Source organism: Rhinolophus sinicus, chromosome 7, assembly GCF_057876585.1.
Source record: "Rhinolophus sinicus isolate RSI-liver-muscle chromosome 7, RSI-T2T, whole genome shotgun sequence".
NCBI classification, from domain to species: Eukaryota; Metazoa; Chordata; class Mammalia; order Chiroptera; family Rhinolophidae; genus Rhinolophus; species Rhinolophus sinicus.
The window spans coordinates 51,952,101-52,071,019 of record NC_142507.1 but is presented as its reverse complement, the minus strand read 5'-3'; the positions used below and the strand labels follow the sequence as shown (position 1 = coordinate 52,071,019).

The window sequence follows — 118,919 nt, the reverse complement described above, 5'->3', positions numbered from 1 at the left end:
CTGGGCAAATCTTTTCATATCTGGAGTGGTTGTTTTCTAACTGGTAATGCAACAAGTATTCATGTTTATGAATAATTACAATATATTTACACTAACAACTTATTTGAATCTATACCAATCTGGAAACTAAGAAGCTTGTACTGCTAGACTATCTCCACCTACCTTCCAGCTCTGATTTTATTATTGTGTTTCTAAAAGAGACATCAATTACCTTCAAAGCTATCCACTGTCCTCAGAGACATAGCACAGTAGAAATATCTAAGCTAAAGGACGGTGGAACGACTGTTTCCTGAAGACACAGAGAGTGAAAGGTGCGTCTGCACTACGTGTTAGATGCAATAACAAAATCAAAGTTAGAAATTAATCTGATTAATTAAATGGCGGCTGAGGATACTTTGGTCATTGTAGGAAATCTATCTATATCGGGAAGGCTTTGCACATACAATTACTTAAACCTCCCCTGCCACAGGCACCTCGCTTTTCTAGGTAAAACATGGCCACCAGGTGCTTGGGGTTCCCAGCGTGCCTTGCGCTGCTCTTGGCGGGAAAGGTGACCTCTACGGAGGTCAAAGAGCTACTGTCTTGCTCCCCTGGAAACCGTTGAAGGAAGGCGCATGCGCATCGGGCGAAGCTCGTGCAGTGTCGTGCAGTTCTGGTCGCTGGCAGCGGCCCTCGCAGGTGAGGTAATGTGCTATACGTGTTTGTTTCTTTTTTCTTTCACAATTTTAGTATCGTTTGCCTTTAATTTCCTTTTTCTGTCACCTTTCGCCTGTTAAGTTTCCTAAAGTCTTAATGGCGAAACATTCGTGGGAAAAATGTAAACCTAGTCATGTTTCAGAAGAGGTTCTTTTTCAGAAGGAGGGTAGGTTAACACTGGCGTCTAGTCCAGGCTTCATCAGGATAAATTTAAACGGTCACAGTAAATAGACTCTTTTATTAACTCTTCTGGCTGATCTGTCTAATTAAGAAAAAATGAAATTGGGATCCAAAAAATGGAAACTTCCATCAAAATATCAAAGTTATAATTGAGAAATCAGAATCAGTCAAAAAAATCTAGACTATTTTCCGTTGTTCTTTTGTGGTTGTTCCATAGATTAGGACAATACTTTATATCCGTAGCCATGCTGAAGTTCAGTGAAGAAAAGTTACCTGATTTGGTTATTTTGAAATTTCAAATTTAAAACAAGAATTAAAAGATGATTTTAAAGGGTTTGGCAGGGGCAGTTTTTCATTACCTGATGTCTACCTGTACAGTGTTGTCAATGCTTGAATACTGTGAAGAAAAATAGAAGATTATGCTTTTAAAAAAAGGTCTTTTAAAGAGCTTTCTTAACCCATTTATGTAAGGCTTACTAGTCCAATGGCTTAAAATTTGGACCTCGCTCAAAGGAGTGGTACAGCAAAATGAGTATGTTTTTGAGATTCCATTTTAAGCAAAGGCATCCTCTTATTTAGCCACATAAAGTTCTTTCTGACTTTACATGTAGTAAATTAGTATATTAGGGATAAAAATACCTGAAGTTAAAGCTTGTATTTGTGTCACAGGTTGAATTAAAGAAAATACTTTATCAGAACATGGCCACTGCCCAACTGAAGAGAACTTCCATGGTATGATTTCTTGTATTTTAATATATTTTAATTTAGCTAATTTTTTGCTTTCTTGAAGTCTCAACTATTTTTATATTTGAAAGTTAGAGTCAACTATTGGAGGGTTTGGTGATATCAAGAAATGCCATGTTTTAGGAAATGAAGATTTTTTGCTAAATGATTTTGAATTAATGGAGAATTCTATTGGATGTTTGATGCATTGTATTAAATCACTGGTTCAGATTAAATTTACATTAGTCATTAATGAATGCTGTTCTGTTGCTTTGATGAAATTATCATTCATAGCAGTCCACCCCTAGCAAATGAATATCCGTGCCCCACAAAGATAAAATTGTCATTTTTGCACAGATCTTGCATTAAGAGTGTTATGTTTCCATGTGTTATGCATTTACAGACAGTTAACCTGCAAGGGGATTTTTTTTTAAGATTTTTTTTTTTATTAAAATGTATTGGGGTGACAATGGTTAGTAAAGTTACATAGGTTTCAAGTGTACAATTCTGTAATCTATATAGCATCTATACATCACATTGTGTTCACCACCCAGAGTCAATTCTCCTTCCATCACCATATATTTGATCCCCTTTACCCTCACCTACCACCCCCCTCCTCCCTTACCCTCTGGTAACCACTAAACTACTGTCTGTGTCTATGAGTTTTTGTTTCTTTTCTTGTTTGTCTTGTTCCTTTGTTGCTTTCAGTTTTATATCCCACGTATCAGTAAAATCATAAAAAGATTCTTAAGTACTTTTTTTTGCATATTACCTTTAGGCTGCTACCTTGGAAACACCCTCATATCTTAGAAGCCGTACTGACGTTCTGGGGATTTCTAAGCACTGTTGTTAGAAATTCTTTGGGAGAGTACCATGCTTCTGCAGAATTAGATTTACCAGTTCAGGAAGACTTTGTTTTTAGCAAATCTAAGTAAAATGTTTTAATTTCCCTTGAATTTAGAGTGCATTGATATTTCCCAGTAAGATATCAACTGAGCAGCAGTCTTTGGTGTTAGTGAAGAGGCTCCTAGCAGTTTCAGTATCCTGCATCACGTACTTGAGAGGAATTTTTCCAGAATGTGCTTATGGAACGAGATATGTAGATGGTAATGTTTATTTTAAAACTTTAAACATAGTTATTTTTACTGGGTTGCTCTAAAACTATAATTTTTTACTTAAAGATTTTGTTTTTTTAGTAACAGCTCTATTAGGATGTAATTCACACACCCGACAATTCACTTATTTCAGGTGCACAATTCAGTGATTTTCAGCATAGTCAAAGATGTGCAAACATCACCACTATCAATTTTAGAATATTTTCATCACCCTAAAAGGAAACCCCAGACCCATGAAGTCACTCTCATGTCCCTCAACCTCCGCAGTCCTAAGCAATCACCAGCCCACTTTCCATCTCTACAGGTTTTTCTATTCTGGACATTTTATATGAATGGAATCATGCAATATGTGACCCTTTGTGACTAGCTTCTTTCACTTGGCATCATGTTTTCTAGGTTCATCCATACTGTAGCATGGATTAGTACTTCATTTTTTATTGCTGAATAGTACTCCATATAGATATACACCACAGTTTTATCCATTCATCAGTCGACGAACATTTGGGTTGTTTCCACTTTTTGGCTATTATAAATAATGCCACATACATGTACAAGTTTTTGTGTGGTCATCTAAGTGGTTTTTAAAAAGTATATTCAATGCCTCTGAAAGCACTTAATCATAAAAATTTTTATTCATTTTCTCAAGTATGACTTCATCTGACATTATTCTTACAATGGTGAAGTAAACAGATAAAAATATTCTATTATTTATAGGTGTTTACAGTGGTGGTGTATGTTCTTATGTGAAAATAGTCAGTCTATATATACTACAATAACAACTTACTGCCCAGCACACAATATATACATAATATTATGCCTGATAGTGTGCGCCAACTATGTGCTAGGTGAAATGCAAAGTACTATGTTATGTGTGATATCTTCTCATTCACCTTACAGACCTATGAGTTAGATATTATCCCTATTTTTCAGATAAGGAACCCGAGACTGAGAGATCTTCTCAGTCCTTTACATGGTATTACATGTTGCTTCTTTGTGGGGCTCTATCCAGTTAATTTCTTGGCCTTTTACAAGTATTTTACTACGATAAGGGTCCATAGCAAACATTCTAAGACTTTTGGATAACAATGGCATAAAAACATTATATCTAACTTTAAGTATTCTATAGCTTTTAAAAATGAAAATTTCTATCTATTGACATGCAAACATCATTTATGATGCCATTTTGTAATAAGGATAAAAAGATTATTTGTTTCCATTTTGTTTAATTATATTAATACTGATTACTTGGAAGTTAATTGCCATTAATAATATAATGATAATAAATACACAGCTAAAGAAAATAGTCTTCATTTTAAATTTCTAATTGTTTACTAATCTTAAGTAGCTCTATATTTATATTGTCATTTTTGTGTGTAGATCTTTGTGTCAAAATTCTGAGAGAAGATAAAAATTGTCCAGGATCTACACAGTTAGTGAAGTGGTAAGTAAAAGAATACGTAACAACAGAATATTCTTAAATCATATTTTTTTGGACCTTGGATATATTTCAGTGTTTAACCCAGTTTTAGTGATTGCACCTTTAACACTGGATACCATTTTTGCAGGTCTTTGGATTTTTGCATTAAAATTTTTCATATGCTCCATGTGAGCAGGCTTCATTTTCCCATTATTGTCCCCCACAAATACTAGCAGTCACATATTTTATATCTTCCCTTCCATCCCTATCAACATTTTTTTCTATTTCTGCCACATTGTTTTATTTTAATCTAGTTGACAAGGAGCTTTAATAAGAAAATTTTATATTATTTAGTAATGAGATAATATGGAAATTTATTAGAAGAACTATTTTCTGCAAATGCACTCACTCTAAAAATGAATCCTTGATTATTTTTCAGGATGCTAGGATGCTATGATGCTTTACAGAAAAAATATGTAAGTCAGTATCTCTTCATCCTTTTTTTCCAAGTTTATATTCTACAAATGTAATATCAATTACCATACACTAAAACATTGATTTAAACTAACCTGGGCATAGGCCAGTCCAATTTACTGAAAAGTGTGAACATTTGAATACTTTAAAGACTAATATTCAACTCACTTAAAGCCAATAGAACTAATACTTAAATTTTGCCAAGACAGTTTGGGTTAATAGTTAACACTCATTTGTATTAACAACACATATTAACTTACAAAAACTTAACTGAAAAGTCAAAATAGTTTATTCATTAGTTTCATATGCCTTCTATAATCTTTTTTATAATAATTTAATAAATCGTTTCTTCACAAGCATTCAAAAATAAATTTCCAGGTAGTCTAGGTTAAATTGTCACAAATTCTGAATTAGTGAAATTTCAATTAATAAGGGTTCACTAAAGAGTATAAGCCTTTTTGTATACTTAGCATATGTATATGTCAACATATATAAAGATGTTTAACAAAATTGTGAAAAAAATTAATTTTATCTATGGTCACTAACCTCCCTCATTACGGCATTAAGTATTTGTTCATTAAATATTGAGTGCCTGTTACATGCTAGGCACATATTCTAGGTCAGCTAACAGTGATCAAGACAAAGAGGGTCCCTTCTATGGGTGGAAAACAGACAATAAAACAAGTCAGATTAATTTACAACAGTGTTCAAATGCCATTGAATTTTTAGAAAAAGTATGTGACGAATGGAGAGGTGGGGTAACTTTAGATGAGGTGGTCAGAGGAGCTACCGGAGGAGGTGACATTTAAGCTGACACTCAAATGAGAAGAAACCAGCCAGGCATTCATTTTTGGGAGGGAATACTCCTAGCAGAGCAGCAAATGGGAAGTGTTGGAAAGGAGTTTGGAGAGCTCAAGGCCAGTGTGATTGCAGCGCAGTGAGCAGTGGGGGCGAGTGGCGTGAGATGAGCCTGGGGAGATAGGCGGGGCCAGAGCATACAGGGCCGTGTAGGTAAGGAGTTTGGGTTTTATTTTAGGTGCAAAGAAGTCCTTTGAAGGTTTTCAATAAAAATGTAACAACAACATTTGATTTATATGTTAAATTAAAAGAAAAATCACTCTGGCCGCTATTTAAAGAATGTACGGTAGAAGAACAAATTGGAATTAAGGAGAATTGCACTTAACTTATTACTGCAGTACTAGTAAAAACAAAAACAAAATGGTGGCTTAGAACAGGATGGCAGAGAAGAAGGAAAAAAAAGAAAAGATTTAGGGTAAGATTGGCAGTAGATCTGATTGTACCTGTTGATGGATTGGTTGTGGAGTATAAGCAAAAGATCCAAATTAAGGACGGCTCTTAGATTTTGGCAGGTTACCTGAGTGACTATTGCCTGTGATTCTCCGTTCCTATGGTCTCCAGAGCCTCTTCCCTTTATTAAACGAGCAGGGCTCTGGACTCTCTGCTTTTTCTCCTTTAAAAATCAGTTATATTGATAAGGTTTAATGTGTTCTTTCACAATATGTATTTTCCTTAAAACTGGCAGTAATCCCCTGTTTGCTTAAGTAAACGATATGAATTTAAATCTTCAGTAAATCAACTAGAAATAGATATTTTGGGAAAAAGAGACAAATAGCTATTGCTTTATATGCATCATACGAAGTCTGTTTGTTGCAAGATTATTTCTTTCTAGGAATAAATGTTGAAATAGGACAAAATTCTTATGATCCATCATGAAAAACGTATTTTACACAATAAAAGTAAGATTTTTGTTTTTTGTTGTATTTCAGCTAAGGATGGTTGTGCTAGCTGTAAGTATTTTTAAATTGTATATTTACTAAAGACTGTCAAATTCGGCTTTGCTTAATTAAATAATACTAAAACCATCAATTAATTATGTCATTTTATTCAAACTATTGATCTGTTCAATTGAAAAAAGTAACAAATTAGTACTTTGAGGTGTCATTTTGTATTTTATTTTGCTGAGTTCATTTAATAGTTTAGCCTAAACGTTTAGTTCTCCTTGACTAGTTAGCCTGGTATAACTCAATTATAAATTCTTTTTAATTAGGTATACACCAATCCAGAAGACCCTCGGGTAAGTGTGCTTAAGTCAACAAGGAAACGCAATGCCTCTACTATCCAAAAATAACTTAAAAATTATAATATAATATGCTTTTAATTATGCTCTCATCAATGTACTTTCACGGTTGAATCTCAGACTTTTGAGGTAAGACAGGGCTTGTATGGTTATTTTTAAATAGATTAATACACTTACTACAAGAGAGATTATGTGACTGATTCTAGGCTACAAAGCCACAGACCATTAGAAATAACCTAAATCTCCTGACTTCTAGTTCTTTACAATATTCTTTTTAATAGAATTATGAAAAGAGTTGAGTTTGAGAAAAATAAGAAACTCATCCTTAAACTTGGAATATTCATCCCAGTCCAGTCATATCCACCTGTTCGTGTAACAATTAAAGTAGAGATTACAAGAACCCATAAGACTAGAAACAAAGGGGAAAAATTGATTGAATCCTTACTGTTATTAGGATCTGTTCTTTGGGGCTTTCTGTGCGTTATCTCATTGATTCATCACAACCTTCATGAGGTAACTACCATTATCATCTCTACTTTGTAGATAAAGAAACCTACATACAAGGTTTCTCACCTGTGTTCACAGAACCAGAATTTGGATCTCAGGCCAGTTCATGATCTGGGTGCTTAACCACTACACTAGAGCTGTTACATACAGTGTTTCATTCAGTCAGGGAAAAGCAGATTTTTAAAAAAGAGCTGATCCCCATTTCTATCTGAGCCCTGAAATGTAAAGAAAGCAATATTAGAGCCTCAAGAGGGCTGGGAATGTCTTTTCTTTGATACTCATGCCTGCAATTAATGCTTAATATATGTCCATGGCGACAAAAGAAAATCATATGGGCAAAGGCTTATGAATTAGTTGATTGTTCAGAAACTGATTGTTCAGGAAAGTGTTCGCTTATTTTCAGGTGTTTTACAGTTGCATATTTTTTTTCTTTCAGTAAAAGATAAACCTTGCTGATGAACTAATATTTACTGACTGCTTGGTGTGCCAGGCCCTTTATTGAGGACTGTATAAATTATCCCATTTGACAAGTATTCATAACCACTAATGAGATAGGTACTGTTTTTATTAGCTGGGGAAACTGAGACTTAGAAAGCTTAAATGACGTGCTTGTGGTTACAGTACAGCAAGGATTTAAGCCCTGTGCTTAGTTATTTTACTAAAGTAAGAGATATGCTTCCTTCCTTACCTGCCTGCTGAGGAGTTCCTTCTGTCTGGTATACATAATTGCAATGAGTGAGAGGCTAAATCTCTCTCCAAGAGTGAAGCCCCAATCCCAAACCATGGGAATTGACTATTAGGACTTGAAAGTTTCAGTGGATCAATAGGGATTAACATAGCAGAAAAAAATTATTAAGCAAATTTTAAGAGTTCTGCAAAAATAGTATATAGCTACTCAGCTGCCAGTCCTGTATACCAGATATGTAACTGCAATGCTTTCTATTTAAGACAATTTCAGAATGTTACCAATTTAAATTCAAGTATACCAATAATGGACCAGTCATGGACTTCTTAAGGTATTGTTCTATAGTTTTCTTTTTTATATAACAGATTACCATTTATTCATATTAATACTATATAGCTAAACTTCAGGATAAATTCTGAAACTCCTCAGATATCCCCAATTAACCATCAAGGTATAGATGTATTAAATACCCTTGGAGTAGCTGCGAGCGAGTAGTCTGGCTAATTATATGCTATTTTAATTGAGAAACACAGTCAGAGTAGGAAAACTATTGTATGCTTGAGTTATTATAAATGTAACTAAAAGGCTTCATTTGTTTCCTTTAAACATCTTATATAAAATGCACATTAATGTATTTAAAATTAAGTTATTAGTTTATAATAATGATATTAAGGTGATATAGTGATATTAAAATTTTTGTAATAATGACATTAAAACACATTTTAGGGTAGCTTTCAACTTAATGCTATAATAGAAATAAGAATCTCAAATAGTAAAATATGAAGTTATGTTATTAGAAGCTACAGGTGTCATAAAAGAAATCAATGTATGATTCTCTCCTAGTAAAAACCAAAGCAGTGAATCTAGTGTGTCATCTGCTGACACCAAGAAAGCAAGTATTCTCCTCATTCGCAAGATTTATGTTCTAATGCAAAATCTAGGACCTTTACCCAATGATGTTTGTTTGACCATGAAACTTTTTTACTACGATGAAGGTACTATTTGCAATTCATTCTGTTTCACTTGTTGCGTGTATGTTTTATTACCATTGAAACAATTGATTTATATACCAAATGTATTTAAGGACCTAAATTGTTATATATATTTCTTATTATTATTTCAGGTGTACAAAACTACATAGTGATTAGACAATTCCACACCTCACAAAGTGATAAGCCCAACAAGTCTACTACCCATCTGACACCGTATATAGCTATTACAATACCATAGATTATATTCCCTATGCTGTACTTTATATCCTATGATTATATATTTTTAAATTATAGTTGACATTCAGTATTATTTCATATTAGTTCCAGGTGTACAGCATAGTGGTTAGGCATTTATGTAATTTATGAAGTGATCCCTCTGCTAAGTCTAGAACCCATCTGACACTATACATAGTTTTTACCACATTATTGACTATATTCTCCATACGGTATTTTATATCCCTGTGACTATTTTGTTTGTAACTACCAATTTGTACTTCCTAATTCCTTCATCTTTCTCACCCATCCCCCCAAACCCTGCCATCTAGCAACCATCAGTTTGTTCTCTGTATCTATGAGTCTATTTCTGTTTTGTTTGTTCATTTATTCTGTTCTTTAGATTCCACATATAAGTGAGATCATATGGTATTTGTCTTTCTCAGTCTGACTTATTTCACTAGGTCCATCCACGTTGTTGCAAATGGTAAGATTTCATTCTTTTTTATGACCGAGTAATACTCTATTGTATAAATGTACCATAATTTCTTTATCCATTCTTCTTACTGATGGGCATTTTGGTTTTTTCCATGTCTTGGCTATTGTGAATAGCACTGCAGTAAACATAGGGGTGCATATATCTTTTTGAATTAGTGTTTTGGGTTTCTTTGGATAAACACCCAGAAGTGGATAAACACCCATAAGGTTGTTCTATGTTTAATTTTTGGAGGAACTTCCATTCTGTTTTCCATAGTGGCTGCACCAATTTGCAGTGCTACCAATAGTACCTGAGAGTTCCCTTTTCTCCACATCCTCGCCAACATTTGTTGTATGTTGAGATATATATATTTTAAAATTATAAAATTTACATTTAATATTGGTATTTGAAAACGATTTGAAAGAATGGGCTTTAAAATATACCCAAACTTCTGCAGTGATATGAACCTATCCATGAGAGATACAGTCTCACTTATATTTAAAGAAATGAAACAGTGAGATACTATTTTTCACTTACCAGAACGGCAAAACTTGTAAACCCAGATGTTATTGGCTAGGGTGTGGGGGGGGAAGGAGGCACTTTTATACACTTGTGAGTGTGTGTGTAGGTGCAACATTTTTAGAGGACAGTTTGGCAGTTATCAAAATGTTAAATGCAGATTCTCTTTAATCCAGAAAGTCTGTAGCTAGAAAGAATCTTGGGATTATACTAACACAAATATGTAAGGTTATATGTATATAAGGATTTTCATTATAGCATTGGTTAAAATAGGAACAAACTGGAAACAGCCTTGAGTGTCCTTCATTGGAGGATTGAGTAAATAAATTATGGTGCATCTATATAATAGAATACTGTGTGAGCTGTTAAAAAGAATGTGCTGATAAATTAAGTTATCCAAGAAATATTAAAACATTTAAAAAAGATGTTAAAAACACCTAGGTACAGAACAATATGATCTCATTCATGTTTTTTAAGGACCTATATATAAAAATTACATATTTTACAAGCACAGTATCTTCTAGGAGAACATAACAACGGCTAACAATTACTGAATACTTACTATGTGCCAGTTCTGTTCTGAGCATTTTACACAATTGAATTTATTTATACCCACAATGATCCTAATGTGGTACCGTATTTCCCCGAAAATAAGACCAGGTCTCATATTACTTTTTGCTCCAAAAGACTCATTAGGGATTATTTTCAGGGGATGTCTTATTTTTTCGTGTACAACCATCTGCATTTGTTCATGTACAACAATCTACATTTATTCATGTACAAAAATATACATTTATTCAAATACAGTCATGTCATCTTCTTCTGGAACATCGCCATAACTCTCCAAACCCCGAATTCCTGCTTGAATTTCTTGCACCTCCATTTCCTGTAGAACCATTGGCCCCAATCTCTCATGTCCAGCAATAGAGCGCTCCTTAAATGAGCCCTTCTTGTCCATGTAGCCTGCTCGTAGTGCATTGGCAACACAGCTGTCAGTGATTTTATCCCATGAATTCTTCACCCAAGTCACGACCTCTTGCAGGCTTGGCTTCACAAAGTTTCCACGCTGATTTCTCTCCATTCTATTTTCAGTGTAGCCATTGATTTCCATGCGCAAATGGTACTTGAATGGCTTGTTTATTGCAATATCGAGAGTCTGGAGATAGGCAGTCATTCCTGCGGGAATCATTATTTGATCTATTCTTCTCTCTGCAAGGAAGTTCTTCATGTCTTTAGCGCGGTGAGTGCTGGCTGAATCCCAGACTAGCAGACCTCTTTGGCCACCTCGCAAAGCAAGTGGGAGCATTAAATCGACCCACTTCCTTATAACTGCTTGTGTGCACCAGACTTTTTCAGTTTCAAGAACATAAATGCTTGAAACACGTTCAACCTTATCTTTCTTGCCCTTAGTGATGATTAGAGGTGGGGCTTTCTTTTCATCCAGACGAATTGCCAAAATACAGGTAACATGTGCACTTTTGTAACCAGAAGAGGGAATGTAGATTGACGAGGCACCCCTCTATCGTTTGTCGTTTGAGATCCTTGGTCCATAAACACTGCAGTTTCACCCATAGCAATCCTGTTGGAGAGTTGGTATTCAGAAAAGTCGATGCCATCGACAAAGGACTTGAATGCAAGTGCACGTTTAATAACTTCAGTATCTTCCATCTTGAACAGTGTTGTCGATCTTAGAGACAGTTTATATTGCTAAAGGAAGCCATCCAGCCAGTGTTGTGATGCTTTGAATTCTTCTGCGGATATTTCTAACTGTGGTGCATTGCCTCTGCTCTCCTGTCAGCAATCCACTCACAGATGATGTCTTCCAGCTCAGGAAATAATGGTTGCCGACTGATCCACACTTGTGCTTCTTAGCATTTCCCTCGTCCACCTGTTGACTGAGGTTACCGTACTCTGCTCACCATTTTAAGACCATTCAGAGATCCAACTTCTTCTCTTTGCAGAAAGCCGTAAGATTCTTGCCCTGGGAGTCCTGCACGATTCCTTTCTTGTACTTGACGGAATAGCTCTTTCTTTTTGCACACATCTTGTCTGGGGGTCAAAATATTATTCTCTTTAAATCAAGTGTTCATTAAAGACTGATGAGACAGGAGTGGCAAAAAAATGATGACAGTTAAGAATGATAGTCCACAGAAAAGCAACAAAAAATTGCAGGCACCAAAATTCAGAAAACATTTCTTTATTTCACGCAAGTGCATTAAGTACGTCTGTTACAACACATGACATATTGAATTATGAAGATTCATGTTAGACACAACCACGTCCGTTCGTGCGTTGTGTCTGTACTCTGATTGGTCATTCAGCAATAAGTCTCGAGTTCATCTGTTTACATAGGCATTACCTCTCATCCAAAGGCTCCCACTTGGGTATTTACAAATAATTATAACTTATTATTTATTTTAAGTATTAATGTCAATAATATTATTTATTTATATTTAAGTATATGTTAACATTATTATTTTATAATTTAATACGTCCGTCGTATGTTGCAACAGGCATATTAAATGCATCCGTCTGGCTAATGATCTTAACTTGGGCTTATTTTTGTGGTAGAGCTTATATTACAAGCATCCTGAAAAATCATGCTAGGGCTTATTTTCCGGTTAGGTCTTATTTTCTGGCAAATACGGTAGGCGGGATTATTTTCCCCATTTGACTGATTGGGAAACCGAATTAAGGCTGATCAACAATTTCCTCAAGGTCACACAGCCAGTCGAGTGAAGAAAAAGAAAAGATTACCTTTAGGGAATAAAACAAGAACTTGGAGATAGTAGGAGAGTGATTTTTCCTTTTTATCGTACGCCCTTTTAGAAGTACTAGTGGAATTTCTTCAATCTGCGTATATTTTTATAGTAATATTTTCTTCAATTTCATGAAAAGCACAGTTTATACGTAGCTCTTTTGCAGTCACACCCGCAGATTACCAGCCTCCGGGCTTTAAGGATGGTGATTGTGAAGGAGTGATATTTGATGGGGAGCCTATGTACTTAAATGTGGGAGCAGTCCCGACTCCTTTTCACACCTTCAAAGTAAAAGTGACGACTGAGAAAGAACGAATGGAAAATATTGATTCATCTGTATTATCACCAAAACAATTAAAAACACCACTTCAGAAAATTCTCGTGGACAAAGATGATGTGGAATATGAAAAGAAGCAGTATATAAATGTAAGTATATTTAAAGAAATACGAAGTCCAGTAGTAATAAATGTTTGACTCAATTTTGAGGACTTTCTTCACAGCTCTCCTTAATACTTGTATAAATACTGTCTCATAACCGTAAACTCAAGATTGGAAGGGGCGTTGAAGGTATAGGCTTGTTTTAAAGGACAAATGACAATAATATACGATTTTGTCACAATGCATGATGGTTGTAAGAACCCTTAGATCCTACGGTTGTTAGAGGTCACTGAACTAGACATGTCCACACAACAAGCCACCACTTCAACAACTCTGGAATTTCCATACAGATGTTAGCGTACGCTCTGAATATGCCCCAACCCAGTTTAAAACATGTTTCAGAGGTTTTTATCTGGGTGCAAACTACATTATTCTCAGAAATTTACAAGCGCAACTACTGTGAATGAAGCAGGGAATGGTCATGGAGGCCCAGCCACTGCCCAGGTCACCACCTGACCTGCCCTCATAGTGGACTCTGCGGAGACCCCTTGGTCTGCAGCATAGTTTGGAAACCTACTCCAGTCCCCCAGCTAATGCTAGAACCCTTTTTACAACACCCCTACTAACTGTGCTTGAACTTCTTCAGGGCCTGGACAGTCAGTTCTGGAAGGCGAACTGTGCCTACCACTTAGATTTACAAGTGTGCATTCTCAGTATTGGTTGAGTGAATGGATGAATATAAATATAAAGCTTTTGTTGTTCACTCCCAGAAAATCTGTCATCATTAACATGATTGTTCCTTAATCTCACCTTTGTTTTATCTTATCTCATTTCATTCTAAATTATGACCACAGTACATATAGAGAGAGAGACTGACAATTTTGATTGAGGCTCTGTGGCCACACCCTTACAAAGAGAGAATTCAATTCGACCAATACAGTCAAAAAAGAAATCTTTTTCCTAAAACCTAAACCCCAGTCTTGCTTTATAAACAAATATGTCTGGGATTTATGTAGCATTCTCATATTTAAAGATCTTTGACACATCACAAGAGAATACTAATTATAAAGTAGACATTAGGGACCGGGCTGGTGGCTCAGGCAGTTGGAGCTCCATGCTCCTAACTCCAAAGGCTGCCGGTTCGATTTCCACATGGGCCAGTGGGCTCTTAACCACAAGGTTGCCAGTTCGACTCCCGCAAGGGATGGTGGGCTGTGCCCCCTGCAACTAACAACGGCAACTGGACCTGGAGGTGAGCTGCGCCCTCCACAACTAAGAAGGACAACAACTTGACTTGGAAAAAGTCCTGGAAGTACACACTGTTCCCCAATAAAGTCCTGTTCCCCTTCCCCAATAAAATCTTTTAATAAATAAATAAAATAGACAGTAAGCCCGTTGCTATTTCTACCATACCACAAGTGAGTTTGTCCTTCGCTAACTCCCTGAAGAGGGCTGGGGCATATGAAGAGCGTACGCTAACATCTGTATGGAAATTCCAGAGCTAGTGAAGTGGAGGCTTGTTGTGTGAACATGCCTAATTCAGTGCCCGCTAACAACAGTAAGAGCTAAGGGTTCTTGCAACCATCATGCATTTTGAGAAAGTTGTATATTTTTATCATTTGTCCTTAAAGCAATCCTGCAAAGTAAAGCAATGTAGTATTTTATACTTTGGGTAAATAAATTGACTTGTTATTGTGATTATAGAACCATTTTATTTCTAGCAAGCATAAGGTAGTTTGTAGTGTTATGTCATATTTAACCTTCACAGAAAACAAATTTGTTCATAAATACTTTTACCAAGTTGGTTTAGGGTTTTTTTTGAAATGTGTCCCTTTTTTTTTTTTTCATGTAATTATGTAGGATGATTTTGACATTGACACTAAAATGGAAGAGCAGAAAAAAAATTCTGAATCTTCTGAACTTGAAGGTGAGAAATTAATGAAAATGTAGATTAATTCACTTCCAATTCAATTTTATACTATTTTAACTCTTTTTTTCCATTTCAGAACTAAGTTTAGTTTGTGAGGAAGATGAAATTATGAAGTGTAAAGAAAGTCTAGATCATTCAATTTCTCATTCTCAGGTATAAACTTGATAGTTCCATCTCACTTTTAACTTGTTTTTTTCAAAAGACTGTTGCTTGCATGCTTAGTTATTTCTCAGATTTTCTTATTATGTTCTAGGTCTTTTAGAAGAAAATTAGGTACTAAGAATGCTTATTAACAAAATCGGGGAATTATATGTTGGAAAGTTTTAAGTATATTATTGGTATAGAATCTCTGTATTTCAGAGCTAGATAGTATCTTCAGCAATTATTTATTCCACCAACCTTTGTATTTACAATTTGGTTGCTTTGGAGCAGAACATGTTTAATTTGTTTTCCATATACAGTAAAATCTTGAAGTGACATTTAGATAAAATGAACTTGAAAATAATGGGATAGATGATTGTTCTCCTTTGCACAGCCCCTTTCTCCAGTGTGGATGGACAAAAGTTTTTATCTTCTGGAAGAGTAGTGCCTGGTGATCATTTGGGGCTTTCTCAGTTCAGTGAATGGTCACTTGTGTAGTGTCAGTTTCACTATCTTGAGCTTTGTGCTTTTTGTGACGGCCAACTCCAAATTATTGGTTTCATTAAATCAACATAACAAGACCCTAAATTTGATGTGATTGAATTTTTGAACTCCATTATTGTGTTATGAGAAGCTTTTATTATGTGGTTTTGTTTAATTATTTCTTTTCTAGGTTGAGCACTTAGTCAATAAAACATTTGAACTTGGTGTGTCTGAAGTCAGTAAAACTTCTGAACTTGATGTGCCTGAAAGCAAAACAAGAAGTGGAAAAATCTTTCAGAATAAAATGGTAAGTGACTCTTTAGATTTGTTTTCCATTCCAACCTTGTGGTTTTTCCCCATACGTGAGTTTATTTTGCTTACTTAACACTTCATGTATTAGACCAATATTTAATAAGCGCCTACTATGTGTCAGGTGTTTTACTAGGTGCTGGAGACATAACATGAATAACACGCAGTTGCTGTTCTTAGCTAAGAACTTAGTAATTGGAGGTCGCTAAGCAGTGACAAGGGGCTGTGATAGCAGTCTGGATAGGCTGCATCGAGGCACAAAGGAAAGACTGGTTACCCTTACTGAAGGTACATTAGAGTGGGGAATCCAGGAAAGGCTTTGAGAAGTGACAGCATTATCTAGACTCCCGAGGAAATGCCAAAATGTTTCCATGTTCTGTCTTGTAAATGGATTATCTTGTTAACAAGACATTAAAAATGAGTGTTTTGTATATAAATTGCATAAAATGAATCTCATGTTCTTAAGCAAAAAAAAACAAAACACACACACACTTCCTTATTTCAGTTTTTGGTATGAACTGTACTAAATAGAAATTTGTATTTTATTTTAGACCTTTAAGTTACTCTCAAAGGTTTGGAGGTAAAGAAAAAGCATTCTGTAAAATATTCAAAACATTATATCCAAGGCTAGGAAACAGACAGCATACTAACAGTGGTGTGCTGGAGCGTTTCTTCCCAAGTCCTCATTCAGTGACATCACCTTGGCACCTGGGAACTGGACGTATTCTCCGCATGGAAATCAGCAAATGCCTCAACTCCCAGAGAACCGGTTGTCAAACATTTAACAAGTCACCGCTGATGATAGTGCCATTTTCAGGTGTCCCTCCCAACCCCCCACATTCTTAATGGAAGTTAGAAATGGCAGAAGGCAGCATTCAAACTAGTATGCTGAGGAAAGCAAGAGATAAAATAATTTCAAAAATTAGTATCTAAGCAGCAAAATGTTCTTTCTAGGCAGCTTCTCCTTAGAATGAGTATCCTGTGCTAGGACATAAGGAGAAGAGCAAGCGTTAGAAAATGATTAGGCAAGATTTCCTTGTAATGGAACATTAGGATGCTTTGGGAACATAAATTCACTTCTGAAATTGCCTGCGTTTTGGGATACGATCTCTTTGCCAAAGTACCCTAATTTTGAGAATCATGACTGAATTATGGTTAGGAAAGGGCAAGAAATGAAAATATTTAATAATACATACTAAGGAAGTTATTGAAGAGTACATTTGAAGCACCAGAAAATAAGTACGTCCTTTTAGACAGTAGTAGTGGGACAGCTAATAATTTGTCATCATCCAATATTCATTTAAAAAAACTGAATATATAGCATTATTCACAATAGCCAAAAGGTGGAAAAAACCTAAATGTCTACCAACAGATGAATGGATAAACAAAATGGGGTCTATCCACACAATAGAATATTATTAGGCCATAAAAAGGAATGAAGTACCAATCCTACAATGCTACAACTTGGATTAACCTTGGAAACATCATGCTAAGTGAAAAGAAGCCGGTCACAAAAGCCCACATATTATATGAGTCCATTCATGTGAAAGTCCAGAATAGGGATTTCTATAGAGAGATGAAATTGTAGGGCTGGTGGGAGAATGGAGAAATAGAGGGGTGATAGCTCTAAGGGTCCAGGGTTTCTTTTTAGAGTGATTGAAAGTGTTCTAAAATTGACTGATGGTGGTTGCACAGCTCTGTGAATATACTTAAAAATCATTGAATTGTACACTTTTAAATAGCGAATTGTATGGTATATGAATTACATCTCAGTAAAGCTGTTTTTTAAAAAAAACTTCATGTAGTTACTCATGGTTAAAAATCATTGGTTAAAATTGGTTGGTCTTTGAGAAATAACCAATTAGTAATTATTCTATCTTTGTGGAGGCTAATGGAAATCAACCAGTAAAATCTTCTAAAGACAAGTGGAAGAGAAGTGAACTCAAATCTGGGAAAACAGTAAGTCTCATGATAATATATAGGTGGAATAAAATGGCAAGTATTAGAATAGCATTATTATAGATTAAGTTTAAGATGATAAATATGATAATATCCCTGGATAGACCTCAGAGCTCTTATATCCAAATCTTTTAAAAATATTTGGTTCCAAAAAATCACTCTGAAATAAGATGTGCTATGTTGGTTTATTAATTTTTTCCGTGTAAATATTTAATGTCTAATTCTGTGAATGATTTGAAGTAGTTGAAGGAATTTATAAAATAAATAAAAATCAGTGTCAGGAAAATAGGAATAGAATGAAAAAATGAGAGTACAAGAATATTCAGGCCGTTTTATTTATGTAGAGCTAAAATTGGGCCACAAATTTGAACTGAGCTTTCTGCAGACAAAACTGAAGTAGAGACGTTACCAAAACAACGTGTTCCTTAAAAATACAGCATTTCCTCCTACTACCTTAGAAAAAAAATGTTTCCTGACCTAAATCCTGTAACAATTGTTTTATATTTGGAAATTTACTTTACTAAATCAGATAATGTGTTTGTCATTTCTGAGATAGATAAATATATTTTGTTAACTAGGATTTTTAGTATTAGTAGGTTAAATTAGACAACTGAAAACTTAAGACTATTTTTAAAAATCAAATGTTAAAAGGGTAATCTCAAAAATATAGTTGACTAATACTATTATCATGTTACATATCTTAAAAAGAGAATGGAGTAATCTGACATTTAATTAATGTACCAGGTTCTTTTCATTTTTCCCAATATAGTAAGTCTTGATTTTTTTTCAGCAAAATCATAATCCATTTTGTATTCTTAGTGATTTTTTTCCCCAGAAGAATCAAAGTTCAGTAACTCAGGGAATTTTGTGAGGAATTTTCCTAGTTCGTCACCCTTTTTGTGCAAAAGTGTACATTGAATGTCTACTAGCAGGCACTGCTCAGGACCAGGATACAAAAACAAAACATGATTTAAATCTTACATTGTGCCAGGTAGAATGTTTCTCAATTTGCATCTGGTTTTTAAATCGTTTTTCTCCTTTCATCCCCCCAAAATATTTTACTATTTTGAGGGCATAATGTTAAATCTGTCTACTCCAACAACTCTAATGAGGACCTTATACTTTGCAAGTGTACACTTTCTGCGGCCATTAGAAGATATAAATATGTCAGTAATAAAATTTACCGTACTTTTAAAGAACCCACGTAACCTATCTTAGTAGAAAAATAGGTATGCTAGGTATAATTTAAAAAAAGAAAGAAACCTCAGAGACATGAAAAAGATCTAAAGTTAAAGACATTTAAACTGGAAATTACCTATTCTTAGTAGTTGTTTTCTTTTGACAGGTCCGTCATCACTTTGATTCTCCTAGTCAAGAGTCAATGCCAAAAAGAAGAAAGTTTAGTGAACCAAAAGAACATACATAAAAATTATTTTTCTTCTTCATGTTTGCACAGTTCATTGCAACATTTAAAGGAAGCTATATTACTGTTTTAAGGTGTGTTTGCCCTACCTCTGAAAACTTAGATGTAGTCTTATGCAGTTAGTGATAAAATTGAATTCTTAGCTGACTTACCAGGTTGTGATCCTGAACGTTACCTGAGGCAAATCCAAGAGAACTTTTGAATAAAATCAAAAGTACCAGTGTGGTTAATTATCTGCTCAATATTGATCTATCTTCCATTTTGGTGGATACTTCCTTTAAAAAATATATTAATTTTTAAGGCCTTCTAAAGCCATTTTGAAACAATGTTTATTTTGGTGTTAAATTTTGGAAGGAATTCACTTTTTACTTATGTTAAAACTATACCGTTTAACTAGCTGTGTTTGCAATTGTTATTAAAACAGTGTTCTTCAGTACTTTGATACAGTGTATTAACAGTGTAGTGTACAATTAAACATATGTGCTTTACCTTTTTTAAAACGTTTTTTACTATAAGACGAAATGATGACTAAGATTGTGAAAGTCTGGCATTTTGGGGAGCATAAATAAAATATTATCCAGCATCTAAACTCTTTCATGGCTTCTAATTTTTATTTAATTAGCAGAAAATGTTTAGGGACTAATTTTCAGATCATTTTGGTAGATGTTACTTTGCAAGAGTAGAACTGTCATGCAGGGTGTCGTGCGGAGTCTCTGGTCCCGCTCCCCACATAAGAACAAAGGACACGGTGAGGCCAAATATGAACACCCACGGAGCCGTAGGTAGGGGAGTCATACCAGTATAGTCTCACTGGAGGCTGGATTCACATGACGAGCGACCTGGTGTCAGCTTTTCTGCCAACCAACCGACTCCCCATTTGCTAGCTGCAATCCGGTTTTCTGCAATCCACAATCCACACTCTGCTGCTTGCTAGCTCAGCCACCATCTTCTTGCTAGCCCCCATTTTTCTGCTAGTGTAACCACGGCAGTTATATTAGTGGCCAATGGGTCACTGGTTATAGCTGATGGCCAACTAGCCACCGCTGATGGCCATCCAATCACAGTTGATGGCCATTTACTACCCAAGTGAGCACCTTTCCACGTGAGGGCGAGAGCCTGGAAACTGCACTCCTGGTTCTGTCCCCACGAGAACTTTTGAGTGCAAGATGTGCTTCTGGTGAGAAACCTGGGACCTGGTTCCAACTTCGACTGTTTCCTTTGCTTTAAAAAAGGAAGACTTAAAACTTGGTCTGTTTGCCTTTTGAGGTTTCAGTAGCCACGTTCTAAAAACATACATTATCCATAAGTTTGCCAGAACAAGCATTAATAGAGAATGTCATTATGTATGTGATGGTAGAAATGCATCTTGTTTAACGTAAACCAAATAAACATCCACAGACTGACCCAGATCGGGTTTTTCTGTAACAGGAAAGTTAGGGATAAGCTAATTGTCGCAAACAACCAATTTAAAAATGTTTATTCTTTTTCAATTACAGTTGACACTTAATGTTATTTTCTATTAGCTTCAGGTGTACAGCATAGTGGTTAGACATTTATATAATTTACGAAGAGATCCCCCTGGTAAGTCTAGTACCCACCTGTAAAAATGTTTATTCCTAGCTTTATTGTACCCCAACACATCTCACCTAATTGTTCCAGTATACACTGCTACAGTAACACACCTGCTACAACTGAGATTGACCAACCGAAACCTTTGTAGATCGGCAGCTGCTGTTAGCTCGCTGAACGCTTGGATTGGCCGGTTTGATGGGGGTGGGGAGCGCAGCCCTCTTTCCTCTCCTCTACCAACCTTCCTTCATTGGATTGACCAGCTGTCAGGTTGAACTCAAACCTGCCTCCTTTTGGTGGTTGTCTGGATCGCAACACAATAGCCGGGGAGAGCCTCCCCTCGTAATCTCCGATTGGCTGGAATCAACCTTGGCGGTTTCTGATTGGTCCAATGAAAAAACACCAAGGTAGGTTGCCTAGTGATCCTAAGGAAGCTGATGTGTTATTCCTTCTCTGCATCGAAGGATCAGGAAGTTGGTGCTCTCTGCGTGGCTGAGAAGTTTTTTACCTACTAGAACGGGGTGGGGGGTGGGGGGACGGGTTTCCTCCTGAAATAGAGCGCAAGCTGCTGCCTGCGTCTGGCCGGAACCCAGGAGTAACGCCAGGTAAGCAACGGGGAAATACATTTACTAACGTCCGAAAAAAACTCCCAATTTTTTATTTTATGGGGAGAGGGAGGTTTTTATTTATTTAATTTTTTGGCCATTTTTTTTTCCAAATAGGATTTTTAACTCGTACATGTACAGGGGGATTCATTTCTTAAAGAAAACACCCTTTATTTTTTTCCCCCGAAGATTTGAAGTTTCTTGGATTAGGTTAGGACATAAGCCTTCTTCACAGTGCCAGGTAGGGTTAGTTCCTTGAAGCATTTCATGGTTCTCTTCCTCCACTCTTCTTCCCACCTCCCACCAAGAATTGCATTTGAAATATAGTGCCCGTACAAAGAGTCTTTTGTTAAGTCACTTCATTTGTATTTCTATTTTAAATGTTCACATGCATTTCTGAGTATTCATTTTAATCAGTGTATATTTATCGAGCAGTTACCACGTTAAAGACATTGTGCTAGTTGCTATGGAGAATTAAAAAACCCAAGAAGATAATATCCCTGCCCTCAAGAAGTTTACAGTTGACAGCCATATCAAAAGAAAGACTATAATTATATTGTAAAGGAAGTAAGTATAAATAAAGTTCTGTGAAAGTACAGCTGAGAGAGAGATCAGTTCTGGCCATGGGACATGGGTAGTGGAGAAGGAGATTCATTTAAACCTTTGCAAAGACCTCAGGAGGTCTTCGAAGGATGGGTAGAATTTAAAGAGTAAGGGAAAGGGAGAACTGCATGTACAAAGGAAATGGTTTGTTCCCAGTACATAAGTGGACGTAATGGAAAATAATTGCCAGAAGGTAGAACGGGATCCAGTCACAGAGACTCTTGAATGCGTTCTTTTGATATTGAAAAAGATATTCTTTTAAATAATTGCTGATTAAAAATATGCATTGTCTATGATCTTAAAAGCTGGCATTTATTTTTATCTAAAATGAAGTATGCAACTTTAATGTTTATCATAGATGATTTAGTGCAATTTCTCTTGACTGTCGATTTTTAAAACTAGTGCATGGAGTAAAAGGGCATGTGCTTTGATTTTTTGATTTTTATTTATTTATTTTTTGTAGTTGAGAAAGAATTTGCTAATCTTTTATCATTCTCTTGCCAGTATTTTGTATTGGAAGCTCTTAGTGTATTTACAGGATGGCTAGCTAGGGACTGAAATGAAAGTGTTCTGGCTATCTGGAATTACTACATGAACTTCTGAACATTATTCTCTGGACTAGTGATCTCAATGAGTGCATGACGTGAGTCATTAGGGCTTGGGGAAGAAATATTAGAACCTGTATTTCTATTTAGATTGTTAAAGCATTTTACTTTATAATATTTGTGTATGTTTTATAACATACCATCGAGTGTTTATAGAAGTTATATATAAATTATTGTGTGTATTTTGGGACTGGATGCTCACAGCTTTTTGCTGTCCCATAGTATTTAACTTGGGGAGGATCCATTTCATGAAATGAGTCACAATGATTGACAGTCACGCCTCGGTTATAGATGGTGCCCAAGAAATCAACAGGTTTAAAAGATGACCATTTCTACTGGTCTTTAAAATTACTGATTTGATTTCTTGTCAATGCCTTCTGTGGATTTTATCTATTGTAATTTGGAAAGGTAATGCATTACCAACCTAATTTGTGATCATTACTCCTTCCTTTATTTCAGTTTATGAATATTTATTTGTTTACATTTTTAGTATGCATGTGTGAATATCTGTGTGTGTTTCTTTCCATAAGCACACATATAGATTTTTTTTTTTTTGTCATCCCTCCAGAAACAGTTCAGAATGACCACTTTAACTCACCGGGCCCATCGCACTAAAATAGGCAAGAACTCCGAAAAGAAGGTAGAAAGTGAAGAAGACATTACTAATCAAGAGAGGAGTCCAGACAGTGAAGATTCTGGAGACTCCAAGGATATCCGCCTCACCCTTATGGAAGAAGTTCTGCTCCTGGGACTAAAAGATAAAGAGGTAATGTAGTTAGGTCCGCCAGGCCGTCTCAAAGACTCTTACATAGTGGAATGTTTTTAGGACGTAATACGATAGAATATTTTGATTAATGTTAAATTGGCCTTAGAATTATGCCATAGCCATCTGGGGGCTGGATGGGGAATTTAGGAGGGTGGCTGATACTTGGAGGGTAAAATCAGCAGTATAATTACTTAAAGTGTAACTTCATTACAAAAGTACTCCAAAATTTTAGAGGATCCAAGAGAGGATATAACACAGTGTAAAATTTTTGTACTTAACAGTTTTCCAAGTGAGATTGATGCCGAAATAAAGAGGGCCCACACACTGAAGTCTTCTTGAGCTTTGGGGGAAAAAGTCTTTTAAATGATAAGATAAGGAAACAGGTCTGATTAGCTGTCTTACAAAACTAAACGGTAGGTAGGTTTCTTATATGTAAAGAAATAGCTCTTTAACTCTATTCTGTGACTCTTTAGAAGTGAAGTATCAACAGTTGATGAGAATTATTTTAATTTTAGAAAATGTTTTATTAATTTCAACTCTTGCTAAGTTTTCCCTTATTAATAGAACATTTATTTTATAATAGAATTAGGCTTGAGATAACAAGTCTTGTGATATAATCCAATATTTTCTTAGCTTTTCTAATTAGTAGTATACATTGTCCTTCATTTGGAATTTAACTTTTTGTGATGTTTTCCTATCACTTTCTTCCCTCATGAAGAGGTTATGAAGTTATATAAATGCAGTATTTTAAACAGTCTACTTCCTTTCCAAGAAAGTCTTTAGTAAGTAAATAATTAAACAAATAAATAAAAGGCATATTTATTATTGGTCTCAGTTTTAAAAACTTATCAAATTGAAATGTTACTTTATATTTTAAAAATACTCAGTTTGGCTTTGATAATTGTATTTAGGTAGAAATGAATTGGCTACATATATCTAGTAACATCTTTTCTACATTGATTCCTCAACTTAAGAATACCCTTGTTTCTTAAACTTTGCTTTTATTTTTTACCACGTTTCCCTTTTTTATTTTTTGTCATTTCAAATTACCAACTTGAACAAAACTTACAAGGCTTGTTATAGCCTGTATTTTATTAAAACTGGTGTTAGAGACATGCCCATATATACTTGGTCAAGAAATACTGCGTTTCCCCGAAAATAAGGCCTAGGCAGACCATCAGCTCTAATTCGTCTTTTACAGTAAAAATTAATATAAGACCCAGTCTTATTTTAATATAAGACCGGCTATAATGTAATATAATATAATATAATACCAGGACTAACATAATATGAGACCAGGTCTTATATTAATTTTTGCTCCAAAAGACACATTAGAGCGATGGTCCGGCCAGGTCTTATATTCGGGGAAACATGGTAGACATATCAGAAATCTTGCCTGGAAGTAAATTTTCCTGTTTGCTAAGGAAGTTAATGAGGTTCTAGTTTTGTAAAAGTCAAATAAATGAGAAAGCAACACTGCCTCTCTAAGAGAAGGTCAGAGTAGGTCGGAAGATGAGGTGGCATGCAATACTGTTTTGAGATGTTTACACAGTGCCCAGGAAATATCACTGACTGTAGCAGAAGAACATGTTAGAACTAAAAAGCCATTTTGTTTGTTTTAGTTTTGAACAGAAATGATTAATTTCCTGCTGATCCTAGATACTAGAATTTTTGCTTCTGTTCTGTAGGGAAACTGCCTTTGGACTTGTCTTTGTGTGTTTCCAAATTTATAATGGTTAATATGAATTTAAGGAAATAGAATAGAACATTAAAGGATCCTCCTCCTAGAGCTGTAATCATAGTGGGTACTCGGCGTATTGGTGAGATACTGGACGCAGAGGGCATCATTTTAATTGCTTTAATTTTATTTTTCAAGATAGTTGATACATTAAGTTTTTAGCTTTGAGTTGGCTCAGGAAGACTAAGAAATTATAAATTCTTAAATACACAGGAGAGGTCAGACCTTCTGATATATTAAAGTAGTAGTAGTAGTTTTTCCCAAATGCCTCTTAACTGTCTCTGAAAGTATGACAGTGATTTCCAGCTCTGCTTATTCTCATCTCCCAAACTACTTGTAGATTTATTTAATCAATATGTAGTGTGATTAGGGACACCCATTATGTGCTTTAGTAATATTATGTAAATACTAAAGTAAATATCAAGTAGTGTAAATATGGTGCCTGCCTTCAAGTAACTTGCATTCTAGCTGGGGAGACAAGACATACATACTTTTTAAAATTTAAAATCCCAATGTCCATCAACAGCAGGATGGATAAAAATCATCTATTTATTTAAAAGAATATAAATATGTTTTCTGTTCAAAATGAAAGTGAACATTCTTACAAAATACGTATAATTCTCATATGTTCAGTAAAGGAAGCCAGACACAAAAGAATACATACTGTATGGTTCTATGTATATAAAATTCAAAGCACTGTAGTATTTGGGGTTGCATATTTAGATGGTAAAACTATAAAGAAAAGCAGGGAAGGGATAACCATAGTGGTTACCTTTTTGTGGAGGGTCGGGGAGAAGGTGGGTGTTAGTGATTAGAAAAGAGAATGAGGGGACCTTCTGGATACTACTAACAGTTTTCTCTTTCTGTACTTGGGAGATGTTTTGTGAATATTCACTTAGGAATAATTCATTGAGATTTTCACTTTTGTGCACTCTTCTGGGTGTGCATTATAGTTCATTATTCAAAAGATTTTTAAAGAAATAACAATAAAAAAAAGAGTTTTTCCATGTTACGACCATAAGAGCTGAGGGAGTTGAACGGAGGAGAGATCATTGTGGGGTTGGAATAATCTGGGGAACAGAAAAGTCAAACAAACTTGGCCATTAAGAGTGGGTGGGATTAAAAAAAAAAAAAAAGAATGGGTGGGATTAACAGAAATGCCAAGAAGGGAATATGTCCTGGATGAGGGAACCTGAGTAAGTAACCGTATCAGGAGCTTCATGAGTTTGGGAGATAACCAAGTAACCCGCATGCCTGAAGGAAGGAGGTGCTGTTCTTGGGGGACAGTGAGAATCAAAATTGACAAATTAGATGCGACCAGAGGATGGAGGATTTTGGTGCCAGGCACAGACATTTGGACTCATTCCTTTAAGTAAAAGAGGCTCAGTCTAATACAAACAGTAAAACCCACTTCGTTTTTGTGTCCCTATTAAGGACTTGGTGATATTTTTGCTCAGTTTTTTGTGAGCATATGTTTTGATTTGTATATATTCCTTGTTTTGCATCATTTGAGTCTATGACATTTCAAAAAAACCATGAATGTTAAACTTAGTGTCCCAAAGTCAACTTTCACTGAAGGTTTCCATAAGATTCTCTGTGTAGAACCCAATACTATAATTTTAAAAAATTACCTTTTTCAAAAACATGTAAGTAGAAGATAATACAAAGAGGTTAATGCTTCAAGAATTGTAGGCCTAGAAAGGAATGACAGTCGATCATATAGTCAAAATTGCTTGTGAAATATTACTGTCATCCCCTTCTTAAGATTAGGGGTAGTTGCCACATGCTGGTTTAAAATATTGAGCTTCATTGTTTTGGGAAAATAGTCAAGGAATTTAAATATATGTTGAAGAATCTAACCTTTCAAGTACATTTAAAATTAGATCTTATCTCAGTTCAATAACACTGACCTCAACTGAGAAAAGTAAACTTGAGCACCAGCCTGACCCAAATAAAATAGATTTACTTCCTGTTGAAATCAAGATCCTGTTTGTCATTATTGCCTGTGATAAGAATTTTGCTATAGATGTTATTGACTCATGGACAGTTAGTGCTTTAATTGAATTGCTAGTGTATTTAAAACTTCTCCTTTAGGAGAATCTTTATTATTAAATTATCTGTAAGAGGAGTAAGCCTACTAATGCTTTTGAGTTGGTGATAATCTTTTTAGTTTGTAGATAGTGTTTTTTAACTCTCTTCCCTTCCTTGCAAAGCTTTCTCTTAGTAATGCCATTCATAGAGTACCTGCTACACACTGGGACATAAAAGCCTTTCATCATATTTCTCATGTGACCACTGGAGTAAAAATTGACTCCACAAGTAATTGTTCATTGGAATTATGGAAATATGTTTTCATTCATTTGTTTGGTCATCAAAAATGTATTGAATGTTTCATATATATCACGTGCTGGATATGAAAAGAGAACAAAGACAGTAGTCCCTGCTTTTGAGGTCATCTATAGTCTAGTGGTGTGGGAGTGGCTGAGAAGGTAGGGACGGGGGGAGTCAGCAGACCATTGCCGTAAGGTGTGATGTATGTCTGGGTTCTGAGGGAAGGAAGAGGAAAGACCTAACTCGGATGCGTGGTGGAAAGTGGTAGTGGAAGAGGGAAGGACAAGAGATATTGGGAAAGACTTTGGGGAGATGATAACTCAACCTGAATTCTGAAGGTGAACAAGAGTTAGTCTGTGAAGAGAGACATCTTGGAAAAGAGACACCAGCTGGATGTTTGTGATCATTTCAGTGCTTTGCAACTGGAATAACCGCAGATAGTTGAAAGCATCCTACCTCCTTTAAATGAACTCAGGTGTTTTGAAATGTAAATACGAAACAGAGCTGGACATCCAGTTATTTGTTTTATTGTTGAACTTTTCGAAAATTGTGAAATATGGCATATCCAGAAAAGTGTGTAAAACACAAAATTAATAAGTAATTTTAAAGTAAACGCTCATGTAACCACCACCAATAGCGCGTTATCAGCATCCTAGAGATGTCATCTCGTCCCCTCCCCAGCCCCGTGCTACCCTACCTGCCTGTAGTTTTACATGGGTCCCTAAACAAAGCTATTTTAGTTTTGCCTGTTTTTAAACTTTATGTTAATTAGGTTAATACTTTTATGTATTTTTTTTTTGTTCGATATGATATTTGAGATTCACCCATGTTGTCGCATATACTTTAATTCAGGTCATTGCAATATAGTATTTCATTATCTGGAGATACCACCATTTATTCATTCGACTGGCTAATGGACATTCAGGAGTCCATTATGATCAGTGCTGCTGGAATATTCTAGTACTTATCAGTTATGGTCTTTCAAATAATGCCGCTATTCATACATCAGGAAAAATGATGAAGCAGACTGGATAAAAATTTTAAATTATAAAATATGTTAAATTAGAAAGCATTAGCTAAGCTTTTTCAAGCTGCTAATGATTTTCCATCGGTTATAATTCACTCCTTATAATTTATTAGCAATGGGAGATTGCAAGTGCAAGCTTTTTTAAAGCTGGGGGAAAAAATTGCAGTGAACTAATCAATACATTTTTATGAACCAGTCAGTCAGTGAATGGCTATAGATAGGGAAAATGTGCTCCTCTTTGAAAGTTGCTCAGTCCTAAAGCATTTTAAAATTAAAAAACTGAAAGTTCAATTTAGGTCACTACCTGGCCTTTTAGTTTCCTGATTGCACAAAATGAACAATAAATCACTTGTCAGTAGTTATGGCAAGTGAATAGGGCAAGTGTATCAGAGGGACTCGTTTGTCAGGTTTTGTGGTTTTTATTAACAGACTGTTAAAAAACAAAACTTGTTCTTATTATATCTGGTCATATAACCCCAGATAATTATTTACTATTGGTACAAAAGGAAATAAACTGAGAGACCAAAGTCCTGTTTTAGTAGTCAGAAAAGAGAGTTGAAGCTACTTCATTGAGAACCTGCCTTTCCCGGGACCCTCCTTCCCCCCTAAAGTAGCACACTGTTCTCATCTGAATGATCTGGCATTGATACTAAGTCCAAAAGGACCCACTTCAATTTGGACTTTTGGCTGTAACCACTGAGGCTATAAACTTGATGGGAGCCATTTCATCTCTTTTGTTTCCTTCATATGTTGTGTTTGTAGTTTTCAGAACGTTTTGCGCTATTCTCTTCTTGACCTTCAAAGCAAATATCATCCTCTCTTTATGGGAGTCAAAGCTAAATGGTTAAATGGCCAATAAGTTGTAGAATTTACGTTCAAGGTGACTCTGAGGTTAGAAAAAGACCTGCTCACAAAATGGGTATCACATATTTTTCTTCATTTCTTGCTGACTATTCTTCAGGATTATTAATTGCTTAGTGTGACCCCAAGAATTTCATCTCCTAGGATAGCTTTATGTGGAGTTTAACATAAAACCCCCTTTTAAGATAAAAGATTATTATGTTCTGTGGTAATATTTGACACAAGTTATTTTTTCAAGTCTTATCTATGATTTTCTTATTCTAGTGTTTAATACCCTAACAAAGCTCACTCCTAAAGATTTTGGGATCCCATAAAAACTAGTAAATTGACATCAGTAATATCAGAATAAGGGAAAGTACCACTGTAAGCAATTCCGAATGATATAATTTTGTTAGTTGTATGTTTCATCCCATTACCTCAGATTTTAATGAAGAACTATGAAAGTTCTTAACTTTTTTTTTCTCTTTCTTCCCTCAAATATGATATTCTGGTCATAAGGAACAATACATCAAGTAAATAAGAAGTTTAAATAACCCAGTTGGCAAAACGAAAAATATTTAAAGATGCAATAAGTAATATTTAATTTATTATAACCATATCTTTAGATTCTGGTGTATAAATAAATAGGCATTATATTTTTCTCCTCAGTTTACTCTGGCAGCCATCAATTAGAACCCCTGTCATATATCCTCCTTATAGGAGGAGGAGACTATTATTATACTAAAAAGAGATAAATATGAGTAGGTGGTATTCTTTCTTCTTGAATCTTAAAGCTTAAGAAAATAAGTAGACAAGTCTCCTAGATTTTTCTGTGAGAGTATGATTATATTAAGCTTGCTAGAGCTGCCATGACAAGATCCCAGACTGGTGGCTTAAACGACAGAAATTCATTTTCTCACAATTTCAGAGGCCAGAAGTCCAAGATTTGGTTTCTCCTGAGGCCGCTCTCCTGGCTTGCAGATGGCCATCTTCTCACACTGTCCTCACGTGGTTTTTCCTCTGTGTTCCCATCCCTGGTGTCTCTGTGTGTCCAGCCAATCAAATTGGGATAGGGCCCACCTTAGCCTCATCTTAACTTACCTCTTTGAAGGTCCTATCTCCAAATGCAGCCACAATCTGAGGTTAGGGCTTCAACATAGGAATTTGGAGGGGGGGGGGGGGACACAATTTAGCCCATAACAATGATTTAGAAAGGTTTTAGAGATAATCGTGTAACATTTACTTATGTCCACCTGGAGGGCAGTTCAACCTCAGCAAGTGTCATTAAAATTGTGTAGTGATATTTTTCCTTCAGTTCAAATCAGCCAACATTTATTGAACACCTGCTCTATGCAAGGCACTGAGGAAAATAAGGAAAACAGAAGTAACTTCAGATGTGTTTATCTTCCCTCAAGGAGCGTATGACTCTGAGGTGGGAGAAAAGATGTGTAGATAATAACCATACTACTAGACACAATATGCAAATGCTATGAGAAAGGTACAGAAAGTGCTAGAAGAACCTGGAAGAGGAAGAAATGCCTTGGAGGTTATTCTTGACTTTCTCTGTTGGCCCTCACCTATTCAGTTATCCAGAAGGTTTAAGGTGGGAATGGCAAATGGAAAAAGATACTGAATCAAGGTTTTTGAGGTTTCCATGTGTTTCTTGGTAGATTGTGGTAACGCTTTTTGGGTATCATTGATATCTTTTTTTTACTTTGTGTAAGATATAAAAATAGCTTCATTACCTTTTATTATTTTTAGAATAAAATGTTTTTATACTAAGAAATTCAGAAAAAGATCTACATGAGAGATCTTACTGGTATGATAAACATGTTCTGCATCTTGATAATGCTTATATGCATTTGTCAAAACTAAGTAACTTAACACTTGTTCATTTCACTCTATATAAATTATATCTCCGGTTTAAAAAAAAAAAAAAAAAAGGTTTAAAGAAGAACAAAAAAGTCACTCTTAATCTCACCACTGAACGATAACTACTATTAAAATTTTGGTATATATTCTTATAGACTTTTTTCTATGCATATTTCTACACATACATAGTTACAACAAAAATTGACCACATCGGGTAAGTTATTTTATAGCCTTTTTTTAATTTAATATAAAGTGGCCATCTTTCATGTAAATAAATAAAAACATACCCTATCATTTTAATGGCTTCATAGGATTCCATTGACTAAATGTATATTATTAACTTTTAAAGCTTGTCTGCAACTTCCCAGAGGGTGGGACAGTGTTTTCCTAAGTAAGTGGCTTTCTAGCCCCACCTTATCTGTTTGCCCTTATTTCTCATTGCTCAGTCACCATGCCATTCCAGTTCTATTTATCTTTTTTCTTCCAATTTTTTTATTGTGATAAATAAACGTAAAAAGTTTATTATAAAAGTTACCATTTTAACCATTTTTAAGTGTACATTTCAGTGGTATTCACATACATTCATATTTTTTTGCAACCATCACTACCATTCCTCTGTGGAACTGAAATTTTATACCCATTATCCAATAATTCCCCATTCCCCACTCTCTCCAACTCCTGGTGACCACCATTCTACTTTCTGTCTAATTTTGACTAGTGTAGGAAGGTACCTCATATAAGTGGAATCATACAATATTTGTCTTTTTATGATTGACGTTTCATTTAGGAAGCGTAATGTTCTCATGTTATAGCAAATGTCAGAATTTCCTTTTTTTAAAAAAATTTTTTTAAGTAAATTTTATTGGGGAATATTGGGGAACAGTGTGTTTCTCCAGGGCCCATCAGCTCCAAGTCGTTGTCTTTTTAATCTAGCTGTGGAGGGCGCAGCTCAGCTCCAAGTCCAGTTGCCGTTTTCAATCTTTAGTTGCAGGGGGTGCAGCCCATCATCCCATGTGGGAATTGAACCAGCAACCCTGTTGTTCAGAGCACGTGCTCTAACCAACTGAGCCATCTGGTCGCCCCAGTATTTCCTTCCTTTTTAAGGTTGAATTGTTATAATCTTGCTGTATTGAAACTGTTATTAATATACATTGCGTTTCTTTGTCTCTTGTAACCTTATTTGATTTAAAATATATTTTGTGTGATGTTAGTATAGCTACCCCTGCTCTTTTTTGGTTACCATTTGCGTGGAATATCTTTTTCCATCCTTGCACTTTTAACCTCTCTATATCTTTGGATTTAAAGTGAGTCTTTTGTAAACAGCACATAGTTTGAACACGTTTTTTTGCCAATCTCTGTCTTTTGATTGGAGAGTTTAATCCATTAACATTTAAAATATATTTACTCAGAAGGGGGAACTTCTGTCATTTGCTCTTTGTTTTCTGTATTGTCTTAAAGCTTTTCTGTCCCTTATTTTGTGTTTCGCTAATTTTTTTGTAGTAAAACATTTTAATTCTCATTTCCTTTTCTGTTTGTTCTATAATATTTTCTCTGTTATCACCATGAGGATTACATTTAACATCCTAAAGTTATAACACTTTAATTTGAATTTATACCAATTTAGCCTCAATAATGTACAAAAACTCGGCTTCTATACAGCTTCATCCCACTGCTTTCAGTTTTTGATGTTTCAAACATGTCTTTATATAATGTGTGTCCAAAAACATAAATAATTGTTTTTATAATGCATTAATCTCTTAAATTATGTACAAAACAGAATATAGAGTAACAAACCAAAGTCACACAAATACTAGCTTTTAGACTAATAATTTTTTAATGTCTTAGTCATGTAGAAAACAAAAAGAGGTACAAACCATTTATACTATGATAGTAGCTTTTATAATTGCCCATGTATTTATTTTTACTGACATCTTTATTTTTTCATACTGCTTTGGGTTACTGTCTACTGTCCTTTCATTTCAACCTGTAGGACTCCCTTTAGCATTTCTTTTGTACAGGGCAAGTCTAGTCGTAAGGAACTCCCTCAGCTTTTGTTTCTCTAGGAATGTCTTAATTTTTTTCACTTTTGAAAGACAGTTTTGCTGAATATAGGATTCTTGGTTGACAGGTTTATTTTTCTTTTAGCACTTTGACTATATCAGCCTACTGCCCTGTAGTCTCCAAAGTTTCTGGTGAGAAAACTGTGGATAATCTTACTGAGGAGCTCTTGTATGTGACGAGTGGCTTCTCTCTTGCTGGTTTTCAAGATTCTCTTTGTCTTTGTCTTTCAGCAGTTTGATTTTAATGGATTCAGTGGGCACCTCTTTGAGTTCATTGAACTTTTGGATGTTTATATTCATGTCTTTCATCAAATGGGAAGGTTTTAACCATTGTTTCTTCACATAATCTCTCTGCCCCTTTTACGCTCTCTTCTCCTTCTGGGAGTCCCACAGTGTGTGTGTTGGTTCACTGTTATTGATGTCCCACAGGTCCCTGGGCTCTCTTCATTCTTTAATCTTTTTTCTTTCTGTTCCTCAATCTCAATAATTTCCATTGTACTATCTTCAAGTCTGTTCATTCTTTTTTCTCAACTCTGCCTTTGAATCCCTCCAATGAATTTTGTATTTCAGTTATACCTTTAGTTCTAGAATTTAAGTTTTCTGTGTCTTTATTGATATTCCCATTTTGTTCAGACATCACTTTCTTGATTTTTCTCCCCACACCTTTTCTTAGTTCTTTGAGAATCTTGAAGATAGTTTTAAAGTCTTTGTTTGCTAGGTATACCATCTGGTCTTTCTCCGAGACAGTTTCTGTTGGTTTAGTTTTTCCTTTGACAATCTGACATCTCTATCACTGAAACAGAAACTATATGATCAGGAAGAGATGAGAAAACAAAGAAAACTTTCCTGTAATTGCTTTAATACTAGCTGAAATGTTTGCACACCTGTTGAGATTCATAAAGTCACCAAGATTATATAAAAGTAGTTATGCCTAAGTAAATTATGTATTCTGAAGTAAGTTATAGTTTAATCTTAATTAGGCAGTTAAGTTGTATAAAACTAAGTATTAATCAAAAAAAAAAAAAAGCTTACTCCCTCCTTAAAGTTACAAATATGACTCGAAGTAACCATGAGGCGGGCAGTGAAGGGAACTAATCCCAGTTTTGAGTCTAAGATCAGGCCCTCACGAAATTTGGCTATGTCTGTGTATATTTATGGTTCGAGCTGAGCTTTTGCCAGGTTATCATATTTCATAATAAATTTATGCTTTCAAGAAACATTTAATGAGAAACACTATGTATCAGTCAGATACTCTCTTCTTAAGGAATTTATAGTCTACTGATGGTAAACAGTTTATTGCAATGGGATGTGAAAAATGACGGGAAACGTATATATACACAGGCACACCCAGGTGAGGAGCCTAACCCAGTGGGTGGAGTGGAGAGAATGACAAGTTAGAGAAGGTGACACGGAAGATGTGAGCCCTGTACTTAATCCTCAAGAACAAGAAGGGTTTGGGAGGAGAAAGAGTACTGGTTCTTTTAGACAGAACTGTGTGCAAAGGCCAGTAGGCAAAAAGGATGCATTAAGAGTACTTAAAATAGTTCCGGACAGGTAAAGCACAGTGTTCTAGGGGAAAGAGGCCACAGAGAGACTAGCAAGCAGCGTCCTGGTGTGAGTCCTACACTGAGGAATTTGGACTTGACTGAAAGGAGCATTTGAAGATTTTTAAGCAGAGGGGAAGAGGGTTACATAATTAGATTGGAGCTTAAAAGATCATCCTGGCTATGGGAAAAATGGATTGGAAGACCTCTACCTCTGGCAGTATAGTGGTCAGATATTAAGTCATGAGTAAACTTATTTTTAACGTATCGTTGGGCCTTTGGAAAGTAAAGGAAATCTTCAGCCCCCCCCCCGCCCCCCCAAACAAGCACCAAAATCAAAATCCTGAAGGTGAGCAATAAACAGACATGAAACCCAGATTGCTCTGGAGCAAACTGCCAAATCAGTCCAGAGATTCAGGAATTGGGTGGTCAAGAATAAACTTTAGGATTGAGATAAAATGGGGAAGCTATTAAATGTGGTCCCAGTTGTGTGGCATTTCTCCATGGCTACCTTTCAAGAGAAACAAATACAGATCTTCCTCTCTGGAGAAAAACATCCTCAGTTTAGGCCTCCAGAATCACACATATGCACAAAATATGGACCTCTTAATCAAACACCAAACATACAAAGAAACAAACATCCATGAGAAAGAATCATCAGGAATAACAAATAATAGGTCTTTCAAGGACCTCAGATCAGGCAATATAAAATATCTATGACATTTTAAGAAATAAAAAGAATCACAGAATGAACAAAAAGAAATGATCACAAATGACCAGGCAAATGTGAAAAATAACTACATAGAACTTTTAGAAATGAAAAAATAGTTGAAATCTAAATCTCAGGGTCAGTTTAACAGATGTAGATGGAGAGAGTAACTTGGAAGCCAGTTATGAAATAACTTGAGAAAGCAATATAGAGACAAAGGAAATAGAAAATATAAAAGAGGTTAAAAGACATGAGGTTAGAATAAGAAAGATTGGAGTCCCAGAAGGAAAGAAAAAAGAACATAAAGGAAAGCCAAAATTTTTCGAGATAAGAACAGAATTTTTAAGAACTAAGAAATGCACCTACAGAAACAGGAAACTTGTACCAAACAGGATAAGTAAATTCACAATCATGTTGTAGGCAAACTGCAAAACACCAAGAGAAGATGTTAAAGGACCAAAGAAAAAAGGCAAATCACCTACAAAGAAACCACAATCAATAAGAATGATAATTTCTCACTTGCAACAGTGGAAGCTAGAAGAGGAGGGCATAATATCTTCAGTGTGATAAGAGAAAACTATCAACCTAGAATTTTATGTCCCGAGAAACTCTCTTTCAAGAATGATGGTAAAATAAAGCCATTTCAGATAAGCAAAATAGAGTTTGCCTCCAACAGACTTTTACTTAAGGAAATTCTGCTTTAGGAAGAAGGAAAATGGTCCCAGAAAGGAGGTCTGAGATGCAAGAAGGAATGGTGAGCAAGGAACTTGGTAAGCATCTGAGTAAATCTAAACAAGTGCTACCGGTGTGAAATAATGATGATGCTAATAATACTGTCTAACTTGTGAGGTTAGAAAAACAAAATATCGGTCAACTAGGAGAGTGGTTAATATATTGATTCATTTTAAAAATAGATCTTTTATTAATTTTAAGTTAATTGTCATGCATGTTAAAATGTCAAAGGTAACTTTCCTAAAAAAAAGGGAGTGTATAATTTCCAAAGCAACAGAGGAAAAAAAAAATACAATTTTAAAAAATGTTTAATAAAAAATGACTTGCCTCTATTTAGCTTTGTGACTTCTGTCATGTTACATAGCCTCCATAAACCTTAGATTTTCATCTTTAAAATGTGGATCCTCCCTTACAGGGTTGTTGTGAAGATGTAATCAGATAATAATGTGCGAAAAGCTTAGCCCAACTCTATACATAGTAGGTGTTCAGTAAATATTAGACATCACTGCTCTTATCGGTGATCTATTTGTGATAATGCTTTAAAGCCATGGTAGATCCTCCCTGCCAATATTTCACCCAGCTTCTCTCCAGCGAGAGGGGATTCTACACCCAAAGATAGCTGGGGAGTGTTGAACGGTGCTGATAAGGTCCTAACTCCTTGCTCAGAACCTTCAGGATTCAACATTGCCTTTCAGTAAAAAGTTCAAACCTTAGGGCTGGCTCCAATCAACTTGATCTCATGGTTTCTCTTTAAATCCTTGAGTTAGATCTCTAAACATATTTGAGGTGTCCTTCCTTAACACTTTAGTTTAAAATGCCATTTTGAAGAATAGGTGGAATTTGGGTGATTGCCTTCATCTGGAAAACCCTTCCTCTCTGCTGATTCAAACTACTCTTCAAAAACCAGCTCAGGTCCCCAAAGAGTGCCTGTCTACTCTAGAGCAAAAGTGATTTATAGTTTGAAAAACTATCATCTAAACCAAACTTCCAGCAGTTATTTATCCCTGTCTCTTCTACTGCTTTTTCAATTGAGCTTTTATTTAAATGTTGTATTATCACCGAACTTTCCTCAAATTTTCATGGTCTATCCAGCCAGATGTTCAGCTCTTGAAGACAGTGGCTATTTTCTTACATGTCTTTGTATCCTCTGTAGCACCTAGAGAAGGGAAACTAATATTTAACTGCCTGCTGTATGCCAGGCACTGTGATAAATGCTTTCTTCTGTATAACATCTCATTTGTTCCTCACAGCAAAAGGAAAGCTAGATATCTGTGTCCCCATTTTACAGATGAGGACATTGCACTTGAGGCTCTTAAGTAGTCAGTGGCGGAGCTGGGTTTCTCCTACACCACCCATCAAAATAGCCTGCAAATAGTCCATATCTTGGAGGTGTAAAAGGTTCAAGAGGTTTATACGTTTTTCTACTTATTTGTGTCCCACTCTGAAATTTAGTGTGTCATGGAAACAGATTACAGAGAAGCCCAAATTCTTCTCAAAAATTAAAATTTGACCTTCCAATTACTAACCAACAGCCGAACCATAGTCATACACAAAGAGCTTTAAGTCAGACAAAATCATATGGGGTGAGGGGTGGGTTAAGGGAATTAAGGAGAGAGTCTTTTACTCTGTGCTTTGAGTTCATGTAATATGATGCGAAACAAATCATGACGAAGTGAACCATTCTTAGGGGGCTCGCTGCAAGTCCATATCCCTTTCAGAACGTTCTTTCTCTTTTCCCGTTTTCTAGGGTTACACATCTTTCTGGAATGACTGCATATCATCTGGCCTGCGAGGGGGCATCCTGATAGAGCTGGCCATGCGGGGTCGAATCTATCTGGAACCCCCGACCATGCGTAAGAAGCGACTCCTAGACAGAAAGGTACAGCATCTTCTGTGAACATGCTCTTAGCTTAGGAAAGGGCAGGTCCAGTGGCCCGTGGTGGAGGAAGAGGAAGGCTCGAGTAGTGACTGACTCAGGTGTCCCATTGGCTAACAGGTTTAATTACCCTGCACCAAAGGGAGAAATCCAAGTATCCATAGTCTAACGAGTTGTAAGAATTTCTGGCTTTTTTCTTCTGTTTGCAGAAAAATCCCAGTTAGGATGCCCTCCCTCTATCGCTACAGCTAGAACATTCTGCGATAGAGTATTATATGGGCAGACGCAAACACGTGGGTCACTGTGCAGTCTTTGCTTAACTCTGGTCGTCCTCAGATAACCGTGCAATGTCTCACCTCCCACTTACTGTTCTCTCCAACACAGGAGCTACACTCCGGCCTCCATGTTCTCACTCCTCCTCGGTTCCACCGACACCTTCACTGCCAGACTCGGCACTCTACTGAAACTACATTCTTGGGTGTCACCAGCTCCATTTCAGTCTTTAGTTTTGTCTTTTAACCTACATGTGGCATTTGACACTTGTGACCTCCTACTGGAAACTTCCTTCGTTCTTGGCCCGCGTTGCAATTACATGCTCTTGCTCTTCTGGCTGCACCCTGTTTCTTTTGCTTCTCCATCCCTTACCATCTAAGTCTCAGTGTGTATCCCTTTGCATAACGTCTGTCCTTTAGGAGGGAGCATTGACCTTTACAGCTTCGTCTCCGTGATATGAACTCACAAATCCTGGGCCTGTCTTCTTTTTCTGCCTCAGGAACACATTTAACTGTTGGCTAGACAGTTCAACTTGGCTGTCCCATATCAGTTAAAACCAAACTTGCCCATTCTCCCCCAAAACTGTCTTTTTCCCCTGACTTCCCTACCTTTATTAATTGTTTTACAAGCAGGTTTTCCAGACTCAAAGAATTACTATTGAGCCTTTTCCCTATTATTATATATATCTGGTTTGTCACTAACGCCCACTTCACATGTTATTTTGGTCTCCCCACTGTCACCCCATCCTAGATGTTTAAACTTCTTGAAAACAAGGATAAGCGTATTATGCTGCCCTGCATTTCCTATAACCCTTTACCAATAATGTATATATGGTATAATGAGAGATTGTAATTCGAATAAACCAGCGCCGCTGTTTCTCCTTTCCTAAAAGGTACTGCTGAAGTCAGACAGCCCAACGGGGGACGTCTTACTGGATGAAACTCTCAAACACATCAGAGCCACAGAACCCACAGAAACTGTCCAGACATGGATAGAGCTGCTCACCGGTAAGATGGCTCAAAATGAGTCAGAAATCCCTTACTTGAAAAGAAGTACAGAAATTCAAGGTGCCAGGTAACATACATACCGTTCTTCACTGTTTAACTGTATGAATGAGGGACAGAGAAGGTGTGGCTGATCAAGACCGGAAGTTTTCCAAAGCCTCGCCTTGCCTCTGCCACCCTATCCTGTAAGTTCTTTAGTAGTATTCTTCACAAGAAAACTTCTGACATCTTTATTGGTATATAATTCACGTACACATTGACCCATTTAAAGCATACGGTTAAATGGATTTTAGTATATTCACACAATCGTGAAACCATCCGTCACAATCTTCAGTTTAGAACATTTTCGTCACCGCCAAGATAAACCCCATACTCAGTAGCAATTTTCCCTAATTTCCCCCCACCCTCCTGCCCAGCTCTAGGCAACCACTGAATTACATTTTGTCTCTATAGATTTGCTTATTCCAGATATTTTGTATAAATGAAATCATACAACTTGTGGGTTTTGTGACTGGTTTCTCAAGATAATGTTTTCAAGGTTCATCCATGTTTCAATACTTCCTTTTTTCTTTTTTTTTTTTTTAAGAAGGGCGCAGCTCACAGTGGCTCATGTGGGGATCAAACCAGCATCCTTGTGTTATTGTGTGTTATTAGCGCCACGCTCTAACCAACTGAGCTAACCGGCCACCATCCCCCCCCCCTTTTTTTTTAAGAGCAAGTTCAAAACCTTTGTGTGTGTTTTTATTAAAGTTTATTGGGGTGACGATTGTTAGTAAAGTTACATAGATTTCAGGTATACAATTCTGTATTATATCATATATAAATCGCATTGTGTGTTCACCACCCAGAGTCAGTTCTCCTTCCATCACCATATATTTGATCCCCTTTACCCTCATTTACCACCCCCCACCCCCCTTACCCTCTGGTAACCACTAAACTATTGTCTGTGTCTATGAGTTTTTGTTTCTCATTTGTTTGCCTTGTTTTTTTGTTGTTTTTCATTTATATACCACATATCAGTAAAATCATATGGTTCTCTGCTTTTTCTGTCTGACTTATTTCGTTTAGCATTATAATCTCAAGATCCATCCATGTTGTCACAAATGGTCCTATTTCATCTATTCTTACCACCGAATGGTATTCCATTGTGTATATATACCACAACTTCTTTATCCATTCATCTATCGAAGGACATTTTGGTTGTCTTGGCCACCAATAAAGCTGCAATGAACATTGGAGCACACGTGTCTTTATGGATAAATGTTTTCAGGTGTTCAAAAACTTGAATGTGAGTCACAAGATCTATGGCATAACATTTTAGGAAAATCTTCCACAGGACACTCTGAGGTCATAGCTACTGTCACCTGCTGGGACCTTTTTTTTTTTTTTTAATTAAAGTTTTTATTGACATGTTTGTAGATACACATGCGGTTGTCAGAAATAATACAGAGAGATCTCTTCTATGCTTTGCCCAGAATCCCCCACTGGTAACATTTTATAAAACCATAGTATCATATGGAAATTATGTTGCTGGATAATATTTCATTGTACGGATGTACCACATTTGTTTATCCACTCTCCATTTGATGGACATTTGGGTAATTTCCACTTTTTGGGTATTACAAAGACTGCTGTTATGAACATTCATGGGCAAGTTTTCATGTGGACATGTTTTAATTACTTTTGGGTATTTAGTAAACTTTTTGTTGTGGTAAAATATACACAGCATGTACCTATGGGCTATCTGTATGTCTTCTTTGGAAAAATGTCTATTCAGGTTCTTGCCCCATTTGATTTTCTTATGTTACATTCTTGGGATAAATTTCACTTGATCATGCTGTTAGATTCAATTTGCTAATATTTTATTAAGTATTTTTGCATCTATATTCATAAGGGTTTTTGGTGTGTAATTTGATCTAAAGAGAGTCTCTTATAAGACAGCATGTAATTGGATCATATTTTTAATCCATTCTTCTAGTCTTTCTCTTGGGATTGTCCTATTTTCAAGTTTGCTAATTCATTCTTCTGCCTCTTTAAATCTGTTTTTGAGCTGTATAGTGTATTTTTCATTTCAGTTATTGTATGAGTATTTAAGCTCCAGGTTTTCATTTTGGTTCCTTTTTAGAATTTCTGTCTTTTTATTAATATCCTCATTTTGTTCATGCTTTGTTTTCCTGTCTTTGTCCACGTCTTCCTTTAGCTCTTTGAGCAACTTTAAGATAGTTGTTTTCAAGTCTTTGTCTAGTAAATCTGACATCTGTACTTTCTCAGGTGCTTATTATGTCAGTAGCTTTTGTTCCAATGAGTGGGCGATGCTGTCCTGTTTCTTTGTATGTCTTGTGATTTTTGTTGTTATTGTTGTTGTTGTTGAAAATTGGACATTTGAATCTTACAATATGGCAACCCCGGAAATCAGATTCTCCCTGTTCCTCAGGATTTGCTGGGGTGTTTTGTTTGTTTTGTTTCGTTTTTACTATTGTCGTATGGTGTCTCTGTGCCATGGATCAGATGAGGTGAAAGCTTCAGACTCACGTCTTTTCTGAGGTTTCTTCTTTTCCTGAGCAAGCACTGTGGCTTTCTAATATACAATGTATATCCAGTTGTTTTTAATATAAAAGAACAACAACAATGCATATTCTCTAAATCTCCCTGGAAGCTGCTTCAGCTGGTGGGGACTGGAACAATGGCAGCCAACCTTTACCTGCATGTCGGCCATCAGAAGCTGCAATCCATAATCAGAACAGAGATCTTGATACTTCAAAGACAAGGTCTTTATTGCCCACCCTGCCTCCAGCAAGTGGCACCAAAACCACAGATTGCTGTCCCCACAGCTGCCTGTCATGGATGGGAGCTAAAGGCTGAAATTGACCGATGTTAACCACAATCTGCCAGCCAAACCTTGCCCTGGAACCTACAAACATTCAAATAGACTGCAGAGTTCCAAAATAATTATTTAAAAAATAGATTCTACTCGTACAGCTGTTGTCTAGGTGGAGAGATGGATTTCTGGCGCTTCCTACTCTGCCATCGTTCCTGGCGTCATACCTCAATGATTTACATTTTAAAGAATCATATCCAGTTTGTCATTAGGATCCACTTCAGATATTATTTTTGTCTCCCCACTATCATTCCATACTAGATTTTAAACTTCTGGGGGACATGAATAGTTTTTCACAGTGGCAGCACCATTTTGCACTCACTTCTACCACCAATGTGTGTGAGTTTTAGTTCCTCCACGTCCTCATCAACACTTACTATTTTCTCTTTTTTTTTTTTTTTGCCATCCTAGTATGTGGTAGTATTTTACTGTGATTTTTATTTGCATTTCTCTAATGACTAATGATGTTGAACTTCTGTGCATATGCTTATTGGCCATTTGTATATCTTCTTTGGAGAATTGTCTACTCAAATTCTTTACCCATTTTTTAAATTGATTTTATCTTTTGCTATTGAGTTGTACTTTATATATATTCTGGATATAGATCTCTATCTGATACATGAATTGCAAAATTTTTCTTCCATTCTGTGAGTTGTCTTTTTATTTCCTTGATGATATTCTTTGAAGCACAAAAGTCTTCAATTTGGGTACATTTCCATTTTTTTTTCTTTCATTGCTTGTGCTTTTGATGTAATATCTAAGAAACCATTACTGACGCAACAGCATGAAGATTTTTTCTGTGTTTTCTTCTAAGAGTTTTATAACTTTAGCTCTTGTTATATATGGTGTGAGGTAGGGCTCCAACTTCATTCTTTCACATGAGGCTATACATACTGTGACCTAGTTGTCCTAGCACTATTTGTTGAAAAGACTGTTCTTTCTTCCATGAATTAACTTGGTACCATTGTCAAAAATCATTTGACCATAAATGTATGGGTTTATTTCTGGACTCTTACATTGATCTATATGTCTATTCTTATAGACACTCTAAGTGTCTTATAGACACTATCTTGATTATTGCAGTTTTTTAGTGATTTTGAAATCAGCAAGTGTGAGTCCTCCAACTTTGTTCTTTCTCACGATTATTTTGGCTATTCTGGGTCCTTTGCATTTCCACATAAATTATGGGATCAGCTTGTCAATTTCTGCAACAGAGCAACTTAGGATTTTAATAGGGATTATGTTGACTGTAGATGAATTTGGGGAATATTGCTGTCTCAATAATAATACGTCTTCCAATCCATGAACATGGGATGTCTCCCCATTTATTTAGATCTTTTTAAATTTTCACCAATATTTTGTAATTTTCAGTGCATAAGTCTTGAACTTCTTTTGTCAAATTTATTCCTAAGTATTTTGCTCTTTTTGATGCTGTTGTAAATGTAATTGTTTTCTTAATTTTGTTTTCAGGTTCATTACGAATGTACAGAAATTCAGTTGACTTTTTTTTTTTTAATTTATTTATTTATTTTAATTAGTTTCAGGTGCACAAGACAAAGCAAAACTTAGACGTTTATCATTTATATCCCTCACACTGTGTGAACCCCCCTCCCCCCATCCACTATCCCTCTGTACGTTCCCCAAATTAATTTTCAAACCCCCATGACCATCTTGTGGTTACTGACTATTTTTCAAAACCTCTCACCTTCCCCTTATCCCCACCCCCCCGCCCCTCTAGCAACCCTCTGTTTTTCCTCCATGTTTCCAAAACTGTCTCTGATTAGTTCATTCACTTATTCTTTTCTTTAGATTCCGCATATAAGTGAGATCATATGGTATTTGTCTTTCTCTTTCTGACTTATTTCACTTAACATAATGTTCTCTAGGTCCATCCATGTTGTTGCAAATGGTAAGATTTCTTTCTTCTTTATGGCTGCGTAATACTCCATTGTATAAATGTACCACAGTTTCTTAATCCAGTCATCTACTGATGGGCATTTCGGTTGTTTCCAGGTCTTGGTTGACTTAATATGTTAATTGTGTGTCCTGCAACCTTGCTGAACTTGATTATTAGCTGTAATAGTTTTTAAGTGTATTCCTTAGATTTTTCTATCTGCAAGATCATGTCACCTGAAAATAAAAATAGTTTAACTTCTTTCTGTCTAATCTGGGTACCTTTATTTCTTATTCTTGCCTAATTGCCCTGGCTAGTACCTCCAGGACATTTCTAAATAGAAGTGATGAACATGGACATCCTGTCCTGTTCCTGATCTTAGCAGTTCAGTCTTCAGTCTTTCACCATTAAGTATGATGCTAGCTGTGGGTTTTTCGTAAATGCCCTCTTCAAGTTGAGGAAGTTCCACCTATTTGTAGTGTGTTGAGTGTTATTATCATATAAGGATGTTGGATTTTGTCAAATACTTTTTCTGTGTATATTGAATTGATCATTTGGTTTTGCTTTTGTATTACAGAATTGAATTTTTGGATGTTAAAACAAACTAGCATTTCTGGTATAAGCCACCTGATCATGTTATATAGTCTTCATTATATTTGTTTTGCTAGTATTTTGTTGAATATTTTTGTACCTATATTCATAAGGAATATTGGTCTGTAGTTTTCTTGGGATGTCTGTCTGGTTTTGGCATCAGAGTAATATTTACTGTATGGATTATGGAAGTATTCCTCTGTTTTTATTTGTTTGTTTTTGTTTTTCTGTGGTTTTGTTTGATTTGATTTGAAAGAGTTTGTGAAGGATTGGTATTAATTCCTCTTTAAATGTTTGGTAGAGTTACCAGTAAAGTCATGTTGGCCACACTTTTCATTGTGGGGAGTTTTAAAATTATTTATTCAATCTGTTTACTTGTTGTAGATCTATTCAAATTTTCTCTTTCTTCTTGAGTCAATTTAGATAATTTTTGTGTTTCAAGGAATTTATCTGTTTCTTCTAGGTTACCTAATTTGTTGGCATAGTGTTATTTATCGTATCATGCCCTTATTACCCTTCTTATTTCTTCAAGGTCATAATTTTAGTAATTTGAGTCTTCTCTTTTTCTCTTGGTCTAGGCTTATCAATTTTATTGATCTTTTCAATGAGCCAACTTTTACTGATTTTCTCTATTTTTTTTATTTTCTTGATTTCCACTCTAATTTTTATTATTTCTTCTGCTTGCTTTGGGTTTAGCATGCCCTTTTTTTTTACCCCCTAGTTTTTTAAGGTAGGTTAGGTTAGGTTATTGATTTGACATGCCCTTTTCTACATAGCAGTTGGAGTCACAAATTTCCCTCTTGGCACTGCTTTAAGCTGCAACCATAGGTTTTGGTATGTTGTTTTCATTTTTATTAAACTCAAAGTAGTTTTTAAATTTCCCTTGTGATTTCTTTGACCTACTAGCTATTTAGGAATGTATTGTTTTATTTCCACATTTTTAAAATTTTCTTAATTTCCTTCTGTTACTAATTTCTAATTTAATTCCATTGTGCTTGGATATAACATAGGTGTGATAAAAAATATGGTGAATGTTTAAGTTTTTTTTTTTTTAATTATTACAGTAGAAGACACATTGCCATTAATTCCCTTCAAAATATTCCCCCTCGCTTCGAACACACTTATCCCATCATTCTTGCCACTTTCTGAAGCACAAGTACTCTTTTGTGAGTGCCTTTAGTTGCTCATAAAACTGGCTGCCTCAATGTCCTGAATCATTCTGACTTTGGGGAAGAGCCAGAAGTCACACAGTGCCAGATCCAGTGAATGAGGTGGATGAGGACACACCGTAATGTTTTTATTTGACAGAAATTGCCATATATCAGAAGCAGTGTGTGACACGGAGCATTGTCATGATGGAGGATGAAACCATTTGCCCATTTCATGTTAGTGCATTGTTCGTGATCCATGATTTATGGCACACTTTAAAACACACCTTCTCTCAACCGTAGCTCACACCCGACTGCACTGAACAAGTTGAAACTTGTCACACACTGTTACTAAGGTTTGACGCACCACTTCTAGTACTGAAGATCCCTGCCTTTCCGTTGGATGGCACTTGGTAGCAGCATTCACCATATTTCTTGATCACACCTCGTACTTTGTATGTTTTCAGTCCTTTTAAATTTATTAAGGCTTGTTTTGTGGCCTAGCATATGGTCTGTCCTGGAGAATGTTCCATGTACACTTGAGAAGAATGTACATTCTGCTGTCATAGGGTAGAATGTTCTGTAGATGTCTCATTAGATCTAGTTGGTTCATAGTGCTGTTCCAAGTTTTCTGTTTCTTTTCCCTATAGGCGAGACCTGGAACCCCTTCAAATTACAGTACCAGCTGAGAAATGTAAGAGAGCGAATTGCAAAGAACCTAGTAGAGAAGGGTATTCTAACCACTGAGAAGCAGAATTTCCTCCTATTTGACATGACTACTCATCCAGTGACCAATACAACAGAGAAACAGCGACTAATGAAAAAACTTCAAGATAGTGTCCTAGAGCGGTGGGTAAATGACCCTCAGCGTATGGACAGACGAACTCTAGCACTCTTGGTGCTAGCCCACTCCTCCGACGTGCTGGAGAATGTCTTCTCCTCTCTGGCAGATGACAAGTATGATGTGGCAATGAATCGAGCCAAGGACCTAGTAGAACTGGACCCTGAAGTGGAGGGGACAAAGCACAGTGCCACAGAGATGATCTGGGCGGTGCTGGCAGCTTTCAATAAATCCTAAGGCCAGCAGGTGGGTTTTTTCCTTCTTCCCCTGCTGGCTTGGTGACTGTCAAGAGACACCGTCACTGAGTTTTGTGCGATGAGATGTTCATCATCTTTCTTTCCTTCTCTTGAATCAGACTTGTAATTTGGGGAGAGCGACTTGAGGGCTTCTCCATAGACCTTGCCTGTTACAAGCAGACTGTATTTCTCCCTAGACTTCCACTCCAGGGGTGAATAAACTAGGTGAGCCCACACACACCCAATAAACATTTTCTCTCATTTCCTGATTTACTTCCCATCCAGTGTGCTTTTGGATAAGCAAGATTCTCTAAGTGGGATGTGGTGTTCTCTGGCCACAGAAGGTGAATGAGACGTAAAACAAACCATTGATTGCATTGTTTAAAGTCTTGCCTTCTATCTTAAATACATGTTTTCAGTCTTTGTCTCTCAGACTCTGCTATAGACTCATGTAGCTTACGGAAATAACTGTCTCTTCGAATAAAGGTCAATGGAAACAAAACTAGTTTTTGGAGCAGGTGGTCTCTGGGATTGTATATCCCACTAGTGATTTTTCTCACGTTCCTATCCTAGCCTAATGAGAATATTCCAAACTTGAGTATCTGGTTCTCACAGCCGTAGAAGCAGAAGTATATTCTCTACTCTTTCTTAGTATTATCCTACTCCATTATTCATTAGGACAGAAGTCGAAATGAAAAAAATATATCTCTCAGCCACCTCCTTCATGCAGGAAGTGGCATCAGAACTTGCACATGACTATCCTGATTCCTCCAGACTACTTTAATCTCTCTACTCTGACCGAATCAAGAGAGTTATAAATTTCAATTGCTGAATAGCAGCGTCCTGAGTCTAGATAGTATCTCTATACTCCAGACCTTCTTGTTCCCTGTTTTTGGCTTCCTACATAAATTGATAGATGTTGTCTACCTGTAAGCGTTCTGGAAGTAGTTTTGTCTATATTTAATTCACACATACCCTCCTAGTCCTTCGTCTTGTGTCAACACAACCATCCTTCTAGCCAAATCTCTAAAATGTTTTTCAGTTGAGGTCATGCAAAGAGAAGCTTATTAAGAAAAACCCTAGTTGGAACGTCAGTTTGGTATCTAAAGCATGCTGATACGAAGGTTAGTGTTTGGACTAGAGGAAAGGCACCAAGTTGAGCTAACGTCAAGCGTTTATGATACCGATACTAGAAATGCATCCTGCCTCTCGACCATTAGAGAGAAATCGGTTGTCAAAGAGTTAATGCAAGTGACTGGCCCTGAAATTAAATCTTCCTGATCAGAGATAATTGAATGATTATAACTTTCATCTCCTTCCCAAACCTGTCTAGGGCCACAAAATTCCTCAATTAACTTTTTGTTGTTTTTATTTTTCACTTCAGGTACCACTTAGGTAGCTAGAGATACAAATTTTAACATGAAACAAATTCTCAATGTGAGGTTGAGTAGAGCTTTAGTCAGGCTCTGAAAATACAAAAACCAGTCCATGTGTCATCTCTGCCTGATTTAGTTTTTCTTTCCATTTGAACAATTTGGCAGGAATTGAAACCAGGATTTCCTGTGGAAAGTTTTAGCTTGATTGAGGGTGTGAAAGTTGAGTTCTTTCTTGCAACTTTGGATCATGTTTATATTGTTAAGATGAGGATGTCTTCAGTTTGAATCTGCATAATGTTCATTTCAAAACACCTTCTCGTTTAACGCATATGACCTTCACGTTTCTGTATAATAAAGATAATTATTGGCTCTCTGGTCTCTGTGCAGTTTTACAATATCAGTTATTTTAACGGAAAACAAGAACTTTCCACAAAAGGCCAGTAAGGCTCCCTCATTACACTAGGATACCAGCCTCTGTTTCATACTGTGTAAGAAAATTAGAATATACAAATATTATAATTATCACAGACATAGACTGAGGGTGGGGCAGGGCACATCGACGTGGACACCAGCTAATGTTGTAAGGTCCAAATAACGTCTCCATCTGAATCAAAATAAGTTACCCAAGTATACCATTATTACCATGAAGAGAGTGAGTGTACATTCTGTCCTATTAACACCTACTTGCAAGTTGCACCCGGAACTTATCTAAGAGCTAAAAGTTTTCAGTTCCAAATGTTGGTAACACCTAACAGTTAAAGTGAAAAGATAATTATCTTTTAATTAGCTTATTCTTCCCCTCTTTATAATGTTTCCAGCACAAGGGACAATAGGAAATGTAGTTGGAATGATTTATACTTCCCTGTTATTTTTACTTCAGACAAAGCAGTGTTCCCGTAATTCATCCTTTATACAATGTTTCTATAAATGTGGTGCGAAAACCACTGCACCAAAATAACTTGGAGGAGGAGAGGAACATACTTGCAAAAATGCAGGTTCCCAGGAAATAAGCCTCTGGGGTTGGGGGCTTAGGAACCTGCATTTTAAACACAGTCTTGAAAGGCTTGCATGTTAAAATTCGAGAACACAGCTTTGTGTTTTATTGCCTATAATTCATTCATCCAAAAAATATTGAATACGTACAAAGTAACTGGCACTTGCTAGGTGCTAACAATAAAAAGTTGCAGAAGATACAGTTTCAGCTCCTAAGATCACACTGAAGTGGACAAATAAGATACATTGTGATCAAGTATTTGTGTTCAAATAGAAGTATAAACGTAGCATGTGGAAGCACAAAGAAAAGTAACATTCTTCCTGGGGACATTAGGTAAGGTACCATGCTAATTGCTTTCTATATTACAATGGTACCTCGGTTTTCGAACGTAATCCGTTTCGGAAAACCGTTGGAGTTCTGAAACGTTCGAAAACAGCCGACAGCTAGGCCTCAGGATCTTGCACTCAGTGGAAGCCACGTGACATGTTCGACTTCCAAGGCGTGTTCGAAAACGGAAGCATTTACTTCTGGGTTTATGGCTTTCATAAACCGAAATGTTTGTCAACGGAGATGTTCGAAAACTGAGGTACTACTGTATCTCATGTATTCTTCACAACTCTCAAAATCCTATAAGGATATTTTAAAGAAAACTCGGGTAATGAGGCCTGCCTAAGGACAGTGCAGAGTTCAGAAACATACTTTTAATCACTACTCTCGCCTCCATTTAAATTCATTCTTGAAGTATCTTTTCAGATTGAGAAGGAAGAGCAGAGGCTGTTCTAGGCAGAGGAACCAATATGTACAAAATAATTTGTTGCGTGTTTCATGAATATGTGTGCTTATCACCTATCTCTAGATTTTTAAAAGATATCATTCGAAGAGAATATGTATAGTCAAGTTGTAAACTAAGGTTTTCGAATCAAATTGTTTTTGTTTGCCTTCCATTGTTCCTTTTTGGATGCTTTTCTTTATTTAAAACTGAGTTTCTGACATTCCATTTTTATTCTCCCTTAATAGTTTAACATTTCTTACAGAACAAGTCTGCTGGAAAAAAATTCCCTCAGTTTTTGTCTGAGAAAGTCTTTACTTACCCTTCACTTTTGAAGGATAATTTCAGTGGATATAGAATTCTGGATTGATGGGTTATTTTTGTTTTGGGGATATTTTAACAACACTTTAAATATGTCACACTACTCTCTTCTTGCATTCATGTTTTCTGTCATCAAATTTTAACAAAACTGTAAAGAAGATTCTAATTTTTTTATTTGTACTTCCACTTTTCCACATAGCTAAAATGTCCAGATATGTATTCATATGATTTCTAAAAATGTCTTACTCCCTAAAGAATAAAAACAATTGCTTTAATGCTGAAATAAGTAAGGTAGAACTAGGTTTTTCTGTATTTTCCTATTATCTTTTACACCTGTGCATGAATCTTCGTTCCTATATCTCCAATGCTTCTCAAGGCCTTGGTCTGTCTTCCTTTCTCCTCTGTGAGTTTGAGATGTCTACGTAATTTGAGAGACAGACCAGACATGACTTCTTATTGATAAATGACAAAGGGAACCATCTCTCCCAGAAAGCAGTAAAATTCTCATGGAATGCAGGTCAAAGTAAGGGTCACTCCCTGGCAGAAATCACCTTTTTCTAGCAGCCCAACTCACTGCTATTAGTTTTCCTCTACATTCCAGATCGTAAAAAAGTAGGTTCAACTGGGGGTGGGGGGATCAAATATTCCCTAAGAGCTCCACAAATAGACATGTTTTGTGTAGGAATATTTTCCTCTGAGTATCAATAATCTGACTCATGTTTTCTCAACCAAATTGAACCTCCATAAATATAACAGCATGTTTTATCTGAACTTACTTTAGAAAGTCAGCTAGGAATCTAGAGGCTTCTTCAGAAGGGCTTCTTGACCAAATCCACATTTTTCTGCCACATAAGTAAGCCTAGTAGATATACATTATTTTCCTGATTTGGTGGGGAAAAAATTCAAAGCCAAAGTTGTTTTCACATTGCAGAGATGTTAAAATTCCACCACCACCACCTGCCCCTATCTAAAGATGAAGACTTCTTCAAAGATTTCTAAATATTTAAAGCCATAATAGCTCAAAATATTTGTAGGTTAATAATAATAAAGCTTCCCCCACCCCCAAGCTCCATCACTGCCGCTTTTCTTGTACTCTCAGGTGGAGGCCAAAAAAGGTCTTAGGTAACTTACGTTAAACTGACATATTAAACTAAATTAGATTTCTTTCTATTTGGGAGCAGAGAGGAAGAGATGGTTATGATCAAAAAGGGAAGATTGGAGAAGGTAACGGAAAAGCGGACTGGATTCTTAATGAACCTTTAAAAATTAAGTTTTAAAAGACTTTTTATTTTAAAATGTTCAAGGTAATAGGCATGTTTTAAAAATTAGATGACTCCTTTTAATTCAGTCTTTTACTCCTCTGCCCCATCTTATTCTTCATATTAGATACCTTTTCTTTGTAAACTTTTTATGGAACCATAACACAAATAGAAAAAGTGCATAAATCAAAATAAATGAAAATGTACAACTCAATGAATAGTGAGCCGACGTGTGTCACCAGCACCCAGCTCAAGAAACATTATCCGCTCCCCAAAAACCCCTTCATACCCTCTCCCAATCACTATCTTCCCCATTAGAAGTAACCACAATCCTGATTTCTAATACAATAGATTGGTTTTGCTTTTGAACATTATAGAAATGAAATTCTACGATATGTCTTTTTTGTAATCATTTGTTGCACTTTGAACGTTTGGGTTCTAGTTTGGGCAATTATAAATAGAGCTGCTTGGGTACACGTGTTTTGGTGAGCATAATGCATTTCAGTTGGATATACGTATGTACCTAGGAGTGGAATTGCTCCTAGGAGGGGTTTGGATTATGTTCAGCTTTAGTATATACGTAGTACCACCAGTTTTCCCACGTGGGGTTGTACCGATTTATAACCCCACCCGCCATTAAATGGTCAAGTCATAAATTTTGGACACGAGTGTGCTGAGCACAAATCTGAATAAACGAAGGCCACTGTTCATTCTTGTGACAGTGCTTGAATTTTTAGAAACTGGACTTCTTGGGTAGGCTTCCGAGAGTCTCTGTACATCTGAAAACATATACAATATTTTTGTATGTATACAGATGTGCATGTATGCATTTGGGAGAGAAGAAACATAGCTTGCACCGGATTCTCCAAGATCAAATTTCCACACTTTGGAAAACTGGTGGCAATATATACTAAAGGTAAACTAAATATAATCCAGTCCTTGACACACACACACACACACACACACACACACAAATGAAGAATGACAGCTTTGTGGGAGGTCAGCAGTCAAGCAGCTGTTATTCCTCAGAATTACTTTGCTTATTATTAGCAAACACTTTCTAGGTGGGTGGTGGTGTGTTGACATAGTCTGAATAGCCAACTTTCCTGCGGTTAATTAACAGAAGGATTAGCACCTTTGGCCATTTAATTTTCCTTTTATTTTTAGTAGGTTTAAAACCCTTTATTAAAATAGCTTCATAATGTTTTGATAACTATAATTTTATAACAGCTTTGTTGAGTGAGATATAATTCCCATGCCATATCATGTGTCTAATTGAATAATTAGATGGTTTTGGGGTTGTTTTGTATATTTACAGCATGGTGCGATCACAGTCCAGTTTAGAACATTTCTTCACTCCAGAAAAAGACCCCACACCCGTTAGCGGTCATTCCCCATTTCCCCCATGTAGTCACACAACAATCTAGCCAACTGTCCCCCCCCACCGTCTTTCCTTAAGGAAAGAAGAGTCTGTGAGACTGTGCCTTTCTGGGACTCTGTTCCATCCTTGTGTTTACACCTTACGTCTCTCTGTCTGGTCCCCAAAAGATGGTTTGCAGCCAAAGACGGGTAAGATATCTCACGGGAGATACAACCTAAGGCAGGCAGAACCGAGTGGGGACCCCCAATGAGCTGCCTTAGAAAAATATGGGAAGGGGCCTTGCCACCCCTTCCCCCTGCCTGGGAAAAGCTGTTGCCGGCTCTGGCTTTTCCCTGGCACATGTTTGTGAGAGAAGTAATGAGGACAATAAAGGTCAGTTCTCTCCATTTATCTTAACGGAGCTGTTACAATATGAGAGACTTGACCCTGAGAGGGTACATACCGTAGTTAGGACATCATGCAACCTTGTGCTTCAGCTGTTGACAGACAAAGGGTGATTGGAATAAACATTTTTCTGCTATGATGTATGAGTCTCACAGACCGTGTAAGAAACAATGTTACTTTCTTGTATTTGTATGTCTATCAATAAAAACCTTCAGTGGGCCTTATTCTGAGCTCCAGTCCTCTGAGACTGAGAGACCCCTGGCCTTCGGAGAGATTTAACTGCATGAAGTCTCTGTTTCTTTCTTTCTTAAAAACTTAACCCAAGCCGCCCCTTCTCGCACCCTCACTGCCTGTGTTGCGCTGGACGCGACACCCCCAGTCCCAAGCACACACGTACCTTCTGTCTCTCTAGATTTGCCTGTTCTGAACATGTCACATAAATGGAATCATACAACATGTGACTGTTGTCACTGCTGCTTTCACTTGGCGTAATGTTTTCAAGGTTCATCCACATTGTAGTACGTACCAGGGCTTCAATTATTTTTATTGCCAGATAATGTTCCACTGTATGTATCTACCAGCTGATGGACTTGATAACCATTTTAAACGATGCCTGGAGAGACTAGAATGTGTCTGAAACGAAGTCTACGTTTCCTCTCCTAAACCTCCTCCTTCAGAGGTTTCCCTGTCAGTAAATGATGCCATCTCTCACCTCATTGTTCAGGCCAAAAACTTGGCCGTTATCCCTGATTCTCACAACAGCAGATTCTCTTGCTTGTACCTTCAAAATAGATTCTACCTCCACCGTTTTTAACTTTCTCTGTAGCAACTACCCCCTAATCCAGCCACCAGCGTCTCTTCCTTGAACTGTTACAGAAACCTGATGGGTTTCCAGCTGCTTCTTCCACTCGTGGCCCCACAGAGCGGCCGGAGTGATCAGTTTCGTACTTGAAATCAGCTTGTGTTTCTCCCCTGCTCAACACCATCTCACAGCCGCCCATCACACACAAAATAAAATCCAGGGGCGGCCAGTTAGCTCCGTCGGTTAGAGCGCGGTGCTCTTAACACCAAGGTTAGCGGTTCAATCCCCACATGGGCCACTGTGAGCTGCACCCTCCACAACTAGATTGAAACAACTATGTGACTTGGAACTGATGGGTCCTGGAAAAACACACTTAAATAAATAAAAGTTTAAAAAAAGAAAAGAAAAAAAGTAGCTGTGTCTTTAAAAAATAAAATCCAAAGTCTTCACCATGGCCTTGAAAAGCCAGAAGCGATCTGACTTGCCTACACCTCCCCCCTTATTCTGGCTCTAGCTACACTGACCTTCTTGCTGCTGCTCAAATACACTTACGACATGTCCCTGCTTCGGGAGCTTTGCATCTGCCCCTCCCTCTGCCTGGACCACTTTTCCTGCAGACAGCTGCCTGGCTCGCCCCGCACCTCATCCAGACCTCAGCTCACACATCTCGACCCTCCCTTGTCACGCTAAGGTGTCACCTCCCCCCACCCAGTCCCTAATAGAATAATCACTGAGCACCTCTTATACCCCAGACACTGGGCTAGTTTTAGTGAAACCCCCCCCCCTTTTTTATCGGCTTTCCTCTCAGTCTAAGTTCCACCCTCCCTCATGCCAGCAGTGCCGCTATGTCAAGGGCAGAAGGGTCATTTAAACCACCCCCTTAGCAATCATCGGTTTTCTACATTACTTTTTTTTTAAAACGCCTGCAGGAACATGTTTATTGTGTTAGAGATGATACACCAGGTGCTCCCTGAGCTTTTGGGGGAGTCTCCCATTCCCCCAAGGATAAAAGTAGGGTGGAATCAGTATAACGTAGGCCCAGACGTCCGGATGGTAGAAGTGTAGCACAATGAGAAGCCGCCTCCCGCCGTGCCTTCACCCGGCTTACAAATGGCGTGATCCTGTGGCGTATCTCTTGGTCCACAGCCTGGCTATCCTGTCATGTTCTTCTCTGTTGGTCAAATACTGAGTAGCTATGCTTCTCACCAGAGGGTCCTCGGGGTTGCAATCTGTCAAGAGAGAACAAATGGACAGCAGAACCTTTGAAACCGTCAGAGCCGGGCTCCAGTTGTCTTTCAGGATGTCCAGGCAAATGACACCCTGGCTGTTGATGTTGCAGTGATAGATTCTGGTGAGGAAAGTAACCTTCGGCGGCTTAAAGGGGTAGTTGGGCGGAAATGTGATGTCCAGAAGAAACACACCGCCTTCGTACACGGACCCTGGGGGACCAAGGATAGTCGACCTCCATTCGTAGATGTTATGTGCTTTAGGCCCAGCACTGCAGTTAGGAAGCCCATCCAGGGTCATTTCAGCCAGCTCCCTCTGAAGCCTTTGCGCACTCGTGGATAACTTAGCAATGGTTTTGCTAGAGAGTTTGGTGTTTCTCTTCTGCTGGGTGGCAGAAGGTTTTCTGTCTTGTTCTCCAGGCTCAGGAGCGGCTGAGTCTCGCTGGTCTGCATCTGAATGACGGCCACTGGTGCCAGGGCTCTCATCTTCGGACCGTTGCCGGTCACCGGACATTATTTCTTGGAAAAGTCAGCCGCCTGCCCGCCCACTCGCGCACCACTATGGTGTGTGGGAGGAGAGAGAGAAAAAATACATACATTAGCAGAGCTTGGAGGTAGAAATATCTTAGCTTATATCAGAAAATGTTTTCCCAGAGAACTTGTCCATCTTTTAGATATTTAATCTCTTATTAAGCACATGCATAATACATTTTTACCGTCATTGCCCAAACCTGATTTGACCAATAGTGTCCATTTTCTTTCCACACATGACCTAGCTTAAACTTAACCTACTTCAACTATCCCTTATTCTGTCCAACTGAGCCATACATTCAACCGGTTATCAAGTTCTGTCAGTCTCAGTTCTTAATATGTCTCATCCTTCTGGGTCCTTCCATTCCTACTGCCACTCCCCCTTATCAATAAACCAAAACAGGAGTCATTCGATCTTGGAAAATTAGAGGCGGTTGGTGATTCTGGACAAAAAATATGAAGATGATTTTCGACCCTCTTTTATACCCCCTTGTATTGTCCACTCGCTTCCCTGAAACAGGTAAAACTTAAACGGGGTGGGGTGTTTGCTTTAGCTTAAGCCTTTTACTGAAACACACGCAAAATGTACATACGGTAAGTGTGCAGCTGTTTTCCCAGATGGAACACACCCATGTAACCAGCACCAAGATTAAGAAACAAAACATTACAAGTTCTTCAGCCCCCTTCGTGCCTCTTTCCAGCCGTCACCTCCAAGGGTGACAGCTTTCCTGGCTCCCATCAATACTGACCAGTTTCACCTTAACAGGATTTTTCAGGTAGATGGGAAAAGCTTAGATGGGGACATATTTGGGGAAAAGCCCATCTTACACGTCTGAAATGAAAAGAAGTTGGGAAGGAGACAAGTAGACAATCTAAAAAGAAAAAGGAAGAGGAGAAGGGAGGAAGAGGAGGAAGAGGGAATGAGGAGGGGAGGGAGACGAAGTAGAAATATGAAGAGAGAGAACCATGTCCCCTGGTTGGCTTCCTGAGGAACCCAGCTCAGATACTGTTCTAAAGCTTGTCTACCCCTTTTCTCCTTGCTCCAGCCTCCCACCCCCACCCCCACTGGCATGATTCTTACATTGAAAGCCCTCTGCTCCAGCTCTCCCTCACACGTCTTTAGGTGGCACACTGCATTTCATTAATGATCCAGGCTTTGGGGTTACGATTTCCCCCTTTTGGCTGAATACTCTTAAAATACGAATACTACAACAAAGAGTAAGCTGCTTTCAGTGGCTGACACAAAACAGACGCTATGTGAATTTTCTTCCCTTCCGTGATTTTCCAAAGGCCTTCCCTGAGCCAATACTTCACAGTGCAGCAGTTAATTAAGGTTGATCTGATTACTTAATCCAAGTTTAAAACGGCAACTGATAATACTGCCTTGGTATCGTCTGGTCATATAGTTACACTTTAACCAGAACTTCAATGCAATGGAAGGCAGACGTGAGATATTTATGAAAAAGAGAGGCTTTGAACTAGTTCACAGTTTGTAAGTTGAGAAAACTGGTGGCAATGTAAATGATTCTTATACAAGAGACAAATGAATTCTGTCCAGTGAAACGTAATTGATTTCCACCCTGTGGAAAAATAATCTAACATTATATTTTATGCCCTGTGGATATTGACCAACTATATACATCTATCAGCAAATTCATTTCAGCATTCTTAAATGCCTGCATATGTGTCTGTCTTCAGATTCTCTTTTGAACCAGTTTAATCTCTTACTAGTTCCCTCATTTGTATGAGTTATGATTTTACTCTTGAAAATTGTCTTTTAACACTGTATTATTCTGGTCACTTAGCTACTTTCTCTGGGCTACACTTACGGCCAGTCCTAAGAGTATAAATTTGTAAAGGGAGGCGAGGAAAGGACAAAACTTGGTTAATTTCCTGGTATTTTCAGTCTGGCCCATCAGAGGGTGCTCATGGCATGTGTCTTAAACCCACATAGTTCTCCAGTCTCCTTTTTTTTTTTTTTTTTAAACGGCCATTCTTCTGTAGAATGTTGCTTAAGCACCAACACATTGTACATTGTTATTCCAAGATATCTCATCTCATATTCAAAAGATTTCACTCCTGCCCTGGAAAATTCAGACCTAAGCAAGAGAAGAGACTGAAAGACTAGGACTAAACACGTAAGAAGTTCAGGTCCTCTTCTCTCCTTCCTTTCTCCCCTCCAGTCTGCTCTTCTCCCTGTATTTGTTTTTCTGCAAATGGCACCACCCTTCACTCAGGATCTGGGGGTTCATCCTTGCTTCCCCCATTCACGGCTCTGCCTTTGAGCAGGCCTCCCGAGTGTGCCCTGGATGACCAGGTGCAGAGCTCCAGCTGGTCTCCCTCTCCACTCCAGTCCAATCTCCACACGGCTACCACAGTAAGAATCTTTCCAAATCCCAAATCTAACAATACCATTCCCCTGCTTGAAATCCGAGGTTCCCCTCCTTTGTCTTCATGAAATCCCAACTCTTCAGCATGACTGACAGTTCTCCTCGGGACCCCAGCCACCCCAACAGCATCATGTCTTGCTGCCCCCACACGGGTTCCCAGGTCAGCCTATGTCTCTCCTTAGGGAGCCTTTTCAAAAATACAGAGTTCCAGTCCCCAGCCTAGAGATGGTGATTTAATTGGGGCAAAATAGGGCTAAGGAAATCTGTATTTTTATAAAGTTCCCTGGGGAACTACTAATCAACCAAGTTTTTGAACAAGGACCTGGTACACAGAGTCTTACAGTTCTCTTGTCTTTTCACATGAGGCTCCTCTGCCTGAACAGGGTTCCTCCACCTTCTTTTTTTACCTTGCATGTTCCGACACTTCCTTCATTTCCTCCAGGAAGCTGCCCTTAATTCCCAGTTCCAGTGTAAATTGTGTTTATGTCTCATCTCCTCACTCATCTCGGAATGACTTAAAGACAGACCCTGTACTTTATCTTCACATCCAAGGTCCCCGGCACAATACCCAGTACATAGCGAGTGCTCAGTCAAGTTTGTTGGATGAAAGAGGAGCCTTGCTAGGTCAGCAGGATCTCACACCCTCTGGGAAGGTCTCTTGTTATAGTTTCTCTCTCCTTTTGCCACTGTCCTCAGTCAGGGGTCAGCTACCCTCTAAGCTTTCATAAGGCAACATGGTCCTCTAAATTATGTTCCTTTCCTCCCTCCCCCTGCCAATTTCCAACCTTCCTATTTACCCCCATGGCCCCAGCACAGGTTCCACCTTGCCTGAAATATTCCTTGACCGGCTCAGCCAGAAATGAGCTTTTCAATACTTGCACACACAACTCACTTGGTCTCATACAGTACCTAATATTGTAGTTATTCCGACACAACGTCAGGCTCGAATGTGTTAGCGACCTACAGCTCACTCCCAATATATGGGTCACAGCTACCCTGTCCTAACCTCCTTCCCTGTTATTATGCTCTGGAACTTCAACATCTGTGACTTCACAGTCACTTGATTACATCACCGCCTGTGATTTTTTATGGCCAGGCCATATCTGCCACCAATTGTAATTATCCCAGGGAGCTCATCAGAACCTATAATTTCTCCACCTTCCTAGATACAGACTGAAATCTCCCTCTCACGGCAACCTCCTACTCTCCTGCCTCTGTCATTCCCACCAAATCTCAGCGTCATCTGTCTCATGACCACTTCGTCAACTCCCTTCTATTCTCCCAGTTCCTCAATCGCATTCTGTCTTTCCTAAAGAGCCTGGACGCCCAGGTCAGCCATTTCAACACAGCGGCAAACCAATCTAGACTTCCTCGTTCTCCTCCCTCCTTTGTTCTTTCTTTACCAGTCCTGGGTCGCCCGTGAACTCTGGCCGTCTGTTTGTTGTCTCTACTCCAAGGCGGCCAGGAATTACTGACCAAAGTCACAAAGCCATGCTGATTGGGACTACCACAAACTCATACTTATCTAATCTCACATAGATCTTCCTTGCTGTTTTGAATTATTGCTATTTTTATACTGCTGTTTCTACCCTCATTTTTCCTATGTTCTCAAAAGATAAACCTCAGAAAAGCAAGGCCAAAAAAGAAAGAAAAAAAGAGAGATAAAGAGAAATAAGGAAGCAAGGAAGGAAGGGAAGGAGGAAGGAATGAAGGAAAGAAGGGGAAGGAAGGAAGGAAGTAAGGAAGGAAGGAAGGAAGGAAGGAAGGAAGGAAGGAAGGAAAGGAGAGGAAAGGAGAGAAGGAGGAAAGGTCATTCAATGTGCCTTTCCTAAATGTTTAGCTCCTTCAGAATCTCCCTGTACGTTCCCCTCCCTCCCACTCTTTCACTTGCCAAAACCAACCTGTCTGCCTCTCTCCCTCTTGATCTAATGCTCTCCTGAGACTTTTTTTCATTATCTCCTCTTTAAAGTAGATAATTATGTTTTTTAGTTTCTCTCTCCATTAACCGCTTCCCCTTTTCTGAAAACATACTTGAGCCTTGCCTACCATCCAAAAAAGAAAATCCTTTCCTGCTTCCTCTTCAATTCAGTGCCCTCGTTTCTTTCTTTACCATTAACTATTGCTACCACCTCTTCACTCTTTAACCACCTGCAATTAACTTCTTTGCCCTCCATCTTTACCTTCTCTGTCCCTTCTCTCCTTACCACTCTGATCATTTATTTGTCTCTGTGTTCCTTGCCAACTTTCCCCCAAGTTTCTGTTTTGGGACCTCTTTTTCCTCCTTTCTCCTTTGCTCATGCCACATACTTCCACAACTTCACTAATATTTAGATAAACTTCAAATTTTATTTATATTTAGCTAACACTTTTCTCCCAAATTGCAGATCTACATTTCATAGAACCCTAAAATTTCAGATATGGAGGAGAACTCAGAGGTCATTTATCCTAAGCCTTCATTGCCTCGGTATGGCTACCAAATGGCTGACTGGCTTTTAAAAAGGCAATATTTCCAAAATGGAACACCTCATTTTCCGTCTGCATCCAGTTCCATTCCCAAAACAACTCCTCTTCCTGAATTTATGGTTTCTCCAATAGTCACCCTGAGGCACATGGCCTCCTCAGTGCCTATATTGTCAGTTGCTAATCTAGTAGATTCCACCACCACAGACTCTCTCAATTAGGTTCACTGTTTTTCTAAACTACCCCATTTCTAGTTTAAATCCTAATTATCTCCCACCTAGAGTATTGCAGTGGACTCCTGGGCAGACTGCCCACCTCTCGTCGAGCATCTTTCTGCTTGGAATTCTGAATTATTTTTGTTCATTACCACCAAATTAATCTTCCTAAAGAGCAGTTTTGATCTGCCACTCTCTGACCTAAAAACCTTAAATGTCTCTCATGGATTATTAAATTATTCACAAGTCCCTTATCCTGGCATTCAAAGGTCTCCATGTCCTAGACTCGGTTCTATTTTTGTAGCCTTCATACTGTGCTAATTTCCTGGAATACCCTTCCTTCCTTCATCTTTACCTGGCAAACTCCTAAGTTCTTTAAAGCTATTTCAAATAAATAAAGGTATTTGAAATAAATACCACTTCCATCACGAAGCCTTTGTTTTTTATCCTAAACTATGATCCTTCCTTTGAACCCTGATAGCACTTTATTAACACTTTTATTTCAATGCTCACTGGATTTTGCCTTGTATGATAACATGTGTATTCCAGTGCTTCTCAAACTTTTCCATTAGAAGTGCACCTAATTATATAGAAAAATAAACAGGTAGCCAAGGCTATCTGGTTACAAAATCTGCCTGGAAAGTTAAAATTTAATCTAAATTTTGCAGTGTTATTAGTATGAGACTAATGTTCGTTGTTAATATAAAAAGAACATGACTAACACTCCAGGAAGGTGGTTCTATTTAATCGTGAGGATTTGGGGTCCACCTGGCACACTGTGAAAACTCTCCCCATACGCCCACTAAACTTTCTAAGGGCAGAGGCTGCCTTACTATACATGTGACCCCTGTAAAACTAATCCAGTACCATCTACAGATGCTCAAGAAATATCGTTGGACTGTGACCAACGATAGGATAGGTTAATTAGTGGTAACTATTTACTAAACGTTTCCCATGTACCTAGAACTGTGCTGTTTCAAGGAGCTTAGTCCATGGGATGACCATGAACAATCCTAAAACTATACATAAGAGTTAAACCATGGAACGTAAGCCATTTATGTTCCTCCAGACAACTCAGGTTGGGGACTCAGGCTCTCGGTTCCACACACCAAGATACACACCGGAATCGTGTTGAGTACCACTTTACAGTCCACTCTGACCTCCAAATAATTTTCTGGAGGTCGATAATTTTCTGCTAATACTGCGCAAAGCTTAATCCTCTCCACCTGAAAATGAAAGGTTTACATTCTTTCGCTCGCCAGAAAAACCTCCTGGGCACCGGGCGGTGGGAGCTGAAAGAAGTCACTTGATCCCACCAACGGAGCAAAAAATGCCAAAGCTCGCAGCACCGCCCCCTAACGTCCTCCACGGGCTTCCAATTGGTCTTTGCGTCTCACTCTCTTTCCGAATTGGTGTTCCAGCTTGCCCGTCACCTCCATAGAACCCACCTTTTGCCATCGACTATTGGCAGATCGTTACGTCATTGCCCCAGCTACCCCACTCCTATTGGCTCCCATAGGAAGGGGCGGTCGCAACGTCACAGGCTCGGGCCGCCATTTTGACTGAGCAACCCTAGTGACAGGAGCCGAAGGAGCAGCTCAGGTTGTCCCCGTTTCCCCTCCCCCTTCCCTTCTCCGGTTGACTTCCCGGGCCCCCTACACTCCACAGCCCCGGTCCCGCCATGTCCCAGAAACAAGAAGAGGAGAACCCTGCGGAGGAGACCGGCGAGGAGAAGCAGGTGAAATGGTGGGGGTGCGGGCGGGCGAGCCGGGGGCGACTGTGATGGGGCGGGAGACGGTCTCCCACAAGTGCGGATTGGTCGCCATGGTCTCAGGCTCTGCAGAGGTTGGCCACTTTTTGCGTCACGCAGGGTGAGCTTCACCACGGCTTGCTGCTTTGGTGCTGGTTAGTTGAGTCCAGTGTCAGTCAGTGCCGTAGCCTTCCTGATTGGCCAGTAGGCCTACCGCTCAACTCCTTGAAGCTGTGCTGTAATTGGCTGAGTTTGGGTGCGGGGTGGGTGTTTGGAAAGACTGGGTGAATGAAAGGGGGCTGGTGGTCCCGGGATGCGTTGTGTGTTATTGGTTATTAGGGGTAAACAAACAACGCATCCACCAGGCTGACTCCGGCAAGCTAAATCCTCCGAAAGATACAGGTCTAGATAAAGACGTTTAAAAAGGACTGGCATTGGGGGAAGGGAGAAGAGTAATAATTATTATGGCTAGCTAAAGGCGGCAACTTTCCCAAAAAACCTATTTTAACGGTTAGGGATGGTCTGTTGCCCACCTTCAGTGAGGACCGAACAAGACTGAAGAGGGCTAGAGTTCCATACAGAATAATGGAGGTTAATCCTAGAAAAGACAGCGAGCGAGTCGTGACAAGAAAGACGCCACCCTATTCCCTCCTCCCTCAGACTTCCAAGGCAGTGGGACTTAGTTCACCCGCAATTCTGTGATGAAAACACGCCAAATAAACCTCTTCTTGGGGTTTGTATTTGACTTACAAGATTTAGTATTGGGCTCGGGGGTTCATGAAATACACCTGGTGTTATATTTGTGCCGGATTTCCAAGAGAAGGGAATGTAATTCCACTAAAAAGAGCCACAGATTGGCTTGAGGTCCATTTAAAAAGTCACCTAAAAAAAAAAGGGCAGCAGGACCCACTAAAAGCAAGAGGAGGGTAACAGCGGGAGCCCCTGCAAGTCAGTTCAGCTCTTGGCATGTTCCCCAAACTTCCATCACTTGCCCCACTAGGGAAGGTATTGACTTTTTGGCAAAAATTGTGAGTAAATACTAGTGAACCTACTGTATCTTCATTTTCCTGAGCTTAAAAATAGTGTCATTTTCATCTCGCTTTACCACCTTCCTACCACATGTTTATGGAAATGCTGAAGCACTGTTGTCCCATTACTAAGGTGGAGATCTTTGGAGAGGGCCCCATAGCTCTAGCCTCCTCCACAGAGAGACTTCTCAGATGACTGTCTTAGACTCTGAATAAGAAAGCAACATCTCAGCGGAATCATCCCGTTTGCTTTCCCATTTGACTTGTACTGCCTGTTGGGGACAGCCTGGGAACTTTTCCTACTCGGCATGCATCACCAGAAGCTCTTTTCTCTTTGTCTTTCCTGGCCTGAGTACACTATGACTCGCTCTGTGATTGAAGTATTGTGTTTAGTTATTCCCTTTAACCCAATTCTCACAGGTCACCGAGGTAGGTCGTTCTCTGGGCGTAGTATGAAAAGCACCCGTCTTTTTCTTCTCTCAATACAGTCATCTTGAGCTTTAGGGATTTGAACAAAGGTCTAGCTTTATTTAAGAATAGGGTGGAGCTAGCGTGTTCACACCTAGGTGAAATAAGCGCCAGGAAAGTTGATAGTATAAAGGTTATCAAATATTAGGAGCAGTGTCTTCTCAGTCTTTAATTTTATTGGCCCATTTGTTCCCTCCAGGACACACAGGAGAAAGAAGGTATTCTCCCTGAGAGAGCCGAGGAGGCAAAGCTAAAGGCCAAATATCCAAGCCTAGGACAAAAGCCTGGAGGCTCCGACTTCCTCATGAAGAGACTCCAGAAAGGGGTACGGGGCACAATCTCATACCCTCTTACTTTGGGGCCAAAGGGGATGGGACCTGTAGAGGCTCTACTGAATGCTGACCTGGAAGATTGTCATCGGGCAGCAGTGGAGAGGAGTTAGAAATGTGTAAAGAGCAAGGCAAAGTATTGTAAATCTCGGATACGGTACCAGTTATCTTCTGATATCCCGTGTGGGATGTTAAGGCTTAAGGTAGGGGCATTGGGGTGTGGGAGCTTGGGGGACGGAGGGGAGGATGTTAGAGCCTGGCTTGCTGACGTCCCCAGGCAGATGCCTGTTTGGATGGTGGGAATTTTAGCATTGCACTTTTTAGGATTGGAGCTACATTTGGGGGTGCATCATTTCAGAAGAAGATCAAACCGGGTGTCCTACAGGTTTCCTCAACTGGAAATGAATAGATTTCTTCAGACTCTTGAAGTGAGCACTAGCCATTTCCTCCTTCAAGAGGCTTGTCTTTCCTGTCCAGAGTGGTTCTCCTCCCCCAGGGAGAATCTGCCTTCATAGCCATCTAGCTCCTGTTCCGGTTTACCAGCCCCCAGAGGTTCCTAAAGCTGACCGAGGGACGATAAGTCATTGAACTCGAGTGTGTTCCTCTGTGTGGATGAAACGGAGAGTGATACAGCCCCTGTGGACAACCCTGGTTATTGAGGCTTAGTCACAGATGGTGATGTGATGCTGATTTGCAGTTTACCTTGCTGTAGGCGAGGCAGGCGTGGGCAGGCTGTCACAGCCATGGGACATGTGTGGGAGTAGTGGGAGTCAGAGGGAAAGCCCTTTATCTTCATGAACAAGCCCAGTTTCTATTCATGGTCTGGGAGAACAGTTACCATTTTTGAGGTTGTTGGCTGGAGGTTGATCTCCTGCTGGTTGCTGGGTGGCCCCAGGTGACCTTTCTACTTACTGCTTTCTGTTTGCCCAGCACCAAGCCCACTGGAGACTAACAGGTCCTCAGTAAGCCTTTATAAATGAAGTTAGTAATTTTGTTGAATCGTCATGTAACGATGAGGCCACAAAGGATGTAGGGGCTCTTAACTCCAAACATCGGTACTGTAGCTGGGAAACTGTACATACCTGAAAAGGTCAGAACACACGTGTGGAGGAGACGTAAATATATGTAACGAATGCAAAGCTATGTATGCATGTGGTCACTCAAGGAAGGCTTGAAAGATCTCAGCACGGAGGAGGGTTTATAATGGATGTGGGTCTCCTTACTTTTGCGGAAGGCCAGCGCGCTTCACTCACCTACACCTCCCTCTTGTCTCTTAGCAAAAGTACTTTGACTCAGGAGACTACAACATGGCCAAAGCCAAGATGAAGAATAAGCAGCTGCCAAGTGCAGGACCAGACAAGAACCTGGTGACTGGCGACCACATCCCCACCCCACAGGATCTGCCCCAGAGAAAGTCCTCGCTCGTCACCAGCAAGCTTGCGGGGTAACCTGGGCCCCCCTTCTCCTCCCCTTCCTCACCCACTGGACATTGATATATCATAGGCAGGGATGGCACGGGCACCTAGTGAGACCTTGTCAGCTTGCTAGCCAGAAAAGACTGATTCTGTGGGGGGCTGCTGCGAAGGGGTGTGTGTTGAAGAGGGGCTCTGAGTTCATGTCTTTGCTTAGATTGAGATTTCCATACCGTCGCTGTAGCCCAGCTAGGGGCCCGGAAGCAGGTGACTAGGATTGGGTCGTACTGCAGACTCTTTACTTCCATATGAGAAATGGGGGCGAAGTGATTCCTCCGTTTGGAAGAGACTATCCCCACACAGGTCAGGCTAAGCTTTGTGGCAGGTGTCACATCCCCAGGCTAACCTGATGTCACTGGGAAAGGTAGATGGAATGAGGTCTGTTTTCTGTGCTTCTAAGTGTTGTGTCCCGCAGGCTGCTCTTGCTTCGTGTTTCCTTTATGGCAGGTTTAGAGAATCCTCCCAAAGAAAAACCGATTTGCTTGCCTAAAACTACAGTGCCCACTTCACCTCCCTTAGTCTGTGTCTCTTACAGTTTGCCCTGATTGGGAACATTAGTCACACAAAATGGGCGCCTTCTCTCTCTTTCCCAGCACTTGGAGAGTGTCGTGGATTAGTGGAAAGAGCACTGGTTTAGGAATCAAGATCCGTGGGTTCTAGTTCCACTCAGTCTCGGCAGACGCGTTGTATAACCCTGGTCAAGTCGTTTAACCTCTCAGGATTTCTTATTTCCTAGTCTGTGAAATAGAGTTGAATATGGAGAAGATTCTGATTTTAAAATCCTTTAACCGCCACCTGAACTCTGCTATTCACTGTAAAAATAGAAGTGAGGCAGGCCCATGTGTGAGCCTACAGACGGGAACCGTTTGAAGACTAGATGAGTAGAGAGGAAGCGGGCATTTCGGGGGTTATAAATTCAGACAAGAGGGCCTCATACGTATGGTCGTAGGAGCAAGAGAAAACTTGTAAGAAGCTAACCTGGAAGCCTCTTGCCTCTGCCCTGACCCGCTTTCCTGGCCTATCATCTGGGCCTTCGCTGCTCAAAGGCTGCTGTGGCAGCTGCGCTGTGGGCCTGAGGAGGCATGCTCGGTCACGCACATGGAATCCCACCGTTCAGATGTAATCAGACGCCAGGTGTGTTGTTAGGGAGACAAGAAGAAAAGGAAAGAACTGAGCTGGCCTCTGGGGCAGGTTCTTAGGAAATGATTCACCTGGGAGGGAGGGGGGTGGGGAGCGAGAGAGAACACTGAGCCATCTCCGCCTTCCGCGAGCTCAGCAGCCAGCTCCTGTGTGATGAGAAGGAGCAACGCTGATTCATGATTCATGAACGGGCGGAGGAAAGGGGTTGTGGTGGCCAGTGATCCCCAGCTTGGCCTGAAGCTTACTGACCGCAGCTCGCTCATTTCCACAGAGAGGGTCGGGGTGAGAACTGTAATCCTCCTGTGCCCTCTCACCTCGCAGGTTCTGATAGGCCGGACATTTGGCCCACAGCGAGTGACTGATGAACTTGCCAATGTGTGTGGGGGGAGGAGAGGGTGTGTATATGCCTCTCTCCTGACTGTCCATTCACTTTTCAGGCTGTCATTCAGATGGGGTAGGAAAAGGTTGGTGAGGAAGGAATGGAGAGAGCAGGATCCCTGGGTTCCCTGGCCCCCAAGCCCCTTGACTGTCACTTGTAATTGTATATAATTTTTGTGTTTCTTGCTCCATTTCCTCATGCTGTCTTCCTTAGTCGAAAGTCCATGTGGGGAGGGGAAGATGACAAGCATCCTTGTATAGGTTCCTCAACTGTCCCAGCCATGTTGTACATAGATATGTCATGTTATTATATATATAAATATATATATAATTTTGTACGTTTTCTTCATCTCCGATCTTCTCGAATTTTGTACTTTTTTCTTTTCTGTCTGAGCCGCTTTCTCTATTGGTCCGTTTGAATCTTCAAAACAGGTTACAATGAGTCTGGTTTTAGGAAGGAATAGAAGAAATAGGGAAACCAGAAAACTGTTGGTCCCACTCTCTCTCCACCTGGTCATCGTCAAGGCTAAGAAACAAAGAAGCTCTATTCTGTATCTACCACGTTTCCACTGCATGAAGTATCTAAGTCCCACAGCCAAGAAGGGTCATTTCCAAGCCCAAATCACAATTGCTTTGATTAAACCTAGATTATTAAATGCACTCAGAACAACAAGTGTGTCATCCAGCCCTGGCCTCACGCAGCCCCCACCTCACTGTGCCCTGGCCGTCTCTGCTGCTGTACGCAGCTGTGGCCATGCCTGTGAAACCGAGCCTGCTCCAAGCCAGGAGGCAGCTTGCACCCCTGCAAGCCTCCGGTTATTTTGTTCGCGTCTAACGAATTGTTTCTCTGTCTTTGTTTTCATGGGTATCTCCAAAAAGGCAGAGAACATTTTGTTTCATGGATAAGACTGAAACTCTCTCTCTCTCAGTAATTCTCTCTGGATAGGATTGAAGCCTATGCCGGGCAGCCTAACGATTGTTACGTGTGGACAAGTCTTGGGATAGAGACTGGGATGGAATTTAGGGGTCTTCCCTTATTACTTGACAGTGTTTTCTTTTTCTTCTTCTGTGTTCGTCCGCAGTGGCCAAGTTGAATGATGCTGCCCGGGGCTCCGCCAGATCCTGAGACGCTGCCCCCGGTCCTGTGCTGGCTCCTGCCCCTCCCTGCTTTGGCAGCCAGGGGTCAGGAGGTGGCTCGGGCGGGCGCGGGCTGCAGAGGCGGAAGCCCCTGCCCGTCGGTGTCCCAGCGCATGGAGCCCCTTGGGCTGAGCACCAAGACCTTGAACCTTTTTTGTTTTACCTTTTTTCCCAAATAACCGTTGGGAGAAGTCTCAGTGAAATCCCGGGGGAGCCGGGTGGGGGAGGGTTGTTTGAGAGTGTGGGGTGGGAGATTTGGGGGAATATGAATTAGGGCTTGGAACTGAACAAAACATTCCTGACTGTCCTCCCCCTTAACCATGTGGCTAGTGTGGGGTGGGAGTGAGGGGGAGGAAGTGGAAAAAACTAAAGATGAGGGGTTCCCATTTAGCTCTGTAGGAAAATGCCATGTTTGCTTGAATGTGGCTGGGGACCCGGTGTCGGAGAAAAGCAGCTGTCCATCTAAATATTACAGATGCAAACAGCTCCTCTGGTTCTGCAGAGCAAGCTGAGAACGCAATGTTAATTGTTTATTTAAAAAAAAAAAGTCCTTGAAACAGATCTGCTGTGGGGAGAAGGGCAGTGAGTGTGGGGAGCCCCACAGAGCCCAGGGGACTTTTTCAGTATTTGAAATAAAAAAGAAAAAAGAAAAAAACCCACAACAAAACCAACCCAGAAATTCTCTGAAGCAGTTGGTGTGTTTTATTGGGGTTTGGGGAAAGGGAAGAAAAGACTGAAGACACCAATCGGGAGAAGCTGGTGTGGGGCCCTGAGTATCTAAAGAACAGGGTCCCTTAATAGGGGAGGTGGCTGGGCTCCCCACTTCCATCACTCGAGAGGGAGCAGCAATGTTGTCATACAGAGCAGGGTTTTTCCTGATTCCTGTCCATCCTTTGGTTCCCATAGCAAATGCAGGTTTGGGCTCAAAATGAGGAAGGTGAGGATGTTTGATGTAAATGGTTTATTCACACCAAAAGCGTAGTCCAGCCTCAGCAAAAAAGGAAGCCCTCTCTTTTCCCTTTGTCTTACCTTCCTTCACAAGTCCACATGGTCTGAAGGAGAAATGTGACCTCTAGCAATGAGAGGGAACTCAAGCCTTACTGCGTGTGGCCAGCAGGAGGCAGAGTGACTTCTTACCTCACCATGTCCAGACCATCCTGGAATCCTGCCACTGAAGTTAAAAACAAGTTGTGAATATATTATATGCAAAAGAAATGTCACCAGAGGGGAAGCAAACTCACACCTGCCTGTCCCCGGCCCCACCAACACTCACACTGGTAGACTGAAACCGCCTGCCCATTTTGCCCAGGTTTGCTTGGGAGAGTGTATCGTGGTCTTTTCCCAAATGATTGGCTTCTCAAATGAGTACACATCCAGGAAGATAAACAAGGTCCAGGCGACATGTTCCAGAGAACTCTCCATCTTAGAGAGGGGGAGGGGTGCTTCTAAACTGGAGAAGGAAGCTTCTCAGTATCTGACTCATTCTTTCTCCTTAATCAGATGCTCTCCAAAGACGTTTTCAACTACTGGGCATGTTGGTGACTTGCTCTCCTGAGTTAGCCGGGGGTCTGGGATGCCTCCTAAGCATTGGCCTTTCTGAACAGCATAGACGCCGAGGTGGTCTGGAGATACGTTCAAGAAAGGCATTCGCTACCTTTGTGGGGTGTATTGTGTAGCTGGAAGAAAATATGGAAAAGTTCATGTATTTCAAAAAGTACAAACCCGTATTAAAGCTAGGGTTCACACACAAATAGAAACGCGTAGACTTCACTGAGGTGGGGCTAGTGAGCGTTCTTAGCCTTGTGCCCCTGAATCCGATCCCTTGGCTTCTCTGAGCCTGTTGTCCCTAGTGTGTTTGCCACATAGTCACAGCTGGGGAATGAGATCTGGGAGACTAGTGTGGGGCCATTCAGTGCCGTTTCATTTTAATACAGGTGAGGAAGCTGAGGCATGGAAATAAGTTACTCATAAAGTAACGTACAAGAAACAGGCAAAGCTAGTTTACTGAAGAGCTGGAGTAAATATCTAGGCTTTTATGTGACTTTCCCATTATTCCTGGCTTCCCTGCTTCTTAGTTTTAAGCTGCAGCCTTAGGAATCCTGGGAAGCCAAGAAATGTTTGTGGCTGACTTTCTTTCAGTTTTTCAAGCTGGCCAGTTCCTTCTCCTTCAGTCCCCATATCGCAGGGCTAGGCCGCCAGGGCAGAGCGGCTGTGCAGGGCTTCACGTGCTAGCTCTTCCTGCCGGGTGGCTGAGCTCGGTGCTTTCTAAAATCGTCATCGGTTCTTCCACGCCTCCGACTTGGCTGAGTGACGATTGTGCTGACAAGCCTCTCAGCCATCAGATACACAGGGTTTCAGGGATGAAGTGGCCGTTGTTACTGTCCAGCAGCATGAATTTTAAGCCGGTGTGGCCTGGGCATGGAAAATGCAGGCAAAAGAAAAGTAACTCAGAGTTGCCATTGACTTCAGTAAATACAGTGAGCCCACAGCAGTCGCACAGCACCCTCGTGTGTGTGTGTGTGTGTGTGTGTGTGTGTGTGTGTCTCGCGCCCTCTACCGGTCCTCGACGGAGCTTAACAAGGAAAAGGGAAGATTTCTTCCCAGGGGGAAGTGAAGACAGGACAATGGCATACAAATAAAAGCAAATTCATGTAGTTTTGAGCAGAATTTCAAGAACTAAGGGAGAGTAAGGAAATGAGTTGTTAGCTGAACTTTCTTAAAAGCGGGTGACTTACTGATAAGGGTGGTGGCTCCCGTGCTTCCCCAGAAATATTGTAATTCACAAGTCCTGAATATTCACTCTGCAACTGGACAAATTAGCTGTTCTTGGGAAGAGAAGCAATGTAAGGGGCAGTGTATGCTCTGGAAGAACTTGAAGCCTCATTGAGACAACACCTCTACATAGAATATAATGCAAGATAGCAGACGCTTCGTCAGGCAGTGGTGAAAATTCTGAGAAGGGAACATCCAGAGGGCTTAGTCATTAGGGAAGTATTAGTGGAGGAAATGGAAACTGAATTGGGCCTTGAAAGATGGGTAGTATTTAAAAAGTCCAGTTCGATTATCATTGAGTAAGTTGCCACTATATGCCAGACACTGTGCTAAAATGTGAGATGTGTGATATGTGGGAGCTTCTTTCAAGGCGATTATACTCTGGTGGAGAAACTGCACATGAAGAATTAGTGTTACACTTGCATGGGGAGAGGCCTCGCTGCACAGAGGAATAGGGACACGTAATCAATAATTGCTAAAGGTTTTAAGGTTTAACCTTAAAGGTTCTGTGAAGTAGGTTGTCTTTCCATTGCCTTTATATAAATGTGAAATCTAAAACAGTAACTTGCCCAAGTCTCACAGCTCCTGCGAGTGAAGATGGGGGTCAGGAACGGTTTCATTTCATGGAGTAAGTTCTGAAGGATGAACAGGATTTCTCTGGAAAGGGAAAGGGAAAGGGGCATTTTGGTAGAGGGACCAACACTTGGAGAAGGATGAAAACCTGTGGTATTAGGTTGCTGTAAAAGTCATTGCGGTTTTTGCAATTATTTTTAACCTTTTAAACTGCAGTGACTTTTGCACCAACCTAATATTTCTGCAGTAGCAGTAGTCCTGGGCAGTGGCTGGAGAGCAGGCCAGGAAGGGACAGGAGCCAGGTCAAAGGGTAGGGCGTGGAGCAGGCCCAGAACCACGGAGGGGATGACAAAGAGGAGGCTGGGCCAGATCTGTGTCTTAGACAAGTCCCTGTCAAATCATGTGGAGAAGGGACTTCAAGTGATGGAGTTAGTGATGGACTGGCTGGTTCTGGTGGCAAGCTGCCTGGTATCAAACCCTGTTTTGATACATTTTTGATAACTTGGGACAAGTTTCTTAAACTCTCTTTGCTTTCATTTACTTATTTGTAAACTAGGAATGATTGGTACCTACCACAAAGGGTGGTCGTGATGGTGAAACAAAATGAAGCAGGTAAAGCCCTTACTTCGGAGGCTACAACAGCACCTAAGGTATGGTTCCTGCCCTCAAGGAGCTTACAGACTATAGGGGACCTAATACAGATAGGTAGACAATTAGAATATAGGGATTTGGGGCTCAGAAGGGGGTCAGCACAAAATGCTCTGGCAGAGCGTGTGCAATCACCTAATTCAGGGAGGTGGGGGAACAGTCAGGAAAATCCTTTCACAGAAAATAGCTGCTAAACTGAAATCTGATGGAGTAGTAGGACTTAGTCAGGTAAAAGTGTGAGGCTGAGAAAAGGGGTCTCCCAGGGGGAAGGAACGGTGCGTAAAAGATTCAGAGGTGTTCCAGTCTGGAAACGAAATAACAGAGTAGCTGCAGCATAGCCTACAAGGGACGCGGCCAGACACGGGTGGAGGGAAGCAAGAGCCGGAGCACAAAGCCCTTTGGACTTCATCCTGGAGGCAATGAAAGATGTTTTCTAAAGATGCTGACCAAGGGAATGACATTGGCTCTTTAGAATAATCTTTCTGACTGCTGTGTGCGGAAGAGATTGGAGAGGGTCAAGTTGATGTGAGAAGTGCCGTTACTGGGATGGGACAGTTGAGAAGCGGAATGGCTGGTGTGAAGAGGAAGACGGTGGGTTCAGTTTGTGGCATAACAAGTTGGAAGTAACAAGGAAACCCCTGGGTGGACAATTCTGTGCTGCACTCCACGTAGTAAGTTCTTACCGTGGGCCAGTAGCGTTATCAGGGAGACGATTACATTGCCGACAGTACCAGAGGTTAGATCTGAGTAGGAACTGAGGACTGACAATGGGATGAAGAAGAGTGGGCAGATACAAGAGACAGAGGGAAAGTACTATCAACAGAACTTGTGGGATACGGGATTTGGGAAGAGACAGGACGCTAATAGGCTTCCGTGTAAATGATGATCTGTAACCCAGATTGAGAAGGCACCTGAAAGAACATGGTTAGCCAGGAAGATAATGAGTTCTCTTTGGCACAAGGGTTGATTGGAGGTGCCTGTAGGACACCCAGGAGTAGCTGACCAGTAAGCTATTGGGTTTATGAGTCTAGAGGTTGGAGGAGAAGTCCAGATAATAGACTGTGTGGACTTCAAGATAATCTAGTGAAGCCACGGGACTGAAAGCACATAGAGCAGAAAGATTGGCGCGCTGTCCCTATGAAGGCTAACCTCTGACGGGAATAGAGAGCAGAATAGGAGAACTGGAAGATGGGATGCCGAGGGCAGAGCCTCAGGGAGCAACTGCATCAGTCAATAGCAGAAACTGCTGTTGGAGAGGAAATGAAATAAGAAATAAGACCGTGTCCCCTGGATGATGAAAAGTGCCCAAAGAGGCCTTTTGTTGTTGTTTTCTGCGTGGGCAGCTGGGTGTACGCGCCCTCTCACTGCTGTGGTGGCTTTTGCTTTCCTATTTTTCCTGAATAAACACTCCTTTCAGTGGACTAGCAAAAAGAAAAAAAAAATGCCCAAAATGTTCAGGAAAGAAATGTGCCAACATAGTGCGTAAATTTATTTGTCAGGATTATGGCTTAGGGGGTGTGTGTGTCTACTTTCTGTACTTTTCAAGATTTTGACAGTGAGCATGTACGTTTCTCAAATTATTCCTGTTAACTGCTAGGACTACATCAACCAGCATTATTCTTGACCTAGGACCAGCCGCCTACCCTCACGGCCCAAACCCAAGAGTGACATCAAATTGATACTGTGCCGGAATATTTATGTTTTTCACTGGAGGTAAAACTCTCATGGTAGAAATTCAAACATCAGAAGATCTATGGGGGGATTTATTTTTGGCAAAGGCAACTGAACTGTTGCTGAAATCACCCCACGTGCATACTCCTTCCTCAGAGATACAAAGGGAAAGCCCTGGCATGTTTCAATGACCATGAGTCCTGGTTAGAGATTAAGCTCAAGGTCTGAAGCCTTTTGTAACGAGGAACATGAGTCACCCTCAGACTTTCCTCCGTTGTGTTTCTGACTCATATCCTTTTCCATTGAGCCAAACTGGGTACAACTAGTACGAGAAACACCCCAAAAGTACAGAGTTTGGGAACAAAAGGAACATTAGAAATCATTGAGTTCATTGTACTCACTTTACACATGGTGAAACTGAGGCCAAGAGATACTTTCTGCCCCATTAGTTACACAGCCTCTGTCAGGCAGCTTTTCCTGTACCCAGGGCCCTCTTCTCCAAGAAGCTGATTTCACAGTGAATTTCGGACTCTAGCTTAGATTTATTTTTGTTAGAAGTAAACAAACTAAATAAACGCTTGGGTTGGAAGTTTGGGAGGAACTCCGGGCCCCAGGGAGCAAGCTGGCATCTGTGGTCCCCTCTTCAAGTAATTTGACCTGTCACTGGGATTCCTGCAATGGAGCAGGAAAGGGACTCATGTGGGACCAGCGTCTTCAAACTCAGGGTCTCAGCCCTGGGACTGTGGACGTTTTGGACCAGAGACTCCTTTGTTGTGAGGGCTGTCCTGGTATTTTAGGATGTTAGCAGCATCTCTGTCCTCTACCCACTAGATGCTCAGTCAGAGCTATCAGAAAGTCCCCAGACGTGGCCAAATGTCCCCGGGAGTCCCCTGGTTGAGAACCAGTGTGCTGGTTCTCAGTTCAATTTGCGGGCTCTCGTAACTCAGGCCTGGGCCCATTTAATCCTCACGGCAGTGCCCACCCTTCCTCCTGCACCCTGGTGCCTGCCTTCTGTCCCTCACCTTCCCCTCTGGGGCCACCACGCCTACATCAGAGGGGATCCTCTGACCTCTCTCTACCCGAAAGTGGCACCTGGGGTGAAAATGGGAAGCAGAAGTTTCTATCCTTGCCTCTTGCACCAAGGGGATCCCCCTGACGGGATAGGAATTTACATAATTGGTTAAAATAAGACAGCACGTATGCAGGCTAAGCTCCTAACTGTGACTGTTGTGCATCAAGGGGCGAGCAGGGCCTGAAGCCCCTTTCCTACCTTAGTGGGCTCGGTGGGATAGATGAGGAATCTGCCTTTTCTGCATAGTTTCCCCTTGACTCAGCTGTCCCACTTCCCTTCCCCAGCCCTCACTCATCCTCACAAGTGCCTACCCATATTTAGTCACTGCAAGCCTGTGTTGTCTTAGAAAGACAGAAACCAGATGGTTGCTATGGAGATTTATTCACACACACACACACACACACACACCCATGGCCCAGCCTGAGTGGTAGGAGTGATTGGCATGCGTTTTTCTTCCTCTTCATTTGCTACTACCCCACCTTTTCTATTCTCCCCACATTTCCTTGCTTCTCATTCCTGCTCCCCGATGCCACTACCCACTGACCAGTACTGTTCTTAAATATCTCCTCTGAATGCTCTCAGAGCTTCCAGAATGCTCTCGGGAAGTCACAGCTTAAGAATAGAATTAACATTTGTGAGCCTTCCTCAGTCATAATATGTCACTTCATCTGTACTATGAGGATAATTATAATACAAACATCTTATGGCTTTTGTTAAATTAGATATTATTTGTAAAGAAACTTGTGTCATGGCTGGCAGAATAGGTGCTCAATAAATGGAATTTGTTCTTTACGCTATAATAAAATCCTGCTCGGGCACCTGAGAACCAGCCACGAGTGCCTTTGGAAACCTCTGCTTGTGCTTCTTCTCTGACAGTAGGAAAATGCCGTTGTGGGAGTGTCCCTTGTCCTGTGGAGTGATGGAGGGCAGAACTGGGGGGAGGGACAGTTGCTTTGTATTTTGTCTTTGTTGTACTCAGCTAGAAAGCTGTTTTATTTTGGGGGCAGGGATCTGGGCATATGATCTCTTTCTTTCTGCAATTTGAAGTGAAAGCCACAGGGAAGAGAAGCCACAAGACAAAGTCTTCCTTGCCTGGCTGAAATGGAAGAGTGCAGAGGAAGCAGAATGCCCTCTGGGCCCTGGGCTCCAGCTGCCCTCCTCCTGTGCAGGCAGAGACTGGCTGTGCTGTGTAGAGAAGACCCTGCTCTGTTCCTACTGTAGATTCTGTGCATGACCTCTGTTGAATTTGGGGGGAGGAAAATAAACAAAAAACATTGGTATTTTCTAATACCAGATAGAGGGCAGGTAGTTCCACCCCTGGGAATAGGTAAGATTTCTCTTCACCTTGAACTTAGTGTAGAGCTATGATCCTGCAAGGGGTCTCAGCTCCTCCCAACACACTGAGGAAATAGAAGAAAATACGATACACCTTACATTTTCACCTCTGTTATGTCTCACAGAATAGATATCACTATCCTATTTTTTACACGTAAAAAACAAAAACAGATTTGAGTGAAAACAGACTGAAAGATAAAATACTGAGAATTGTGCTGTCATCGGGAGGGGAGTTAGGGGAAGTGGTAATTAAAGGAAATTTAATCTCATCTGAAATGTTTTGCTTTTTTATAAAGAGCATACCTATGCATTAATTGTGTAATTCAACATTAAATTCTGAATTAAAAGGTAAGACTATTTTGCAGAATTTTAGTGAGGCTCAGAAAAGGTAATTTATCTAAGGTCACTTGGTAATTGACAGGTTCTGGAGTCCATGGCGGCCCCACCAAACCATATGACCTGTGTACAACCTCACGGAGAAATGGGTTTGGAGCCAAGAGGGAGGGTGTCTGGGCAGTGGGTCGTTACCATGTTGCCTAGGCGTTGGCTGTGCTTTTTTATCACTAAAGGGAGGTGTGGCCAGATTATGGTAGAGCGACTTGCTGACGATGCTATGACTTGGCCAGTGAAGTGTGACTAAATCATATACATAGACTGTAGGGAGGCAATGGGAAAGGAGGGAAAGCAAGATTGATAAAGGAGATTACTACATTTTACACTTCAGATTTTAAATTAGATAGTTCAGCTGGGGTACCAAGATATGATAGATATGAAATTCCAAAGGGCGACATCAGGCAGACATTGAAAAGAAATGACCAAGGACCAGTTCTACGATTCTGAAACCCCCTCCCCTGTTTCAAGAGTAGGAGATGGGGTTTACACACAAGATTTCTGTGGAGAAAGCTACTCCCACCTGGCATCACGAGCCTGATCCCATTTCAAGGAGAGGGGGGAGTACCTCCCACTCCTCAAGAGAAGTAGCCATTACTTTGGGCCAAATACAGCTCCTGTCTCCCACCTCCTCCCGGCTTCAGCTCTTTCCCTGTCTACCTTGGGCTCCATGGACGGGGATCTCAAGAGAGAGTTCCACACCCTTGCTCACTTTATCTTTTGTTCTTTGCTCCCAGCTACCTCACCACTCCCCAGTTCTAGATCAATCCAACCTTTAGTTTACTTGTTCATTTAAGAAAGAGGGGCCTCGAGGGGCCACTGAAGCATTTGTCCCTGGGTAGGGGGTGAACATGAGACTGTATGACTCATGGCAGAGGAATTTCAAAGCTAAGGTCGGCTAACAATGGAGTCTGAGGTAACAAAGAAGCTACATCTTGGAAGTAGCTGCACTCCCTTCTGACAAAGGGTCGAATATACATGAGTCCTGGGGACCAACCATGGAGCCAGTTTAAATTCTACTTGAGAACTTCCTGGAAGCATAGTGGGACTTTTCACAAAGGGTTCCATGTAGAATGGACCTCTGGAAAACCAAAGGGTGAGAAGTGGAGGGGTGGCCATAGAAATACAATGCATCATTTCACTTTGGGGAAGCTGACATTTGCCGTTGGAAAGGCTCAGCAGGGAAGCCTGTGATAAGTCCACACAAACACCCATGAGACAGTCAGCTGTCAGCCTCAGCCAGGCCTAGACAGCACGAAGCCACTAAGAACGTCCCTCCTTCTTCCTTTTCCATTCTTGAAGGCATCAGTGTCAGCATCTAGCAAGGGGAGGAGGACGTGGAGCCGAAGGAGAGAAACCAACTACCCCTCGCCCACAACAGCAAGCTGGCAAGTTATACTGACCCTAGCTGGGGTGCTGGAGCTATTCTCACGTGTGACGAAAACTGATGAGCTTCTTAATATATTGCTGAATCAAGTGTGTTTTGCTACTTAAAATGATTGCAAGGCTGTTACCTAAGGGTGATGAAATGTTAGGAGGAGTGCTGAAATTTTCATCCAAGTCAGAGTAAAACCCTCTCCCACTGAAATAAAGTTTGCAGAGGCAAGGGGAGACAAAATTAAACTCTGATTTTTATTATATCCCCTCAGCTGGTACTTGGTAAGCATTTCAGCTATAATCATCTCTGTATTCTGAGGCATATATTTGGCACTCATGGACTTGACACTGTTTCTTCCAGTTTGTAGTGTGCCGAAGAACCTTTGAAAGATTAACATCCTCTCCATAATAACACAACTCCAAAGAAAAGACTTGTAGGGGTCTGGGGCCTGGTAAATCTGGCTGAAGCCAAGGGAGTTTTAATTAAAGTTTGTTGGAACCTTGAAGAACAGTTACAAGTCATTCTTCCTGATTCAATCTTTTCCACAGCATCCCTGGCGAGGGATCCTTTAGTCTCTTCCTGAATAACTCCAACGCCTTGGAATTGACTCCTATCTTCACCCTCATTAAAACTCTTCAGGTGTTGGAGGCTCTCTCTGTCTCATTCCACTTGTCCTAACCATTCTCCTTTCCTCCAATCATTGCTCCTGGACGTACTGTGGACTCCTGGCCTCACCCTGGCTTCTTTCTGGGTGTGTGCAAATGGGCCTGAGTGTGGTCCAGAGATGACCAGACAGCCGAGTAGAACTAAAGCATCACCTGCTTGGCTGTGAACTTGGACCGGAGGACACCTTAGGCGACCTTAGATGTTTTTCACTACCCACCTTATCCCACTGCTGACTCATTAAAACTGACAGTAGCTAAAATCTAGAGGTGTAATTTGGGGGGTGAGGTAGGGTTGTTTGGATTTGTTTTGATTTTAGAAATAATACAAAAATGCATTTAGTTTATAAAACCTCTAAAAAAATAGAGATTAAAATCTGCATTAAAAAAAAAAAAAAAAAAAAAAACTACAGACAAGGTCAAAGTCTTCTTGGACCATTGTCCCAAGTCCTGGTCGTTTCCTTCCGGAGATAAACACTGTTTCATTTTGGTTATGTATCCTTTAAGACTTTTTGCTATGTATTTCCATGGATGTATATTTACATGTAGGAATATGTTGTATAGGATTTTAAAAACATAAATGGTATCAGATGGTTTGTGTTATTCTACATTTCCTCTTTTCACTTAACATGTTTCAGAGAACTTTTCATATTAGTACATCTAAAACTGTCTCACTCTTTATAACTACTACATAGTATCCCATGGTATGGATATATCACAGGTCATTTAACCGTTCTGTTGTTGGACAGATAGTTTCCAATTTTTTGCTATTACAATGTTTCACTGAAAATTCATTAGTGCTACATGGGAGTATCTCTCTGGGATAAACACGGACAAATTGCTGGGTCACAGATTCAATTGCTGAGTCACAGAGTACGCACATTTAAAATTTTAACACATACCTTAAAATTGCCCTAAAATCATTTATTCCCACCACCCTTGTGAGAATACCCTAGCCATTGCCCCATACCTTTGCTAATATTTGGTATTAGTCTTTTAAATTTTTGCCAATATGAAAGGTGAACAAAAGTTGTCTCATATATAACGTACTCGTACAGATACATATATATGTATGTATATATAGGTATGTGTATATACATGCCATTTGTAAGTCTTCTATTTCAATTACTTTGTCCATATTTTTTCTGTTGTGTCTCCTAAGTAATTTTAAAAACATGCCATATCATTCATATATATATGTGTATATATATATATATAAAACCTTTGTGCTAGACTTTACATTTAATCCATTCCAACGAAATCTTGTTAGATTTGATCTAGCCTGCCAAGATCTCTGCATTCTCATTCTGTTCTCCAACACACTCATTATCCCTCCCTAGTCTTGATCTGCAAATGTGATCATTTGTCTTCATGTTCTTAACTAAACCATTTGTACAAAAGTCAAACATGACAGCTCTCAGGTCGGAGCCCGGTGGTACAAACTAGGGGCCTCTCGTTTGGTGTCAGTCCGGTATCAGTCCGTTGGAGTCTGGGCTCTGCTCGTGCTGCCTTTTCAGCCACCAGCAATTAGGAGCTTGGTTCAGCTGGAACCTACAGCTCAGGCCTCATTGTCAGACCTCACACGAGAGGTCAGAGTTCCATGGCCCAGGCCAAAAGGATAAAAATTGAAATCAAGTAGAAAACCAAGTTTACTACCCCTTTCCTGGGCTTCTGTCATGAGTCAGCTACTCGAAGGCTCTCTTCCATTTTAGAACGCACAGATTTTTATAAAAATGTGTAACTTGACGTTCATTCTTCTGTCTTGTATCGCTTGGTTTGGGCCAACTACAGCTCCAGTCTGCCACATCCTTTGTGGCTTCACTTCTTTCCCTGTCCACCTTGGGCTCCGTGGACAGTGATCTCAACACTCTGTTACCACACCCTCCACCGCCTTTATCTCCTGTTCTTTGCTCCCAGCTACCTCACCACTCCCCAGTTCTAGATCACTCTAATCTTTATTTATTCACTCAAGAAATATTTGTCGAGCGCCTGTTGATGTGCCACGAGTCGTTCTAGGTAGGGGTACAGGTGTGTTTTCTCTACTTCCGGTTGTTGGCTGCTGCTTTATGGGACAGCACCAGTTGACCACCAGTCAGAACTGGTACTAACGTGTGGCTTCCAGCCTTAACTTGGCTCTCCTCACAGGGAGCCAGATGCCTTGAGAATTTCCCACAGCTGCTGCCCTCGAGCACCTCTCTCTAGCCCCAGCCTCTGCTTTTGCAGCCCGCCTTGCAGTCTACCTCAAAGGAAAGCAGACAAACCGGTGCCCAGCACCCCTCCCCTCTAACCTGACCTGTGAGGGCGCCCGTCTGTAGCTTCCTGCCCAGCTGGAGAGGAGGATCTCCTCACAGGCTCTAACTCCAGCCTTTGCCCTCCCATCTGTCTCTCCTGGAGTACCTAGCAATCGTCCCTTCTTTCTCCTTTATAATTGCTTTCATTCCACAAGATCATTCTCCTTAACCTACAAATATGTTTGAATCCCTCATTCCAAAATAAATAAATAAATAAAAGCTTTCTTCAATCCAACCGTCCTCTGCTTTCTCATCTCTCTCAAATTTCTTGAAAAACGAATTTTCAACTCCTGTTTACTCTTTAACCCAGTGAAATTCAGCTTTTGCCCTCGTTAATTTGCGAAATCTGTTCTCAAAACCAACCTAATTGCCAAATACAATGGCCGATTTGCAGTCCTTACCGGAATGTATTGCTCTCTCGCCATTCTGACATCAAAGCCTGTGCTCTTTGTGAATATAGCTAAGTTTTAAGGTAAAGCAGAAAGGAATTTCCATTCCATCCCAGTGAATTTCCCATGTCATCGGAAGGAGAGAGCATCAGCAAAAACAGGAACTTTCTCTGCGAGCTGGTAAGAGTGGTTCGAGTCCCAAAGGAGCAGTCCCACGTTCTTCCCGAGTCCACGTGCCACCCCAATTCCCTCACATATGGTTTCCCTTTGGGAGACAATTCAGGCCCTCAGTTCAGAGTCCCACAGCCAAGCACATTGTTACCAGAGTGTCTGGCATGTTGCAGACACTCAATAAATATGTATTTCATCCCCTGTATACTGTAACATTTCTCTCGGTAACTCCCGAAAAAGTATCTGTAGCCCTGACCATGCCTGTAGCCTTACTCCTGCATTTCTTTTTGCTTGTTTTGTTTTAGAGATTATTTTTTAGTTTCAGGTGTACAAAACAATGTAATAGACAGTTGTACCCCTCACAAAGTGATAACCCTCCTCCCCCAATCTACTACCCCTCTGACAGTGTATATAACTGTTACAATACAATCCTGCATTTCTAACTGCCTCGGAGACTCCCACCTACAAGTCTCAAGGGCATTTCAGGCACAGTATGTCTCGAGAATCTTCCCCAACAAATCTTGTCTTCCAATATATACGCTTATCTCATTAAGAGCAGCACTTGTCTCCCATTACAGAAATCTTGGCATTATCCTAGATTCTTTCCTTTCTCTTATGTCACACATCCAAGCAGGTATCAGATCCTGCTGACTCTACCTTGAGAAATGTTTCTCAAATATAGGTCTTTTCCTGCTTTCCCATTCTTGATATTCATTCAAATCCTTGTCACATCTTTCCCAGACAATTGCAACAACCTCCTAGCTAGATTTCCCGGGATCAGCCTCTCCCACCTCTCGCCTACTGCTCTCAGACTAGGATTCCTAAAATACAAAATTCTGCTATGTCATCCCCTCCTTAAAATGCTGTCAAAAGTACTGAAGACACTTCACGATCAATCTGGCACCACACTCTCTCTCGTCTTGACTCCTGCCACTCCCCTCTCCTCCGACATCATGTTAACAGCTACTATCTGAGTGCTTCTATGCCAGATCCTGTGACAAATGATGTGTATGTAACCTACCATTCTCAAACTCTTTTGTTTTAGGATCCCTTTAGATTCTTTTTTTTTTTTAATTATTTTTTTTTTTTAAGTGTGTTTTTCCAGGACCCATCAGCTCCAAGTCAAGCAGTTGTTTCAATCTAGTTGTGGAGGGCGCAGCTCACAGTGGCCCATGTGGGGATCGAACCGGCAACCTTGTTGTTAAGAGCACTGCACTCTAACCAACCGAGCTAACTGGCCACCCCCCCCTTTAGATTCTTAAAAATTACTGAGTACCCCAAAGAGTTTCTGTTTATGTGGGTTATATCTACTGATATTTACCATATTAGAAATTTAAACTGAGAAACTTAAAAATATTAATTCGTTTTAAAATAATAATAATAAACCAATTGCAGGTTAATATAAATAACATATTTTCCAAAAAGTCATGAAAAAAGTATTATTTTACATTTTTGCAAATCTCTCAATATCTGATTTAATTTGAAGGCAGCTTGTTTTTCTTATCTGTTTATGCATTTAATCTGTTTTGATATGTTGTGGCTGAAGTATTTGGAGAAAATCTGTCCTCATACAGATAAATAATTAAAAAGAGGAGGAGAGGTATTTTCCCGATAATTCTGGATCTTCTTCGATAGTACTCCAAACCATGACAAGTCGTAGTTTCTTCATTAAGTGTCATAGGGTATTTGAAACCATATCAGTGAACTTTCTGTATTCTGTTACATTAAAACCCATTGATGTATCTTGCAATTTAAATGGATCTTCTACCCAAGCATGATTTTGAAACAACAAGCATTGGTCATCTGCAAAATATTGGTTCACTCAGTTATGCAGATATTCCAAATGTTAATATATTTCATTATCCAACATACAAAATAATCACATTCATCAAAACCACAGCCAATCCCATTAGCAAAATCTTTCAGTGTTGGGAAGCTGTCAAATGCACTGTAGTACATCATGAAAGTTTTTCAGAATGATAATTTTCCCTTGAAATCTCAAATTTTATCATTGGCAACAAATACTGTCAGTTGTTTTCCTTGAAGTGACAGGCTCTCTTTTCATTTTTGAGAAAATGCCAAATACTCAATATAAATAACCATAGTTTGACTGTGTCATTCTTTCAGGTTAAAATGGTGATTCATTTAAAAAAAAGGGCAGCTAATTCAGCTCACAATTCAAATAACCGCACAAGTGCTTTTCCTAGAGACAACTACCATACTCTAATATAAAACAGAAGTGATTTATTTACATGTACTTCTCATTTTGTCAAAGAGAATATTAAAAGCCACTTACTCAAGAACTGAGGTTTAATAAAATTAGTAATTTTTACTGCTTCATCAAGGTCATTCTTAAGCGAAACTGGCCCTTTTGTTCACTGCGAGTGTGTGATGGGAAAGAATACAATGACAACTAGTACAGTTTGGTACCATGGCCTTTGCTACGGTCTCAGCAGTTTTGCCCCCATGGCTTTTGCACGATCAGTGCAAATGCCAGCACATCGAAAAGGGCAAATAACATCTGGTATTATGAGAACACGTTTGATCTCACAGACCCCCCAAAAAAAGATGTTGGAGACCCTGGGAGTCTGTGTACCCCACTTAGAAAACTGCTGTCTTAGATCCTTACAACTTCATTGCTCACTTTACAGGTGGACAAACACACATAAACTACATAATACGCCCGGGGTCACTGAACTGGTGAGTGGTGGGGCTGCGTTCATTTGATTTGAAAGCCTGTGTTCTCAGGCAGCCCCTCTCTACTGTCTGTGAAGCCACGGCTCTTTGAAGACACCACACTCTCTTGGCTCTGTACATTTCCACGGGCTCTTCTCTCTTCTTAGAGAGTCCCCCCCCCCCCCACCGTGCTCCTGGCAAAGTCACAGTCAGTTCAATACCCATCTCAGAATGCCTTCCTCCCAAGGCCAAGTTCACTGTTCTCTCTTCTGTGGCTTATGCATTTTGCTTATGAGTCTAATTTTGGCACCAAACAGGTTGTTTTCATTTTAATGCCATCATATTTGTCATTTTTTTCCTCTACGATTACTACTTTTTTTATGTTGTTTAATAATTCTTTCCTACCCTGAGTTCATAAAATATTCTCCTACATGTAATTTTTACAGTTTTTAATCCACCTGGGATTTATTTTTTCTATGTGGTACAAGGTAGAGATCCAGTGTTATTTTTTCCACATAAGTATCCAGTTGTCTTCGCTCCATGTATTGAGCAATCCAATCTTCTCCCTACTGGTCTGCAATGCTGCTTCTGTATCATGTTTCCATATACAAATAAGTCTGCTTGTGGGCTCTCTATTCTGTCACATTGACCCGTATGTTCATTCCTGCTAATATCACACTTTTTTTTCTATAGACTTATGAGTCATGATGTGCAACAGGGCTAGTCCCCTCATTGGTGTTCTCTCTTTTTAATTTTTTTTATTTTTCTTTCCAGAGTGCTTGGCTCGTCTTGGCGCTTTGCTCTTTCTTCCATGTTTTAGAATCAACTTATCCAGTTCCTTATTTGGAACTGGATTCAATCTATATATTAGTTTGAAGGAGTACTGTCATTTTTACGATATGAGTCTTCCTATATGTGAACATGCTTTATGTCTGTATTTGGATTTTCTTTAATGTATTTCAATAGAGTTTTTATAATTTTCTCCATATAGTTTTGCACATAGTGGTAGAGATTGCTGGTTGTGCTTTCTTCCATAGTAACAGAATCCCTAATTTTTAGCTGGGCACACAGACACTCAGAACAAAGTATTTCCTAGCTTCCCTTGCAGCTAGGAGACACGTAACTAACATTTCTAGCTAATCGGAATGAACAACAATGGTATGCAACTTCTGAGAAGTGTCATTAAAGGAAGTTAGGTACCCTTTGTCTTCCCTTTTCTCCTTCCTGCTGGCTGGAACTCAGATAACACAAGTGAAACTAGCCATCTTGGACCATGAGGTAGAAAAGCATGTATGAGGTTAGCAGAACAACATGACGGAGGGAGTATGAGTTCCTGATATCTATGTAACTACCATGCCAATTCTGGGTTCTGTCAGAAAAGAAGAAGAATGAATACTGGATAAGGCAGCAAGCAATGTCTGTCACAACTGAGACGCTACTGAACCCTAGTTTATGCTAGAGTTACTTATGGAGTCTAGGGCCTGAAATTATGATCTTGTAGGCAAAGATGATAATTATGGTGTTGTGATGGTAGGGTAGGAAGATGCTGGAGGCACAATGAAAGAGTATATGGTATGCAGTGAGAAGTGTAGAAAATGGCCAATTAAGCAAGAAGTTCAGTGAATGATTTTGACACAAAAACATAAGCTCGATCTTTTCAGTGTATGATCAAGAATAATCTTTAGAGATTATGGGCACAGGGGCAATTGTTTAGGGAAAATTATGTACATTTTGGAAACAAGTCAGAAAGAGGACCACGTGATCTTTTAAAATTATGCCAGAGCGTTTTCAAGTTAAGTCCACCTGAAAGCCACCAGATTATCTTAGAAAATGTGATTTTGTTTGATTGGCACCCAGAAGTTTTACAATCCTCATAAGTTAGAGGGTAATGTATAGAACTAATAAGGTTCAGTGATTTTTTTCTAGTTTACTAAACAGGATAAACCCAAAAGTTATAGTTTATTGCAGTTTAGGGCACTATACCTAACTTAGCATCTTTCTTCAGCATTTCTTTCCCTATTGACTACATAAGTCCTGATTCCTCATGTCCTCACTGACAATGAGCTTTGCCATTCTGTTGATTTCTTCATTATTGAGGTAAATAAAATTTTGACATGTGAGAAAAAAGAAACAGTATGGTATGAAAAGGCCTTAGAGAGAAGCTAAAGGCAAAAGATTAGCCTCAGCTTAGAGGAAGAGAACAGGGTGCTCCAGTAGTTCTGGAAATTTCTATCAGGAGAATGGAGCGCCTCCCAAAACTGAGTTATATATAGGGCCTAAAAAACAACAAACAAACAAACAAACAAACAAAAAACCTCACTGCTTTACCAGGCTGAGGAATAAAAGGGTTGAAAAATTAATATGGACGCCAATTTTATGATAATGTAACGCTGTTCTGTCATCCTTAGTCATCAAGCCTTATAGCCTCTGCCTCCACCATGTCTATGTTATGTTTTCCATTTCCACTCCACCACCCAAGTACAGGCCACCATTAGTTCTTGCCTCTCATATTGCAGTGGCCTCCTAATTTATTTCTTTGCTTCCAATCCTTTCTCCCTTGATGTGTTCTAAAACCCACAATTAGAGTAATGAACCTCAGAGCATAGACCATAGTATTCTAGGCTCAATGGTTCTCAACTGCGTAGAAAAGTTTAAAGCCCTTCAACTAGCTGTCAAAGCCCTCAATAATATGACTCCACCCCACTTTTCTCGCGTTTGTACGTATTCCATATTAGTAAACAGGCAGAGTCATTCAGTCAACAACGGAGTGTCTGCCATGGGTCAGGCTTGGCTAGGGATGCAAAGGGATACAAGTTGCAAAATGTCCTCAGTCAGAGGACAGTCTGTGGAAGAGATGAATAAAACTGAAGAGGAGCCAGAGTGGAAGAAGGGAAACCAGGAGAGTGTGATGCCCTAAAAGGCACATGAAGAGTGTTTCTAGAAGGGAATGATCAACCACATCCAATACTGCTGAGAGGTATCAAGACAAATGAGGACTGCAAATTGACCCCTGGAACCTGGCCACATGGATCAATCACATGGTGACGTTGACAAGAATGGCTTCAGTGGAGTGGTGGGAACGAAAGCTTGATTGGCGTGGGTTCAAAAGGGAAACAGAGGTAAGGAGTTTGAAGGTTTTTGCTGTAAAGGGGAGCATCAAATAATTTCAGTTCTAAGGAAGACTTGTTAAAGATTTGAGAGAGAACATTAAGCTTGTATGCTGATGGGAATGGTTCAATAGAGAGAAACTGATGATGCAAGAGGTAAAGGGATAACTGCAAATACCTGAGTAGGCAAAGGAGATGGGATCTAACTGCACAAGTGAAGAGATTAACCTAAAATAGCAGGGAAGGTCATTCATTTAAACCAGACAGAATGGGCATAGGAGGAGGAAATTAGATTTGGTGGTAAAAAATGATGTTTTTCTCTTCTGATTGCTCCATTTTCTCAGTGAAATAAGTTAACAGTTAAGATTCAGGAAGAGAGGAGGGAATATTGGAGGTTTAAGGACAAAAGAGGTGTTTTAAGAGTCGTCTTGGATCTTAGGAGAGTGAATTGACCTAAGGAAATGCAAAAGGGTTGCTGAGCACTTGAGATTTCTGGCTATAAACTTAAAGTGAAACTTGCAATGCATTTGAAAAACAAAATGCTTTTGCATTTGTTATTTCCTCAATATCTCTCCCCTTGACCATATTCTAGAAAGCCCAGCAGGAAAGCTACCTTTTCCATTAGGTGGTCTTGTAGCTCTCTCTCCTAGCCCCAAGTGAATTTTTCAATCCCAACTCCGGTATCGTTGCGTTTTATACAGGACATATATTCTATGTCACATTATGGTTAGTTTCTGTGCCAGACTAGAAGTTCCTTAAGGAGAGAAACCACTACAAACACAGGATGTTTCTCTCCATCTTCTCTGCCACTTATTATAAATCCCCATGGTTCTAGGTCCTACCCAAACACATACTGTAATTGTGTGGCATGGGCCCCCTATTTCCTTGTTAAACTCTGATATTTGGGGGAACAAGAACCTTGCTCACCTTTCCTGCTTATGTCCCTCAAATACCTCGCTCTCGAATTTTAGCTATTATTTTTATACATCTTTTTAACAAAAAGTTTGCTTCAATTACCGTTAACTCACACATACGGCATGTTAACAGGATTCTTGTTCTCAAGAGGTTTACCCCCAGAGTCAAATGTGCCTTATTATCAATACAAAAATAAATGGTGTCAAGAGTCTCAGAAGAGATGCTAATAGAGTTAAGGTTTGTTTATATGTAAATAGCAACAGATACTGTGTAGAGACGGGGGATGGGCAAAAGCTAGTCGGGAGACAGGAATAAAAGTTAGGACGATTTCGTTTAGTCAATGTATGTATTAATGGTTCTATAAAGCAGTTCATGGAGCTGCCCCACTTCCGGACATCATTGGAATGAGTCGAGAGCGGCCCATATGCAAAACAACGCCAGGCTGTCCCCCAGCACGGCAGAACTTCCTCCTCGCCTCTCCTCCACCCCGAGTGAGTCCACGCTTAAGATTCGGGTACAGAAAAAAAAAAACCCCGGCACAAAAGCCGGGGCACGCCAGTCACGACTCAGGGCAGCCCCGAGGCGGTCAGCAGGCCCGGTCAGCCCAGCGGAAGGGCGCCAGCCCCCACAGGCACCGCAGCCGCCGTTACGTAAGCCGCCGCGAGGGGCTGCGCGAGCCGGAAGGCCCCGCCCCGCCCCACGCCCCGCCCCTCAGATCACCGGTAGGTGCGGGCGCAGCTCTCCGCCGCTTCCGCCTCTTTCCCCTTTTAAGGGAGAGACATTGGTGGTTTTTTTTTTGAGTTGACGGCACCGCCTACAGTCTAAAAGCGTGAAGCAGCGCCTCTCTCACTCAACTTCCGCTGAACCGAGGTGAGGGATCGCAGCGTCCCCCATTTTTCCCTCCTAGGCGACGGCGAAAGCTGCTTGAGATGTTCGGCCTCAAAAGAAACGCAGTAATCGGACTCAACCTCTACTGTGGGGGGTCCGGGCTGGGGGCCGGCAGCAGCGGCAGCGCCTCCCCTTCGGGAGAGCGGCTTCTGGCCGCCGGGAAGGAGGCCACCGCCCGGCGAGAGGCAGGGGGAGGGGAAGCCGGTGCGGTGATTGGCGGAAGCGCCGGCGCGAGCCCCCCGGCCACTCTCGCGCCGGACGCCCGGAGGGTCGCGCGGCCCTCGCCCATTGGCGCCGAGGGCCCCGACGTCACCGCGACCCCCACGAGGCGGCTGTTCTTCGCGCCCCCCTTCCGCGCGTCGCCGCCTAAAGAGATGGAAGCCCCGGCCGCCGACGCCATCATGTCGCCCGAAGAGGAGCTGGACGGGTACGAGCCGGAGCCTCTCGGGAAGCGGCCGGCTGTCCTGCCCTTGCTAGAGCTGGTCGGGGAGGCCAGTAATGGACCCTGTACGAGCGGCTCACTGCCCTCGACGCCGCCCCCAGCAGAGGAGGAGGAGGAAGACGAGTTGTACCGGCAGTCGCTGGAGATTATCTCTCGGTACCTTCGGGAGCAGGCGACCGGCGCCAAGGACGCGAAGCCAATGGGCAGGTCTGCGTCCGCCAGCCGCAAGGCGTTAGACACCCTTCGGCGGGTTGGGGACGGTGTGCAGCGCAACCACGAGACGGCTTTCCAAGGTAAGGGGGGGTATGCACGGGGGCCGTACTGCCTTTTGTCCACCGCCACCCGGACTCGCGGTGGGTGGAAACCGAAACGAGTCTAAGTGTTGAAACGACTCTCATCCTCTTTCTGAAACCAGAATATTCTGGCCATGAGTCATTGTTTCCGCCCACTCGATTCTTTTGGAAATAACAGCTCTGTTCAAAGCCCGGAAAGGGTGGGATGTCAATTTTCAAGTGGGGTCGGTCTGAGTTATATAGAGCGCACGTAGCGATTTCCCCCGCCGTGGGTGGGCGGCGGATCGAGCGCTGGTCTAGACAAAGGGGGTGAGAACCCGCATGCTTTTCTCCCTCTCAGGCATGCTTCGGAAACTGGACATCAAAAACGAAGACGACGTCAAATCTTTGTCTCGAGTGATGATTCACGTTTTTAGTGACGGAGTAACAAACTGGGGCAGGATTGTGACTCTTATTTCTTTTGGTGCCTTTGTGGCCAAACACTTGAAGAGTATAAACCAAGAAAGCTGCATCGAACCATTAGCAGAAAGCATCACAGATGTTCTCGTAAGGACAAAACGAGACTGGCTAGTCAAACAAAGAGGCTGGGTAAGTTTGTTTTAAGGTTCAAGAGGGGCCCTGGAATGGAAATGGAGTGGAGGGTTCTTAATGGAGAAAGTGGGGGCTAGCTACAGGTTTTTGTGATGCACAACTCAGTTTTCAGGCTCTTGGTTGCTTGATGTTAAGTAGTGAATCCATAGAGATAGTGGTATGACTGTCTTGAATTGTTGCATCGAAACTTCTGGCTTCCTGTCGGTTATTGTGCTGGTTGTTGAGTGTTTTGGTTTTGGTATTTTATTATCTATCAGCTGGATACCCTTCCCCCCAGTGGATTCGAATAATGATGACATAAGAATCACCTGGAAATAATAGTAAAGTACATTCCTGAGCTCCACCCTCCCATTTTAAGTGTCTTGCAGCCCAGGGTAAATGATTGGTTGGTCCTTGTGTTGGGTGGGAGGGCTTGCTTAAGATGTTTTCATTATCTTTTCTCTGTAAAGTGTAAGCCAGTGGAAATCCCATACTTGAAAATGTGCTTTTCTTTTTTTGTTTTCTAGGATGGGTTTGTGGAGTTCTTCCACGTAGAGGACCTAGAAGGCGGCATCAGAAATGTGCTGCTGGCTTTTGCAGGTGTTGCTGGAGTCGGAGCTGGTCTGGCATATCTAATAAGATAGCCTTTTAAGTGAAATAATTGACTGTCACCAAACCCACATACATCTGCGGTGACTTGTGTTTATGACGTTGGACTTGAAGCTGTCCAGGCTGTAACCTCCATGCAACATAGAACAGCAAGTGGCACGGGGGTTATAGCTTACGAATAAATACATGGGGAAAGCAGTCCCCCTTGAAGAGTCACTGTCTGAAAGAAGCAGAGTTTAGTTTCAGCAAACTTTGTTTGGGCGGCCATGGAGGACTTGTAGGTTAGTGAAGGCGGTAGGGTGGAGAGACTTGGCGTCCCTTTCTAGAACAGGAGAGCGGCCAGTAGCCGGGCTAGTCATAGAGTTCATTAAATATGCCTACTGAATTCATTAACTCCCTATAGTGTTAAAGGAAGCACTAACAATGCCAGTGACTTGCAAAGTGGATTTAAGCTACAATAGAACTCTGACTAAAAGCCTCAGTACTGTACAACAGTGTAAAGGGAAGCTTTTTCCTCCCTGCAGTTAGCTTTCCCAGGTCTATGCTTCTTGAAGAATAGAAAGCCCAAGTGCTCAGGACTTTTGTACCTGTTCAACTTGGGCTTGGTTTGAATGAATCCAAGTTCGTTCGCCTCGTAATGGCCAAAAATACTTGATGTAAAGCTGAAAATGAGTCACAAAAGTGGTAAATACCCTCAATTTTTAAGATAGAAACAATTTGTAAATGTATTTGTCTGTAAAAATTGTATATATTTTTACAGAAAGTCTATTTCTTTGACATATAAAGAAAAGATTCTCAAATTTCATTATTTTTTTTCGTACTCTTGAAATTCACAACTGTTGTAGTTAGGAACCTGTTTCTTACAGCCTTTCTATTCTAAACTTTGTCCTGATCAATCCTAGATCATATACAGCCAGTCGATGTGTGCAGCCCTGGTTGTAGTTAATTCTGACCCATAACTATGCAGTTTTTAATTTTCCTATCTGACTTTGGTAAGTATTCCTTAGATAGGGTTTTTTTTGGGGGGGTGGGGGACAGAAATTGAGGAATGGCAATTAATCCTTTCACTTTGTTACCTGTAGGTTTTCAATAATTGAAGCAAGGGGTTTTGGGGGGGCAGGCCAATGATGTACAAATAATGGGCTTTGGGCAACTACTACTTTGCGTTCCTTCCTTAAAAGACTCAGCTGTTCCAGATGGGACTTATTAGCAGATATGTGTATAAAAAGATCATATCAGTTGAATGAGAGACATTTAATCCATTGTTTGCTTATTAATAAGTTGTAAAATAATGGCTTGAGAAAGAAAGCAGGCTGCAGTCTTACCGATGGTGCTATTTTAGGCTGGCTTGTTATACACAGGTCTAAGCCTAGTGTATGAGAAATAGTTGTTTTCATTTCTGTTCATGATCCCCAAACTCTGATTCCTAGACTTTGTTTCAAATTTTTGCGTTGGCATCTCTTCAAATGTCAGACTAGATGGTCTATTGAACTTAGTGTTTGTTTCCTATCCTTGAGATATTTGCTGCTTGTTCACCTCCCTCTACAGATAATTAGATCAGTTCCTACATCTTTACCCTGCCATCCCTGAACTCGAGCCCATTTAGTTTTTGGCACTAGGAACCTAAGTAACCCCCTTCATCCTTCATGAATTTTATCCTTGGGAGGTGGCATTACCATGGGTTCTGTGACAGTAACCAGTCAAGAGGTAGGACGAGTCCCTTTTCCTCGGACTGGTACCTTTTTGGCTGTTGCTTTATCTGACCTTTGGAGGGGAAAGTCTCAAAAGTCCCCTTAGGAATTTTCAGAGGAGGGGACAGTATCTTCAGTGACTTTCTCTAGGTTCCTTTGAATTTGAATATGATCGCTTACAAAATGATAGAACTAGGTGGGCTCTGTTACACCTCAGAGTGCTATTAAAAACAAAAGCTGCAGAAAGCTTCAGTGTTAAAACGAGGGTCATTTCAAAGCTTCAGCCTCAAAACGTAACCTTTATTTAGTCTGTGGACTCCAGATAAAAATAGACATGAATAAAATGACTAAGAATGTAAGGTTAGAATGCCCTGCCTGCCCATTTCCGAGCCATAAGGTCATCTAGCTAGAGCTATTTTTACCTATGTATTTATGTTCTTGGTCTTGGTCATAAACCACTTATTTATAGCACATCTGTCTCTTAAGGACCTAAAAGCACTTTATGTAGTTTTTAATTAATCTTAATATCTGGTTAAGGTGACTAAAAAAGGCCTGTCTCCCCAAATCCAGTCGTGGAAATAAGCTCAGAGATATAAATGGGTGGGGTTTAGGGGCCCAGTTCCCTATTTACTAGGTGTGACTGCTGAAATGGTGAGGCTCTAAGTTGGTATTTGGGGTCAGGGGCTGTGAGGGCTTAGGGAAAGGGTGGGCGGTTTTGTAGGGAGAGGAGGCAAGTGTTCTGGGTGCTGGCTAGCTGCGAGTTCCGGCCCATTCTCCCAGAGCAAAGGGAGGGAGGGGCTTCGTGGAAAGACGGCTCTCAGCAACGTCTGTCTTCAGCTTCTCTCAGGGAAAAACCTGCAGTCCTAGTGTCCACGTACATTGTATGGAGGCGAACACCTTGGTTGTGGTTCAACAGCTAATACTGTTGACAGCTGTGCCAGGAAGGATTAGGACCAACTGCAAATTAAGGAGGGCTATAAAATGTGTTTTCCTAACTTCCTGTTCCTAACAAATAAATCTTTTTTTTTCAAATGCAAGGTGTGGTACGGGTGTTTTCTAATCGTTGCCTATCTTCCTTCCCCTCTTAGGCAAGCCTTTTAGGGAACTCAGTCAGCTGAGCAAATAAGGTGAATTAATTACTAGCAAAAGCAGCCCCATGAAACTGATTTGCCTGAGAGCAGCTGACAGTTCCCTTCGGAATAATTCCTTTCATTCACATGAGAGCTGGGTGGGTTTTGAATTGTATTACTGCTGTACTTCGGACTAGTTCCTGTATATTCTGTCTCCCCATCTCACTCAGCTTTTTGAGATGGAGGCAGAAGAATTGACTCGCAAAGTTGAATGTTGATGAGGTTTTTGGTAGTTTCAGCACTTCTCCCCTTTCCTCTGCCAAAAAGGAGGTGAGCATAAGCAAGTCAATTTCAGAAACCCTATGGTGTATTTTCTGCTACTTGGAAAGGAAGGAGAGTCACCATGGAAATGTGCAAATAAGAGGTTTGCATATTGCTTTTAAGCCCTGAGTACCACATGCTAATCATGCAAATGGTTCCCCCAAAACTACCAGAAGACAACTTTTTATTATTACAGAGAATGGCAGCAAGACAAGTGCACTTCCAAGCAGAGGTGCAGGGCAGAGGAGCAGGACACAGGACCAAAATCCTGGCCCAAGTTGAGTCCTGAGCAGTACTGTTGCTCCCGTTGATAGGTTGGGACGTGAAGCCATTTCTGTCAATATCCTTAGCGGAAGACCTCCAAATCTTGGGTAAGCAGGTAGCATGAGTCACTGGGGAAGCCAATCAACACTTCCTTCATTTGACACAACCAGACTTTTTCTTTCAGTTCCTGTTTTGCAGCTTTAGAGCCAGCTCTTGCTTCACACTTTCAGAAAATTTTATTTAAAGCACTTGTGACAGCTGGAGGGTTTTACAAAAATTGAAGTGAAATAACTTGTACAACTGGTTTGTAGCATGGCTCCAGCCGGATTCCCAAGAGTACCGGCCATTAATTCCTGGGGTTCGAGATGATAGCTGAGTCTAGTAATTTGTCCTAGTTTTTTCTGCCTCTGCTCCTTCACTGACCACAGAACTCTTTATCCTTGAATCTCCCCACACTGTTCAAAGGCTTCTCTTTCAAGATTTGAAAACTTGGTCCCTCTTTTGTTTTAAGGTTATTACAGTGTCATGCTAGTTATGTGACGCATGTGGAGAGATGGGGGTTGGGAACTTGCCTCCAGGCAGCCGGAACAGACCTCTGAGAATTCAGTGTTCTTTACTAATGATTTTTGTGAGGTTATACAAAAAGGAATACATGTGACAGGCTTTTGTTCCCACACTGCACCTGGTTTCTCTTACAGTTCTAATAGTTCTTGTTGGGGAGTGTGTTACTCTGGAGTTTTACCCCTTCCAAGTATCCATTTCCATAGCTTGTTTCAGCGCAGGGTTTCTTCTCACTCACTGTGCTGTCATCTCCCGCTCAGGGATTACCTTAGTTGGTTAAGAATTCTCCAACACTGCAATGTGCTGGGACACTGAGTGACCTCTAGGCAGCCAGATGCTTGTTGAGGCTTCATTACGTGGCAGTAGCCAGCTTACTACCCTGTTTCTCCAAAAGTAAGACCTAGCCAGACAATCGGCTCTAATGCGTCTTTTGGAGCAAAAATTAATATAAAACCCGGTCTTATAATAAAAGATGCATTAGAACTGATTGTCCAGCTAGGTCTTATTTTCGGGGAAACAGTATTTACCATGCTCTGCTGCATGCTGGAATTACAGAGAGAAGAATTCTACCCCTCAAGAAACTCGGTCAAAAAAGACTAGGGAACAGCCGAAAGAAACATGACAGCTAAGTGCAGGGTGCTCTTTGCTTGGGTCCTGGATGATAAAAAAGCTATAGAGGACATGGAGTCAATTGGGGAAATCCTATCGTTAGCACTGGATCAGTGTTACATTTCTGGAGAAGGTTGATTTTTATGGTCACATGAGAGAATGTTCTTGGGAGATACATCCTGAAGGGTTTGTGCAGAGTGAACCCTTAGAATCAGAACGCCACTGTGGCAAAACGTTAAAGCTCTGCAGTCTGGGAGGGACAACGGCGGACGAAGATAATTAGGATACGCTGCACAGAGGGACAACTTCTGGAAGGAGAAGGGGGTCCAGAAGGCTTCGAAAGAACCATCTGTGACTGGATCTTAAAGAATGAGTACAAACTGACACACACAAAAGCAGGGAGTTGGAAAAGAATTTCTGTGGAGGAGGGGTTTGCAGATCACTTTTGTCTTAGCATTTCGTCTGTCCTCCCTGCCTTCTTCCCCTTCACGGGACATGGCCAGTGCATAGAGCATCTCTTCAGTTCCTTCCACTGGGGGTCTTACATAAAAATACTGGAAAACACTGGTAGGAAAAATGAACCTCTGGTCTTAGAGGTCTGACTGGTGTAGATGACGCAGCTGGGTGCTCTGCGTTTGTTTGAGAAGTAAAGAAGACAGACTTCATTGATTGTTTCTTCTATCGTGTTAAAATGGTGACCCTGAACACAATCTCAGTATGACAGCCACCACTGGATCCGGAGAGCAGGAGTTGGCCCTGGCAGACCTGTTTTGAGTCAAGTTGTCTTAAAAGCATCCCTTCGAATAGGTCGGTCACTCATACGTGATCTCACCCGTCGGGATCATCTGACCGCACCCCTGTTCTCATTACCAGGGGAAGGAAACGAGGGTTTGAGTATAGGCCTGAGAGCAGCCCCCCCAAACACACAGTTATTTAACTGGACACCCAAATACTGTGGCTTTTCTCTCCCTAATCCTGTTCCCGTGGGAGACTCTCTCACAGCTATTCCCATCCTGGTTCAAAAAACCAGTTTGCTCTGACTGCCCAGACTTCTCCACGGGCTGCATTCTTGCCGCCCGTGAGGTCATTGTTTTGGCTTCGCTGCCTGTATAAACCCACAGCCAGTGCCAGAGGTCTCAGCTCTGGCCCCTAACTAGCTGGGGCTGCATTCCATTCAGAATTTCACCACCCCCACTAGGTTTTCTTCCCGCCCTCGTGTGGTCACATGTATGTTTATTCAAGCTAGCCTGGGACAAGGTGTGCTGGGAAAGGGAGCCAAGGACGCAGACAAGGAAAAGAATGTTTAACCGTTGGGTTTCATCCTGGATTAGATGAGTTTTCCGTTTTATTGTGATTAAGAAACCTTTCAATTCTGTGCCCCTAAAAAAAAAGGTAATTTTGTCTAGTAGAAGAAGCTGGTTTCGAAAACATTGCTACACATTTCATAGTCTCCCCTACCAGGCTAGTATGACTCTCAAGTGTTCAGATTTGGGGGGTGGGAGTGGGAGGGGAGATGGGGCTTTTCCCTAGGAAACATTGCTTTTATAATGCACTTTATTCCTAAATTTCTGTGCTCAGATCTCTCTTGCATTCCATCCTTAGCTCACACCTCTATTCCTGAGGTTGCCTGGAGCAGTTCCTACCCACCTTTGAATCTCCAACCTCCGTAGCAGTGGGGGGTGGTGTGAGGGGGGGGGCGATGGGGAGACAGCTGGGTTCCTGCAAGGAGCAGCTGTTAGGTTTCACTGCTTGTTACTGAAATTTCCTGGGAGGATAGCTTGTTTATTTCCTTAGACTCTGAAAGTCCAGATCTAAGGCAAGGTGGGCCCACATCCACTGATGGGAAGTGCATTTCTCTTTCAGTTTTGGATTAATACTGTATGCTTAAGCATCTCCTTTCCACTAACCCTCTCCTTTTTGTCATTTGAAGAAAGAAAACTGTAGATTGAGACTGTGGGAGGTGACATTTTCTCATTTCTCAGAAATCCCGCATAAGGCCAACAGAGAAACAGAAAGAGGGGAAGGACTTAGTGTTGAAATGAGGTTTTGTCTCGGTTTGTGTTTTGAAATGAGGTGTCTGTGTTCAGCTTTAAGGAACCAAACTACAGAGGAGCCTGGGGAGGTGGGGAGGAGAAGGCGGCTTACCTGCTTCCTTGTCCCTTCCCCCCTCCTCCAAGTTTGGGTCAGGTCTGAACCAGGATGGACACCTGCATCTTTCTTTCCCCATCCTGAGCCGTGAAGGTGACACCACTGCAAGTGAATTGGAGAAAAACTAATGTGGAATAAGGATTCAGAAGCAATCCCTGATTTAGATTCTTTTAAAAAGAAATGCAGCTGTCCTGCTTTTAAGCAGAGAACATATTAACATAACACACAACTCTGACAAAGTTTGTCCTAGGAAAACTATGACTCAATTAGTAATACATAAGCATATGTTTGCCACGACAGTGTACCTTAAACAAAGAACAAGTATATTTATTTTCGTGACATACTTGGACCCAAATACTGAATACACGTGAAAGGATTTTTAATTCCTTGCAACTTTGGGGTGAAAAATAAAATTTAAGGCAGGATTTTCCTAAAATTCTCAAAAGTCATGAAAGGCATTTGAAAACAACAACACTGAACACCATGCAAGTTCTGGGGCACTGTGGCCCATTTAACAGTGTTTTCATAAAGGGTAGCCTATAGGAGTGAAACTGAATAACAGAACAAAGAAATCAACAAATTCAGGAAGAGTTTTTTTACCTCCCCCCTATCTGCCTAAAGAGATTCAGATAGATAAATCTGCTTCAGAAAGCGTAATCACCTTAGCACGCGTGAGTTAAGTGTGGCAGACAGGGGGGATCCAAGCAAATACCTGTTTGCTAGATTCCTCTTTGGTCCCATTCTGTCTGGGTGGCCTGCAAGTATTTGTTTGCCAAATGTTTGCTCTTTCTCATCTACCTGTGAGTTGCCCAGGTGGGAGCTCAAGAAATCATTTTCCTCCCACCTTTCTAAATTCTTCTGGCGGGGCTAATAATCCAGTTAACAGAGACAGCAGATTAACAGGAGAAAACGTCCAACATTTATTACCGGATGGACTTTTAAGCAGTTAGGGGGAAAGTCAAAGGTTTTTGGGGAGTCTTTTGTTTCTTAAAAACCAGCTTAAAATCAGTATCCCAAAAGGCATATTTTGGGGTGACAAAACGTTGGTCTCCCTCACCTACCTCCCCCTCCTTAGTCCAAAATGACAGACCTCATTTTGCCTCACTTTGAATTTTTGCCTTTGGAATTTTTGTACTTACGTTAATTCACCATGCGCACTATTAAAATTTTTTTTCCTGTTAATCTGCTGTATGCTATTTGAATTACTCACTCGGTGGTCCTTTGAAGAAAAAGATTGCTCACTCCTGTACTAGAGCTAAAAAGGAGCTTCACTACGTGATGAAAGCCACAGGCAACCAAGAATCGGTACTGGGAGGGGGTGGGGGTGGGGGGAGGAGAGATGAAAGAAAGGGTACTCTGCCTCCCCCACCCTGCCTTTTAGCCTAGGGATCCCAGGGACACAGTCTGTTCCTTTTTATGAGTAACCCCACACTCTTTCCCCCAGTTTCTTTTCCTCCTCACTCAAAGTTCTATAGAGCTGTCTCATCAAGAGAGCCAGGCAAGGCTCAGAAGAGTAAACACACACACATTCTAACCCTGACCTGTGACCTTCCTAATATGGAGCCCATCCTCCCAAGGACCTGGGACCTTCCTAATATGGAGCCCATCCTCCTAAGGACCTGGGACCTTCCTAATACTAATATGGAGCCCATCCTCCTAAGTACCAAGGTTCTTTCCCAGGCCAAACTGCACCGTCCTTTGGTGCTCGCTGAGAAAATGCTCTGGCCTGGCTGGTTCCAGGCTATCCCTGCCCTTCCCCTCCAGCTGAGTGATCTGACTGCCATGGCTCATGCACACCTTGTTTGGACTAGCCTTGCACATCCCTCCCTCAAATCCTTTCTACCTTCAGACCTCAGCTCTGAAACACCCTCGAGTTTTCCCTGGTCTCCTGGGTCAAAGGGCCCAAAGTCAGATTCATGATTTGTGCTGTCTAGTTTGAGGTTAACACAAATATCACTCTTGTTGACAAACTTAAACTTAGGTACTTTCCTGAGGCTTTCTACTTCCTGTACAAGGTGCCTCCCACCCTTTAAAGGTGACACCTGCCTGACAAATAAGCCCCCTGGGCTCTAACTTCCCCACCCAGCTGACTGGGTCATTTGAGTAGGAGAGAGGGTGAAACCCCCACCCCCACCCCCACCACACACACAGCCCCACACTACAATCTCTAGTCTTGCATGATTCTCATGGTTCAGAGAAAAGGTCTCCCTGATTCAGTTCACTTCCCTGGGGAGGCTGTTCAGTTAAAATGAAGTCTGTCTGTAAAACTGGGGAGAAAAGTAAGAAATGAAAGAGGATCTGGTTCTCTACCCTGTGCCCTCCCTCCAGGTCTGCCTAGGTCCTCCAAGCACAGCTCTCCTCCAAAGAGCTTCTGACAGAGGTACTTTAGGTGGAGACACAGCAACGTGACTTCTGGTGCTGTGCTCCACTCCTAGTCACCACACGGGCTGAATCTGGACAATGGAGGCGACAGTGACAGTCTCGGACCCAGCCCTGCAGCTGTGAGCACCTGCTCACAGGGAGGCCCACGGGGGTGGGGTCTACGAGCTAAATTTAGTCCGAAGGCTGCAGCTTAATTGGTCGGGTAATTATCCTGGGGGAGCTGGGAGGGGGAGGGGGGAGGGGGAGGAACTCTGACCCAGCTGAACTGAGACCTCACAAGTTCACAAATACACCGACCCCCTTGCAAGCACCCGGAAATGAAGCGGAGCCCTGAGCAATTTGCTGACCTGCACGCTTCATCTCTCCTGCTGATCGAGATAGTTCCTCTCACCACCCCACCCCCACCTCAGTTCTCAGGGGTGCACTTCCTCAGTCCTTCCTGAGGCCTCCGAGCGCCCCAGACCTCAGGACCCCTCCACCACACCTCCCTGACCTTGATTTGCAGCTTCCTGTCTCCTAAGTCCCTCCAGAGGGCTTCAGAGGTCAACAACGAGGAGTCTGGCTGCACTACTCCCCTCTAAGGGGCCAGGAAAAGGGGTTGCTTGCGGTCAAGTTCCTTTTCTTGAAAATTTCCACACTGACCCCATACTGACCTCAGAAGAAAGAATCCTGCACTAGTCCTAACTTTACAATGAGAAGGGGAAGGGGGCAACCCCCAGGTGAAAGCCCACATCCTTCCCGAGAAGTCAGGGCCTGGAGCTCAGTGGCTATCAGAACGAGAAAGTCGGCGCTGAGGCTGGGGTGCCCTAAGAGGGGCTGTGGCTGCATTTCCCCACCTGTGATTGGTCCTCAGGCTCAGGCCGAACTCTAAACCTGCCCAGCAACAGCCTTGAGAGGGCGGGGAAACTGGGGGAAGTCAGCTGAGCTGGGCACCGCCCAGCCCAGCCCACAGGCTTCCAGGAATCGCTGGGAGGGCCCCAGCTATTTACCAACACCCCTCCCTCGCCTTCAGCCCTCTGTATATGTTGGGCTGGCTCTGGTCTCACTTCCCTGGTCCCCCACATCTTTGACGCCTTTACATGTTCACCAGAAGAACGCCTCTCTTTTTTTTTTCCCTTCTCCCCTCTCCCCAATTCAAGCTGCTGTTGTTCACAATCTGTTCACAATCTTAGCTGTAGAGGGCGCAACTCATGTGGGAACCCGAGACCTAGCATTAGGCGCAGGGCGCTCCAACCACCTGAGCCACCTGGCAGGTGCAAAGTTCAGGGTTTGATTAGGATGGGTCATCCTCCCTCCCCCTTCCCCATTGTTTTCAGTCTAATTGTGTAGAACACAGCTCTCCCTGGCTGAGACAGCCACTCATGCCGGCCACTCTGGCCACCGGCCACTCAGGCAGCATACAGCCGCTCTCGCTGGCTGCCGGCCAATGCCAGCTGCCGGCCACTCAACACTGGCCACTGGCTACTCATGGCAGCACACGGTAGCCCAGGGCAGCACACAGCAGCTCACGGAAGCCCAGCTCCAGGGAGAGCTGTTGTTCACAGTCTTAGCTTGTGGGAATTGAACCAGCAGCCTTCGGCTTTAGGAGCACGGCGCTCCAACCACCTGAGCCACGGGGCCAGCCCAACATGTCTCCAGTGTTCCTGTTTAGGCTGAACAGGGATTCCCTTGTACCTCGTTCCTAACTGCCTCCTTGCCCTGGGCTACAAGTCAGTTTCATTTTCCATTCTCTCTATTCCGTTTTGCCTCCTTCTCACCCACTCTCAAGGTGTAGTTCAAGGTCTTCTTGCTCGGCCCCTTCCTGCCCAGAGACAACCTAACTCCCAGGGCCACAGTGTGACCGGAAGGAGCTGCCAAAGTAGGCCAGTCCTCGTCCTTCCCAGGGACAGGGTGTGCTCAGGAAATAGCACCACTGAGTCCAACTGTGTCTGCAGGCCTTTATTAATGGTCTTCCTGGCCCAGACCGTGGAGGTGCAGAGAGGGCGAGGGTGGGGATGTTTCCAATGGGGAGAGGAGTCTGATTCTGTTGCTCTGACCCTTTCCTAGGCACAGGGACCCTCGGGAAGTCCAGAGGTGGGGTCTGGACTGGCCCTCAGAATTGTCCGGGTCAGGGAGAATCCGTATGGAGAAGGCTGCCCACTCTTACACCACCTCCTGCAAGCTATTTACCTTGAGAGACGAACTGGGTGGGGGAGGCGGGAGGGAGGAGACGAGGGTGAGACGTCTCTGAAGAATGTCTTTGGCAGGACATCCAGTACTGCCTTGACTCCGCCCAAGTCCCCTAGAGCCAGGCCAGGCTCCTCCTCCAACCGTTCGCTGAGGGAAGGAAAGGCGGAAACCACTTCCCTTCCCCCCCCCCCTGAAAAGCCATAAACGAACAGCTTAGTAGGGAAATGGGTAATAGCAGAAAGGATGGGGGAGGCAGGAAGGCGGGGCCAAAGAAAGGGAACAGGAAAAAAGACCCCTGAAAAGGGTCAGAGCAACATTCAGCTCAGCCCCAAACTGTAAGAAGTGCTGCCAGAGTCCAAGAGACTTGACAGAAAGACGCAGCCTACCAAGAGATCCACCGTAGACCAGGAAGTTTTCCCTCCGCTCTGGAACCAAGCTCCCAACTCCGTACCTAAACTGCAAGAAGTGGTGCCCTCTAGTGGTCAGTGACCAACCTGCAGGGTTTACAGCGGCCAGGATTCTCTCCCTTCCATGTCAGGTGATTGGGGCTCACTCATTAGCCTTTCTCCGCCCAAACTCTCTCGGCCTGGGCTCTGAGTGCTGCTCTCCTTCGCGCCCTTCATTCTGACCACACACTGCTTGCTTAGGCGGCCCATAGCGCCGGGTTCTCACGAGGACAATAAAGAGCCTGTTTCTCATTTGTCATAATCATCTTTAATAAAAAATAAATTAGTTCTGGGTTGGGAACCATTTCAGGAGGTGGGGAGCGGGAGCAGGGGATAGGTTGCCTTATTCTAACCGTTCTCTTTCCATCCTCTGCCCAGCTGGTCCCTATTCTGGGGAGGTCGTCTCTCTCCCTGGGGTCAGATGGGGCTGGCAGAGGCCGACTTCCAGCCCCAGATAATTATGAGAGGTGGGGACAGAGAGACTATGTAAGGCAGGTGGGGCCTGAGGACCAAAGGGTGGTTTCGAACATGTGAGGCCTGACCATGAGAAATGAGGTTTTGGGCACAAAGTTGGGATTGATGGGGGCCAGTCGCTAAGCACCTCGGATTACTACTAAGGAGCTGCAGACTTGCTTTCCTCTCAGCCTAGAAAAGTCTCAGAAACAGGCATTGTCCCCTCCCCCTTCCTCCTCAGTCTGTTTAACTTCTTTGTGACACGTGACACACACACACACACACACACACACACATGCATGCAGGCTCAGGTACACATTTGGGGGCATGTGTGCACACACACCATCACACCATCACAGACCCACCCAGGCGTCTTGATAGTCACTGTCAGTCATCTTGCCACCTTCAACCATCCTGGGGGACGTCCCTGGTGAGACGAGGACAGGTTGGAGAGCCAGAGGGTACAGGGAGGGCAGACTGATGGATGACTTATGGTGGCATGAGAAACCACAAGGAGAGGGTCTCCTGGACCCATTTCAGGTGGGCTTCGCGGGGGACCGCTCCAGGACGTGGGCGCAAGAGCGGCAACAGGTGGCGGTGTAGTAGGGATAGACGCAAAGCCGGGCCTGTACCACCAGGGGGCAATGTGGAGAGCTGTCCTTGCATTGATCATCTGGGGACAGAGGCACGAGAGTCACCAAGATCCATCCTCTGGAGGAGTGTTGCCCACCCCCACGGGTCCTATCTCATCTCCACCCACACTTCAGCTAAATCCCCTCTACCGGGAGCTGTGGGGAGGAGGTTCTTTACCGGGGCGCTGGCTGCAGGGTTGGCTGTTACAGGGTCGTTTCCTGGATGGCCGCAGGTGAAGGGGGCACCGGACGCTGAGGGTCTGGTTGGCGGTGAGGCACTGGACCTCCCTTGTCTGCACGCCACCCTGGCAGGAGCGAGAACACTGGGGAGACCCCCGCTACCAAATCAGACCTTTGCTGTCTGTGCCCCAGGCTCCTCCTGAACCCCAGGCCTTCTCCTCCTCTTCTGAAAGGTGTGAGGGGGACTGTCCTGGGGCATTATGACATCCCACGGGAGCGGGCCACCTGTCCTCCAGGTACAGGAAGTGGGCCAATGTTAAACTGCAGCTGGCCTTGTCCTGGGGCACCAAGGGAGTATAGTGACAGGAGGCTGCCCGGCCCTGGAGTCCACGCTGAGCAGGGCCAGGGAGCCAGACACTCACCGGACTCCAGGGCGTAGAAAACCATCGGTCCTGGCAATCCTGCCCCTGACAGGGCTGCAGGGCAGGCGGCCTGGGCAGGTGGGAACAGTTGCTAGGAGAAGTCACGTTGAACTCGGTCCCCAGTTTGGACACACAGATGACGTCTCTACGCTGTGTGCCAGGGCCACAATCTGAGGAGCACTGATGGAGAGGAAGCATGGGTGTGTGAGGGGCAGAGGGAGCTCCCACCTGCACACAGGGACTCCACTGGCAGGCACCCCCTCCCAGGCTTGCAGCTCACCTCGGCCCAGGGCCCTGTGTACCAGCACCATGTCATCTCGCAGGGCCCCAAGCTGCAGGCGCGCATGTCGGAGGGGCGGCTTCCTGGGGCACAGGTCTGCTCACTGGCTCCTACTGCTGCTTCCTCCCGGCCTGCCCCATGGGCCTCCCCACTCCCGAGGCAGACCACAGAACGTCGCTGGATTCCTGTCCCACACTCAGCGGAGCACTGTTGGGAAGCAGAGCAGAGGGGGGCTGTGTGAAGGGAGGCTGCTGGTGACAAACAGGGGACGAGAAAGGAGCTGAAGACTGACTGTCCTGGATCCAGACCCTGGGAGTTAGGGAATGTCCCAGGGGTACCAGCCAGATAAGGGGAACCTTTGTGGGGGTCCAGGACCCTAGCAGAAGTTTTTCTCACTTATTTCTGTGTTCCCAGCCTCAGCAGTGTCTAGCACATAATAAGTGCTTTCTCAGGAAATGTTTATTGAACTGTTTATGTGTGAAAGGTGTGCTAGGGTGTCCTGGGAGTGGGGCTCACCTTGGAGCTCCAGTCGCTGTGGAACCAGGCCGTGGTACAGGGCCCCATGTCACAGGCCTCTCTGCTGGGGGGCCGCGGGGGGCCTGACACGCACTCCCGCTCGCTCACTTCATCTCCGTTGTTTCCCACACAGCGAACGTGCCGGGTCCTCTGTCCGCGCCCGCACCGCACAGAACACTGCGGGGTGAGGGGTCCCCGGAGCTGGGCCCAGGCTTCCTCACCTGCCGCCAGCTCTGTGGCTTTTGAAGCAGGGTTTGCCTGAGGTCCCTGGCTCAGTGGTTACGTGGCTTTGTGGGGTGAGCATGGGACGCTGGCTGGGCCTCAACACTGGTTCAGTCTCTTATCTGACTTGTGGATTGGGGTTCCATGTGAGATCTTGTTTGTAAAAAGTTTCTGCTGATTCCACAGAAGTTGGGAAACCATGGCTCCAGCTCCCGGGGGCCACCTCCCTAGAACCCCTGCTCCGAGAGTCAGCTTGTCAAGTCCCACTCACCTGGCTCCAGGGGGAACGAACCTCCCAATGGCCACAGAGGCGCAGCTGGCAGGACTGGGTGATGTTGGGCCGGGGCAGGTGTGCACAGCGTTCCGGAGGTACTGACGAGCCACCCCCCCCAAACTCCTGCCGGCAGCGGAGCTGGCGCTGCTGGGACCCGGGGCCACAGGAGCGGCTGCAGGACGTCCACTCGCCAGTCTCCCAGCTGTGGGCATGGGCAGGGTGGGGACGAGATAGTGACACAAATGGCCAAAACAGATGTGTGGGCTGCCCTGTGCGGACAGAGGCCCAGCCTGGGGGTGGGGACCCCTCAGAGGGGTGTGGGCACGCTGAGCACTTGGAGTCTGGGCTCCCTGGTGGGGCTCAGGCTGCCAGGGTTTTCATGCTGTCTATGGAATGTCAGCCTTTCTAATCTGCACGCGCTCTCTCGGCCAGGAGGTCTTGTGTTGCGTGCAGCGTCCAGGTAAGGTCCTCTGGGCAGCGAGGATGTTTGCCCAGAGCAACTGTCCCTAGGACCCTAACCCTCCCTGTGGGTCATACTCACTATGGGGGACATGGGGGGCCATGGCAGGGTTCCGGGGAGGCTGGGGGCCTGGCACCCACGGCACAACTGTGTTCATCCAGTTCCTCTCCTGACTCACGAGAAATGCAGAGGAAGATGGGGTGCCAAACACCTGAAGTGGGTGAGAGGGAAATCAGCGGGGTGGGATGGCTCTGAACCCAGTGTCAGTGGGGTCCCAGGCACTGGGCTGGAATTTGGCACAGGGTCGAGGTGTGACCCACAATCCAGGGTCTGGGATCAGGAGTGCCACGCTGGGGACGTGGGCTACGGGTGCCAGGAATACAGGCTGGTGTGTGAAGTGTCACCTTTTCCACAGGATGCCGAGCACTCGGAATGTCCCACTCGCTTCCAGAATCCAGTTGGAGACCCAAGGGGTGTCCTGGGGTGGGGTGGGGCGGGCACCTGGGGGATTCGCACCTGACGCTGGAGGGTGCCCGGGGTCCGGGCAGGGCGAGGCGCCGAAGCAGGCGCGGACTCTACCCTCAAAATCTCTGCAGGGAGAGTCAAGTAGGCAAGTCGGATGCTTCTCACTGCCTCGGAGACCCCCTTTCATCCTCACCCCCTCCTTCTAGGTCTTGGGGTCACAGTCTTACCAGGCTGGAGTTGAGGGGTACGGGGCTCTGGCGTTGGGTTCTCCAGGTTTGGAGGAGGGGAAGAGATGACATACTGATAAAAAACACCTGGGTTTTCCTCCTGAAAGATCATCTGGGGAGAAAAAGAGGAGGTAACGAATGTTTGGAGTGGCAAGGAGTGTCCCCCCATCTTTGCCCTCAGAGGGAAGGGCCCCCCTCCCGGCAGTCCCGCTCCCCCAGGCCCCAAGCTCACATAGACGTCCACAGGCTGGGTGGTGGGGCCCTCGGCTGACAGACTCTCCCCCGTGCCCTCCTCTCGAGGAGGACGGTTGTACCGGAAGACAGTTCCTCCGGCCGTGTAGGACCCAGGGGGATCCACGGCCCAGTTTCCATTGATGATGGACCGACCCCCAGGGCCTCGCAGTGCTGGAGGTGGGCGATGAGGACAGGCAGGTGCGTCACCGTCCCTGTCCCGCTGTCCCACCACTCCCTTAAGCACTCAGAGCCCCAGATACCCCACGCTCCCTCGCTTCCTCCTTCCCTCCCTTGGACTGGTTTGCTGTGCTGCATGGACGTGTGGAGGGCAGAACCAAGAGACCAGGAATGGAGCGGGGGCCCGAGACAGGGAGCCCAGGGAGCTCAGGAAGCTCACCCAGGTAGTTGGAGCTGGGCCGGAGCTGGGCAATCTGGAGCCGGGAGGCTCCGGCAGGAATCCACAGCACCTTCTGATAGCCGAGAGGGCCCCCGCGGTCGGTGAGGTTCCCCGAGACGAGGCGACACGTAGAATCATCACCCCCACAGACTCCACAGCCATCTGGACGCCTGCCAGAGCCGAGGATCCCGTCACAGCCTGGGCTCTGGGGAAAAGAGGGATGAGGCAGGGGTCGCTCGGAGCCAGATGCCACCTCACACCCCAGCCTGGTCCTCCAGGGACCCTTCAGCTCACCGGGTATCTTGATCTTTGCACCACAAGTGAGAATGTGTTTCTCTGTCAGCCCCACCCCCACTCCCAGCCGGCCTCAGGGAAGCCTGGATGTGCCTGAGGGGAGCCTTCCTGCAGTTCACCTCTTGGCTCTGCTCTGCTCTGCTCAGCTTGGCAGGTGACAATGTCCCTCTTTGCGATCTCAGTCTAATGTGTTGTTGTTATGATGAACGAGACAACTGTGTGTGTGTGTGTGTGTGTGTGTGTGTGTGTGTGTGCGCGCGCACGCACACCCCATCCTCCCTCACCAGACAGCGTCCAGCCACACAGATGTCTAGGGCTCCGGGCTGACACAGGGTCCCATCCTGGACCTTTTCAGTGTGACGGACATAGAAGCGGAAGCCACGGGGACGACAGTTCAGTTCACAGCGTTGGGAGCCCTGAACTAAGAGACAGGGTAGGAGAGTAGTTAGCTGGGGTCCCTGGTGGGAGGTTAACTGGGAAAGGCCCCAGGGCCCCGGCAGAAACTTGGCTATGGGGCATCCTGAGGTTGCCTCGGTCACTGTGGACCAAGGGAACAAGACGATTCTGTCCCCTCAAAGGTTGGTTTGAGGGTCACAAAGGAGTTGGGTCAGGTCAGCTGAAGTTACTGAGACCAGGGTTGTGAACTCTGACAGAGAAGATACCGGAAACCTTTGATTATGTGAGTTCAGTGCTCATGAATGGTTGTCTTGGTGGCGCATTGACAAAGGGCGAAAATCAAGTGGATGGTAACTTGGGAGCCACCCAGGATCCATGGCGTACCCCCCCGCTCCCGCCGTCACCACTGGGCAGGATCTCTCCGCTGTGCCCCTCTCATGCCATGTCTACTCCACATCCGGGATGGACTTCTTCCCAGAGGAAGCCAGCCAAAGGGCACGTCTGGACATCTGGACACATCGTCTCCCAGCCTGACCCCTCTGCCGACACTGTCTGAAACCCCCCTGCCCTTTCAGGGCCTGTCCTGTCTCCTCACCCAAGCCCTGGGAAATAAGAAAGGAATTTGACACAGAGGAGAAACACAAGGGTCTACAGAGGAGAAACAGAGGGGTTGCTGTCTCCTATCCCATCATCTCCGATCGTAAGCCCCCCCTTCCAGGGGATAGGCTAGAAACCTCACCTTCTGTGAAGGGTTCCCACTGGTACAGCTGGCCCATGAACTCCTGGGGGTCAAAGGCTGCACACTGCAGGGCCCGGGGGTCTGGCTGCTCAGGGGGGCAGGGCTGAGGTGGGGGGATACAGAGGAGTCAAAGCTGGGGAGGAAAATGGGGGTGTGGATCAGGGCTGGATTTGGGGAGTAGGGAGGAAGTCAGGTCTCTGGAAGAGCTCCAAGGCCCCTACCCTGAAGAGGTCAAATGCCAAGGCCCGGTTTGCTCAGGTCCAGATCTGACAAGCTGAGGACCCAGACTCAGGGTCAGGGAAGCAGACATGGAAGGGGGAGGGGTCCAAGGAAGAACTCACCGCTTGGCTGCAGGCTCTCAGCTGCTCTCTCTCCCCAGAACACCTTGGGACGGGGCTACTGGGAGCAAACAGGCTCCACTGGGAGCTGGAGTGGGAGCCAGGCCTCAGCAGAGGCAACCAACCATCTGGATGGCGAGGGGGAGACTCCGCGATGGACCGATGAAGAATGCCCCCAGGTCTCCAGGGCTCCCGGCTCTGCTGGCCTCGGCCCCGAGGCACAGAAAGGAGAGGATTAGGGTGTCTCTCTGCCACCTGGGGACTGGCCCAACCTTGGGAACTTGACATTCTTGGCTGAGGGGACATGTGGAAGGAGCCAATTTCTCCTGGGGAGGGGGTGGGCAGGGGGTGCTCTCTGCCAGAGGCCTGGGCTCCAGGGTGGGGCCCTGTGGGGGCAGGCCTGATTCTAGAGGGCACTTCTGTCTGAGCAGCTTCAGGGCCTGGGGGCTCTGCTGGGGAGGACAGAGTGTGGGCAGACAGTTCCGTAGGAAGGAACTGAATTTGAGGGGTGTGCTTTGCAGAGGACGGCTCTGCTCCTGGAGTCAGGGCTGGAAGCTCTGAGGTCTGGGACAACTCAGATCTGGGCGGTCTCCCTGGGTGCCTGCGGTTCCGATGGAGTGGCAAAGCAAAGGGCACTCTTCCATAACCAAACATTCCTGGTTTGATGGGGTCTCGAACACGGGACCTGAGGAGTTGCAGACATGGGTTCACAGCTCAGGTCATCTCCGACCCTCCCTCTCCAGGCCACTTCCTAGTACCAGAGATAAGCTCCCCTAAACCACGCGTCGTTTCTCCCCTTTCCTCTATCCCAAGCCTCACCCCTTGCCCAAGGCCTGCCCGCTCCCTCAAAGCCCCACCCCTCACCTCCTGGCTCCTTGAATCTCCTGGGCCTCCTCTCTCCCTAATGGGGAAGCAGAGCCTCGAAGTGGGCCACCTCTTCCCCGGGGCTGTGGCCTGTACAGGGGGAGGGCTTCTTGGGAAGTCTGGGGTCTGGGGCCCTGACTCCGGGGAAGCAGGGTTTCTGGATGTCTTGGGGGCCGGGGTGGGAGGGGTAGGCCCTGGGGGAGCTGAGCTGTAGGCAGCTGACATGCCCGGGTCCTGCGCTGCACCCCCACCCCACAGGGCTGGGAGCAAGAGGCCCACTGGTCCCAAGGACCCCAGACGCCCTCAGGGCCCTGGCCCTCCTCAGGGGGTGTCTGAAGAGCGTGTCCAGACAACACCTATGTAGACAAAAAGGTCAGACAAAATTAGAATGATTTTAGAGGAAGCCATACAGAGACCGTAGTCTAATGCTCAAGGCTCAGAGAGGTTGTAACCAGCTCAAGGTCACAGGCAGTAGCAGAGGTTGGACTTGATGTTATTAGGCAAGGAGTTAGGGGGTTGGGGAGAAGGGGAGGCTGGGGACAGCCAAGTGTGAGAGAAAGGGGCCAGGGCTCATCAGCGGCTGTGGAAAATGGAGGCATGGCCTGGAAAAATAGGATGGGAGGGCAGGGGAGGTGAAAGGGTCACAGCCTCTGGTCCCTGACTCACCTCCTGATCCAGGCAGAGCCGAGGGAGGGACAGAAGCAGCATCAGACACAACCGGGCCCTACAAATGAAGGGCAGAGGGAGGACGTCGGCCATTAGCCAGGAGCCAGAGCTGGTGTTACCATATAGCCCCTCACCCCAGCAGGCTCCCCACATCCGATGCCAACTTCTCAGGAAGCAGAAGTTACTCATCACTTCCCCCCACCCCTGCCCCTCCCAGTAATCTCCTTTCCCTGGCTTCCAGGGTCAGAGCCATCCCTTCACCCTGGCAACCCACCTCTTACCTGTCCACCAGCTTCTCCATCGCTCCTCTTTGACTGCTCCGGGCAAGGGAGGAGGGGACCAGAAGTAAACACACTACTCCAGCATCTGGACGTGGAGGGGTGTGTTCTGCAGGGACCGAAGCCTGGTGGTTACCCCTGGTCTCCAGAAAGCTGGGGGTTGGGAGGGGTGACTCCTCAGAGGGAAGGACATCTCAGAGTGAGGAGGGTGGGGTGGGGGAAGCCTGGCCCACCCCTTAGGATACTAAGGGTGAGCGTGAGAGGGACGCGGCCCTTGTCCAGCTGCTGAGGCTAAAGGGTGGGAGTCTCAAGCTCAGTACCCTCCCCTTGGCCCTGCAGGGACTTCTCAGCTTCTCCCTAATCCAGGTAGGCCAGCTCAGGCACAGGCATCTTTCTTAGGATGGTTTTCATCTGGCCCCCACTCCCACCCTGCCCTCCCGGAGGACCTGCGAGGAGGAAGAGGGAGGCTCCAGGAGGACATGCCAGACACCCCCTCGCCCCCTCGAGGAGCTGACAAGAAGCCCCTTGGGCCTTCTGTTGCCCAGCTGCTTCTCAGCCTTTTCTTCCCTGAGCTAAGCTCCTCTGGAACACTCAGGCATCACAAAAGTGCTTCCATCACTTTTTAGCCAAGGGATAAACTAAGTGGGCTGATGCTTAATCTCTAGAGAAGCAGGTGATTTGCCCACTGCGATTTACCCTCCCTTTAGGGGCCAGCGACCAGCCTTGGTTCAACGAGACCTTATTTCAGGCACCACTCTGATGGACTGGGGGTACCTGGGAAGGAGAGATGCAGTTAGAGCTGCCATTGCTCCCCAACCACAGGCCTAGAATTCTGAAGAGTCCAGAAGTCCATCCTGAAGTCGAGCGTGCATCAGTCAGGGAAGCGGCCCTGGGAACCCTCCCCTGGTCTCGCAGCCCGATTCGCCCACTGCGTCCCCTTACCCTCCAGCCCCTCCTGCTCAATACCAGCCCTTCCCATCCCCCCTTTCATCCATTAGTTCTGCTTTCCAGGAAAAAAAAAAATGTTTCTGTTGGATCTGAAAGGCACCCGGGAAAGGAGTCCAGGGAGCCAGTGCCGAGGTGGGCCAGCCCAGGGGCCGGAAAATGACAGAGGGAAGCGCAGGAATGTGCTTGGGGATAGCAACGCTCAGCCCCACTGCCCTCCCTGAGACCCCAGGACTTGGGAATTTCAGGGCAGGAGGACAGTGGTTGAACCTGACCCACAGAGTCACCCCAGCTGCTTGCGGTTGGGGAGGGGGTTGCTGATGGCTTTGCCTTCTCCTGGCTGGGCTGACCACTGAGGTCAGCAACCCCACCCTGATGGGGGGGGGGGTTAGGGGCTCCAGAGAAGGGCCAAAGTTCCACCCAAACCTTCCACTCTCTGCCTGGCTCAATCACTTGAGGTTAAAGGGGGTGAGGATCGCCGCTGGCCCTTTCTCTGCTGCGGGGTCCCCTCGCCACGCCCTTGCTATTTCCCCAGGTCTGTATCTTGCTGTCTCTCCATGGGTCTACCCAGTACACATAATCCTGTCCTGAGCTGGGCTTGGCTTTGGCAGCTCCCTGGAGAAGTGAGGGGTGGGGGGTGGGGGTGACGTGAGCTCCTGGGGCCCGGGCCAGGCCTGGCTCTCTCTCTGGAAAAGTCCTACCCCAGCCCCCCTGCACAGCTAGGCAGGGGGCCGACACCCTCTCCAGTGTGGAAACAGGACACATTTTGTGCTTCTCACCCCTTTTCATGTCTCTCATCTGGTGTCTCTCACTGCCCAGGGTGAGGAAAGGAGAGGTCAGAAGTGGTCATCAGTGCCAGGCTGGACACTGGTCAGGACAAACCTGGGCTCCTCCTGGCCACACCTCCACACTGGCCAGTGAAGATCAAGGAGGAGAGACATGGGCAGGGCTAACCCCTTCACCCCCAGAGGGACCCACCTCTGGGAAATAGGTGGCTCTGCTGGGGCAAGGGCTGGACGACGTGTTTCTGGCTGGCTGCTGGGGAGAGTCCTATCTTGGGTAGGACTCCTTGGTCCTCACTGTGCCCTCCACTCCTGGGTCCTGGAGGACCATCCCAACAGGTGTCTTTCCTTCTACTCATCAGGCTGAGCTGGATCACCGGCACCCACCTGTTGCCCTCTCAGCGCCCCTGTCCCCCAACTCTAGGAGCGACGGGGGTGGCGGGGCACACATCCTCCGGGGAGGGCAGGAGGCGCCGGCGCGTGCGGGGAGGTCCTAGGTATGTTTTCCAACTTTACTATGTGACTTAGTAGGAACTTTGGCTGATTCTCCTCCCAGATGACAGGGACAGAGTTCCACGGGATCAGAGCCCCCTCCCCAGGAATTCGACCCCAGGGACTGGAAGATCTTCCGAGGCTGTAAGAGCTGGGGCCGGGGTCGTGCCTATGGCGCGACCTGGGGCGCAAGGAGCGGGGGCGGCGCGGGCGCGCGGGGCGGGTGGCCTAACGGGACCCGGGAGAGAGGGCGCCGGGGCCGGGGGTCCCAGGGAGGGTCTGTACCTGCTCTGCGCGGCCCCGGCGGCCCGTTAACCCCTCTGCGCCCGGGCGCTCTCTCGAGTCAGCCTGACTCCGCGGCGGCCACTGCGGCCCCTGAGCCCGGCTCGGGACACTGCCGCCTCCGGCCGCGGCTCCGCCCCCCGCCCCGCCCCCGCCCCGCCCGCCACGCGCCCAGCCAGCGCCCCTCCGCGGCCCCCGGGTGGGGGCGGGCCACCCCCAAACCCTCCTCGCCAGGGCCACCCACCCGGGGCTGCGGGCCTTGCCCACCCCTGCGTGCGGGGTGCCTGCCGACGGCTCAAGGGGGCGAAACCGGGACGGTCCCAGCCGGTTCGGGGCAGCCGTCTGCCGGGCACTGCCGTTGGGCCCGTGTGCTGGGCCCGCTGGCGTTCGGGACCCCAAGATCCCGGCCTCCGGATCGGCTCCGAGTGGGTGGTGCGAGCGCCGGGCCAAGGAGTTTGGTGGCGCCTGTCCCCGAGCGACGCGGGCGAGTCCAGGCTCCAGGTGGGGGCTGCGTACCCGGCTGGGATGGTCCCGCGCGACCCCATGCCCGCGTGGGTCAAGGCGCTCTCCTTCACGCAGCCTCTCGCGCTAGCCCGGGCATCCCTGTCTCTCCCAATTTGAGTCGTGCATCGTGCGCTGCTGGTGGCTCAGGGACCTCTAGATGAGCCTCGGTTTCTTCACCCATAAAATGTTATACACGGGGCGCAGTGGGACAGATGCGCTGACTCAGGAGTCACGATCTGGATTTGAATCTCAGCTCCAGTACTTACCTGCCAACTCTGGGGACCCTTCTGTGCTGCAGTTTCCCCATCTGTAAAATGGGGCTAATCTGACACACACACACACACACACACACACAGAGTAAGCTTGGAAATGTGTCTATATCGATTCATATTCGGAAGAATGCACTCCAAACTCGGACTATGTGGCCACAGCTGAGGAGAGGTGCCGGGTTGGGGAGGGGAAAAACGGGCTTTTGCTCTTTACACTATGTGTTTATGTGTTGTTTGAATTTGTAACCATAAGTGTTATGTTATTAGTTACATTTAAAAATAAATAATATATATACAATGGCTGGCATAGAGTAGCTAATAAATGGTCACTATTTTTTAATTTTTATCTGCCATTTACTCACGAGCCACAGTCCTGTATTTTTGGGTCTGCTCAGTATTCTAAAGCTTTTGTTTTGTTCAGTGACTTGTCAATATTTTAAAACCAGGATATTGTATAACTTCTCTTTAAAAAATAAAGACATAGGGGCAGCCGGATGGCTCAGTTGGTTAGAGCAGGAGCTCTGAACAACAGGGTTGCTGGTTCGATTCCCACATGGACCAGTGAGCTGCACCCTCCACAACTAGATTGAAGGATAACGACTTGGATCTGATGGGCCCTGGAGAAACACACTGTTCCCCAATAAAATTTTTAAAAAATGAAAATAAAGACTAAAAAACAGAAGTTCTAAGCAACGTTGTTCTGCATCCCCATAAAATAACAGGGTCTCAGATGCTCCCACCGGACTAACAGTGAGCACCTTTGGTACTTGGTGGTAAGGCCACAGTTAGATGATAATCTCTGGCCTCCAGGAGCTGGGTCGAGCTGGGTACAGACAGCCATGGGGACATAAATACTGGACTCAACAGAAGCAAATGTTATCTCTAAGAGATGAGGGAAGTGAAAATATAAAAGGCTTTTAAAATGCAAGAACTGGATCCTTATTTGAAGTTTAACGTGCATATTTTGTTTCCTCAGTAAATCCCTTTTTATAGATTGCATTTGTGTTTTGTTTTTTTGTGGATTTGTAGGGTTAAAAGAAATATTTGAATTGGAATGTTATAGAACAGACAAATGAGTCCCAGTGCCCAGGCTTGCTCTCCAGGCTTTTCCAACCAAGCTCAGAGGTGCATAGGCAGGTGGGTAAGCTGGCTGGGGACACCCGAGATCCCTGTGATTTTGTGGCAATGCAGGACAATGTTACTAGTGCTTTTATTTTTCTAATTTTGTTTTTCAAGAGCAGTGATAAAATACTGTTTTTAAGATATTGAAAAGTCACTACAACAACAACAAAACTTTTACACACCAAGGTCAGGTTTGTCTGTAGGCCTCAAGTTTTGCCTCTCCTTAGAACACTCTCAGTCTTGCTTGGTCCTGTGTTTTTAAAGAGCATGGGAAGATAACAGGTGAATGCCCCCCTCCCAGGAGGGGTGGTTTATCTAGGGACTGTGGGTGACACACAGTCCTAACCAAGAGGCATATTTATAGTCATGGATTTGGAGCGGGAAGCCTTTTTGCTCAGACCTCAGAGTACAATGCAGGTGACGAAATGCCCAGCCCACAGGGGCACAGAAGATATTTTAGGTCAGGGACCTTTCAGTGCCCTGCAGTTACACCCCAGCGGCATTCACTTATCTACAAGGAGGCAAGTTGCCGGAAGGTGACCCTGAAGACAGCAGAGTGGGAAGGGAGCCGGGAGGATGGAAACGGTCTGCCTTTGACATTTGTAACTGCTTTGAACAGAAGGTCAGAAATAGTCCTTTCCATTAAGAAGTGGCTGCAGACCAAAGAGCTCGCGAGATTTACTACAGCTGTCACCTCCCCTGACTTGGGGGGCTGAAACAACTGTATAAAGACAAAAATTTCACAACTTGTGAAATGCAAGATAAAATCTATGGACACTAATAATAATAATAATGATAATAATAAAGTTAGCATGTATATATATTTTGTGTAGTCCTCATCATGACAGATTCGGAAACAAAGACACAAAGAGAAATTCAGTAATTTGCCCAAATCTCACAATTAGAAGCTATTATCTCTATATGTTGTGTGTAAGTGAAATTTGTGAGAAATTTAGCTGAGTTCAGTTAATAATTTGTTTTCCTGGTAGTAAACTAAGGAAGTTTTATTTACATCGAATTAAATAATATTTTAAACTAATGTTTCCTGTGAGATATTATCCCTGTTCCAAGATCATACGGACACTAATACCAGTGGGTACAGGTGGAGCCAGAAACTAATGTGAAACTATCTGTCTTTTGGTTTGTGGTCATAGCAACCATTTTCAGAAAGCCTGCTGTTTGCCTTTCTGCCTCTCGGAATCACGGTTTGCTCAACTCCTTTGTTCCAGAAGAGCCACTCTATTCCCAGTCGCTACACACCAACCGTTGATTCCCGGTGTCCTGTCACGTTATTTTACACTGTTTTCTTTCACGGATACCATTCTTCTAACCATTTGGCTTTGCCTTGGCCCAGTTAGCTCACCCCACAACGGTTATGAGAACAGGCTGTTGTGACCTATTCTCTATGAGCAACCTGGGGGGCAGGGGGGACCACCTGGCCATGCTTTCCTTTGTATCCATCACCTTGTCCTGCACACAGTAGGCATCTAATAAATGCTTGGGGGATGAGCCCATGAATGAGAAATGGTGTACTGCCTCAGCTCTGGCCACGTTCCAGCACGTTCTGGTTGTTGTCTCGCCCCATGGCTGAGCTGGCTCTAGGGTGATGAAACGATGAAGAAACAGGATGTGACCCGTCTGGTAGGATGACGACCGAGACATGGATGGGACGTTCTGGTTTCCTAGTCACTCCTCTGGAGATGTTAAATTGGATCAGAAACACCCAAAGCCAGAATTCTTCTTGATTTGATCTCCATATTTCAATCTACCAGTGCCTCTCAGGTAGGTCTCGGTGGCCTTGGTGACAGACTTTGCTTCTGTGCCACCCTGAGCCATGTGACTGCTCAACGGCATTCTGAAAACAGGAAGTGCTCAATGTTTGTGGAATTGAAGGAATTGATCTGGCATAACCTTGGCAGCCATTAAGACTGGAAAATCGGGGGCGGCTGGATGGCTCAGTTGGTTAGAGTGCGAACTCTGAACAACAAGGTTGCTGGTTCAATTCCCACATGGGCCAGTGAGCTGCGCCCTCCACAATTAGATTGAAGGACAACGACTTGGAGCTGATGGGCCCTGGAGAAATACAATGTCTGTCAATGTTCCCCAATAAAATTTATTTTTTAAAAAAAGACTGCAAAATCGTCAGTACTTTGACAACGATGATAAGGAGTTTGAACCCATGTGCACATCTTCTTACATATGTGTTTGGGAAACATGGCCATAAGCTGGAGCTTCTGGGTTAGGCCTCCAGAGTGTGTGAGCATATTCATTGTCTGCTAAGTTCGGAAGATTTCTCGGATCTTCCTTTGTTATAGGCTTGTCATAACTGACTTACAGATTTAATAAAAGGGTACCTATCTCCAGGAACAATTAGCCAGGACCATCCCTCTGACACAAACCTCCACTCAGCCCCGTCCTAAAGATCTTAGAGAGGACCCAGCTTATCTACTTCATAGGCTGTGGTCAAAATCAAAATAAAAACGATAGCAGTGTGCGAAAGCGGTGGGGTCATATAGAAAAGTAAGTTAGTGTCATGACGAACAACGCTGTTCACATTTATTTTTGGTTGATGTGCCACATAGATCTGCATTATGCAAAGACGTGAAGCTGCCTCATCACGATTCCCAGAATGCTTTGCTCCC

General features: G+C 42.9%; 5 protein-coding genes, 1 long non-coding RNA gene and 1 pseudogene across 15 annotated transcripts; 4 read left to right on the top strand and 3 right to left on the bottom strand.

Annotated features, from left to right (window-relative positions):
* Positions 1-1,575: 1,575 nt before the first annotated feature.
* On the top strand, positions 1,576-20,027 carry HORMAD1 (HORMA domain containing 1). The gene is made up of 14 exons (XM_019739837.3): positions 1,576-1,608; positions 2,561-2,705; positions 4,092-4,155; positions 4,571-4,607; positions 6,393-6,413; positions 6,674-6,700; positions 8,159-8,226; positions 8,739-8,890; positions 13,023-13,282; positions 15,095-15,161; positions 15,241-15,317; positions 15,979-16,095; positions 17,985-18,056; positions 19,402-20,027. The coding sequence occupies exons 1-14, from the start codon at positions 1,576-1,578 to the stop codon at positions 19,480-19,482; spliced, it is 1,221 nt and encodes a 406-aa protein (XP_019595396.3). The 3' UTR covers positions 19,483-20,027.
* A 1,430-nt stretch (positions 20,028-21,457) lies between these two features.
* On the top strand, positions 21,458-48,968 carry GOLPH3L (golgi phosphoprotein 3 like). 3 transcript variants are annotated; one of them, XM_019740064.3, is made up of 5 exons: positions 21,458-21,653; positions 23,430-23,627; positions 38,228-38,359; positions 39,522-39,636; positions 46,795-48,968. In XM_019740064.3, the coding sequence occupies exons 2-5, from the start codon at positions 23,442-23,444 to the stop codon at positions 47,220-47,222; spliced, it is 861 nt and encodes a 286-aa protein (XP_019595623.2). In that variant the 5' UTR covers positions 21,458-21,653; positions 23,430-23,441; the 3' UTR covers positions 47,223-48,968. The 3 variants fall into 3 exon arrangements, with proteins under 3 accessions (XP_019595623.2, XP_019595624.2, XP_088655719.1); XM_088799593.1 differs by lacking the exon at positions 21,458-21,653 and adding an exon at positions 22,094-22,220; XM_019740065.3 differs by lacking the exon at positions 38,228-38,359.
* A 6,491-nt stretch (positions 48,969-55,459) lies between these two features.
* On the bottom strand, positions 55,460-56,392 carry LOC109451564 (ubiquitin-conjugating enzyme E2 E3 pseudogene; annotated as a pseudogene).
* A 6,476-nt stretch (positions 56,393-62,868) lies between these two features.
* ENSA (endosulfine alpha) lies at positions 62,869-69,710 on the top strand. 2 transcript variants are annotated; one of them, XM_019740007.3, is made up of 4 exons: positions 62,876-63,067; positions 64,775-64,900; positions 66,182-66,348; positions 68,977-69,710. In XM_019740007.3, exons 1-4 carry the CDS (start codon positions 63,011-63,013, stop codon positions 68,990-68,992), a joined length of 366 nt encoding a protein of 121 aa, XP_019595566.1. In that variant the 5' UTR covers positions 62,876-63,010; the 3' UTR covers positions 68,993-69,710. The 2 variants fall into 2 exon arrangements, with proteins under 2 accessions (XP_088655720.1, XP_019595566.1); XM_088799594.1 differs by lacking the exon at positions 68,977-69,710 and having other exon boundaries at positions 62,869-63,067; positions 66,182-67,538.
* Positions 69,711-89,643: 19,933 nt separating this feature from the next.
* MCL1 (MCL1 apoptosis regulator, BCL2 family member) lies at positions 89,644-94,611 on the top strand. The gene is made up of 3 exons (XM_019739965.3): positions 89,644-90,704; positions 91,045-91,292; positions 91,802-94,611. The coding sequence occupies exons 1-3, from the start codon at positions 90,011-90,013 to the stop codon at positions 91,916-91,918; spliced, it is 1,059 nt and encodes a 352-aa protein (XP_019595524.1). The 5' UTR covers positions 89,644-90,010; the 3' UTR covers positions 91,919-94,611.
* A 3,034-nt stretch (positions 94,612-97,645) lies between these two features.
* LOC141568694 (uncharacterized) lies at positions 97,646-103,383 on the bottom strand. Of its 2 annotated transcripts, none has more exons than XR_012491919.2 (3): positions 103,099-103,383; positions 98,545-98,649; positions 97,646-97,779 (listed from the first exon to the last, which is right to left on the bottom strand). It is a non-coding gene; the product is annotated as an uncharacterized LOC141568694 (long non-coding RNA). The 2 variants fall into 2 exon arrangements; XR_016021774.1 differs by lacking the exon at positions 103,099-103,383 and adding an exon at positions 101,583-102,399.
* A 406-nt stretch (positions 103,384-103,789) lies between these two features.
* On the bottom strand, positions 103,790-114,716 carry ADAMTSL4 (ADAMTS like 4). 6 transcript variants are annotated; one of them, XM_088799592.1, is made up of 19 exons: positions 114,386-114,716; positions 112,578-112,655; positions 111,885-111,990; positions 111,604-111,661; positions 110,938-111,293; positions 110,077-110,758; positions 109,736-109,838; positions 108,885-109,021; positions 108,307-108,511; positions 107,908-108,080; positions 107,676-107,787; positions 107,388-107,573; positions 107,065-107,194; positions 106,521-106,725; positions 106,028-106,204; positions 105,512-105,718; positions 105,232-105,411; positions 104,808-104,952; positions 103,790-104,670 (listed from the first exon to the last, which is right to left on the bottom strand). In XM_088799592.1, the coding sequence occupies exons 3-19, from the start codon at positions 111,902-111,904 to the stop codon at positions 104,534-104,536; spliced, it is 3,213 nt and encodes a 1,070-aa protein (XP_088655718.1). In that variant the 5' UTR covers positions 111,905-111,990; positions 112,578-112,655; positions 114,386-114,716; the 3' UTR covers positions 103,790-104,533. The 6 variants fall into 6 exon arrangements, with proteins under 6 accessions (XP_088655718.1, XP_088655715.1, XP_088655716.1 ...); XM_088799589.1 differs by lacking the exon at positions 112,578-112,655 and having other exon boundaries at positions 111,885-112,057; XM_088799590.1 differs by lacking the exon at positions 112,578-112,655 and having other exon boundaries at positions 111,885-112,054.
* Between the last annotated feature and the right edge of the window lie 4,203 nt (positions 114,717-118,919).

Coding starts and splice junctions, on each gene's coding strand:
- HORMAD1 (XM_019739837.3), top strand. CDS start 1,576: ATGGCCACTGCCCAACTGAAGAGAACTTCCATG. Junction 6,414..6,673: donor TAAGGATGGTTGTGCTAGCT/GTAAGTATTTTT, acceptor CTTTTTAATTAG/GTATACACCAATCCAGAAGA. Junction 15,318..15,978: donor ATTCAATTTCTCATTCTCAG/GTATAAACTTGA, acceptor TTTCTTTTCTAG/GTTGAGCACTTAGTCAATAA.
- GOLPH3L (XM_019740064.3), top strand. CDS start 23,442: ATGACCACTTTAACTCACCGGGCCCATCGCACTAAAATAGGCAAGAAC. Junction 23,628..38,227: donor TGGGACTAAAAGATAAAGAG/GTAATGTAGTTA, acceptor CCCGTTTTCTAG/GGTTACACATCTTTCTGGAA. Junction 39,637..46,794: donor ATGGATAGAGCTGCTCACCG/GTAAGATGGCTC, acceptor TTTTCCCTATAG/GCGAGACCTGGAACCCCTTC.
- ENSA (XM_019740007.3), top strand. CDS start 63,011: ATGTCCCAGAAACAAGAAGAGGAGAACCCTGCGGAGGAGACCGGCGAG. Junction 63,068..64,774: donor AGACCGGCGAGGAGAAGCAG/GTGAAATGGTGG, acceptor TGTTCCCTCCAG/GACACACAGGAGAAAGAAGG. Junction 64,901..66,181: donor TGAAGAGACTCCAGAAAGGG/GTACGGGGCACA, acceptor CTTGTCTCTTAG/CAAAAGTACTTTGACTCAGG.
- MCL1 (XM_019739965.3), top strand. CDS start 90,011: ATGTTCGGCCTCAAAAGAAACGCAGTAATCGGACTCAACCTCTACTGT. Junction 90,705..91,044: donor CCACGAGACGGCTTTCCAAG/GTAAGGGGGGGT, acceptor TCTCCCTCTCAG/GCATGCTTCGGAAACTGGAC. Junction 91,293..91,801: donor TAGTCAAACAAAGAGGCTGG/GTAAGTTTGTTT, acceptor TTTGTTTTCTAG/GATGGGTTTGTGGAGTTCTT.
- ADAMTSL4 (XM_088799592.1), bottom strand. CDS start 111,904: ATGGAGAAGCTGGTGGACAG. Junction 111,662..111,884: donor ATGGAGAAGCTGGTGGACAG/GTAAGAGGTGGG, acceptor CTTCATTTGTAG/GGCCCGGTTGTGTCTGATGC. Junction 105,719..106,027: donor ACAGCGACTGGAGCTCCAAG/GTGAGCCCCACT, acceptor GCTTCCCAACAG/TGCTCCGCTGAGTGTGGGAC.